The following is a 119,830-nucleotide window of genomic DNA, read 5'->3' as shown; positions in this document are numbered from 1 at the left end:
TAATTTCATTATAATCACATTCAAACGGTTGTAAAATATTTAAGCGGATGCCAGTCTAGTGAAACAAAGGATTAATAGAGGACTTTCAGTTAATACGCTTCTTTTCCATTTTGCAACAGATCTGGGAGCACCATCCTAACATTTATTCTTCAGATAGTGGTACAATCTGTGAAACCTGAAGTTGACCAAGACGCAGGTTACTGTGTTATGTACAAAATGCCAGTGATCTGCTGATATATGGAGGTGGCATGTTGTATATCGTAATCGTGAAATATGGATGATACCTGGGGAATGTTCAGTAGGGCGAAACAGAACAATGCAGGAGGGACACTTCTTAACGGTTTGATCTGATTACAGCATTGTGTTTTCTCTATTACATGAGTTTTCTATCAGCAATCCTTTGAATGTTTTAATCACCTGAATAAGCCCCTGGTTGTAAAGTGTTATCACTCATTCCGCTGTTACACATAGACATAACAGGTACTCTACTTTAACACTGTAATCAACTGTGACTGACTGCTAAGGGGTCTCTTAAGAGATTTCTAAACAAGTATGTGTATATTTATGTCAACTTTTAAACTGAATGGCACATCACTTTTTATTATGGACATGTAACTTATAAGAATAGCCTTGTTTTAGTGTCTATTGCCAGTGTATTGATTGCCATTCAATGAATAAACCCCTGGATTTTGAATCCATCAGCTGTGTTACTTTTTTCTCCCTCACACCATTTCCACCCATAATGGTGATGTTTGTTCAAATTGAATTTACTGGAACTGTTGCTCGTTAACAGTGAATGCACTCAAATCTAGCCTAAATCAGGTAGAGTAGTCTGCATTGCCTGCTGCAAATGACTTGCTACTGACATCTTGTGGTGGAAATGTTGACCAGAGTTGTGCTAAAGCAGATAGGATGGGGCACTGCACAGCAGTCAGGGTTACTTTGGAACCATATCCCAATTCTGAGAATCCTCTGCAGAAAATGTTGGATTTAAGCTACATTCAGCTACATGCATTCATTTAAGCTACATACATTCAGACTCTGAATTTGTGCTGGAAATTCATTGACACCAAATTTCTAAGAAAAGCTGTACTGTAACAGTAGAAAAGCTCACTGGACATTTTTTAAATTGTTTTATTTAATTCACCTTTATTTAACCAGGTAGGCAAGTTGAGAACAAGTTCTCATTTACAATTGCGACCTGGCCAAGATAAAGCAAAGCAGTTCGACACATACAAAAACACAGAGTTACACATGGGAGTAAAACAAACATGCAGTCAATAATACAGTAGAAAAATAAGTCTATATACAATGTGAGCAAATGAGGTGAGATAAGGGAGGTAAAGGCAAAAAAGGCCATGGTGGCAAAGTAAATACAATATAGCAAGTAAAACACTGGAGTGGTAAATTTGCAGTGGAAGAAAGTAGAAATAGAAATAATGGGGTGCAAAGGAGAAATACAGTAGGGGAAGAGGTAGTTGTATGGGCTAAGTACAGGTGCAGTGATCTGTGAGCTGCTCTGACAGCTGGTGCTTAAAGCTAGTGAGGGAGATAAGTGTTTCCAGTTTCAGAGATTTTTGTAGTTCGTTCCAGTCATTGGCGGCAGAGAACTGGAAGGAGAGATGGCCAAAGGAGGAATTGGCTTTGGGGGTGACCAGAGAGATATACCTGCTGGAGCGCGTGCTACGAGTGGGTGCTGCTATGGTGACCAGCGAGCGGAGATAAGGGGGGACTTTACCTAGCAGGGTCTTGTAGATGACCTAGCATTATCAAATTGTTGTCTTAGGTAGAACTTAAGATGTCTTCTTTGTTTCTAGCAATGACTATTTAATAGTGGCTACTCTGGAGCTCTATATATATATTCTATATGAAAGTGAGGAGAGAGGACATGATTAATACATATTGTAGTCGTATGTGCCTCTTTCTCCAAGTCTCTTGTCCTCATCTGCATTGATCTAATAGAATTGGACGGGTCACGTGTGTATGTAGATTACCTGCAGGCGTCCACCATAAACACAACAGGTGGAGGAAAGGAGACAATAGATGAAAATGAAGATGTATTTTTGTTATGTGTGTCTATGGATGCCTATATTCATCAAGGTTCACAGTGGTTAGCTAAGCAGCCAGGCTTGATACCAGAGGATCCTGCTGAAAATGGGATGTGTCTCGATGGGGCTAGCCTGAATGAAAGACTTACATTTACTCAGGTTCACTGGGGACATAAAAATTGCTCATTAATTTAGCCCCACATCCACTGAAGGCAACTCTCTCCGGGCGTTCTGTACTTAGTATGTGGGTCAATTCTCTCTCGGGTCCAAATGATGCTTCAGAATAAGGCATTTTCAGTGGAAAGTCCACATTTCAGTACAGTTTGAAGCATGGCATAGTTGATAAGTAACTTTGATTCTGCACTTGCAATGCATGGGGAGAATAATAAAAGGATGTAACGTTAGCTAGCTAGGTTTTCAATTTCACATTTTGTGTTACTGTTTGTCTCCCCAATTTCTTATGGAGATAGTTTTTATAACATATGTAATTACATCACTGGAAGTTACCATTGTCACAGATCTTTTTTTTTTTGGAACCTCAAATTGTTTTTCAAAATCAGTGGTGTGCGGAATATACGATAAGAAAATGGGTGTGTTGCCTTACCTTCTCAGCTATATGGGCCATTGCCCATTGGATAATTTACAAACGTCCCACCTTCCACCGCTTTTACATTGGTTTAAGCAATATCCGAAGAGCTCGCGATAAACAGGGGAACGGTCTCCAATGGTGATATGTAGCTGCAGCAGATGATATAGCCTGCATCATGGAAGAAAAATGAATGTAGTCACGGATTGCAAAAACGATGTCTAGTCTTGCGTTCAAATGTATCATTGAATGAAGCCTGCATTTACTGTATGAATTCGATATTTACAGCTGAGGCAATTTAGCTGCTAGCTAGGTCAAGTAAGCTCGATGCTAATTCGTTTATTAGCCAGTGGATGTTAGGAATCAGGCTAGCTGACGCTAACTAGCAAGCTAGTTAACCAATCCCACCCATCCAAAATAATAGTGGAACTTCGGCGTGTATCTTCAGCGCGGTTATCAATGCCTTTTTGAAGAAAGAAGAAATAGCTAAGCCAGTTAGCTATCTAGCAAGCATATGAGAAGGTAAGATAACTAGCATAGTCAGCTAGCTAACGTTAGCTAGCTCGCTAGTTATGACTTAGAATTTGCCATCAGCCCTCATAGCCAATGAAGTTGTGCATTGTTATCTTTTTATGTTTACTAGTTAGCTAGCATTGTTGTTCAACCCCATGTCAAACTACAATTATTTTAATGGTGTGTGTATAGATGGATATAATCAACAGTTTTGGAAACCAGTATTTAATTAGCAAAGTCACCACCTGCTTAACGTTAGTTAACCAGTCACAGAGCCAAACTCTTTTTTTCAGCTTGATGTTATTGAACACCAATATTCGTTTGAAAGGCCGTAATCATGAACTCGTTCATTCATGCGCTGAAAATGACTTGACCTTTATCTGCATTAGTTTGACACAACTGGGGTGTGTTCATTACAGAGTCTACCGTTTAAGAACCAATCGGAACGGGGAGGGACCTACCTGAATGTTTGCATTTCGATTTGGCGTTTTCGTTTCTGCAAAATGTTTTGCAACAGAATCGGCGTAACGATTACACTCCAAACAGTTGGGGAAACATCGAAAACTAATATTTCTATTGCACAGATTAATTTAGTTCCCGCCCTGTTTGCTGGGTTAGTTTTCGTTGCAAAAGGGAATGTTTTGCAACCCTGCGACGCATTCATTACGTTGATTATGTTGCAAACCATTTCTTAAACATAAACAATCAGAACGAAACGGGGATGGAGCCAACCGGAATTTGGCAAATAGAAACTCGTTTTTGTTGCGAAGTGCAACTGTTTGGACTAATGATTACACCCCTGTTTTCTTTCTCACAATGACAATAGGTATTGGATTGAGATTTCACCCAATTTCCTCCACTTGAAGAAAACTGAACTGGCTGAGATGGATGAACAAAGTGTTGAGGTGTGGTCCATTTTGCACATCAGTACCTGTCAACAGTTTGGACACCTACTCATTCAAGGGTTTTTCTTTATTTGCACTATTTTCTACAGTGTAGAATAATAGTCAAGACATCAACACTGAAATAACACATGGAATCATAGTAACAAATAAGTGTCAAACAAATCAAAATAGAGTTTAGATTCTTCAAAGTAGCCACCCTTTGCCTTGATGACAGCTTTGTGCACTCTTAGCATTTACTCAACCAGCTTCATGAGGGATGCTTTTCCAACAGTCTTGAAGGAGTTGGCTGCTTTCCTTCACTCTGCGGTCCAACGCCTCCCAAATCATCTCAATTGCGTTGAGGTCGGGTGATTGTGGAGGCCAGGTCATCTGATGCAGCACTCCATCACTCTTCTTCTTGGTCAAATAGTCCTTACACAGCCTGGAGGTGTGTTGGGTCATTGTCCTGTTGAAAATAAATGATAGTCTTACACCATCCCATCTGGTTTGCGCTTAGTATCGCTGCAGAATCCTGTGGTAGCCATGCTGGTTAAGTGTGCCTGGAATTCTAAAAAAATCACTGACTGTGTCACCAGCAAAACACCCCACATCATCACACCTCCATGTTTCACTGTGGGAACCACACATGTGGAGATCATCCGTTAACCTTCTCTGCGTCTCACAAAGACAGCGGTTGGAACCAAAAATCTCAAATTTGGACTCATCAGACCAAAGGACAGATTTCCACAGGTCTGATGTCCATTGCTTGTGTTTCTTGGCCCAAGCAAGTCTCTTCTTCGTATTGGTGTCCTTTAGTAGTGATTCATTTGCAGCAATTCTACCATGAAGGCCTGGTTTCACACAGTCTCCTCTGAACAGTTGATGTTGAGATGTGTCTGTTAGTTGAACTCTGTGAAGCATTTATTTGGGCTGGTAACTCTAATGAACTTGTCCTCTGCAGCAGAGGTAACTCTGGGTCTTCCTTTCCTGTGGCGGTCCTCATGAGAGCCAGTTTCATCATAGCGCTTGATGGTTTTTGCGACTGCACTTTGACTGACCTTCATGTCTTAAAGTAATGATGGACTGTCGTTTCTCTTTGCTTATTTGAGTTGTTCTTGCCATAATATGGACTTGGTCTTTTATCAAATATAACTATTTTAGCTGGTTGAGAGAATGCCAAGAGTGTGCAAAGCTGTCAAGGCAAAGGGTGGTTACTTTGAAGAATCTCAAAAATATTTGGATTTGTTTAACTTTTTTTGGTTACTACATGATTCCATATGTGGTATTTCATAGTTTTGATGTCTTCACTATAATTCTACAATATAAAACCCTGGAATGAGAAGGTGTCCAAACCTTTGACTGGTACTGTATGTGAATAAGGTATTTGTTTTTTATTTTTAATACATTTGCAAACATTTCAAAAAACTTGTTTTCACTTTGTCATTATGTATGTCACTGGCTACCCCACTGTAGCTTTAGATAAAGACCCATCTCTGACTTGCTTGTGTGAACAGCTAGACACACTGCTCTAACTATAAAATGTCCTCAGCTGACAGGCGGATGGATGGAAGCACTCCTGAGCTCAGGATGTATCACTAGACTGGAGCTTTTCCTCTCAGCCATCGTTGGCCTTATGCCGATTGCATTAGATTGTGATATAGCTCACCCCACCAGACAGTCATTTACATTGGTTTGTGCCTCAACTGTACCAAATAAGAATTGATTCCTGCTTGCTTGTCCATGACTAAGCCCCCCCGTGTTCATTGTGCTGGTAGTTTTTAATCACTGTTTGATAGATTGATATTTTCTGTATATTTAGAAAGTCAATTTACAAAATATATACCCTATATCACATTTCCAGTTAGGCCTGTATTAATTGAATGTATCGTACACCACATTTCAAGAGCCTACTGATTCCTGTCAATTTCTAATGGTTCCAGTCTTGCTTTGATCATTTAAAAGCCTTCTATCTCTGCACGTAGAGTATTGCGGAGGTGTTTCGTTGTTTCATCTGTATGGAGAAGCTGCGGGATGCTCGGCTCTGCCCCCACTGCTCCAAACTCTGCTGTTTCAGCTGCATAAGGGTGAGTCTCATGACATGTCGCCACGGGCAATGAGGCCAGCTCATTAGCGTAACTCTGCACAGCTGGCTTGTGAGGGAGAAATCTACAACAATGCACATTTAAAAAGTCTCTGTTCAGACTATCATGCTTAAAACTCACAGCATTGGTGAATTAAGCAGAAGCATTATGAAACTTCTTGTTTACCAGAGAAATCCAAAATTCTACAGTATAGAAACATTCTCATTAGTGTTTACATTGAACTGTCAGGCTAGAAATATAGTAAATGAATGTGGTCATGGGTGTTAGGAATCTTGTAGAAATCTATACAACCTCATCTGCAATGCTGTAATGTAACCTCTCCTATTGACAGCGCTGGTTGACCGAGCAGAGAGCCCAATGCCCACACTGTCGGTAAGCCCTCCTCCTACTACTGTACTAGTATTCAAAGTAGGGGTTGCGACCCCGGAAAAATTCTAGTGCCAGTATCAATTCATGCTGGTAAAAGAAACACGTTTTTAAAGAAGTCTTGCTTGAAAAATTCTTGAAGGAATACTAAACTTGGAGATCTGTATGTAACTTCCTTTGGCTATATTGTTTGATTAGATGTTTTTGGATAGACCTAGGCCATTTGTCAAACTCATTCCCAGGACGGCAGACTGTTTGCAGGTTTTCGCTCCTCCCTTGTACTTGATTAATGAAGTAACGTCACTAATTAGTAAAGAACTCCCCTAACCTGGTTGTCTAGGTCTTCATTGAAAGGAAAAACCTGCAGACACTTGGACCTCCATGGAATGAGTTTGACATCCCTGAACTAGGCTGTAGCCACCATTTAGCGGGCATTATATGTCAAGCCTGATTGTGTGTGTGTGTGTGTGTGTCCAGGGCACCACTGCAGCTGCGGGAGCTGGTGAACTGCCGTTGGGTTGAGGAAGTTACCCAGCAGCTGGACACCCTGCAGCTCTGCAACCTCTCCAAACACGAGGAGAACGACAAGGACAAGTGAGCCTCAGCATCCCTCTCCATCGCTCCCCTGTGACCCGCTGCCTCATTCATCATAATTACCACTGCTTTTTTTATCCTTCTGTCTCTCTGCCCTTTCTGAAGACCTCTAAAACAACCTGAACCCCCATTAAACAAAATGTAGCTCGTACCTGCAGTATGAGGCAAAAGCAACCTAAAATGATGTCCTTTCAGCTAGGAAATTTGAATGGCCCAGCACATTCTAATGTGGGCTGAGTTTATAAATGGCTGGTTGTTTGGGAGTTGTTTTGCTGACATTAGCTTGTTTTCCACCCAATTGCCATTAGATTTTCATGCGAATATGGAAAAATCTGCTTAAAGAAAATATGCGCATTTTCCCACCCTTGTTGGGGATAGAAATCAGTGCATGATGACATAGTGCACATATATAAAATTTACTTTTTCACTTACGTTTTCATGATTTGAATAAAAACCTAAAGATCAATCTTTCCATCACATTTTCAACTGTCAGACGGCAGTCAAGCATCGATCATCATGTCACCAGAATAAGACCCTCGATATTTAATGGATAGGAGCGTCAAGCTCGTCACCGTGCACTTTCACCACCCTGTGAAGTTCAGAACTTATTCATCTGTAGACTAATAAACTGCATGGTTTTCTGAGTCGTAGTGGGAGGACCACACACCATATCATCACGTGACTCCCAAGTTTACTTCAATATGATGGTTATTATATCAATATTTGTACATAAAGTAGTTTCCATCTCCATTTCTCACAAGTTATGTCTGCATTTATAACATTTTACAGACACTTCCTGTTTCCATCACAGCTTTCATGATTATTCATTTTTATATGGTTTGACTTTACTTGCAAAGAAACTGTGGATCGAAACATGGTTAATTATAGAAAATGTGTTGAAAAGAGATTCCAGAGGGTGTCAGTCTTATCAGTTGTGTGGTTCGTCTACAGGTGTGAGAACCACCATGAGAAGCTCAGTGTGTTCTGCTGGACCTGTAAGAAGTGCATCTGCCACCAGTGTGCTCTGTGGGGAGGCATGGTAAGTGACCCACAGAGGAGTATTCTCAATCAAGCCCACATCAGTTTGGTATAAGACAAGTGCTCTGTCAGTCCGTCCCTCCATTTTATGATCACCCCATCTACCCCTTTCCCAAGCATGGAGGCCACACCTTCAAGCCTCTGGCTGAGATCTACGAGCAGCACGTGACCAAGGTGAACGAGGAGGTGGCCAAGCTCCGCCGACGCCTCATGGAACTTATCAGCCTGGTGCAGGAAGTGGTGAGGGGCACTGTGTCTGTATATTATGACATATCATGGGATCGTTTGATTGTTTTTTTAGCTTGGTTAGAAGTGCACATGAGAAAGAAGTATCACTAATGCACAGTGCTGAATTTAACCGCTAGGTGGCACAAGGACACTACAGCTAATTATCCTCTGTAGCTAATTATCCTCTACACACTATCCATCTATGATGACAGATGAAGTTACTGTTGTACCAATCTCTGCCTTCATTCGACATGGTTTTCTGGTTCTCTCAGGAGAGGAATGTGGAAGCAGTGCGAGGGGCCAAGGACGAGCGAGTGCGAGAGATCCGTAATGCAGTAGAGATGATGATCGCCCGTCTGGACAACCAGCTCAAGAACAAACTCCTCACCCTCATGGGTACGCTCATTTGGTGACACCATTCTGGGTTCACTCTAGTCACTGTAATGCCCTTCTATGTCACTGAAATATTCTTTTTACATGAAAATGTCCTCTCACAACAGGTCAGAAGACCTCCCTCACCCAGGAGACTGAGCTACTGGAGTCTCTCCTACAAGAGGTGGAACATCAGGTGTGTGAACTTGTACCATACCACTATACAGCGTACCATTTAATACATTTAACACCAGTAAACCAAAAGGTAATAATAACAGCATAGGTGGCACTACAAGTGGATTGGACATGGTGTACCTGCTTGAGGGTGTGTGGTCCTGTGGTTTGTGGAGGCAGGTGTTTAGGAGGAGAGTGTGAAGTGTTTCCAGTGGCAGTCTGGCACGCCTCACCGCACAGCACTCAGGGTAGCAGGAAGCTGGGGGAGAAAAGGCACTGAGCCACCAATGGTCTAGAGGCTTTCTCTCGTTTCATATCCTCTTACTCTGCATCTGCACCAAGGTTATTATAGTTTTGTGTTTTTAGAATCATTTTTATTTCTATTAGGTTTAGTTTGTTAGTTTTCAGACCCGATTTGTCGTTTTTATTTAGTTTAAGTTGTATGAAAATATTTAATTTTAGTGTTAATGACAGAAAGCATGAGTGAGAGGCTAGGAGCCATTTGGGTTGTATGGTTTTCTTGGGATGTTACTTCTTACCATGGGGGGGTGCAGTAATACATAAGGTGATGGGTCAGGTCATAGGTTAGGCTAGCCCCTCTCATGACTCCAATTCTACATTGGAGTCATTCCACGTCCCTTTTGATTAGCTGAGGTGTTTTGGTCAAGTGTGGAACGCTCTATCTAGAAACGGTTGATACTTGATTGCAATATGGTTTTGAAACCTTGAACACTCGACTTAAAGTAACTGTCCAGTGTTTCCATATTTCTATGAAATATGATCTATAATTACTTACAATATGAGTGAAATAGTTTTCCTTCCAAAAAAATTGTAATTATGTTAAAAAGTAGACTTACTTTGTTGGAATGGTGTGGGTGTACCCCAATAACAGAATGGTGTGGGTGTATACCAGTCATTAAAAATATTCATGCTAGTCATTAAAAATATTCATGCGAGTAGAGTACTGATTGGCCAGCTCATCCTCCTCAGGAGTATGACATCATAATCTATGAGGAAATGGCAAACATTTTTGAAACGGTCTGTTTTGAAGTGTGTTTTTTATTTTTATTTTTTTTCAAAATTATGCTTTGGCAACATAAGACTATAGGACGAGTCAACAACATAATTTGGGTATGCGTTAACAGAATATAAACTTTTAAAGTTCAAAGGACAGTTACTTTAATTATCCAAATTTAACATTAAAAATACAAGTATTTTACCACTTGAATTTTTTGGGAGTAACACCCCTTCGAGCAGACTCCCGAGATTCCATTAGCTCAGGAAGTGTAATGCAAAACACCTCCGTGGGTATGATATGAAAGTAGAACTTGCACGCTGTGATTATTAGGGGTTAGACAGCATTGTACACGTTGGCCCCACTTTGGTCAATTGTTCATATGGGAACCCTATGGCTGTATGGTGGCAGGTAGCCTTGCGGTTAAGAGCGTTGGGCCAGTAACCGAAAGGTAGCTGGTTCGAATCCTCGACCTGTCCTTGAGCAAGACACTTAACCCTAATTTGCTCCTATAATTCGCTCTAAGAGGGTCTTCTAAATTACTTGTTCTCGAGCGCTATGCTTAGGTTTAAATTATAAAGTAAATCTCAGAGACTTGGATTTAAAAGGAATAGTGCTTTAACTGGGGCAAAAGATATGATGGAGGAAAACCTGTGTTTACACCAATCCAATGTTTTCTACAATGAACAAAAATAAACATAACATGTAAAGTGTTGGTCCCATGTTTCATGAGCTGAAATAAAAGATCCCAGAAATGTTCTATACTCACAAAAGCTTATTTCTCTCACATTTTGTGCACAAGTTGGCTTACATCCTTGTTAGTGAGCGTTTCTCCTGTGCCATGGATTTCCATCCACCTGACAAGTGTGGCATATCAAGAAGTTGATTAAACAGCATGATCATTACACAGGCGCACGTTGTCCTGGGGACAATAAAAGGCCACTCTAAAATGTGCAGTTTTGTCACACGACAATGTCACAGCTGTCAAGTTTTAAGGAGTGTGTGCAATTGACATGCTGACTGCAGGAATGTCCACTAGAGATGTTGCCTGATAATTGAATGTTAATTTCTGTACCATAAGCCGCTTACGTCATTTTAGAGAATTTGGCAGTACTTCCAACCGGCCTCACAACCACAGACTAAGGGTATGGCGTTGTGTGGACAAGCGGTTAGCTGATGTCAACGTTGTGAACAGAGTGCCCCTTGGTGGTGGTAGGGTTATGGTATGGGCAGGCATAAGCTACGAACAACGAACACAATTACATTTTATTGATGGCAATTTGAATGCACAGAGATACCGTGACAAGATCCTGAGGCCCATTGTTGTGCCTCTCATCTGCCGCCATCACCTCATGTTTCGGCATGATAATGCACGGCCCCATGTCGCAAGGCTCTGTACACAATTCCTGGAAGCTGAAAATGTCCCAGTTCTTCCATGGCCTGCATACTCACCAGAGCACGTTTGGGATGCTCTGGATCGACAGCGTGTTCCAGTTCCCGCCAATATCCAGCAACTTTGCACAGCCATTGAAGAGTGGGACAACATTCCACAGACCACAATCAACAGCCTGATCAACTCTATGTGAAGGAGATGTGTCGCACTGCATGAGGCAAATGGTGGTCACACCAGATACTGACTGGTTTTCTAATCCACGCCCCTACCTTTTTTTAAGGTATCGGTGACCAACAGATGCATATCTGTATTCCCAGTCATGTGAAATCCATAGATCAGCGCCTAATGAATTTATTTCAATTGACTGATTTCCTTATGAAATGTTACTCGGTAAAGTTTTTGAAGTTGTTTATTTTTGTTCAGTATAATTTTAATATATGTAAGAATAATTAAGTTAGCTTTTCCTGTTAGATAGTGACGCAAAAGCTAGGCGTTTTAGAGACCTCGCCATCTCCTGGCTGCATTTACCAGCCAGCTTCAGTAGTATAAAACCCCCCAAAAGCTTAAACTCCATTACATTTTTCAGACATATGAGATTTACTGTTCGTTTTCTGAGAGAACTCATGTGAAACTTCAAGAAACCAGGTTGTTCGCCCTGATTTGAAACTCATGTGAGAAACTAAGCTTTTATGGTATTAGATGAGTCATTGATTGACAAGAGCTTGATAATCCTGACTTTTTCAGTCCAGAGATTCCAATATTTCAAAACTGAGCCTAAATTCAATGAAGGTCGCAAGCCCCCTGAGAGAATGGGTGTCCTGGCTTCAACTGTTAGTCACGCAACCAAATTCAGCCATGTGAATCTTTCAGGATGTTTCTCAGGTTCGTAATGCGTTATTCATACATAGTCAATTGAAGAAAAAGATCAAGCTGTTTTCCATCCTTCACCTAGATGTTTTCTTATACATTCAACCTTGGGATTTCCATGGCCTGTGGAACTCTACCCTGATATGTCATGCCGCCAGTGAAATGAGATGACTTTAAGGGTGTGGGTCAGGTGTTGCTCTGCGGAGCTCTAGAATTGTGTGTGTTCTGTCTTCAGCTGCGCTCCTGTAGTAAGAGCGAGTTGATCTCCAAGAGCCCAGAGATCCTGCTCATGTTCCAGCAGGTTCACCGCAAGCCCATGCAGTCGTTTGTTACCACCCCAGTCCCCCCAGACTTCACCAGGTAACGTACTAAACACATTCTACCTGCACTCCCTAGGTACTGAACTTAACCACAGATGATGCGACTAGAGAACTTGAGAATACAAAAATGCCCTACACCCTCTTTTTAGACTTTGTTGTAGCTGTGTTTTCAAATTGGCGTCAGAGAAAGGACGATCCACTTTTTAAATATGGATGTTCAGTTTAATTTTGTATTTTCAGATATAGATTTCCATTTGGATGATTCATAATGCAGCAAGATATTTTTATGCTTTTAATGGATATTTGATGAAATTGAGCTGTAATTACGAAACATCTCCCCCCCACACACACATGCAGTGAGCTGGTTCCTGCCTATGACTCAAGCACTTTCGTTCTGGCAAACTTCAGGTAAAAAAAAATACTCATCGCTCTTCCTCATCTAGTCTTGAAAATGTTCTGATATTCAGCTTGTGTATGCTAAGATGTTAAAATGAAGCCGAAGAGGATGGCTGACGTTTTACATGCCCGTAACCAATTGTTCAAATGTATTATTTTTTTGTTGCCTTTAACTTATTTTTTAACTTATTTTGTACATAATGTTGCTGCTGTTAATGTCTCTTATGACTGAAAATAAATAGCATCTGACATCAGAACTGGGATTACTCACCACGAACTGGAAAATGCTTTTTCCTTTAACGAGAAAGATACACTGCTCTCCCGGGAGCAGGCCCAAATCCCTGTCATTTGTGTGAAGAAAAGACAGAGGAAAATAGGACCCAGATGGGTTGCCTTTTTGAGAATCCGTAGGCGAGCGGGTAAACTCCCACTGCCATCAATTCTACTTGCTAACATGCAGTCATTGGAAAATAAAATTGATGCCTTACGATTTTCCTACCAACGGGATATTAGGAACTGTAATATCTTATGTTTCAACGAGTCGTGGCTGAACGACAACACGGGTAATATAGAGCTGGATGGATTTTCAATGCCCCCAGCAGAACAGAGAAGCTACGTCTGGTAAGACAAGGGGGGGGCGGGGTCTTTTTGCCAGTAACAGCTGGTGTGCGATGTCTAATATTAAAGAAGTCTCGAGGTATTGCTCGCCTGAGGTAGAGTACCTTATGATAAGCTGTAGACCACACTATATACCAAGAAAGTTCTCATCTATATTATTTGTAGCCGTCTATTTACCACCACAGACCGACGCTGGCACAAAGAGCACACTCAACCAACTCTCAGGCCATAAGCAAACAAGAAAATGCTCACCCAGAAGCAGTGCTCCTAGTGGCCAGGGACTTTAATGCAGGCAAACTTAAATCAATTTGACCACATTTTTACTAGCATGTGCAACCAAAGGGGAAAAAAACTCTAGATCACATTTACTCCACATACAGAGACGCGTACAAAGCCTTCCCTCGCCCTCCATTTGGCAATAATTCTATCCTCCTGATTCCTGCTTACAAGCAAAAACTAAAGCGGGAAGTACCAGTGACTCACTCAATATGGAAGTGGTCAGATGACATGGATGCTACGCTACAAGACTGTTTTGCTAGCACAGACTGGAATATGTTCTGGGATTCATCCAATGGCATTGAGAAATATACCACCTCAGTCACCGGCTTCATCAATAAGTGCATTGCGATGTCGTCCCCACAGTGACCGTATATCCCAACCAGAAGCCATGGGTTACAGGCAACATCCGCATCAAGCTAAAGGCTAGAGCTGCCGCCTTCAAGGAGCGGGACACTAATCCGGATGCCTATAAGAAATCCCCCTATGCCCTCAGACGAACAATCAAACAGGCAAAGCGTCAATACAGGATTAAGATTGAATCCTACTACACCAGCTCTGACGCTCGTTGGATGTGGCAGGGTTTGAAAACTATTATGGACTACAAAGGGAAACCCAGCCGTGAGCTGCCCAGTGACGCGAGTCTACCAGACGAGCTAAATGCCTTTTTATGCTCGCTTCGAGGCAAGCAACACTGAAGCATGCACGAGAGCACCAGCTGTTCTGGATGACTGTGATAACACTCTCGGTAGCTGATGTGAGCAAGACCCGGGGCCAGATGGATTACCAGGATGTGTACTCAAAGCATGTGCGTACCAACTGACAAGTGTCTTCACTGACATTTTCAACCTCTCCCTGATCCAGTCTGTAATGCATACATGTTTCAAGCAGACCACCATAGTCCCTGTGCCCAAGGAAGCGAAGTTAACCTGCCTAAATGATTACCACCCCGTAGCACTCACGTCGGTAACCATGAAGTGCTTTGAAATGCTGTTCATGGCTCACATCAACAGCATCCTCCCGGATACCCTAGACCCACTCCAATTTGCATACCGCCTCAACAGAACCACAGATGATGCAATCTCCATCGCACTCCACACTGCCCTTTCCCACCTGGAGAAAAGGAACACCTATGTGAGAATGCTGTTCATTGACTACAGCTCAGCGTTCAACACCATAGTGCCCACAAAGCTCATCACTAAGCTAAGGACCCTGGGACTAAACACCTCCCTCTGCAACTGGATCCTGGACTTCCTGATGGGCAGCCCCCAGGTGTTAAGGGTAGGAAACAACATGTCTGCCACGCTGATCCTCAACACTGGGGCCCCTCAGGGGTGTGTACTTAGTTCCCTCCTGTACTCCCTGTTCATCCACGACTGCGTGGCCAAACACGACTTCAACACCATCAAGTTTGCTGACGACACAACAGTGGTAGGCCTGATCAACGATGAGACAGCCTATAGGGAGGAGGTCAGAGAACTGGCAGTGTGGTGGCAGGACTAAAACCTCTCCCTCCATGTGAGCAAGACAAAGGAGCTGATCGTGGACTACAGGAAAAGGTGTGCCGAACAGGCCCCCATTAACATCAACGGGGCTGTAGTGGAGCAGGTCAAGAGTTTCAAGTTCCTTGGTGCCCACGTAACCAACGATCTATCATGGTCCAAACACACCAAGACAGTTGTGAAGAGGGCACGACAAAACCTTTTTCCCCTCAGGAGACTGAAAAGATTTGGCATGGGTCCCCAGATCCTCAAAGTACTACAGCTGCACCATCGCAAGCATTCTGCCCGGTTGCATCACCGCCTGGTATTGCACTTGCTCTGCATCTGACTGTAAGGCGCTACAGAGGGTAGTGCGTACGGCCCAGTACTGTGGCCAAGCTTCCTGGAATCCAGGACCTATATAATAGGCGGTGTCAGAGGAAAGCCCATAAAATTGTCATACTCCAGTCACCCACGTCATAGACTGTTTTCTCCGCTACCGCACTGCAAGCGGTACCGGAGCTCCAAGTCTAGGACCAAAAGGCTCCTTAACAGCTTCTACCCCCAAGCCATAAGACTCCTGAACAATTAATCAAATGGCCACTGGACTGTTATATTGCCCAACCCCTCTCCTCCATTTGTTTTGTACACTACTGCTACTCGCTGTTTATTAGCTATGCATAGTCACTTCACTCTTACCTACATGTACAAATTACCTCTAACCTGTACCCCCACACACTGACTCGGTACCGGTACCCCCTGTATATAGCCTCGTTATTGTGTTACTTTCTATAATTTTATACTTTAGTTTATTTGTTAAATATTTTCTTCTTGAACTGCACTGTTGGTTAAGGGCTTGTAAGTAAGCATTTCACGTTAAGGTCTACACTTGTTGAATTCGGCGCATGTGACAAAGTTTGATTTGAATAGAAATCAACAGTCTTTTTGAACAACAAACGAAATATATTTTACCTTCCGTGTCTTGGAAAAGAATACTAAGTCACCCATTAAGGTTGCTTGAGTTGCCAGGTCCAAGCCTCTGATTAAGTGTTTATGCTCTAGCTGCTAATTAGCATGTGACTGATCATGTATTAGCATCAGTCGGTTGGGGGATTTGCTCCGTTAAAGCAACCAAGGACATGTCGGCCCATGATGATGAGCAATTTCTCTCTCGTTGTGACACTTACCAAGACGCAGTAGAAATTGGCTTGTTTAATGAATGGGTTCATCCTATCTGACTTGTTATTCTGCCGGTGTGTTCCGTTGGTCTTGCAGCACCCTGAGACAGAGGGCAGATCCTGTCTACAGCCCACCACTCCAGATATCTGGCCTTTGCTGGAGACTCAAGGTTTACCCAGTGAGTAGACCACAGGCGGTTGGTGGCACCTTAATTGGGGAGAACACGCTCGTGGTAACGGCTGGAGCGGAATGAATGGTATCAAATACATCAAACACGTTTCCATTTGTTTGATGCAATTCAATTCGCTCCATTCCAGCCTTTATTAAGAGTCATCCTCCCCTCTGTAGCCTCCATTGGAGTAGACAGACACCTTGTTCTCTTGTAGTAATTGACACTAGACAATTAGCTCTTATGTTCATCCTATCTTACTCTAACTACTAGATTTGATATGTCACCTCTGTCTCAACTAAGTTTTCAGTATTGACGACCTGTGAAAAACTGGTCATGTTCATCATTGTGTGTTTTTCTCCTTCAGGATGGCAACGGTGTGGTGCGGGGCAATTACCTGTCAGTTTTCTTGGAACTGTCTGCAGGACTCCCTGAAACGTCGAAGTATGTTTTTGTCAAATTATTGTCATTCTCTTTCAATCAAGTTTTCACTTTTAGTTATATCACCTTTAACGTGTGTGTGTTTGTGTGTGTTGGTACGAGTACCGCGTGGAGATGGTCCACCAGGCCTCCAGCGACCCTACTAAGAACATCATCAGGGAGTTTGCGTCAGACTTTGAGGTGGGGGAGTGCTGGGGATACAACCGCTTCTTCAGACTGGACCTGCTGGCCAGTGAGGGCTACCTCAACATGCAGACTGACACTCTCGTCCTCAGGTGAGTATTACTGAGCGACTAGTGCTTTTTGAGGTCGGTTTGACTATTGAATTTTTTTATAAAGATTTTCCATTTCGAGTTTAAAAAGTATTATAAAATAATGACATTAAATTATTTGAGAGCTTTTTAATGGAAATTCCAAAGCCAAAAATTGTGAAAATTCAATTGCCAAAACATTGAAAATATTCCATTCTCTGTCAATTCCACATTGGATAGACATCAATAGAAAATAGGAAAATACTATGAAATAAAATATTTCAGTTGTGTATATTACGTTTATTTGATGACTATTTTTCATTCCTTAGTCGTCATCTCTTCTCAGGCAGCAGTCAATCAGACAACATTATCTGTGCTCCCCATATTGTCTTTACTCATCATATTTAGCTAGGCTAGCCTGCCTAAACATGCTGCAGAGCTGTCTGACAATCATTTTACTAGTTCTTCAAGGTAGATAAGACACACATTCACAAACTGTCGTTGAATGTGTGCCTTATCCCTCTCTCTCGTCATTGTGTACATTCCTCTCTCACGCGGTCCGTGTATTTAACCTAACGTAGCAGGCGTAAAAGTGTATCCATCTCTGTCCATGCTGGAAAGAACAGGCGCAATGGATTATGGTCATTGTAGTTAATTGCCACGTTTCTGCTTCAGCCCAGCCTCCCACATAGTTCTTGACTTGATTTCTCTTGTTAAATGCCATGTCTTTATCAGCTCTGATTCCGGGTTCAATGATGTCTTGTTTGACTGCTGAGTTGACTCCGTCTCTATCCTCAACAGGTACCAGGTGCGTTCGCCCACCTTCTTCCAGAAGTGCAGAGACCAATACTGGTACATCAGCCAGCTGGAGTCAGCCCAGTCCAGCTACATCCAGCAGATCAACAATCTCAAAGAGGTGGGGGCTTAGATTAGTGTTTACCAAACTCGTTCCTGGGTGCACTTTTTGGATTTTTCCCCATCACTACACAACTGATTCAAATAACAAACTCATCCATCTTTGATTATTTGAATCCGCTTTGCAGTGCTAGGTCCAAGAAACAAAACGTGCACCCGGGGGGAACCCCAGGACAGAGTTTGGGAAACCCTGGCTTAGATCACAAATTAATCTTAGCTTAAATGTTTGTCTTGTCATTGCATATTATGTCCACCCGTTTTCAGAGGCTGGCCATTGAGCTGATCTGTAGGCAGCAGTCTCGCAGCTCGTCCCCTCCTAACCGGCGCCTGGGCCCCTCGACCTCGGAGAGAGACTCCCACTCAGGGAAAGGCCCCGTGGCTGAGGACAGCTGCCAGACCACTGAGACCAAAGAGGAGGAGGAAGAGAAGACTCAGCATGATGACTCCAATGTGAGTAACTCAGACATTGGCACTTTATAATCATATTAATGAGGACCACAGATGATCACTGTATTGGTTCATGTTTTTGGTTCAAGATGGTGCACACACTACCATATGATTATACTGATTTAACGCTAGCTAGCTAATAAATGCACTAAGCCAGAGCAAATGTAATTCGCTATACACCATCACTGGTATTATCAGGCTGTAGACTTAAATATTGTTTGAAACAGTATCTTCTAAAAAAAGAGGAATACACAAAGCATAAATATGTTATCTAAATGAAGTAGCTAACACTTGTCAACACTTTGGTTCCTACCCTGTCACAACTCCTTTCTGGCATTTTCATTCATTGTCATGTCAAACAACATTGTATTCAAAGTGCCCAGTAGTATAGAATTAGAATAAACATTGTCTTTAAAATGGTGTAAAATAGTCATATGTTTGAGAAATTGAAGTAATAGCATTTCTAAGGTATTTGAATATCGCGCCACGGGATTACACTGGCTGTTGAGTAGGCGTCCCACCTAGTCCATAGAGGTTAAGTTGACTGTGCCTTTAAACAGTTTGGTAAATTCCAGAAAATGATGTCATGGCTTGACAAGCTTTTGATAGGCTAATTGACATCATTTGAGTCAATTGGAGGTGTACCTGTGGATGTATTTCAAGGCCTACCTTCAAACTTTGCTTGACATCATTGGAAAATCAAAAGAAACAACTAAGACCTCAGAAAAAAAATTATAGACTTCCACAAATCTGGTTCATCCTTGGGAGCAATTTCCAAACGCCTGAAGGTACCACATTCATATGTACAAACAATAGTAAGCAAGTATAAACACCATGGGACCACGCAGCCGTCATACCGCTCAGGAAGGAGACGTGTTCTGTCTCCTAGAGATGAACGTACTTTGGTGCGAAAAAAGTGCAAATCAATCCCAGAACAACAGCAAAGGACCTTGTGAAGATGCTGGAGGAAACAGGTACAAAAGTATCTATATCCACAGTAAAACGAGTCCTATATGGACATAACCTGAAAGGCCGCTCAGCAAGGAAGAAGCCACTGCTCCAAAACCGCCATAAAAAAGCCAGACTACGGTTTGCAACTGCACATGGGGACAAAGATTGTACTTTTTGGAGAAATGTCCTCTGGTCTGATGAAACAACAATAGAACTGTTTGGCCATAATGACCATCGTTATGTTTGGAGGAAAAAGGGGGATGCTTGCAAGCCGAAGAACACCATCCCAACCATAAAGCATGGGGGTGGCAGCATCATGTTGTGGGGGTGCATTGCTGCAGGAGGGACTGGTGCACTTCGCAAAATAGATGGCATCATGAAGAAGGAAAATGATGTGGATATATTGAAGCAACATCTCAAGACATCAGACAGGAAGTTAAAGCTTGGTTGCAAATGGGTCTTCCAAATGGACAATGACCCCAAGCATACTTCCAAAGTTGTGGAAAAATATCTTAAGGACAACAAAGTCAAGGTATTGGAGTGGCCATCACAAAGCCCTGACCTCAATCCCATAGAAAATTTGTGGGCAGAACTGAAAAATCGTGTGTGAGCAAAGAGGCCTAGAAACCTGACTGTTACACCAGCTCTGTCAGGAGGAATGTGCCAAAATTCACCCAACTTATTGTGGGAAGCTTGAAGGCTACCCAAAACGTTTCACCAAAGTTAAACAATTTAAAGGCATTGCTATCAAGGTCTAATTGAGTGTATGTTAACTTCTGACCCACTGGGAATGTGATGAAAGAAATAAAAGCTGAAATAAATAATTCTCTACTCTTATTCAGACATTTCACATTCTTAAAATTAAAAGTGGTGATCCTAACTGACCTAAGACAGGGAATCTTTACTAGGATTAAATGTCAGGAATTGTGAAAAACTGAGTTTAAATCTATTTGGCTAAGGTGTATGTAAACTTCCGACTTCAACTGTATGTGTTGCCACCCTTGGGTTACGCACTACTTATAAAGCATATTTAACACTTTCATTATTAAAAACATAAAATACCGTGATATATTTTGGCCATCATGTCCAGCCCTAATGGGAGTCTGGCGAGGCGCCTGAGACGGCGTTTTCTATCACCATCAACAAAACACCAAATTAATTTATTGTGGAATGGTGTCGTATCCCTCCAATAGAGTTCCAGATCCTTGTAGAATCTATGCCAAGGCACATTGAAGCTGTTCTGGCTCGTGGTGGCCCAGCGCCCTACACTACCGTTCAAAAGTTTGGGGACACTTAGAAATGTCCTTGTTTTTGAACGAAAAGCACATTGAAATTTTTTTTTGTCCATTTTTAAAATGACATCAAATTGATCAGAAATACAGTGTAGACATTGTTAATGTTGTAAATGACTATTGTAGCTGGAAACGGCAGATATTTTATGGAATACCTACATAGGCGTACAGAGGCCCATTATCAGCAACCATCACTTTTGTGTTCCAATGGCACGTTGTGTTCGCTAATTAAGATTATCATTTTAAAAGGCTAATTGATCATTAGAAAACCCTTTTGCAATTATGTTAGCACAGCTGAAAACTGTTATGATTAAAGATGCAATAAATCTGGCCTTTAGACTAGTTGAGTATCTGGAGCATCAGCATTTGTGGGTTTGATTACAGGCTCAAAATGTCTAAAAACAAAGACTTTCTTCTGAAACTCGTCAGTTATTCTCGTTCTGAGAAATTAAGGCTATTCCATGCGAGAAATTGCCAAGAAATTGAAGATCTTGTACAACGCTGTGTACTACTCCCTTCACAGAACTTCACAAAACGTTTGATTTTGGTTAATATTTGTTTCAGATTAAAATGTATGTTATTTTAAAAACGGCGCATCGTTAGTCTATATATTACTGGACTAAATTAGATTTAAAAAACACTTATAAATCATTCACCTTTTCTTCCACTTAATGTCTCTAGTCTTACCTAAGCGCTGACCTCAGCGTGCAGTATCATAAGTTGTCTTAAGATGGAGATGGGACACAGTAGAGGGGAAACACTTGGTGCATCAGGAGCTGAGCTCCAAGCTGCGTGTTGTCTGAACGTTATGCTAATGTTGCATTAATGTTGAAGTGTGATCATGAGCAGTCTGACGGGGACCTTAAGCATGGACTATTGAGCATTGGTGTATCATGATAAAACCTGACAGAGCAGCTCTTATGTAAATGTTGCGCCAACGTTGTGGTGTGGTCAGGAGCTGTCTGACGGGGATTTGGAGGTGGACTGTCTGACGGGGGATGAGGAGGTGAACCCTCTGGATGGCAGCAGCACCTCTGGCAGCTCCACGGCAACCAGCAACACCGAGGAGAACGACATCGACGAGGAGACCATGTGAGTGACCCACCGAAACTTGCTCGTTTTTTGGGGGACGGATGCAGAAAGGAAATGATATTTTCCACATCCTATCAGTACAATTAAGTTAGACTCCCTCTGCCCTTCCCCACCATCTGGGTTGTGCTACTTAGAAAAAGTGTTGTTTTATTTGACTATTGTATGCGTACCTCATCGACGTGTTTTCAAACCCCTGCGACCAGAGAGGCTGAGAGTGGAGTGCAGCGCTGGATCATCAGCCTCGCATGTTCTCTCTCCCCCATCCACCCCCTCATTGTGAGCTCTCCAGATGAGCCGTCCATGAGTCATCATTGCTCCTCATACTGCCTGGCTGGCTGAGTGTAAAACACCAACATGAGGCTCACCAGCTCCTTCCACACACAAGCGCACACTTACATAGACATTATCACACATGTACCGTATGCAAAAACACTCTCACAGAAGGGCTTCCCATGTCTTCATACAGACCTGTACGCGCATGCATACACACATTACATAGAGAACACACATTGTCCAATCTCCATGCCTTTCCTGAAACACTTAAATCCATGTTAGTGCTCCATGTTTGCTTTTAACAAGGATCCTCTCAGGCCCTGTGGGGGGAAACTACAGTCAAGTGCCATCCCCCTCTCCTCCCACAAGGCACTTCTCTCTCGCGCTCACAAAAGCTGTAATGCTGGTAGGGCTTTTTCTCCTCCAAGATGCTCTGGGATGCGTTGCTCTGTCGTTCCCACGTCTATAAATACGCTGAGTGGCGGCGAGTGAGAAAGGCTCTGCTGGATATCTCTGACTCATGTTGTGCTATGGGCTGATACAATGGCAAGGGCTGCTGTGTTTCCCGTTCTCCCCCGGGGCATACCTAAAGGCCTGCGTACAGGGCAGGCTTACAGACTGATGTATACCAACACACAATGTACAGGCACACAAGTCAGTCACTTACTTGCACACTCTCAAATGGGCACGCACATCCCCATGGGGCCATTTGGCCCCTGCTAAAAGAATAGCACGACTTATCATTAAGCTGTACCATTCCAGAGAGAACATTGCAGTGTCCATCCATTTCATCAGTAGAGCTACTAGCTGGTCTGTTACAACAGAGCACTTTCTGTCCAATCACCCTAAAAAGCTTTTTGGTAAGGGAACACTGCTCGGTGATTTAGGGAGTTCTGGACATGCACACACTTTCTCATTGAAGAGTTGCTGGTCCAGCCAAGGTCTTGCGGATACTGATTTATTAGTTGTCTCATAATGCCGTCTCCCAGCCTTTAGTATTGGCCAAGGAACTCCATTTTCCTTAAGTGGGGTTGATTTTGAACGTGCACAGTTTCTATACCCAAGAGGTCCATGGAGGGAACGACATTTCCATGTCCCCCAAATGGTCACATCTCGCTGTCTTGTAACAATAAATCAGCCAATAAAACCAATTGATAAACTGAATCAACTAAAACTCAGTTGACCAAATTTAAATGCCAGCGAGGCTATTTGGAATGATAGGTAGACTTGTTTGCCTGATCTTGGCATGGTTTCGGCATTCAGTCAGCTTTAGTGTTGGCTGTCAGCTAAAGTGTTAGTGTTCGTTTGACCGTGACATTGTAGCAATGTTGTTCCCAGTCCTGAAGTTGATGGTCTTTGGTTCTCAGGTCTGGGGAGAATGATGTGGAGTTCAGTAGGAACCTGGAGATGGAGGAGGGAGAATTGCCTGTCGACGTGGCAGGAGCAGCAGGTAACCTCTTCCTCCCCTTTGTCTCCATCTCTTTCTTTCTCTCTCTACTCCCTCATCTGTTTTTCCATCTCCCTCCCTTCTTTTCTCTCCATCCCGTTCTCTCTCAGCCTCGTTCTCCCTCTCACACTTTCTGTCTGTATGTCTCTCTTTCCGTCGCCTTTTTTCTCTCCTCTTTTTGATCTATATCATCGGATCTCTCGTGTGTGTGTGTAATGGGGCTTAAAGAGGATGTCATGGGTGCTGATGTGGGATGTTTAAACTGTGTGTTAAGCCAAAGGGGAGTATGAAAGGCTGCATAACAATGCTTAAATGTACATGCATGAAGTGAAGGAATGTAATCCATGTGTCAGTTTACTTTAATTTTCGTAGTGTTTAGGATGCACCTTTCTTTGGCAGATCTAAGTCTTGTCCTGTTACTCTTCGGTACTTTGATAATTGATTTAAACTTTAGCAACTCAGTGCGGGCCACCCTTAAACTTGGACATGTTGGTAGTCCCTTTTACTTCATATCAGACTCTCTCCTCTGAAAGGAAAATATCCATTGTTACATGCCCCAATGTCTAATAGTGGGTTAGCCAGGGAGGTTATTCAAATGTATTCATTAAACATGGGCTGCAAAGTGGATTATCGTCCCCGCATCCATTACTCTCACTGCCTCAGACAGAGTAGGGTTTTTTTCCAATCTAATCTCTCGCCTTTTGAAATGCTCATTGTATGCAGCCCTTAATGATTTTTATGCTGCTCTCGTAGCTGTGCGCAGGCTGACTCATTCAGTACTGCAGTGAAATGGCTGGGGAGTTGAAGTGAATCTTGGTGCAGGAGTTCTCTTGTCTGGAACTTAAAATGGAGATGCAGCATGGGCTGTTTAGTAGCCATTTTTTATTTTACCTTTTATTTAACTAGGCAAGTCAGTTAAGAACAAATTCTTATTTTCAATGATGGCCTAGGAACAGTGGGTTTAACTGCCTTGTTCAGGGGCAGAACGACAGATTTGTACATTGTGGGGGATTTGAACTTGCAACCTTTCGCTTACTAGTCCAACACTCTAACCACTTGGCGACGCCCCATTGAGCTCCGCTCTGTGTTAAACCTAGGTAAAGATTTCCTTTTGCACAAGTATTCAATATGCCCTGTTCCAAACTCATTCAAAGTGTCAGTTGACTCCCCTTGCTGCTCCTCCAACAGTCTATAGATAGAAGCATATCCAGTGTAGCTCACATTTGGTCTCCCCTTCCCTTTTGCAACTGTTTCCTCACCATTGTACCTCTGAACATACCTTTCTCACTCTACCCCTCTCCCAGGAAGCTCTAACCCCGGGGCCAGGTGTCTGAGGCGTGGTGGAGGTCTCTCCTCCACTGGCAGCAACAACAGTTTGCTAGAAATCGACCCTGTCATCCTCATCCAGCTACTGGATCTGAAGGAGCGCAGCAGTGTGGAGTCACTGTGGGGCCTTCAACCCAGACCCCCTGCCTCCCTGCTGCACAGCCAAGGTAGGGTCTGTCTTTCACAGCCTCCTACTCTGTACTGGGTAGCCAAGCTAGGGCACAGTCACTCTCTCTCTCTGGCAAACATTAGGATAAGAGCTAATAGCCAATTAATCTCTTCATCTCCTTTTTTCACTCTTCCCTTTTCTCTCTCTCGCTCCAGTCCAAGTCCACTCCAGGAAGGAGCGGGGTGAGCGCAGGCCTCAGACAGTGCGGCGGGGAGCCCCAGACTCTGGGGTCCTGATTCGGCTCAAGGCACAGATGGCCGAGGTGCGCAGTAAGATGTCAGATGTCAAGTGTCAGCTGGAGGCACGGGGAGAGACCAAGGCAGGGCCCTCCAGCGGGGCCACAGGGGTGGAGCAGGGGCCCTCTTACCACTCAGAGCTAGGGCCCAGCAGGAAGCCCATAGGGCTAGATCTGATGGGGAAAGGACCCGGGGTCTCCAGACACTGTCGCTCTGGTAAGTGTTGCTACACACACACACACACACACACAATACATAATACACACACACAATACATAATACACACAGACTACAATCTGTGGAATCGGATAGCATTTTACATCACGTTCTACTGTCAAACGCTTTGAAGACTAGATGGGGAGCTATCAGCTGCTCAGTCAGATGTTTATCTAGCTGTGGTTTGTGTGGCAGGAGGGAAGAAGGCCTCATCTCCCAAGCAGGATGGGAGCAGGCTGGGCCTAAGGAGGGCTGCAGACGTAGTTGAGAAGGAGCTGAGAGGCCAGAGCGGTGGAGAGTCGTCCAGCGACCAAAGCCTCTTTCCCAGGGGCACCTCCAACGTATCAGAGGGTCAGTAGTAAAGCCAGGTAGAGGTGGGGTTATCAGCGTTTAGACCACCCTGGATCCACCTATGTTCCAAAATGAATGATTGTCAGCTGATGATTTCTGACTAACCAGTGTTTCCCTGTGCGGTGTCATACTGTAGGAGCCCTGAAGCCACGCAGCGCCCACAGCTCCCCTCCCTATCTGGGCAGCTCGTCGTCCTGCTCCGAAAACAAACCCTGCAGCTCCAAACACGACCAGGAGCAGCTCTACGGGTCCGACCTGTACGCTCTGGAGGTCCTAAGCGGCATCTCCACCGCCACCATGACACGACCCAGGACCAAGCCCATGGGGTAAAACTAACACCCTGTCCCAAATCCAACCCTAGCCCCTATGCATTTGTGGAGAACCAAAGCGATTGGGTTGAAATTCTATTGTTTATTTTTCCTACTTTTTAAAATGACATTTTTTCATACAGTCCAGGTACTTGGAGAATGGAGCTTGATAATTGAAAAGTGTACTTGACAGTTGAGAAGATAAACTCCCTCACGCACCATTTCTGTTTGCTCCACAATCTTTTAATGGATCGTTTTAAACCAACGCTTTGGTTATTATTCCTTTATCAAGTGTTTAGCCCCTGCCAAAGCCTCCAATTTAACAATGAGGTTTTTTTGGTGTCATATTTGTTTTGTGCTACAGTTTCTTTATTACTTCACTGTGCCAGCCTTGGCTGGGTTTTAAGAGAATGCCGGATAAGTGAAAAGTATGTGCTGCTGTAGCTAAGTAGACTCAGTGGTATTTCTGTGGCACCCTATTTGGTATTGAAATTGACCCTCCCAGTGGACCTCGAAGGCCTGAGAGCCAGCTTTCTCTAACATAACTGTTTAGCTTTGGAATAAACCAGCTACTAGAGTGGTGGAACTGTTGCTGTTCCTGTCCATCAGTGTTCTGTACGGACCCCAGGAAGAAAAGCTGCTGCTTCTTTAACAGCTAATGGTGATACGAATACAAATCCTAAGAAAAATGTCTATTCAAATCATACAATTTCGCTTGTGCTTAAAACAAGAGTGACAAATCTACTTTCCTCCTGTCCATCATTTGTGTAGATGGCCATTTTTATTAATTGATGGACCACTCTTGGAGCAGAGTGAACTGGTCTTGGCGTTGGCCACAGGGATTATCTGAGGTGATGTCGTGCAGGAGGCTTTGTGAGAAGGGAATTGTGTAAACTGACACCCTCCTCCTCTCTCTTCCTTCTCCCCTCCCTCAGGGCCGGCCTGCTGACGGACAGCTCTCTGGACTGGGACTCAGAGCCGGCTGAGATCCACCAGTCACTGCTCTCCCTGGCAGAGGAACCCCCTTCATGCCCCAACGAAGGTGAGCCCTCACTGCTCTAACACCCCTCTCTTCCTCCACCTCTCGCTCCACCCTCCTCTATGGAGGATTGTGATGGCACTAAGGCTTGAGCTCCACTTTTCATCTTAAGTGGATAGAATGTACTGTAATCTAATACCATACTGCAGGTATAGTTACCAGCTTCTTTGAGAAGGGTATTTTAAAATGTGTTTCTCCTGCAGCATTACTGCTAATGAACTCTGGGATGAGTCCGTGTCTGTAGGGAGAGCGAGTGGGTGTCTACTTGGCACTGGTGTGCAAGATGAGAGGTGTGCTCTTGGCACTGATGGTGTTTCCCTTACCTGTGAGACTCCACTAAGGTTCTTTCTGTCTCCCCACCCTGTTTCTGGACCTTTTTCTCCCATTACATCTTTCTGCTGTTTTCCTTTTTGCCCCCCTCCCCCCCCCCTTTCTGTTTACCTATGTGCTGTTCTCTCCCTTTTCTGTTTGCCTGTCTCTCCCTGTCATTCTGTTTTCCCTTATCCTGTCTCTTTCTGTCTGTCTGTCAGGTCATGTTGTCCAGAAGCGGACGGTGGTACTGCTGCCAGGTATGAGTAGTGACAGTGAGATCGACTGTGACACGGAGAACGAGGACGAGGTGGTGGCCCTGGAGGCTGGAGATTGTCGCTACGACACCCCGGCACTGCCCTGCGCAGGTCAATATTGTTACCTGCTGTAACCCCCTCACACAAAAACATGCATACCCTAGTGTGGGGTTTCATTTCTGCACATTGTCCACACACATTTAGCCTCAAATCAACTTGCCAGTTCCATGGAAGGAAATAATTGCTATGATTAAATGCTTCTGTTCTTCTTTCCTCCCAGGGGACCAGTTGATCTCTGACCTAAGCTTCACCACAGGAGAGAGGTGATTCCCCTCCAATTTGGACACCACAGCCGGTCTAAACAGTGGCAATTGCTGTGTGGGAACTGGATCGTAGTGTATATAACTTTAATGCACATGAGCATTTGTGTAGACACTTGCATGCACTCATTCTAGTCACTGACAACCCCAAATGCTACGAGAATGCTACAACTCATTAAATAAGCACCTTGATGATGACTAACTGCAAAATGTGTCACAATATATTTGGTCACATTCATTAATCTTTTCATTTAAATGTAAATTTGATGAAATATGAGTATGGGGCGATGAACAATATATTTGCGAGAGACATATTCCTTAGGCTGTTGGTGTGAACTAAAATATGAAGTTAGATATTCTAACTAAGGAGGTCATGGTTAACGTTTGCAATGTCTACATACTCAGATTGGGCTTTGGTCTGGGCATTATGAGCTAAAGTGAATTTTTAGAAAGAAGCACGGGGCACCTGCTTCACAACAGAAAGAGAACATCAAAAGCTCTCTGCCTTTCTGATTCAATGAGGTGCTATTGATGTATTTGTGTGGAGGAGCACAGTCAGGCAGGTATCACACAGTGCTGTGATGAACACTCAATTCTGGTTAACAGTCTAAACAAATGCCTTGGAATGAAGTGGACACATTTACAACCTTAATTCCTGTATCAACATCTTAAAACGTGTTAGGAACCCTTTACGTTAACTGAAGGAAAGGCGGGGCTGAAACTCGAGGGAAAATTGCCCAAAGTCTCCTCTGTGTAAATCTTGTCAATGTAAACTACTGTATTTCATCAACTTTTCCCGTTAGATTGGAGTTGCTTTCCCCCCCCAGTAAATTGTTCAAAACAAGAACCAGTTTTGCTGCTGTGTAGACAGACATTGAAGAGTGGATCAATGGTACGTCCTCCTCTGGCCTGTGTAAAAGATTGCTACATTTTGAATTAGTATTGAGTGAATTCTTAGTAGGGAAATAGGCATGACTCTTGCTCACAGTATTGAGTGGATTCTGACTGAATTGATTATTAACAATTCTTGATTGACGGTCTGGGCTTCAAGTGCTCTTTGACCTTGTCTCTTCATTGCACATCAAAGCTGACATACATTATTCGTACATACAGGGTCCTTTCTTTCATGAAGAAGTGTTTTCTGCAGCTCTTGTCAAGATGAGCTCTGTAACATAGGCACATGTGTAGGTGTTTTGAGTTTTCTTCCCTGATGGCATTTGTGTCCACCCTGTAATTTCCATCTTCACTCTTTCCTTGTGCTGTGTGAGCAACTCCTCCCAGTTCAGCTGTTCTGCTTGTCTTTGAAAAATGGGTCCAAACAAATTCACCGGTTTTGACTTCTATGAAGCAGATGCAACTCAGTGGATTCCTTTCCCTATTCAAACATGGTCTTAAATGGATTCAAATGTTACATTCCATCTTCTTGGGTTTAGATTGATTTTATTTGACTGAGTTAATATTAGAAAATTAATGTTTGACTGACACGTGTGTAAATAAGTGTTTGTTTTGTACAAAGACTCCCCAACAATGATGTGAATATTTTTCTTGAAAGCGTGTAATTGGACCCATTTACCTTTTGAATTCAGAGGGTGCCATTTCTGCCTTAAAGTTTAGCTTTGCTCTGTGACCGTGGACCATTTTTCTTTACACAGTACCATTTTATTGCTTTCAACCCTTAAAATGAATCTAAAGACCACACTAGTGTCCCCATGGACATCATAATAGAAACTGTAGTTGCTTTTTGCACCATGGAGAACAATGAACACTGACAGACCGTTCATTGAAAAAAGTGGGGACCCAACCGACTCTGTAAACATTTCTATCCCTTATCCCTTGAAAGGGAGATGTGTAAGATGTCTCAGTATACTAATGTGCATTGACTAATAAGGAAATATGTTCTAAATGCCTGAGTGGAGAGCTGAGTGGTTAACGCTGTTAATCTTCCTATGTCAGCTATAGGATGCCTGACGCTAAACCCACAGCTACACATCTTCCTAATGTTCCATCGTGTGCCTAAAATCACATGGATTTAATAGGGTTGAACAGGCAGACAGTGTGGGAAATATGTGTAAAACCTCTTGTGCCCTTGAAAGGGTGTTTGTATATACAGCTCGAGACTCATCCTGATATGGTCTTATTGTGTCTATATCGATTTGTGTGTGTGTGTATACACTGCACATTTCTGTTACTGCCCAGGGTTGAGGTGTGTGTGTGTGTGTGTGTGTGTGTGTGTGTACACTGCACATTTCTGTTACTGCCCGGGTTTGAGGTGTGTGTGTGTGTGTTACTGAGTGGGAAAGGGCTGGCTGAGGAAAGGCACTAGAAAGGTGATTAGATGTTTTTGAGTGTTCCTGCTTTCCTTTGTTGTGTCTGAGTGTTTATTTTGTATTGTCCCAGAATGCAGTGGGAATTTATGATGAATGTCTGTCTTTTTTAAATTCATTTTTTGTACTTATATAATATGACATGAACAAATTAAAATATTGTTTGGTTTCTTGAACTGGAACACATTTGTCTTTTTGGAACCTAAATACAGAAATACCTATCAAATGGCTGAAGAACGAAAATCCTGTGTTTTTGTTTTATTGAACACAAACTGCATGTGAGATAAATTGCAGATGAGGGGTTACTCTTAACTTTTTTCCCCCCCAGGATTTTAGAAACAGCGTTTTTCAAGCAATTGGGGACGAATTTGAATTTACACAACTTAATAATTCCAGTCGGGCATTCGCTCACTTCACAGCACTGAAACTGCTTTATTGGAAGTCAGTAACCACGTTCCCATCCTCAGTTTGTATGCATGTAGTCATCATGCTGTATAAACAACAATCACGACGGCTGTGATGGAAACAAGTAGTTTCGTTACAATTTTATAAATGTCGATAATTTGTTCGTATGGCGTGGGATCTTTTTGTGTTAGTAAAATGTAGTTATGCGAGAAATGTTGGTGGGAGTGTCTATGCGCAAATGTTGCTATAATAAACATATCGAAGTCAACTTTTTGAGTCACGTGACGAAATTGTGTGTGTTTGTGGGCCTCTATCACTCGGGAAACCATGCAGTTTATTAGGCTACAGATGAAATAAATTGATGGATTTCACAGGGTGGTGAAAGTGCATGGCGACGGTGATGAGCTTGATGATCCTTTCCATTAAATATCGAGGGTCTATCTGGTGACATGATGGTCGATGCTTGACTGCCGTTTGACAAATAAAAATATTATCGCTCTTATAATTATCACATGTAGACTAACCTGTTTGCACATCGTAACCGCACTATCTGCGAGCTGTTGTTGGCTTGAGCTCACTTCCCAAAACCGGAGTAGGCGCATTTGCTATTTAACCGTTTTTGTGACAACTATCGGTAGAGTTGAAAATGCGATGTAAACACGTCTAACTTTTACAGTTTTATTCGGTACATTTTTAAACTTAAGCGAAAAAGTAATTGTTGTGTGCACTACCTCATCACGCACTGATTTTATCTACAAGTCCATTTGGTGAAAACGCCACTGGTGGGAAAATGCGCATATGCATATTTTACAATACGCTATTTGCATTTAAATCTGCTGTCAGCAGTTGGATGGAAACCTAGCTAGTAATGACTCTCTGTTGAATGCTCTATCTAGTTCTTTTGGATCTCAATGCTGCATTTGACCCTTGATAAGAACATCCTTGTTGACCATCTGGAAATGTGGGTGGGAATCTGGCGTGGTCCTCAACTGGTTCAGGTCCTATCTTTGGCAGATGTTTCTCAGTGAGCATGGGTGGTTCAGTATCATTCCCAGCACAAATAGCACCTACAGTGGACGCATCATAATACCCATAAAAGCCGATAATGGTTCCAATTGTTTTTTTCCCCATTCATTTTTGCTTCTGGAATTTTAGAACTACTTAATATACAGTGCATTCAGAAAGTATTCAGACCCCTTCCTTTTTCCACATTTTGTTACATTACAGCCTTATTCTAAAATCGATTTAAATAATGATCAATCTACACAAAATACCCCATAATGACAAAGCGAAAACAGGTTTTTGAAATTTTAGCAAATGTATTAAAAATAAAAAACATTCCTTAGTTACATAAGCATTCAAACCCTTTACTATGAGACTCAAAATTGAGCTCAGGTGTATCTGTGAGCTGTTCCTACAACTTGATTAGAGTCCACCTGTGGTCAATTCAATTGATTGGACATCATTTGGAAAGGCACACCGCTGTCTATATAAAATCCCACAGTTACAGTGCATGTCAGACCAAAAACCAAGCTATGAGGTCAAAGGAATTGTCCGTAGAGCTCCGAGACAAGATTATGGCGAGGCACAGATCTGGGGAAGGGTACCAAAACATTTCTGCAGCATTGAAGGTCCCCAAGAACACACTGGCCTCCATCATTCTTAACTGGAAGAAGTGTTGAACCACAGAGACTCTTCCTAGAGCTGGCTACCTGTCCAAACTGAGCAATCGGGGGAGAAGGGTCTTGGTCAGGGAGGTGACCAAGAACCCGATGGTCACTCTGACAGAGTTTCTCTGAGATGGGAGAACCTTCCAAAAGGACAACCATCACTGCAGAACTCCACCAATCAGACCTTTATGGTAGTGGCAGGACAGAAGCAACTCCTCAGTAAAAGACACCTAAAGGACTCTCAGACAATGAGAAACAAGATTATCTGGTCTGATGAAACCAAGATTAAACTCACCACCGTGCCAAGCGTCACATCTGAAGGAAACCTGGCACCATCCCTACGGTGAAGCAGGGTGGTGGCAGCATCATGCTGTGGGGATGTTTTTCAGCGGCAGAGGCTGGGAGACGAGTCAGGATTGAGGGAAAGATGAACGGAGCAAAGTACAGAGAGATCCTTGATGAAAACCTGCTCCAGAGCACTCAGGACCTCAGACTGGGGTGAAGGTTCACCTTCCAACAGGACAATGACCCTAAGCACACAGCCAAGACAATGCAGGAGTGGCTTCGGGACAAGTCTCTGAAGGTCATTGAGTGGCCCAACCAGAGCCCAGACTTGAAAGCGATCGAACATCTCTGGGAATCTCAAGAAGATTCGAGGCTGTAATCACTGCCAAAGGGGCTTCAACAAAGTACTGAGTAGAGGGTCTCAATACTTCGTAAATGTGATATTTCAGGTATTTTTTTTATACATTTTCTCAAATTTGTAAAAACCTGTTTTTGCTTTGTCATTATGGTGGGATATTGTGTGTAGATTGATGAGGGGGAAAAAAACATTTAATCAATTTTAGAATAAGGTTGAAACGTAACAAAATGTGGAAAAAGTCAAAGGGTCTGAATGCACTGTAGGTTAATGAGGCAGTACAAATGTGATGTGACACAACTTAAAGGGCATTTAGTTGACTAAAATGGCCCACTGTTTTTATCATTTTCACAGTACCTAAACTCAGCAAAAAAAGAAATGCCCCTTTTTCAGGACCCTGTCTTTCAAAGATCATTTGTAAAAATCCAAGTAACTTCACAGATCTTCATTGTAAAGGGTTTAAACACTGTTTCCCATGCTTGCTCAATGAACCATAAACAATTAACGACCGTTCCACAGGTGCATGTTCATTAAGACACTAACAGCTTACAGATGGTAGGCAATTAAGGTCACAGTTATGAAAACTTAGGATGCTAAAGAGGCCTTTCTATTGACTCTGAAAAACAAAAGAAAGATGCCCAGGGTCCCTGCTCATCTACGTGAACGTGCCTTAGGCATGCTGCATGAGGACTGCAGATGTGGCCAGGGCAATAAATTGCAATGTCCGTACTTTGAGACGCCTAAGACCGCGCTACAGGGAGACAGGATGGACAGCTTATCGTCCTCGCAGTGGCAGACCACGTGTAACAACACCTGCACAGGATCGGTACATCCGAACATCACACCTGTGGGACAGGTACAGGATGGCAACAACAACTGCCCGAGTTACACCAGGAACGCACAATCCCTCCATCAGTGCTCAGACTGTCCGCAATAGGCTGAGAGAGGCTGGACTCAGGGCTTGTAGGCCTGTTGTAAGGCCGGTCCTCACCAGACATCACCGGCAACAACGTCACCTATAGGCACAAACCCACTGTCGCTGGACCAGACAGGACTGGCAAAAAGTGCTCTTCACTGACGAGTCGCAGTTTTGTCAGCAGGGGTGATGGTCGGATTCACATTTATTGTCGAAGGAATGAGCATTACACCGAAGCCTGTACTCTGTACACCAGCCATACTGCTCATTCTGTGCGTGATTTCCTGCAAGACAGGAATGTCAGTGTTCTGCCATGGCCAGCGAAGAGCCCGGAACTCAATCCCATTGAGTACGTCTGGGACCTGTTGGATCGGTGGGTGAGGGCTAGGGCCATTCCCCACAGAAATGTCCAGGAACTTGCAGGTGCCTTGGTGGAAGAGTGGGGTAACATCTCACAGCAAAAACTGGCAAATCTGGTGCAGTCCATGAGGAGGAGATGCACTGCAGTACTTAATGCAGCTGGTGGCCACACCAGATACTGACTGTTACTTGTGATTTTGACCCCCCTTTGTTCAGGGACACATTATTCCTATTCTGTTACATGTCTGTGGAACTTGTTCAGTTTGTCTGTTGTTGAATCTTGTTATGTTCATACAAATACTTACACATGTTAAGTTTGCTGAAAATAAACGCAGTTGACAGTGAGAGGACGTTTCTATTTTTGCTGAGTTTAGACTAAATCATTATTCAACTGACAAAACAACTGTACTATCGATAGCCACTGTCAGTTATTATACCCACATACATGTATAACTGTCACTTTAGTGTTAGTTTCTTTACATTATGCATCATTCCATTGTTAGTTTACCTTTCTTTCGTCTGTCACGTACGTGGTTGTTCCTGCCATAGTGGATCATATGAGGCTAACGTATTACATGTTGTGCAATAATATGGAACATGTAACCTATATGAATCATTATGAAACACAGACCATACATAGCAGGTTAAGTCTGGAGCCTGCTGGACGGTTCACTGAAGACTGGACAGTTGTCATCACAGTTCAAATCAAATGTTATTGGTCACATGCACATGGTTAGCAGATGTTATTGCGAGTGCAGCGAAATGCTTGTGCTTCTAGTTCCGACAGTGCAGCAATATCTAACATGTAGTCTAACAATTCCACACAACTACCTAATACACAAATCTAAGTAAAGGAATGGAATAAGAATATATACATATAATATATGGATGAGCAATGACAGAGCAGCATAGGCAAGATGCAATAGATGTATAAAATACAGTATATACATATGAGATGAGTAATGCAAGAAATGTAAACATTATTAAAGTGACTAGTGATCCATTTATTAAAGTGGCCAATGATTTCAAGTCTGTATGTAGGCAGCAGCCTCTGTGTTAGTGATGGCTGTTTAACAGTCTGATGGCCTTGAGGTAGAAGCTGTTTTTCAGTCTCTGTCCCAGCTTTGATGCACCTGTACTGACCTCGCCTTCTGGATGGTAGCGGGGTGAACTCGGGTGGCTGTTGTCCTTGATGATCTGTTTGGCATTAACGTGACATTGGGTGCTGTAGGTGTCCTGGAGGACAGGTAGTTTACCTCCGGTGACGCGTTGTGCAGACCGCATCACCCTCTGGAGGGTCTTGCGGTTGTGGGCGGTGCAGTTGCTGTACCAGGCGGGGATACAGCCGGACAGAATGCTCTCAATTGTGCATCTGTAAAAGTTTGTGAGGGTTTCTTCAGCCTCCTGAGGTTGAAGAGGCGCTGTTGCGCCTTCTTCACCACACTGTCTGTGTGGGGGACCATTTCAGTTGTCTGTGATGTGCACGCAGAGGAACTTTCTACCTTCTCCACTGCTGTCCCTTCGATGTGGATAGGGAGGTGCTCCCTCTGCTGTTTCCTGAAGTCCACGATCATCTCCTTTGTTGACGTTGAGTGAGAGATTGTTTTCCTAACACCACACTCCGAGTGCCCTCACTTCATCCCTGTAGGCTGGTTCGTCGTTTTTGGTAATCAAGCCTACTACTGTTGTGTCGTCTGCAAACTTGATGATTGAGTTGGCGGCGTGCATGGCCACGCAGTCATGGGTGAACAGGAGGGGGCTAAGCACACACACCCTTGTGGGGCCCCAGTGTTGAGGATCAGCGGAGTGGAGATGTTGTTTCCTACCTTCACCAGCTAGGGGCGCCCGTCAGGATGTCCAGGACCCAATTGCACAGGGCGGGGTTGAGACCCAGGGCCTCAAGCTTAATGATGAGCTTGGAGGGTACTACGGTGTTGAATACTGAGCTATAGTCAATTAACTGCATTCTTACATACAGTTGAAGTCGTAATTTTACATTCACTTAGGTTGGAGTCATAAACTCATTTTTCAACCACTCCACAAATTTCTTGTTAAACTATAGTTTTGGCAAGTCGGTTAGGACATCTACTTTGTGCATGACACAAGTAATTTGTCCAACAATAGTTTACAGACCAGATTATTTCACTTATAATTCACTGTATCACAATTCCAGTGGGTCTGAAGTTTACATACACTAAGTTGACTGTGCCTTTAAACAACTTGGAAAATTCCAGAAAATTATGTCATGGCTTTAGAAGCTTCTGATTGGATAATTGACATAATTTGAGTCAATTGGAGGTGTACCTGTGGATGTATTTCAAGGCCTACCTTCAAACTCAGTGCCTCGTTGCTTGACATCATGGGAAAATCAAAAGAAATCAGCCAAGACCTCAGAAAATAAATTGTTGACCTCAACAAGTCTGGTTCATCCTTGGGAGCAATTTCCAAATGCCTGAAGGTACCACGTTCATCTGTACAAACAATAGTATGCAAGTATAGACACCATGGGACCATGCAGCTGTCATACCGCTCAGGAAGGAGACGCGTTCTGTCTCCTAGAGATGAATGTACTTTGGTGAGAAAAGTGCAAATCAATCCCAGAACAACAGCAAAGGACCTTGTGAAGATGCTGGAGGAAACAGGTACAAAAGTATCTATATCCACAGTAAAACGAGTCCTATATCGACATAACCTGAAAGGCCGCTCAGCAAGGAAGAAGCCACTGCTCCAAAACTGCCATAAAAAAGCCAGACTACGGTTTGCAACTGCACATGGGGACAAAGATCGTACTTTTTGGAGAAATGTCCTCTGGTCTGATGAAAGAAAAATAGAACTGTTTGGCCATAATGGCCATTGTTATGTTTGGAGGAAAAAGGGGGACGCTTGCAAGCCGAAGAACACCATCCCAACCATGAAGCTCAGGGGTGGCAGCATCATGTTGTGGGGGTGCTTTGCTGCAGGCAGGACGGTGCACTTCACAAAATAGATGGCACATGAGGAAGGAAAATTATGTGTATATATTGAAGCAACATCTCAAGACATCAGTCAGGAAGTTTAAGCTTAAAGCTTGGTCTCAAATGGGTCTTCCAAATGGACAATGACCCCAAAGCATACTTCCAAAGTTGTGGCAAAATGGCTTAAGGACAACAAAGTCAAGATATTGGAGTGGCCATCACAAAGCCCTGACCTCATCCCTATAGAAAATTTGTGGGCAGAACTGAAAAAGCGTGTAAGAGCAAGGAGGCCTACAAACCTGACGCCGTTACACCAGCTCTGTCAGGAGGAATGGGCCAAAATTCACCCAACTTATTGTGGGAAGCTTGTGGAAGGCTTCCTGAAACGGTTGACCCAAATTAAACAATTTAAAGGCAGTGCTACCAAATACGAATTTAATGTATGTAAACCTCTAACCCACTGGGAATGTGATGAAATAAATAAAAGGTGAAATAAATCATTTTCTCTACTATTATTCTGACATCACGTTCTTAAAATTAGGTGGTGATTCTAACTGACCTAAGACAGGGAATTTTTACTAGGATTAAATGTCAGGAATTGTGAGAAACTGAGTTTAAATGTATTTGGCTAAAGTGTATGTAAACTTCTGACTTCAACTGCAGGTATTCCTCTTGTCCAGATGTCCGACCTATTGGGGCGGTAAGCAAATTGATGTGGGTCTAGGGTGACAGGTAAGGTGGAGGCGATATGATCCTTGACTAGTCTCTCAAAGCACTTCATGATGACAGAAGTGAGTGCTACGGTGCGATAGTAATTTAGTTCAGTTACCTTTGCCTTCTTGGGTACAGGAACAATGGTCATCTTGAAGAGTGTGGGGACAGCAGACTTGGATAGGGATAGATTGAATATGTCTGTAAACACGCCAGCTGTTTGTTATTAGTGTAGATTTATAGGACTAGTGTTCAACCCATATCGTACGCTTTTCTTGCCTTCCAATATTTCATGGATTGAACCAATGGATATGGCAACTTTCTGGATTAATCAAACCACTGTATTTTTGATTCACCAATCTTTATCCAAACCTGTGTTTTTGCATTATTATTCATAAATACTTTCCTAACCCTAAATAATGTGAAGATCGGAGTACCAATAAATCTACCAATTGGTGCTGAAAAGGAGACTAATATAGGTGTATTTACAATACATGGCTTTCTTTCATTGATCCCTTATTCTGAACCGTTCTCTCCAAATATGTCTTGCTGACATCAAATGTTGGATGTCTGACAATTTTCTCTACCTCAATGATAAAAAATCTGAGGTTGTTGTAGTTGTATTTGACCACCACCGTGAACTCAGATGATAGATAAACTTGGTCATTTGTCCACAAATGTAAAGCCTACAGGCAGAAACCTTGCTGTCGTCTTTGACCCTGACCGAAACCTTGAGCTGCATGTAAAAGAAATGGTTGTCCAGTCCTGATTTTATAATCTAAGAAATAAAGCCAAAGTCTAGTCTTATCTCAGTCACTGATCTGGAGAAACATATCCATGCTTTTATTTCCTCCTGCCTGGATTACTGTAACTCTTTCTATATCTACCTGTCTGTCAGTAATCAGTCGATTCACAGTTAGTTTAAAACACTACAGCTCTTACTAGCTCGCTACCTTTTTGAGTTTGGATCCCGCATTGCAGTTGGCATCAGTTGCTGGGACCGCTGCTATCGGTCCAGGGATCCTGCTAACCAAGGGGTATGATGAGCTGCTTGGCATAGCAGCTAGCCTAGCTGCCACTGTTAGCTGCCTATCAAGCTAGTGGGGTTTCCTTGAGGGCTTGAACGCAGCCCGCAAGGGGGTTAGTCATTGTGGCTGGGACCGCGGATTGTAACTGACTAGATCCCTGCTGTTTGTTGCTGTTTCCATCTTCCCTGTGACCTGAACTGTCAGGAGTAACAGCGTAACCCACGTTGCTACCATGACAAAGACCAAAGCTGGTGGGAGTACCATTGAGGACAGTGGTGTCTCTCTATCACAGGTGAAGGGTCTTTTAAAGTGAAAACAAAAATAGTTCAACAAGCAGTTGTTACAACAACATGAAAATAGCTTCAAGTGTTGTGTCCAAATACTGTTGTGTCCGAAGTCAACTAATAAAAGAATGGACAACCTGACCAGAGAGGTCCAGGACCTGAAGAACAGTTTGCAGTTCGATGAGTATAAACAGGAGAACGGCAAGATGACAGCAAACTGTAAGTTATTGAGAGAGGCCATCAGTTCTGCATGTGAATCCATGATAACAATGATGGATAAATCAGATTATCAGGAGGGACAACATTGTTGTGGATGGAATTGCAATGAGACCTGGACAGAGTCTGAGGACAAAGTAAGGGAAATTATTTGGGAGAAACTGAAGATGGACCACAGGAAGATTGAGGTGGCGCACCCAGAGGACTGGAAAACCCACCACCGGCCCAGGCATTGCTTACAGGCTCATTGTCCACCCTTCCTCCCAAAAGCCTGGAAGGGATGAGAGTGCCAAGCCTATGGGTTTGTAGTTTCAACCCTGCAGCACACACAGTTACACACACCAGCTGATTAATGGACCGCTGAATGTTTTAGTTTTTTTCTCTTGCTTTGTTTGTTCTTTTCCATATGTCTATCTCTGAGAAGCTTCCCAGGAAAAGGCTGAAAATAGCTCATATTGGAAATAAGATTCATGAAATCAATAACTTGCTAATATCAGATAACATTAATATTAGCCATTTCTGAGACTCGCTTAGATAATTCCTCTGACGATACAGCTGTAGCAATACAAGGATATAACATCTATAGAAGAAACAGGAATGCTTATGGGGGAGGTGTTGCTATGTATATTCAGAGCCATATCCCTGTGATGCTTAGAGATCTCATGTAAAGTGTTATTGAAGTGCTGTGGTTGCAGGTTCACCTGCCTCATCTAAAGTCTATTATTTGTGGTCTTGCTATAGGCCACCAAGTGCTATCAGTCAGTATCTAAATAATGTGTGTGAAATGCTTGATAGTGTATGTAATGTAAACAGAGAGGTCTGCTTTTTTGGGGAATATTGACTTGTTTTCGTCAAGCTGTCCGCTCAAGAGGAAGCTTCTTACTGTAACCAGTGCCTGTAATCTGGTTCAGGTTATTAATCAACCTACCAGGGTGTTTACAAACACTACAGGAACAAGATCATCAACATGTATTGATCACATTTTTATTAATACTGTAGAGCTTTGTTCTAAAGCTGTATCTGTACCCATTGGATGCAGTGATCACAATATAGTGGCTATATCCAGGAAAGCCGAAGTTCCAACAGCTGTGCCTGAAATAGTGTATAAGATATCATACAAAATACTTTGCTGTGACTCATGTGGATGATGTTAAATATATTTATTTGTCTGATGTGATTAATAAGGAGTATCCAGATGCTGCACTTGATGAATTTATGAAATTGCTTCTTCCAATTATTGACAAACATACACCTCTTAAGAAACAGACCGTTAGAATGGTTAGGACTCCATGGACAAATGAGGTATTGAAAATCTGTATGGTTGAAAGAGATGGGGAAAAAGGAGTGGCTAATTCAACTCCCTCTTTACATTTATTTTTATTTTTATTTAACCTTTATTCAACTAGGCAAGTCAGTTATAAACAAATTCTTATTTACAATGACGGCCTAGGAACAGTGATTCCATTGAATCAGATGGCTTATTCATCAGCAAACCATTTGATGTTGGCAATTATTTTAATGATTACTTCATTGGCAAAGTGGGCAAACGTAGGCAGGAAATGTCAACAACAAACAGTGAGCGATCTTATTCATGCATTGTTAGTTTGAATTTTGTAACGTTATTGTGGGAGAGGTCAAATTATTTTTATTGATCCATAATGACAAACCTCCTGGCATTGACAACTTAGATGGAAAGCTACTGTGGATGGTAGCTGACTCTATAGCCACTCCTATCTGTTATATCTTTGTCCTTAGGCCTGGGGGGAAGCCAAAGTCATTCCGCTACCCAAGAGTGGTAAAGCGGCCTTTACTGGTTCTAACAGTAGACCTATCAGCTTGCCGCCAGCGCTTAGCAAACTGTTTTGAAAAAGGTTAGCTATTTCTCTGTAAACAAATTGACAACAGACTTTCATCATGCTTATAGAGAAGGGCACTCAACATGTACTGCACTGACACAAATTACTGATGATTAGTTGAATGATAATAATAAGATTGTGAGAGCTGTACTGTTAGATTTCAGTGCAGCCTTTGATATTATTGACCATAACCTGTTGAGAAAACGTATGTTTTATTGCTTTTCAACCTCTGCCATATTGTGGATTCTGAGCTATCTATCTAATAGAACTCAGAGGGTTTTCTTTATTGGAAGCCTCTCTGTCAAACATGTAGGGTGTGGTGTACCACAGAGCAGCTCTTTAGGCCCTCTACTCTTTTCTATTTTTACCAATGACCTGCCATATACGTGTCACTGAAACCCTTAAGGAGTTGCAGGCAGTTTTGGAATGGGTGACCAGTAAAAAACTGGTCCTGAACATCTCTAAAACTATACTGAACAAAAATATGAACTTCACATGTGAAGTGTTGGTCCCATGTTTGATAAGCTAAAACAAAATATCTCAGAAATATTCCTTACACATTTTTTTTCTTTCTCTCAAATTTTGTGAACAAATTTCTTTACATCTTTACATTTCTTTACATCCCTATTTACATCCCTATTTCTCCTTTGCCCAGATAATCCATCCACCTGACAGGTGTAGCATATCAAGAAGCTGATTAAACAGCATGATCATTACACAGGTGCACCTTGTGCTGGGGACAATAAAAGGTCACTCAAATGTTTTGTCACACAACACAATACCACATATGTCTCAAGTTTTGAGAGCGCGTGCAATTGGCATGCTGACTGCAGGTGTGTCCACCAGAGCTGTTGCCAGAGAATTGAATGTTCCTTTCTCTACCATAAGCCGCCTCCAACGTTGTTTTAGAGAATTTGGCAGTACGTCCAACTGGCCTCACAACCGCAGACCACGTGTAACCACACCAGCTCAGGACCTCCACATCCGGCTTCTACACCTGCAGGATTGTCTGAGGGGGTGCTGAGGAGTATTTCTGTCTGTAATAAAGCCATTTTGTGTGGGAAAAACTCATTCTGATTTGCTGGTGGGTGTCTGCGCCCTTGCCGAGTCATGTGAAATCCCTAGTTTAGGGCCTAATTTATTTATTTAAATTGACTGATTTCCTTATCACATTTAAAAAAAAATATTTCTTCACATTTTCAAACAGTACATTTATATTTTCCACTGGAGCTATACATTTGGGTGAGGTTTTTTATCACCTGAGTAGCCTCGTTTCACTGCCAAAAATAAAATTAAACGATCTACTGTTCAGCGAAATAACAACACAATGTCAAATACAGGTAGCCTAGTCAAATAATTAAAATCCAATCACATTAACCGTTACTCTCTCGTGGGAAACCTTCACGCTTGCGCAGACATTTAGAAAGGATACATGACAATTTGAAAAAATAAGCCACAGGACTTTTTTGAGTGGGAATAAAGACAACTTTCAAGTAGGAAGACATGTATAAAATCAACAGATACCAATAATAAGAAGGGGCTAGAGGCGTATTATATGGTGAGCTACCGAGTGGCAAGGACAGGCAAGCCCCATACTATTGTGGAGGACTTAATTCTTCCTGCTGCCGTGGATATGGCTGGGACAATGCTCGGGGAAAAGTCCAAAAAAACTATACAGACAATGTTTTCATCAAACACCGTTTCACGACGCATCAGTGACATGGCAGGAGATGTTTTGAAATAATTACAGCTTCGCATACAAGCCAGTGAATTATATGCGTTACAGCTGTGTCGTGTCTTTGGCATCATTAAATTGAAGACTGTTATTTTATCAAATCAATTATCTGTAATTATTACGTGATTAAACTAATCATGTAAATAACTAGGAAGTCAGGGCACCAAGGTAAATCTTCATATTACAAAGTTATAATTTTCTTAATATAACTCTTCAGATATTTTAATATCTGATCAATTAGTTTTCTAATTAATTATTCTTTACCTCACATTTTTATTTTACCTTTATTTAACTAGGCAAGTCAGTTAAGAACAAATTATTATTTTCAATGACGGCCTAGGAATAGTGGGTTCCTTGTTCAGGGGCAGAACAACAGATTTGTACCTTGTCAGCTCAGGGATTCGATCTTGCAACCGTTCAGTTAATAGTCCAACTCTCTAACCACTAGGCTACGCTACCGCCCCACGACGTCTCATTCCGAACGTCGTAAATCGTTGGTTATCTGCACGAACCCAGCCTTTACTATGAATCATCCATACATCAATTGTCTTAATCATTTATTTACTAACTAAATAAATAATCACAGAAATGCATAAACAAACAAACAGTAGATATGGTTACAAGGAAATGATAGGGGAGGTTCCCTAGTGGGCTAAGCCGACATGGCGGCTTGGTGAACAAAGGGAAGTGGGTGTGGACTGAGAAGGGCGGGAATTACATGAGTCACTACACAGTTGCTAATTATTAATTGAAATGCCAATCCTTTGCACATGAACGCTCACTCATTCGGGAATCATTGCAATCAATATATATTTACGCTCAGTGTGTCGTCAGAGATCTCTGTTGGAATCGTCCGTCTTTCTGTTGGAAAGATCATCCACTCGTCTCTCCATCTGCTTCCAAGAAGTCTTTCGTGGTTAGAATGGATACTTCAGAGTCCCATTCAGAAATGTTCTTACAGAATAGATGTTTCGGGGGTTGTCGGTCCTCACATTCAATGGTACATAATATCTAGCTGCAGACTAGTAATTAGTATCGAAGATTTACTCTTATTCTGTCGGGATCGATAGTCTCAGAGTTTAACCATTTCCACCTGTGTAGCCAATGCTCCACGTGGTTTGGTTAGGAATTCAACAACCATTACAACCTTAGCTTATACTGAGGTTTGTGTGGTCTCTACTCAAACCTTTGCCCTCTCGGTGACCGAGGTATGCATGGTCTGAAGTGGATTTCTTCAGGTGGGGTTTTATTCGTAACAGTAGAAAAGGGCTGTCCCATGAGCCAGATCATGTCTGTGATCACGGGGGCGGACCAATCGCTTAGTTCAACTTTGAAGGGAATAAAGTTCTCTCACATTAACGGTTCAACATCACCTTACATAATTTCACAAATAGTTTAATATTTACTCATTCATTTTATACAATAATTAGACACAAACCTCATAATGGAGGCTCCTGTATAAACAGAGTTATGGTAATGTGGCCGTATTGTCTTTCATGAGGTCACAACATGAAACAAAACGGACCAGGTCGTAGCTGGCTACTCCACCGACCGTTTACACATTCTCCAAAACATGGATATTGTTCAGTTCTCAAGTTCTGTGATGTAGAAGTTCCTTTGTTCTACTGTGAAACTCTCTCTCTCTATACTGCATGGCCATGAGGAGAGAGTCTCCTCCAGTAATTTACAACCTGAGATAACAGAACCTGGGTGTAGGAGGGAGAGAGAGGTGGTGAGGGAGAGGGGGATGGTACTAGCTATACCCAAAGAGGGCCACGTCATGACAGCTAGATGAGTCAACAGACGTGGGGGCCTGGCACAGCTCCTGGTATATATACGTTACGTTTATGGGGGTCAATTAAGGAAGACATCCTCTTCTGCAAACCACTGGAAACCAGGACAACATGAGAGGATATTTTTAAAGTACTGGACAGCTTTGTGACATCAAATGGACTTTGGTGGTCAAGATGTGTTGGTATCTCTACTGATGGCACAAAAGTCATGACAAGGAGACATAGTGGAGTGGTAACACACATGGAAGCAGTTGCTCCTGACGCCACATGGGCACACTGCAGGATCCACCGAGAGGCTCTTGCTGCCAAGGGAATGCCTGACAGCTTGATAGATGTTTTGGACACTATAGTGAAAATGGTTAACTTTGTTAAAGCAAGGCCCCTGAACTCTTGTGTATTTTCTGCATTATGCAATGATATGGGCAGCGACCATGTAACACATACAGAGGTGCACTGGTTATCAAGGGGCAAAGTATTGACACGTTTTTTGAATTGAGAGACGGGCTTAAAGTTTTCCTCACTGACCATAATTTTCACTTGTCTGACTGCTTGCACGATGACGAGTTTCTCACACGACTGGACTATCTGGGTGATGTTTTTTCTCGCCTGAATGATGTGAATCTAGGATTACAGGGACTCTCCGAAACTATATTCAATGTGTGGGACAAAATTAAGGCTGAAAAAGAAGTTGATGCCCTTTTCTGTCTGCATTAGGACAACACACAGGTCTTTCCATCATTGTATGATTTTTTGTGTGCAAATGAACTCAAGCTTACGGACAATGTTAAATGTAATATAGCGAAACACCTGAGTGAGCTGGGTGCACAATTATGCAGGTACTTTCCCAAAATGGACGACAAACAACTGATTCGTTATTCCTGCCTCCAGTCTACTTACCGATATCTGAACAAGAGAGCCTCATCGAAATTGCAACAAGCGGTTCTGTGAAAATTGAATTTAATCAGAAGCCACTGTCAGATTTCTGGATAGGGCTGCGCTCAGAGTTTCTTGCCTTGGCAAATCTTGCTGTTAAGACACTGATGCCCTTTGTAATCACGTACCTATGTGAGAGTGGATTCCCGGCCCTCACTAGCATGAAAACTAAATACAGGCACAGACTGTTTGTGGAAAATGAGTTAAGACTGAGACTCTCTCCAATACAACCCAACATTGTAGTTATGTGCATCCTTTCAAGCACACCCTTCTCATTAACCTGTGGTGAGTTATTCACAATTTTTTATGAACAAATAAGGTTTTATATGTAAGATGGCTAAATAAAGAGCAAAATGATTGATTATTATATTATTATTTGTGCCCTGGTCCTATGAGAGCTCTTTGTCACTTCCCACGAGCCGGGTTGTGACAAAAACTCACACTCATTCTTATGTTTAATAAATGTATCATATAGTGTGTGTGTGTGTGTGGCAGGCTTACAATGATGGCAAAAAACATTTGAGAGTGCGCTGACCCTGGTGCTAGAGGGGGTACGCAGCTGGAGGTTGAATGTTTGAAGGGGTACGGGACTATAAAACGTTTGGGAAGCACTGCCTTATATGAAGTGTAACTCAGTAAAATCTTTGAAATTGAAATTGTTGCATGTTGCATTTATATTTCTGTTCAGTATAAGAGCATTGTATTCAGTACAAATCATTCCCTAAGCTCTAGACCTCAGCTGAATCTGGTAATGAATGGTGTGGCTGTTGAACAAGTTGAGGAGACTAAATACTTGTTACCTTAGATTGTAAACTGTCATGGTCAAAACATATAGATTTAATGGTTGTAAAGATGGGGAGAGGTCTGTCCATAATAAAGAGATTCTCTGCTTTTTTGACACCACACTCCAAAAAGCAAGTCCTGCAGGCTCTAGTTTTGTCTTATCTTGATTATTGTCCAGTCGTGGTCACATGCTGCAAAGAAAGACCTAGTTAAGCTGCAGCTGTCCCAGAACAGAGTGCATGTCTTGCTCTTCATTGTAATCAGAGGGATAATATAAATACCATGCATGCAAGTCTCTCTTAACTAAGAGTTGAGTAGAGACTGACTGCATCACTTCTTCTTTTTACAAGAAACATTGTTTGCAGTCAACTTACACACAGCTCTGACACACACACTCCAGCAGACATGCCACCAGGGGTCTTTTCACAGTCCCCAAATCCAGAACAAATTCAAGAAAGCGTACAGTATTACAGTTGAAGTCGGAAGTTTACATACACCTTAGCCAAATACATTTAAACTCAGTTTTTCACAATTCCTGACATTTAATACTAGTAAACATTCCCTGTCTTAGGTCAGTTAGGATCACCACTTTATTTTAAGAATGTGAAATGTCAGAATAATAGTAGAGAGAATGATTTATTTCAGCTTTTATTTCTTTCATCACATTCCCAGTGGGTCAGAAGTTTACATACCCTCAATTAGTATTTGGTAGCATTGCCTTTAAATTGTTTAACTTGGGTCAAATGTTTTGGGTAGCCTACCACAAGCCCTGACCTCAATCCCATAGAACATTTGTGGGCAGAAGTGAAAAAGTGTGTGCGAGCAAGGAGGCCTACAAACCTTACTCAGTTACACCAGTTCTGTCAGGAGGAATGGGCCAAAAGTCACCCAACTTATTGTGGGAAGCTTGTGGAAGGCTACCCAAAACATTTGACCCAAGTTAAACAATTTAAAGGCAATGCTACCAAAGAATTTTCCAAGCTGTTTAAAGGCACAGTCAACTTAGTGTATGTAAACTTCTGACCCACTGGAATTGTGATACAGTGAATTATAAGTGAAATAATCTGTCTGTAAACAATTGTTGGAAAAAGGACTTGTGTCATGCACAAAGTAGATGTCCTAACCGACTTGCCAAAACTATAGTTTGTTAACAAGAAATTTGTGGAGTGGTTGAAAAACGAGTTTTAATGACTCCAACCTAAGTGTATGTAAACTTCCGACTTCAACTGTATATAGAGCCATTGTTGCATGGCAACACCACACAGTACAATGCCTCTCCCTTATTGACCTATATATAGTGTGTGTATGTATTGATATGTAGGCTGTGTGCTTATGTAGTTCTGTCCTTGAGCTGTTCTTGTCTATTAATGTTCTGTATTATGTCATGTTTTGTGTTCTGTGTGGACCCCAGGAAGAGTAGCTGCTGCTTTTGCAACAGCTAATGGGGATCCTAATAAAATACCAATACTAAATACCAAACCTTTTAATGTATATTTCAATGTATGATTTTAATTAGATATCTTGTTTTTGTTTCTTTGTTAGTACTTTTATTTTATTATTCTATGATGTGAAGCACTTTGTTACTTGCACTGAAAAGCACTATACAAATAAACGTGTCTGGTTTGGTCTGGAGGGCGGTGGGGGCTCAGTCTGCCAGGTTGGCGCGGCAACAGCTCAGCAGAGATTACTTGGGTGAGTGAACGTTGGCACTGGCCATGTCCTGCTTGCATCCGGTCCCCACCAACTCTCCCCTCTTTCAGAGGGCCACCATGCCAGGAAGCAGGGTTTCATTTAGGAGGGTTGGAGAGGAGGACATGTTGCACATTAGTCTGCAGCCCAGAAAGCCCCATAGGAATTGGCATGACTGTATATTTATTGACATTACCAACTGAGATGTAACGTGTGAAGACACTACTTTAAGCTTTATGATTCATTTAATATGTCATTAAGTTCCATCACTAATGCTTCACCTCCACACACTTTTTCTTGGTTAAAAGCTCACATTAGTTTTAATTGATTCTCGATTCCTCATGAATAAGTTGTTTCGAACTGCTGATGGATTTGAACAGCTTTCTAGGCCGATTAAACCAGTGTATACTTTGGTAGGTGTGAAGCCTTTTCTTTAATCTTTGTCACAGTTAAGGCCACATAATGGACCGGTCATATTGTACACTGTAAGGTCTCTTACCATCATGTTATGACCATTTTGTACCTGTTAAGGTTATGTTCAGGAAGCTGCTCCGCTCAAAATGTATTTCTTGTAATCCCCCTCTCCCTTCCCCCTGAATTTCATCACCCATTGCTTTCACCCAACTACAACGACGGATTGAATAAATCCAGATTAAGTGTTGAAGCTGATTATTCTTTTTATAGCGACAGGAGTCTGTTGAGGACTGCCAAACCGAGCAGCTCTGACTGGCACGCCAGACTCCGTTGAAGTGGTCCCAATTACAGCCTTCGGTTAATGACCCTCTCGCAACCCTGTACATCTCCCACCCTTATTTGAAAGCACTCTCCTAAATGAGAAAATGGGGCTATTTGGTCTTTAATGCCCGAAATGCCCTTTAATTGATCAGTAATGTGACTCATGGATTAAAGCCATGGCTCTTCCCGTGGCGTTGCTTCTTGATTACATTTGGAACACACGATTCTCTGTGAACCCTGGTGGATATTAACGCACACTCATCTGTTATGTCAGCTGGTAAACCGCATAGTAATTAAGTAGTGTGTGAGTGTCCTCAAGCTGATGAACAACATTACTCATTACTTGGTGTGCCTTTAAACCTTTACATACATACAAGAACCTGTACAATGGTCTAAATTTGAATCCTTCAGAATTCAGTTTTTGCCTGACATGACGTGACCTGCAGAAAAATAAAAGTGCCTTCAGTCAATCATGTACAAAAGCTCAGCTGTGGTGCTGCTACATGATGTAAAAATATAGACTAACATGCTGACCAGACCACAGACGTTGCGTGCGCGAGCATCGCAAAATAAATGTGCACATACACGTTATTCAATCATTTCATCCACACTGCTTGCGCGTGTCATCGGTTTTTACATGCATACTAACCCACATGGGTGATTGAATAATCTCTCCTCGTTCATCTTTCAAAGAAAACGAACTAAAAACTAACTAGGTTTAGCCTTCTATCTGGGTATTAATTGTCAGAGTAGAGAACACACGATTTTGTATGACTCTAAATGGTTGCGAATTCTACAAAGATCCAGCAAAAAAAAAGGACCATATGCATTTCAGGTAAAATAACAAGCCAATGTTTATCCCCTGGACACATGAGCTAGCAACAGCAAGCTAGTTAAATGTCCATGAGTGTTTCATGTGTTTCGACCTGTCCTCAAATTCATATAGTTGGTTCACAGTTGGTTTTGGTATTTTAACCTGCATTTTAACCTGCATGAACGCATCTGGTGGGGATGGACAAAATGAACATGAGCATTATGGTGCGCTCTGAGATACGTGTGGGACCAGGTTTGGTCAAGGTGTAAGCAGCTTCTGCACAGCATTTCCGTCTGTAAATAGTATACCGTACCATATGCGCTATGTGAAGCACCAACTTTTAACTTAAGTCTGAAAAGCTGTTTCCGAAATTCAGGTGGGATTTGTGAAGTGTTCTTGATCTATAATGCTTTTAAAAAAGGTATACATTAATAAGTAATGATGATTAATGTTTTATGATGCCAGAGAACAGATAAATGGACATCTGACTGCACACCATTCATTCCACCTGGACGGTGAAATAAAAACAGAGCAATGTTTCCGTTTCTCTGCTTGAATGTTAACAAGGGAATGCCCTCTTCCTTTTCTAGTATATTTGATTAAAACGCTGTAGCTTGCCATCTGTATTCTCTATCTTAACAATGCTTGATGCACTTTACAGGGTGTTGGCATTCCCTTAAAGGAAAACTCCACCCAAAAACAATCTTTTAGTATTTGTTGCATGTCAGCAAACAAGAATTGCATCATATGGACCAGATTTCTGTATATTGAAAGTTACATATCTTGAAAACTTGATTACTGACATGCAAAATATTGTAGGAATATATCAGCAATGGACTAATGAAACAAATACCAAAAGATAGTTTTTGGGTGGAGTTTTCCCTGTAAATACTGGCCATCATGTACATACATGGGCATATGTGCAAATCACCACAGGACAGTTGGAGGGCTTGATTAAAAAGCATCTTGGGTAGTTAATTAAATATGGCTGTTCTATTGCCAGGGCTTGACAGGTGGAGGCTGAAGACACTCTAATTAATTCCCCTGGATCTCTAGGTGGAGCAACTGGAGCCCCAGCACACACCTGAGGGCAGCTGCCACATGGGCCTACACACACGCCAATAGCGAGAGTAACACCTCCAAAAATGTTTGGGAAAATTCAGAAGGTCTAATTAAAATCCATCCGGTTGCAGAAGAGGTCAAATAAAACCCTTTAGACAAAAGACTTGGTCTAATCTTTATACATGATAATAGTCACCGTTAAGATACACATTTGTATACTACGAGAACAACACAGAAGATAGAGATACTGAAACTTTTTACTGGTTTACCTAACCTGCAGGTTGGGGAAGAGCTGGTCATGGGTTTGTCTTCAGGGAAGCCCGGCATACAGAGTTTGAACCACCCTGTCACAGGGGGCTGGCCAAGCATAGAAACACTTTCTAGTGTTTCTCTTTGAGACTAATTCAATATGGCCGCCAAACATGGTAGTGTTTTATATACACCGACAACTTTCTAAGGGGTACATCCTAGGTTGTGTCCCATTCTACCATCGAGCAGAAGTAAAGTGATGTGTGCCCATCAATGTGAGCACTGGTAAGAGTTTAGGGGGGTGGCTGTTGTTAGCTTGATCTGGCTCTAGCTCCCTCTGCCTTGCTCAGTGAAGACAAACCCTCTGAACAAAAGCCTTTCCATGCGCAACTCGTAAAGATTCATTATTGCTTACAGGAACAAAGCATTTTGTGTACATGGACACACAGTGCAGAGTCATGGAGAGCAATGGAGTGGCATAGGAAAGGGAAGGGGAGAGAGGGGAACAGACCTGAACAGCGAGGTCTGTTTCTGTCAGCTGGGGAAGGGTCATACTGGCATGGGGGTTAAAAGGGAAGGGTCATACTGGCATGGGGGTTAAAAGGGAAGGGTGATACTGGCATGGGGGTTAAAAGGGAAGGGTCATACTGGCATGGGGGTTAAAAGGGAAGGGTCATACTGGCATGGGGGTTAAAAGGGAAGGGTCATATAGGCACGGGGGGTAAAAGGGAAGGGTCATACTGGCATGATGGGGTAAAAGGGAAGGGTCATATAGACATGGGGGGGGTAGAAGGGAAGGGTCATATAGACATGGGGGGGTAGAAGGGAAGGGTCATATAGACATGGGGGGGTAGAAGGGAAGGGTCATACCGCAGAAGTGGATGAGAGAGAGAGGAACTATGGGATATGTGAACAAGCAAGTTTAGCTGGGGAATTATAGCATACACTTTTATGTTTATGGCTTGAAGGTTCAGCGTCTTATAAACGACTGCAGTGTCAGAGGACTGTGAGGTGGGGGACCATTTTGACATTTCAGTGGAAATGTGGCCCAGCATTTGAATTCCCATCTTCCCTTGTCACTCAAGCACTGCTAAAGTACACAACTCTACTTCCAAAGGTGTCACATGAAAAGTACAGTAGAGTGCTGGGGGCTGTGAAGCTTGATATCAACACAGAATATTGTTCCACCATCCTGCTGACTTTACAGTGGTGATTTTAAATAGTAGACTTATAAGACAGACCACATGAATACCCTCAACACGTATACACACACCCACACGTACGCCTGCACACATTCATACCTACATGTACATAATATGTGAATTTACGATCAATTCCAATAAGAAATTGGTGCCCCGTCCGAGGAACATTTAGGATGGGAAAGATGTGCGTTTTTTTTGCTCTCCAAAAGAAGCAGAAAGCTTTGAAAAAGCAGGTGATGTGGGTAGGGGTGGGACTGGGGATGAAGTTGGGGGGACTCGGGGCATTTGATAACTACCCTTATATATTCGACTTTCTGGTTGTCTTTCATAATTGGTCAGAAAATGTCAATTTGTGTGGTCCGCTGTTCCAAGAGTCAAAATGCAGGTGTTGCTTACGCAAAGGGAAAGGTACAGAAGCATGGGCATCTTTCTGCCCGAGAGTCAGTGTGCTTATCCACATCCTGCTCTCTCAGACTGGAACACCAGGATAGAATGCTCAGATTTGCGAGGATACGGTGGATAGCTGATAAAGTATCTCACGATCAACAAACGCCTCCAGAATAGTGTGTCCTCCAGGTGTACTGCATCCAGAAACGGTTGTCTTACATCCACAGTCCAAAACCCCATTACTGTCTCAGTCCTACTGGCCCATCTATGAAGGTCCTGGGAGAGCTCCATGTACATTTTTTAACTGGAATACATTCTACTTTCTGGGGATCTTTCATGATGACTGTCCAAATGGCCTTCTGTAAATGACCACCATGTTCTTCAGTGGGGAGGCCACCAGGCGACCAACGGCTAGGTGTTTCAGGGTAGCAGTAAGCAATGACAGTGACTGGGAACTGACTGACTGGCTGGGGGTATTTCTCTGTGTGACTGTGGGTCAGTGAGGGGATTTGGCCACTCATACCCTGTGTCCTTGTCTCCTGCTCCTGGGAACTCAGTGGGATTGGGGAGGGCAGGGGGGGGGTATGTTAGGAAGAAAAAAAAGTGTGGAAATGGCACAATGTGTTAGTAAGAGTTAAAAATGTCAGGAATGGCACAAACAATTCCTGTTTTCTTAAAGGTGAAAAGATTGGGAGTTTTTCCAACAGCAATACTGAACTGTCTTTGATATATATTAAACAACGTTTGCCTGGGCCAGGAGAATGGAGGCACATTTTACAGAACCTAGTCATTGCTACAGTATATAGCATCTTCTATGGAGTTTCAATATAAAATAAACATTCATATTTGAAAGGATGGTGAGATTAAGATTAATTTACTATATTTGTCAAACCAGAGATGAAGTCTTTGGCATTCATCATTCTTATGGTCTATTGTTGTTAGTGAATTTAAAAATCCGGATAGTTGTTGGTTGAGTAGCCTCTGTAAGCGATATGAAACACACGGGTCCATATTGTAATGGGAAGCTTAGAAAGGGTTTTGTTGACTGAGGCTCAAAATTCCCATAAACTTTTTCTTATTTAGGGAAGGCACATGTTCTGCTGAGTCGTCTGAACTATCTTGGCCAAGTAAGTCTGGCAACTTATTCACACCCAGCCTGTTGGGAAGGATTTCTTGTCAATGAGAACACATCTCGTGTTTAGTTTTATGTAAAGGTTAACTCAATTTGACAAGGACTGACTAATGTCTGCTCTTGGATGACGTCATCCCCAAAATTATAAATAGAATATCATTTGTTAATAATATCCCTTCTACATGCCATTATCCTCTATTGTGCTCCCATCTGGAATACATATTAATCTATATATGTTGGATTTATTCAGGTAAGTGACCACTACTTATAATCCTGTATTAAGTACTCCCATCTATGTAGATAGAGTGGGCGGATAATGTGTTTTCCATTATGAATCGGAAAGTACAGTACAGTGTGTGTTTGCAATACGGGCCAGGTGCAAGAATTGTTATTGCCTCCTGAATGGGGCTGTGTGGGTATGGGGAGGGGTAGGTAGATTGCCTCCTGAATGGGGCTGTGTGGGTATGGGGAGGGGTAGGTAGATTGCCTCCTGAATGGGGCTGTGTGGGTATGGGGAGGGGTAGGTAGGTAGATTGCCTCTTGAATGGGGCTGTGGGGGTATGGGGAGGGGTAGGTAGGTAGATTGCCTCCTGAATGGGGCTGTGGGGGTATGGGAAGGGGTAGGTAGATTGCCTCCTGAATGGGGCTGTGTGGGTATGGGGAGGGGTAGGTAGATTGCCTCCTGAATGGGGCTGTGTGGGTATGGGGAGGTAGGTAGATTGCCTCTTGAATGGGGCTGTGGGGGTATGGGGAGGGGTAGGTAGGTAGATTGCCTCCTGAATGGGGCTGTGTGGGTATGGGGAGGGGTAGGTAGGTAGATTGCCTCCTGAATGGGGCTGTGGGGGTATGGGGAGGGGTAGGTAGGTAGATTGCCTCCTGAATGGGGCTGTGGGGGTATGGGAAGGGGTAGGTAGATTGCCTCCTGAATGGGGCTGTGAGGGCATGGGTGCGGAGCCATGTCCTGGATGAGGAACTCATGATGGATGGATGAATGAAATAATGACTGTAGTCAGATAGAGGAAGGGGCAGGAGATCGAGGAGCTAGTGGAGATTAGGTCACATCATCAGATTCTGCTGCCGTGGGGTAGGTGGGGCAGGGCCACCCCGGGCCTCCTCTCGGGGCAGCGCTGGGGGTAGGGCACACTACGGGTGGAGTGCAGCAGGCCGGGGAGCTCCCTGGGCGCACGGCCCCAACGCCGGGACACCCACCCCCACCTGGGGCTCACGCACTCCATCCTCCGGGTGCGCCTCCCCGCGTGGCCAAACAGGGCGGCCGCCAGGGGCCATTGTCCATCTGAGCTGGGCTCCTGGCAGGCGGGGACACAGGGTTTAGGCTGGGGCTTGTGCCTGGAGCCCTGGAGCTCCTCCTCTAGGCAGGGCAACCAGGCCGCCCCATGGCCCTCGGCAGGCATGAGGTTCTGGTTGAGGGCTAAGGAGGGGGTAGGGTGTGAGCAGGCAGGGGGGAGCCTGATCCGACCATCCTCTCCCAGCATGGGCCCCAGCAGGCCTAGGCTGGTTCTGTCTGTCAACGAGTCCGTGCGGTCTTCATAGCCCAGGTCGGCTGGAGCCGAGCACTGCTGCAGGAAACAATGACCCTTCCCCCCAACGTCCGTGGTGCCCCCATCCTGGCAGCCCATCTCCCCTTGACCTTCCTCCTCCACCTCCGCCACTTCCTCGTCCTTTCCCTCCTCCCCCTCTTCGTCCTCCTCTCCCGGTGGGGGCGCGCGGAGGTCTCTGAGGAAGACCACAATGACTGAGATGTTGTCGCTGGAGCCGGCGTCACGGGCGGAGGCCACCAGCTTATGGGCCACCATGGTGCTGTCGCCGCTGTTCTCCGTCAGGTGGTCGCTGACCACACGCACCGCCTCGTCGGGGCTGACTGTGTCGTAGAAGCCGTCGCAGGCCAGAATCAGGTAGTCCTCCGTGCCGTCCAATGGGACGATGTGTTGGTCAGCAACGCCAGAGATGTAGGGCTTGTGCTCATTGTCGCCTGTCAATCACCAAGACAAAGCGAGATAAGAAACGAAGAAAACAAATCATGTATTCTTTATATTGTCAAATGTTTCTCATTGAAGCACTTTTTATAAAAACATTTGTGACCAAGTGCTGAACAGGAACCTGTTAAACCCCCAAAGAGCTGACAACAACATCGTGTAATATTCAGTGCTGCTTTATCTGTCAAGTCCACAAGGCTATGCATCTGTGTTTTGAAGTCATGGTTGAGAAAAACAAATAATAAATGTTCCTTTAACGTTTAATAATAAATGATACATCTGCTGCTTGCCACCTTATCACCTAGACTTGTTGTTCAGCCCTTTGGCCCGATTCCAAACCGAGTTAAGAGCGCGTAAACGGAATGTTATAACCTTTTTATGCACTTTTCTCTCTTTGCGTATTCATGCTATTCACCTGCTATTCGTTCGGGATGGAACTCTAAGAAATGAACGTGTGGCAGAGGTGTATCTACAGATACGCCGTATTCTGACCTTGACTTAATTTATTCATAATTCCACCACCTTTATGCGAGAGGAAACCATGAATAAGGTTGAGCGAATCTGCAGTTTCCAAGTGGAAAAAGCATCCACTTCATTTTTTATGATAGAAATAACATCATTCTCCATGCACTGTAATTTACAAATTGATAAGCGCTATTGATAAGAGCTAGGTAAATGAGTAGGGAATTGTAAATATAAATGACACTTGTTTTATTTCACCTGGAGACTAATGTTTAACCAGTCATATGGCAGCAAACTGAAGCATATCAACATTCCCACAGTAAAGTTTATGAAATGCTGTGCCATTATGTAGAATTGTAATTGTACAGCCTTTTAACTTGCAGGGATGGGAACTCTTGAATGGCTTAATTATAGGCTACCCCGACTTTCTCTGCTTCCTATTTCTATCATGTTAAATATTAGTCACTATCAGTATCTACAGTCAGTAGGCCTAATAACCACACATATTCATCTGCCAATTTACTGTTAGTTCCCTTAAGTTGGTATAGCCTACATTATCATTCCATTTAATTCCATTGTTTCATTTACCTTCATTTGCTTCCTCTGTAAAGGTCGTCACGGCCGTGTGGTTGTTGCTGAGGATCATTAGTAACAGTTGATTGAGTCATTTTAAACACCAGTTGGTGTTGAAACGGAGACGAATATGCATATATTTAGATGGGTTTCTTTCATTGATCCTTATTTTCTTAACCCGTTCTCTCAATATATTCTAGTCTGTCGACAAAATAAAAGGTACAGCGTATTTAAAGGGATGGCTTAAGATAAATGTACCGAAAACCCTATTGAATGAAAACTCCACGAGAAAATCTGTTGGCCAACAAGTGTGACACCTGCAAAGCCCGTTACACACCTTCATAAGGTCAGTTTGAAACTACTGAGAAGTGCATAGGAAAGGCGTGCGTAAGAATGGCGTCATTTTGGGTCCTTTGTGACTAATGTATTTATATATACGTATGAATATCAGTGTTGCAATATCTGTCTTCTCTCCTCTCCTTCATGCAGCAGGAATGAACATAACAGTTGTTATGTAGCAGCCATTTGCTGTCGAGGAAGCGGTTGTTTTGATATCAGATTAGTGGAGCTTTAGGATTAGGGAACAGCAGGTCACAGTAGAGCTTTCTCACTAGCCACCACTAAAATAACTATCAGGAAATAAGACTAGAAGCTAGCCTCAAGTTGCCTTGTGCATCAGGGTTGGGGGTCAATTAGAATTGAGGTCAGTTATTTCCATTTTTGGGGGGAAATAAAATCGAATCACTTCCTGAATAGACTTCAATTGACCCCGACCCTATTGTGTATGTAAATAGTAACAGTTGGATTCTAAGGCAGTCTTCACAGTTGATTCCAATGTAGAGGCCATTCGTTTTCAAGAGAACAACAGCATTGTTGTGATTGTGATGTGGTATTATTGGAGCTGTGAGATTATTCCATCTAATCCCATTAGGATTGTAAATACCTGCAGTTACGTAAAACTTGTGTATGCATAAAGTTACAGGAAACCCTCAACCCCCACCTCTGGGTTGCTATTTGTCCCCCACACAGCACAGTGTCAGCTGATCCTTGGCTGTGGCACTCAATCACCAAGATAGTTTAGACAGATTATGGGCCTCCTGCTGAGTGGTGAGCTGCACACACACGCACTCTCTGCACAACACACACGCACTCTCTGCACGACACACACACACTCTCTGCTCGACACACTCCGACCCCTTGTACTTTATATGGGAATTGTATAAATACAAGGCATAGAGTGATTGTTTGCACCTATGGCTCTGGATACGGACAGGCTGCCATTAACCCTCCACGTGCCGAACCAGATGACACAGCCTCCCAGAGCCTCAATGCGCTGCTTCTCATCCTGCGGAGGGAGAGAGAAAGATAGTATTATGTACAATGATATGCGGTTGTATATGAGACAGACATCTCTGCTCAAGTGATGTTATCCCCTGTGTGTGAAGTGAACAGTGATTAAGTGTGTGTGTGTGTGTGTGTGTGTGTGTGTGTGTGTGCGTGCGTGACCTCTCTGTCAGGCTTGTGAGGCTTCATCAGTTCCACGGCCTGGCCCTTCTTGACCAGCATGACCTGAGAGTCCCCTAGCCAGGCCACATACAGGGTCCGCCCCCTCAGGAAGGTCACCACACCCGTGGTGCCGCAGCGCAGGTTCTGTAACACACAGACACACACAGACAGACACACATACATACATACATACGGGTGGAAGCACACACACACATTTAGACATAAACATATATGAATGTCCGGTAACATGTCTACTGGGTCGTTCCATTTGATTTCAATCCGTTTTTGACCACACCCCATTTGATTGAATGAAAATGTCCATACTATACCAATTTGAGCCCTTACCTCCATCTTAGCTTTACGGATGAAGCGTTCATCGGTGACTCTGAAGGCGCGACACAGGGCCTCCCCAGGATCTTGGCTGAAGCACTCCTGCTGCACCATATTGACGTGGAGGTGGTTGGCGGCGTAGATGGCGGCGTCCACGCCCCCATGGCCATCGAACACGGCGAAGAAGGCCTGCTCCTCCTGGTCCTGAAAACACACACACAGGTCAAAGGTCAAAACAGTATGACAGGAGGATGAGCCTGCAATGTCTTAGAGCTTCAATACTTTCAGGAAGCACTCTTATTTCTGCACTTCATCACCTGTTCTAACATGATAGTAATTCATGTATAGACTCTCATCAAGAGTATGAAGCAATGCAAAGCATTCATCTGTCTCAATCATCTTTACAACAAGCTTCCATAAAGAAATGGAACTCATCATAGTAATGTTTTCTAAATTACAATTGCTTCTACAGCATAGTTAGTTGCGTGTCACTCTCGTGACGTTGTGTGTTTTCCATGAATGGCATGTGTAGTAGTGCCTCATCACAAATATGCAAATCAAATATAACCTGCTTGCGTCTCCATCTATTTGCTTTAATTAACTGGGGTTTAATGCCAGTTAGCAGGCTTACCCGCCACTAGCATGCTTAGCTAATAGAATGGGATAAACATTTGATCCAACTGAATAATTATGTCAGGATCCTTGCGCTTGTGCATCTGTCTGTCTGTCCCGGGGCCGTCTCACTGGCCAGTTGGCTTAGAGGGGACGTAAGGGGAGGACTGGAGAACTAAGAAGGATAGGACTTCAATGACTGATTGACTCTGTGTGGCTCAGATAACATGCCATTATCAGGCTGGTGTGTGTCTGTCAAAACAAATCACATTTGATTGGTCGTGTATACATATTTTGGAGTTATCGCAGGTGCAACGAAATGTTTCTAGCTCCAGTTCTATCTGTCTGTTTGTCTCTGTGTGTGTGTGTGTGTGTGTGTGTGTGTGTGTGTTTAAGTGTGTGTGTGAGGGTGTGTTGTTCAGCTTCATTGAAATCATTTCCTTCATGCCCGAGGGAGCACGTTAGAGTGCTGTAGCTAATAATGCTATTAGAAGCATTTCATTCACCAGCGGCAACCTACTGTGCTATCATTGACTGTTCTTATTGGGGTTGTAATGGGAATAACTCATTTAGGGGAGTTTTATTGATCTCCCCCCATAGTGAAGTGAGTCGATAGCTTCCCAGCTGGGTTAGCCCACTCAGTGGGGGGGTCTCTTCATTAGCTGATATACACAGAATAATAAAATGCTCTTTTTAGCCAGTCGGCAGCAATTTTGAAGAGTGTCTCTACAGGGTTGGGGTGAATTCCGTTTCAATTCAGGCAATTCAGGATGTAAACTGAAATTCCAATTCCAATTTTCCTCAATTTAGAATTGGAATTTCAGTTTACTTCCTGAATTGAAATGTGCTGTATCACGTGGTGATACTGTGTATTACTATTCTTGCATCAAGTGTTAGGCCAAATGCTGCTAAGAAACATTCAAACAATGACAGACATCCTGGAGTCTTTGATAAGAGGGTATATTTTGAGTGTTGCCAAGAACAAGGTATTGATTTTGTGGTCATCAGGATGCCATCCGCCATGTGTCTTGGGGTTTCTAGAGAGCCCTTTTAGAGTGAGCACTTTTAAGGCCACTATAGGGTTGGGTAGTATCCAGATTTCATACCGTCATACTGTTTCTGTACCACACTGGGGTTTACGGTATTACCGAATGTGCACACAAGGGGTGCTATTTCTCAGAAAAAAAGTGAAGTTATAAGCAGTGGCGTAGCACGCACCCCCGCAGCCCACGAGAGACGGGGGGGGGGGCAACCCACATTTCTTCTACCTATATATATTTTTTGTAATGATATTGAAAATCATAGCGTCGTTATGTCTAAATACTCCGGTATACGGTATATCACCCAAGCCTAGCCCACTAGGGAGAAGCCAAAGGGCTACAGTAGTACTCGAGCCCTCTTTTTCCAACCTTTCCTCTTTTCATTTACCAGAAACACCAATCAATTGCAATTGAATTTAAAGAGTCCATATCCCTTTAATGGTTATGGTAAGAACTGGAGGGTAATCTGATCCTGGATCTGTGGTTGAAGGCTGCTCTCTTCATCAACCTAGCGACATGCTGGAGTCATACGTACCTGTATGTTGAACTGATCCTAGACCTGTGGTTAAGGATTACTCTGTTCATGCTTACCTGTATGTTGAACTGATCCTAGACCTGTGGTTAAAGATTACTCTGTTCATGGTTACCTGTATGTTGAACTGATCCTAGACCTGTGGTTAAGGATTACTCTGTGCATGCTTACCTGTATGTTGAACTGATCCTAGACCTGTGGTTAAAGATTACTCTGTTCATGCTTACCTGTATGTTGAACTGATCCTAGACCTGTGGTTAAGGATTACTCTGTTCATGCTTACCTGTATGTTGAACTGATCCTAGACCTGTGGTTAAAGATTACTCTGTTCATGCTTACCTGTATGTTGAACTGATCCTAGACCTGTGGTTAAGGATTACTCTGTTCATGCTTACCTGTATGTTGAAGAGGGTGTTGAAGTCGGGGATGACGATGTGTTTGTCCTCCATCTTGCGGCGCATGTTTTTGATGGCGTGGATGGAGGTCTCGTAGTAGGGCTGTGGCCGGCGGCGGTAAGGGAAGTCTTTCAGCCACAGGCAGCATGTTTCACACAACTTATTGAAGATGAGCCGGGCAAAGGCCACCGACTCAATCTCTAAAAGAGAACACACACACACGCACAAACACACGCACGCACCCGCACATGCACGCACACAAATGGCATGTGATCAGACCTCAGGCTCGCACACATATACATTATACACGCATGTATCCATGCATAGGTGCACATGTGAAAAGAATGCACATCATTTATAGCCTCCAGATGTTATTCACGTTTGTTCACATTAAAATACACACATGTAGACTCACATGAAACCATACACACGTAATCACACATACGCATGCACACACACACACACACACGTTTGCAATCAGTCCCAATTAACCCGGTAGTCTGGGACACCTGTATTCCATACTAGAGCTCTTGAACACAAAGCCACTCATGTAAGTCAACATCAGGGTTTATTGGATTACTGTCAACGTTTCTGATGATACATTTTTGGTTGTCTTACAGTAAATATGCTTGCATTGATAGTGACAGTTTGCATTGATATTGCATTGCATATTGCATATTTATTGACATTGAATTGTTTAAATGCACTGTATAATCTCTCCTGTCATAAGTGACATAAACATGTTTTGGTTGGTTATCATAGTCTGTGTACCTACAGTACTCCCATTAGAACAGAAAGCATCAATCATTTCAGCTTCAATTTGGATGTTTGTTATTTCTGTATGTTTTAAAATGTGTTCATAGGTGAATAAGAAATGGCTTTGGGGTTTTAAACAGCATCGGTGTGAGCTCACTGACGGAATGTCGAGGAAGTAAACTAATTTAGGGCTCGATTCAATCCGTATTGAAATGTAAAGGTCATTTCCAAATGAGCCAACATATGCAGCGTTTACCGTGAATGGAGTCTCCGTTAATGTGAGAACATTGCCTTTAAACCTTTATTGTGCTGTAGTGCAGCTCTTCAGGGCTTCGGATTGAATCAAGCCCTTAGTCTTTTTCTTCTCTGTCACAGCAAGTCGAGCAACAGAGAGGGACTCAGGAGACAATGTTTAAGTGTTTGTTTTTATTTTGTTGAATCTGAAATATAGATAAACCTCTCTAAGTACTCTGTTTCCTAGTTACCTTGGTTGTTGTGAGGGGGGATTAACTGGGGGACTGACATTCGTATGAAAACTTGTGGGCTTACTGTTTGTTGCAAAGGGCTCACCAATTGTTAATTCGTAATTTACAGAAGAGCAGCGGTTATAACTCGTCTTAAGAAGCTCTGATGCTTACTATAGAGTCCTATGTTTTACTATAGATACCTATAATCCTATAAATACTGTGAGATTTCAAGTTAGGCTGTTTTTCTACTTACCTAGAGTCAGATGAACTCATGGATACCATTTTTATGTCTCTGCATGCTCCTCTCAAAAACAGGGAAATAGACCTAACTATTCCAAAGCTTGGTGGTTAGCACTTGGTCCTCTATGTATTTTTTACAAGTTCATTTGAAACGCTAACATTTAGATTATAGTTGTTTTAAATGCTTTTTTACTTTACTGTTGTCTCTGATGTACGCATTTCATTCATCCGCCGTGGCCACACGGATGATAGGCTGTGCGCAACCTCTCAAGTCAACACAGTAGCCAGATGCGACAGCGGGACAGAATGAGGAAGTTGATAGTATCTATGAGTTCATTTGACTCAGGGTAAGAAGAAAAACAACCAAAATCTCAAAATCTCGCAGTATCTCTTTAAGACCCCATAGCTTCTGTAATGAATATCTGGACAAGGTCATTTTGAATGAATTCTCTGCTCCACCTAGTGGAACTAAGGACTTGGTCTTTCCACTCTCCAATCTTCCTCACTCTCCTTTCTTCCCCTTCTCTCTATTCCTCTCCGTTCCTCTCCTCCTCCTCCTCCTCTCCCTAACTCCCCAGGCTCTGTAGTTAAATTTAACCTCCCATTCCATCTCAGAGCCCTGTCAGTGAGCAGTGGGAGCCCTGTGTGTGTGGGTGTGTGGGTGTGTTCGTGTGTCTCCTCTGCCCTGGGCATAGATGGCCAGGCTGTCTGCTATCCTCTGTTCTTACCCACTCTTACCGCCCACCTGACATTCACCAACCCACCCTCCGTCCCAAGACAGCAACCCCATCACGCAAATCACCAGAGCCAAAATTATCTTTCCCCTGCGTTCTCTTTCTGCCTCCCTCTCTCCCCCTCCCTCTCTCTCTCTGATAAGAACACAGAGATCTTAAAAGAGGACTGTCGCAGGGTTATTCATTGCTGTTCCCTTCTCTTCTAAAAGACCTCTGCTCTCGCTCGCTCGCTCCACAGAGTGCTTTGTTTTGTAACTGACAAAGTAAAGGGAATTCAAAGTGACAGCGGTTGACATCAAGCTGTGGTATAAAAAAAGTGAGCCAGGAAGCGCAACTGTTTTAATGCTAATTATTCGCTAAGAGATTGTAGCAGCTGTGCCACAAACACAATGTGTTGTGTGTTGGCGATTTTCTCATTTGTCCACGGTGTTGAATAAAACAACACCTGAAATGATTAAGGCTTTAAGCCAATATATTGAATAAAAAGTACCTCTGTCCTTTCAGTAGCCTAGCTAGGTCAGTACATGACCTGATTTTGCATGTCATGCGCAGGCTGACAGGGGACTCACGGGGGAAAGGGTCTACTCCATCCTCAACGGTCTTCTGGATGTGGTAGATGGAGAGGTCACTCTGCAGAACACTGTCTGCTGTAGCCCGCGCCAGGGCAGCCGCCAGGGAGAAGGGGCAGTTACTGTCGGAGAGAGAGAAAAAAGAGAATGAGAGGGGTTAAAACATCCATTCAACACCAGGGAGGAAGTAAAATAAAAGCCTAGGAGGAATAGATGGAAGGAGGTATAGGATGATTATACTGTAGCAACCAGATCTACCAATCATATAGCATAGAGATTGAGAGAGAATGATGGAGAGAGAGTGTGTGCTAGGTTGTAGCTGTAACATCAACCTTACCTGAGTTATCATACTCCAGAGAGACCAGCCTATAGACTTACAGTCCTCAATGACCAGCTCTCACTTCAACCATTAGGCCTACCATCAATTGAATTCACTGAAGTAATTCCCTCCATCGAGCAGCTTTAACCAATCCCACAGTAGAAGTCTGTCTGTCTGTCCTTTGGCATGAGACAGGCCTGTTAATTTTCCATGTTCCAATCGCTCCTGGTTTGTAATTTGTACCCCCTTTTTCCTCCCCAATTTCGTGATTACGATCTTGTTTCATCGCTGCAACTCCCCAATGAGATGAGTGACACAACCAACCGTTGGGATCCAATGGAGGAGTTTCCTAACACTGGTGGGGGATCCTGAGCATTGTTCTGCCACCACTCTATTTAGGGTCTTTTAGTTCCGTATTCCCCTATGATGCCCTGCCCACTTGACCTACTTCCTGATCGAAAACAGTTGTTTTCCTCCTTACATTTTAGGTTCTCGGCACCAAATAGCTAGCTAGCTAGTTAGCATCTAGTTAGAGATGGTGCCACTAGATGGCTGTGCTAGATCAATTGGCATGCAAGTTCTGAGGAATGCTGCCGGAAGTAGGAAAACATTCACAGTAAATGGACACGCCCTTGTTGCCAGGCGCCGTGAGGTGAATAATAATGGCAATAGTAATGGCGTCTTTTTGTAGGCACGAACTCTGCCATGGTACTATGGTGTTGAACGCTGAGCTGTAGTCAAAGACCAGCATTCTAACGTAGGTGTTCCTCTTGTCCAGGTGGGAGAGGGCAGTGTGGAGTGCAATAGAGATGGCGTCATCTGTGGATCTGTTGGAGGCGGTATGCGAATTAGAGTGGGTCCAGAGTGTGTGGGATGATGGCGTTGATGTGAGCCATGACCAGCCTTTTAAAGCATTTCATGGCTACAGATGTAAGTGCTACGAGGCGATAGTCATTTAGACAGGTTACCTTGGCGTTCTTGGGCACACAGACTATGGTGGTCTACTTGAAACATGTAGGTCAGGGAGAAGTTGAAAATGTCAGTGAAGACACTTGCCAGCTGGTCAGCACATGCTTTGAGAACGCGTCCTGGTAATCCGTCTCCTTGTGAATGTTAACCTGTTTAATGGTCTTACTCACATTGGCTACGGAGAGCAAGATCACACAGTCATCCGGAACTCCTGGTGCTCTCATGCATGGTTCAGTGTTGCTTGCCTCGAAGCGAGCATATAAGGAATTTAACTCAACTGGAAATCTCACGTCACTGGGCAGCGCGTGGCTGGGTTTCTCTTTATAATCTGTGATAGTTTGCAAGCCCTGCCACATCCGACAAGTTTCAGAGCCGGCGTAGTAGGATTCGATCTAAGTTCTGTATTGATGTTTTGAATGTTTGATGGCTCGTCAGAGGTCGTAGCGGGATTTCTTATAAGCGTCCAGATTAGTGTCCTGCTCCTTGAAAGCGGCCTCTCTATCTTTTAGCTCAGTGTGAATTTTATTTTGCCTGTAATCCATGGCTTCTTGTTGGGATATGTACGTACGGTCACTGCGGGGACATCGTTGTTGATGCATTTATTAATGAAGCGGTTGACTGATGCGGTAAACTCCTCAATGTTATCGGATTAATACCGGAACATATTCCAGTCTGTGCTAGCGGAACAGTCCAGTAGCTTAGCATCCGCTTCAACGGACCACTTCCGTATTGAGCGCACTGGTACTTCCTGTTTGAGTTTTTGCTTGTAAATAGGAATCAGGAGGATAGAGTTATGGCCAGATTTGCCAAATGTAGGGCGAGGGAGAGGGAGAGCTTTGAATGCATTTTTGTGTGCGGAGTAAAAGTTCCGCCTCTGTATGTGCAATTTCTTGTTTGCTTATGGCCCTATGCAGCTTGTTGAGTGCGGTCTTAGCGCCAGCATCGATTGGTGGTGGTAAATAGACAGCTAAGAAAAATAAAGATGAAAACTCTCTTGGTAAATAGTATGGTCTGCAGTTTATCATGAGGTATTCTAACTCAGGCGAGCAAACCTTGAGACGTCCTTAACATTAGAGATGTCATTAAAAAAACGACACAAACCTACCCCCTTAACCTTACCCGAGGCTGCTGTTTGGTCCTGACAATACATAGAAAAACCAGTGATGTATATTATCCATTTTCATTGTTCAGCCACGACTCCGAGAAACATAGGATATTACAGTTCTTCAGGTCCCGTTGATAGTCTCAAACAGAGCTCATCCAGTTTGTTCTCGAGTGATTATACATTCAGCTAGCCCGCTCGTTTGTCTCACTTGCGCCGTCTTTTCCTCTTTCGAGTCCTGGGGATTAGGGCCTGGTTCGAAATGAGCAGTACATCCACAGCTGCTGACTCGCTGATGTAGAAATCTTCATCCAAATCGAGGTTAGTGATTGCTGTTCTGATGTCCAGAAGCTGTTTTCGGTCATAGAAATTGATAGCGGAAATATTATGTACATAAATGTTAAGATCAGCGTAAAAAAAACACACAAAATAGCAGAATTGGTTAGGAGCCCGTAAGACAGCAGCTATCAATTGCAGAGCCATCATATTAACTGACTGACATTATCTTATAGAACAAGATGTATTAGATCTCCTTAGCCTGTGTTGACCTCAGAACGTATTTGCAGCGTTTATCCCAAAACCTTATTCTTTCCCAATTCATTTTCCCAATAGGAATGGCTGAGCAAACCAGAGGTAACTCGTTTCCATTTTTTAGGATTACAAGCTGGCGAGCTCTATAGGCACTCTACCGAGCGCTGAGAGTCAGCGCTGTCATATTACGAAATCTAGTGCTCGCACATGAGCCTGGCCGAGCTTTTGTGCTGTTGTTCAAATTCTATCAACTGTAGTTGCCATGGGAGATTACATTTGTTTACATTGTGGAAAATACAGTTCCATACAGTAGCCCTTTCTTGGCGAGCTAACAAGGGTGAAGCACCTGGATTGATTCAAGGCAATGTCAAACTATTTCACTGAAATCTTGTATTGCAATCAAAATATTAATGATGCCCTTGAACTAGCCCCAACGTGATTTCATTACTGCAGAAGTCACATTGGGGCTAGTCTCCAGAGCAACTTGGCTCAGAGACCCAGTGGAAAAATCCCGTTTTGAAGTGTCGTTATACCATCACTGCTAAAAGTACAATGATTTTTAAGGACAGTATATAACCATGCAATCATGAAATCCTTACTGGACTGATGAGAAAACAGCAAAAGACAAAGAACACATCCATTTAGAAGCTCCTTAAGAAAACTAGAGTGAGAGATATGTCCTCTTAATGTTGTTCCAATAGTCCAACACACAAAAAAAAGAAAAGCAACAAGTCAGATGAGAAGAGTCAAATACTCTCCCTCTCCAGAGATGTGCCAGTATAGATCTGTTTGTCTAAACTCAATCCATGTCCCTATTGGAGGGGAAATTCATTGAGTGATTCTGCGTCTGTCAGTAGCTACTATTGAGCTATCAGACCTCACCGCGGAACTGTGGTTATGGTGACCAGTACATTTTTAAATTGTCCTTCAAAACCATGCAATGGCCGCAATTAGAGGAAAGTCATGAGTGTGCCATTCAAGTGTCTACGTCTCTACGTCTGTTCCCTTCAAAGAGACCTAGGCCTAGATTCAATATTTAGCGAGATTTACATTTAAAGGTCATTTTCGGATTGTGACAACATATGCATCATTTACTGTGAATGTGGTCTCCGCGAACATTGCCTTTAAAACGTGCATAGCATTTAACATTGCCTTTAAAACACGATAGAAATAAATCTGGCCCCTAGCCCTGATTCCTACTTACCCTAAGCTAAAACATTCCAGTGCACTGATGCCAATACATTGCCTTTAAAACGTGCATAGAGATGAACATTTCCTTTAAAACGGGATCGGATTGAATCTGACCCCTAGCCCTGATTCCTACTCATCCTAAGCTTAAACATTCCAGTGCACCGATGCCAATACTTGCCCCACCTGCAAATAGAACTACTCAGCGCTGACGATGTGTAGCGGAACTATGTGTTCAGGTGCACCCTGGGAGCCTCAGGCAGCTTGGAGGGGGAAGAGGGGGTGTGGGTCACATGATCTTAGCCCAGGTGCTGCCTTCATCTGGGCAGTTTATACGCCATTGTGGCACTGAGCTCCTGTACCCATGGTAACCTGAGGCACCCAGTGTGTTGACAGCTGATGATGGGGTCCCCATTACAACTGCACTGCCTGGCGGTGACAGCGGGTACAGGGGTTCATCGGGCAGGCGGCATGCCCACAGTCTACCTCTGACGGCTACAGGTATTGTGTGTGTGTTTTTGAATGTGTGTGCTGCGTGTGTGTGTATGCAGCAGGGGGTGACCATACATAGCCACTATAGCCCCAGAGACAACACGGGGGTGAGGATGAAGGGATAGAGGAAGAGAGAAAGGAGGGAGGGATAAGCCCTTCCCTTGTCTAAGGAAGTGGAGAAGCAAGCAGCTCAACAGGCAGCGAGCGAGGGGAAAGTGGAACATTCTCAAACAAGGACAGTCCACAATGACAGGCTGCTGCTCTACATTAAGGTAATCTGGGCCACCTCTATAGTGGGTATCATAAGAATTCACCCCTTAGATTTTTTCACATTTTGTTGTGTTACAAAGTGGGATGGAAATTGATTTAATTGTGAATTTTTTCTGTCACTGATCTACAAAAAACACTCCATAATGTCAAAGTGAATGTACGAATTAATAAAAGATAAATAACTAAAATGTCTTGGTTATTAAAATATTCACCTCCTTTGTTATGGCAACCTAAATAAGTTAAGGAGTAAAAATGTGCTTAACAAATCACATAATAAGTTGCATGGACTTACTCTGTCTGCAATGATAGCGGTAAACATGATTTTTGAATGACTACCCCATCTCTGTACACCATACAGTATATACAGTTATCTGTAAGATCCCTCAGTCGAGTAGTGAATTTGAAGCACAGATTCAATTATCAAAGAGCAGGGAGCTTTACAATGCCTTGCAAAGAAGGGCACCGATTGGTGGATAATTGTAATTTAGATTTTTTTTTTAAAGCAGACACTGAATATCCCTTTAAGCATGGTGACGCTATTAATTAAGCTTTGGATGGTGAGTCAGGACAGAGATACAGGCGTCCTTCCTAACTGAGTTGCCCGAGAAGAAGGAAACCACTCAGGGATTTCACCATGAGGCCAATAGTGATTTTAAAACAGTTAATGAGTTTAATGGCTGTGATAGGAGAAGACTGAGGATGGCTCAACAACATTGCAGTTACTACATAAAACTAACCTAAATGATAAAGTGAAAAGAAGGAATCCTGTACAGAATAAACATATTCCAAAACATCCACCCTGCACCTAAAAGGAATACTGAAAAAATGTCCTGAATACAACACATTTCCAAGTACCACTTTCCATATTTTCAAACAATGTGATGGCTGCCTCATGTTATGGGTATGCTTGCCATCAGCAACGAGTCGGACTGCAGAGTTTTTTGGGATAAAAATAAACAGAATAAAGTTAAACACATGCAAATTGTAGTGGAAACCCTGATTTAGTCTGCTTTCCACCAGACAATGAGAGACAAATTCACCTTTTAACAGGACAATAACCTAAAACCCAAGGGCAAATCTACACTGGAGTTGCTTTACCAAGAAAACGTGAATGTTCTTGACTGGTCTAGTTACAGTTTTGATTAAATCTGCTTGAAAATATATGGCAAGACTTGAAAATGGCTGTCTAGCAATGATCAACAACCAACTTGACAGCGCTTGAACATTTGTTTTAAGAATAATGGGTAAATATTGCACAATCCAGGTGTGCAAATCTCTTAGAGAGACTTACCCCAAAAGATTCACAGCTCTAATCGCTGCCAAATGTGTTTCTAACATGTATTGACTCAGGGGGGTGAGTATTTGTTTAATCATGATATATTAGTGTTTTATTTTTCATTCATTTAAATAAAATGCTGGAATTGTTCATACACTTTGAAATTACAGTGTATTTTGTGTAGATTGTTGACGAAAGGAAATTAAATACAATTCAATCCATTTTAATCCCACTTTGTAACACAATACAATTTGAAGAAATCTAAGGGGGTGAATACTCATGATAGGCACTGTATATTGAGGTAACCATGGTAACTCAGCCTAGTTACTCTATAAGAAGAATACTCAAATGAACATGAGAAGATAAATTATCTCAGATAACAGGCTAAATTGCTCTATGTGCCAAGTGCCAACCACGGTTACCATTCCATCTTGTTGCGGGTAACCAGCGATAACCAGTCTAGTTACAATACCTGTTTAATGTATTTGGTCAATTATAACAATCATCATCAGGGAAGTTGATGATACAAGTAATCTTATCTTTCGGCAGAGAATAGAAAGTTAAACATTTTGCAGCATCCTCTGAAATGTAGGTAATGTTGAAAGTGCAGCTACATTAAATACATTTGATAGCAAGGTCACAGGTTATCTTTAACTGCATGAGAATCTAAGTTAGATAGAGATGTTAAAAATGAGTTAACGTTGATCTCAAGCCTAAAATGTGATTATTTGGACTCCAGATACTACAGCCAATGAAATTAACTCGGGCACAGATTGTTTGAGTGAATTCTGGTTGTATTGTAAATAAAGATTTGTCCTCGTTGCAGATGTCTTGTGTAATAGACTCTCATGGTCTGAACGAAGTAGCCTAGTTTGGTAGAAAGCAGATGGCACAGCCTATTAAGAAGAGTTTACTCAGTACAACACTACTATCAGTGCTTATGTAACTCCTGTGTTACTAGAGAGCAGTAAGCAGGATATTCTCTGGGGTTTAAAGTTGGTGGTGAGTACGTGTAGAGAGCTGGACAAGAGACGCAGATAACTTTTCTGACAGCCACACACGCACCGCAATGAACTCCTTTAAGTCGCACTGGATAAAAGCGTCTGCTAAATGACTCAAATGGAAATGTAGCATTTTATTCAGCAACTATCTAACTCCTAAACTACACTCTTTCCAGTTGGACCCACTTGCTTATAAAAAATACTATTCTATCGAAATGTTATGCCTCTATTAACCGACTCCATTTCAACAGTTCATAGGTTGTTAATGAGGGTGCACTATACACAATAAGTAACCGTGCTCGCTGCAGTTCTCTTCATGCTCAATTTCTAATCTGACTAAAATGCAATCAAAGAGCAGACGGAAATGTACCTGGACCATTGGGTCTCTACTAATTGATAACTTCTTTATTGAATCAGTAGAGAGGAGGGGATGTGGAGAGGACAGGGAGTGAGTGGGTAAATGGCCTGAGGGGTTGAGGTGGGAGGTGTGTGCATGGGTGGGTATGAGGGTATTGTATGTGCGTGTGTGTGTAGGAAGATAATATGGGGTTGGGGGGGGGGTCTGCAGTTAGTGGTGTGCGTGGGCATGCATGTGTGTGTGTTTTTAAGGCATGGTCTCTTTATATGGGATTATAGGGGTGAGAGAGAGAGAGAGAGATGCTAACAGTCTCATCGTTCTCCAGCTGCCATGCCAATGGCTGGGCTGCACTCTGTGCTGTTCCTCCTCCACATTTCCATTCATAGAAATTCTCTCTCTTCCTCTCTTTTTCTCGCTGTCCTCTTTTCACGCTCACTAGCTCACATACTCCGTCACTGCTTGCCCAAGATGGGTGGGTGCCGAGGTGTGGGGCCCTCATTGGCTGAGGGACTCCAGCACATCCGTCGGTAGCCAATAAGGTCCCCCATCTACTTGTGCGACACAGTGAAGTCAGATCAGTGTGAGGAATTGGGATTAGGAGGAGAAAAAAAGCTTTTTTCATACAGCTATCTTTGTGGATTCTATTTTACAAACCTAACAACGCACATTGCTTTTATAGTGACAACAACAGATACAATGCGTTCGAGCTTCACAGCTTGCAGTATTTTTCATCTATTGGCTGACTAATTTACTGGGTTATTTCTATATATACAGTATATTCCATATACACTGAGTGTACAAAACATTTCCATGAAATAGACTGACAAGGTGAAAGCTATGACCCTTTATTGATGTCACTTGTTAAATCTACTTCAATCAGTATAGATGAAGGGGAGGAGACAGGTTAAAAATAGATTTTTAAGCCTTGAGACAATTTAACCTTTATTTTATCAGGTAGTCAAACTGAGACCAATGTCTCTTTTACAGATGAGCCCTGAATTAAATAAACTACAGAAAATACACACACACATGGATTGTGTATTTTTTCTTCCCCTCCCCTTGCCAGCTAGCCTATAGCGAGCAGTTTTTCACCCTTTCGTTATCATCATGGGTGATGTTAGCGTTTGCATGATGTACGCCTATATTGACATGCATAGTGTAGCAGTGAGGCTGGGAGAGACAGGGCATAGCGCTGAGGGCTTTACTGCAGCTTACTGCAGCTGCTGTCTGTGGAAGTGAGAGATCTGGGTCAGGGAGCCTCGCTTTGACGTCATACTGAGAGAGAGGAGGCTAAGCCCGGTTTCACTACTGCATAGAGGGAGGAAGAGACAGGAAGCGAGAGAGACAGGATGCGGGAGAGACGGCGGGAGAGAGATAAAGAGAGAGAGCATACCCTCGGATTGATAAATGAGTAGTTCTCTCTGCAGTGTATTTCTCAAACTAATGGAGAAGACTGCTGGCAGCTCCATTGTTTAGGGTTTTAGCCTCCCAGAGACGTCTCTCATTGGAAAAGGAACATCACATAACTAGGATCCCAGTGAACCCTGTAGCAGGTTACGTTGTCACGGTTAATGCTATGAGGATCTCTAGAAGTCATAGGCATACCTGTACGTCAGAGAGGTGAGTGTGTATTGAAGAGAGGGCAGTTGTGCGATTGCGTATGTGTCAGTTACATTGGTGCTGATTTTGAGGCATCGTGTATCAGCGCAGAGTGATCCCAGCAACACAGGCAACTGTATGTGAGAAGGCAGTGCCTGAGCTCAGACCCATCCCTGCAACTGTGTGTGAGAAGGCAGTGCCTGAGCTCAGACCCATCCCTGCAACAGTGTGTCAGAAGGCAGTGCCTGAGCTCAGACCCATCCCTGCAACTGTGCGTCACAACCGTCACTCAGGCGGCTCCTGTTCCTACATTAACTTTCAACTGTCCTTGACAGAGACTTGGCAAGATCTCTACACACCCACACGCTGCAGCCTGAAAGCTGAAAGTTTGTCCTCACATAGAGTGTTCCTTCTATGACCTACCTGTATAGAGAGCTTTATCCAAACCTTGACTCATCTTATGACAATACAAATTCCCATACATACAGAACTTGTAGGGATAAATGTACTGGGCTGTCTTGACTTAGGGCTGTCCCCCTCCCCTCTTGCTAGCCAGAACTGTAAATGACACAGTCGTGTCCACTGGACGTCACTGGTGCGTGGCTGTGATGCTGTTCACAGTGCAGACCACAGCTAACGTCACAACGCCCACCTCTCCTTCACATACCCACTCTCTCCATCTCTCACTCTCTCTTTATCCCTCTCTGGCGTCAGCGCGTTCTCTCTCTCGTTATCCCTCTCTGGCGTCAGCGCGTTCTCTCTCTCGTTATCCCTCTCTGGCGTCAGCGCGTTCTCTCTCTCGTTATCCCTCTCTGGCGTCAGCGCGTTCTCTCTCTATTTATCCCTCTCTCGCATCAGTGCGTTCTCTCTCTTCTTGCGAACCTGAGTTTTTGTCTTTGCTCTCTTTTACATATGAATTCACCTCCCGAGTCACAGGGGGTTTGGGGGCTCTGTGTTCCCTTAGCTGAGCAGGTTATCTACAGCAGGGGTGTGTGTGTGTGTGTGTGTGTGTGTGTGTGTGTGTGTGTGTGTGTGTGTGTGTGTGTGTGTGTGTGTGTGATTTTCTTTGAGAAACAGCTATGACTCGGCTGGGGACAAGGTGGGTGGGAGAAGATCGATCAGACTTCTTGTATTTCTTGACTTATGGTATTGGGGCAACGTATGAGAAGTTTAACAACAAGTTGTCAACTTTGGGCCATAACACTTTCTGTCAACATCACGGGGAACCAGTAAATGTAGACATGGTTAGATTTGGTTCGTTTTATGGACTGAATGTGTGTTGTGTTTTTGTCAGTCTAAAAATGCCATTGAGCTCTGAGCACAGTGCCATTAAGTAATTCATGAATCCATCTATGTGGAAGGAGCTGGCAAGCACAATGAGTAGACATTGTTATGGATGCCTCGTATCAAGGAGGTGCCCCTAGGGGTTTTGTTAAAGTTGGCGGAACGAAAGCACCTCCATCGTCGCATGACGGTGGCCTCAGCTTCAAACAAGACATTCCTGTGGAGAAGCAAACTGCTATGATCCACATTAACCGGACTGTGCTACAATTCCTCCTGGGCACTAATTGTATTCGATATCTATAGCTACGCAGTATGTCAGACTATTAATCAGTGACGGTAGCTTTGTTTGAACAGGTCCGGTTGTGAAGTGAGCGTCTTATTGGCTACTTTACAGTGTAGCACGAACCTGTGACATGGCTGGGGGACTCTAGCAACTGACTATGTGTTGAAAGTAAATGAAAAGGAGACTGAGCTATGCTTTGACTCAGGCACAACCGAAATGGAAGTCATCGTGTTCCTGGCACTTGGAATAGACAGCTCTAAGAGCCTGGCTGAGGATGGACTCTCAGTCTCTCAGTGATGTTGGTCCCCTAAAACATTTGGGGTGAATGATTTCAGCATCACTCCCTGCCACTCCCTAAATGTCTTTACTGTTGATGGCTTCATAGATTTACATGAGCTCTTCTTCAAACCGATAGACATTGTAATAATTCACTGAATGTAAGGATTTCATTCCCATTAATGGAGAATATTTCAAATGTAGCATTCATCAATAGGGGAGAGTGGAGCAAGTTGTTTCTAGGAAACCATACACAAAAAGGATAATTTGACCAAATATTTAAGAATATGTCATAATTTTTTGGAGCCTGTGAATGTAATAAACCACATTGGAAAAAGTAGAAAGCAAGTTAGGTCCAAAAAAACAGATTTTCATCATTGAAATTAATGTATTGTGTTTCGTGATGTATCTAAACCAAAGTATATAATTTTAAGATGTTGGGGTCTCTATAAGCTTAAATATGAGGTCCTAACCTACAGTAGCATGAAAGTGCATCCTTGTAGCTGTGTGGGCTAATATAGTCAAAATGTTTGCCTTGGGAGCTCAACTTGTCATTGTATTAGCCAATGACAAGTTGAGAAAATTGAAGCGTTTTCTTCCCAGGTGTAATGCAAGGCAACAACAGGGCCTGGCCTATGTGAAAAGTGAAAAAATGTACAAAGTGTTTGTTAGGTGTTAAGCGTAAAATGTACAAAGTGTTTGTTAGGTGTTAAGCGTAAAATGTACAAAGTGTTTGTTAGGTGTTAAGCGTAAAATGTACAAAGTGTTTGTTAGGTGTTAAGCGTAAAATGTACAAAGTGTTTGTTAGGTGTTAAGCGTGTGTTAAAATATGCTTAAAATGTGATTATGTTTAATTGTGTTTGGGAAATAAAGATAGATATGGTTTTTAAAGGAAGTGGTAATATTTCATTCAGAACAGAAATGTGTAGGCAGCTTAATTTACCCTTTCCTGCAGCCCAACGTACCCCATAAACTATGTTGTCAAATGATTAGATGAATTGTGATTATTTCCATGGATACACAACATCCTGAAACATATGTAGATATCTTTGTTAGAAAGAATATTACACTGTGATTGACAGAGTGATGGAAAATGTAAAAAATGGCTCAACTTACCCCACTCTCCCCTACAACATAGTCAAACCAAAGCCAAACCAAAGAGAAAGTGCTGATCACTTTGCAGGGGTTTGTTTGTGCATCTTGTCTAACACAGTCTTTGATAATAAAATAAAGACAAGTAAGCTCATCGCCTGAAATTGTGGCTTGGGAAAGAAATGTGACCTGCTTGTTGATAATATGGGCTGGCTTAATTCAATGTGCTATCTTATATACAGTATTTTGGTCCTGTGACCACCCATGTGGACACATATTAAGGGGTAGCAGCTGTGGCGGTAGTGACGGCATCATCTGCAAACGCTTCCGAATACAGGAGGTTCACTCTTATATCATATAGAAATGTACAGATGCTACAACTAGCAACTCTTGAGGGCAAATGGCTATTTTTACTCGTAATGGCAAGCCATTCTCTCTTTCTCTACAGCTGTCCTTTTATCCCCCCTCCTCTTTCTTTCTTAACAAAAGGTCAGAACACTGGAAATACGTCACCAGCCATAAGATGAGCATTGATATTCTAATCTAGGGAGTTGATGTTTGTTCCTGGAATGCAGGGAAACAGCATACAGTGTGAATTAGATTGATCATGGAAAAGGAAGATATCTCTAAGATAAAAAATATATTTTTAGGCCTATTTAATCCCCGTCTTCAACATCTTTATGAACATCTTGTCAATATATGACCTGGAAATGTCATCATTTTTAAGGGCCATTTGAATAGTAGCAAGCTTAAAGCCAAGGTCATCTTGTTCATTAAGCAGTAGATTGTATGATAGAGCCATCACAGGCCCAGAGCTAGCTTTTCTGAAAGCTTGGGAGCAGATCACGAGGGGCCGTAATACTGAATGTAATACTCTGTTCAGATACCAGAGCAATTATCTTTGCTCGAGATACTCATGGATTAGAAATGGAAATGTTCCTTCATCAAGGGTTACAGATGTAGGATCTTAATTTGATCACCCTCTTACAGGAGAACTTTCCTGCAATTCAGGAAATGTAAAACTTGTAGTGTATTTAACATTTAAAAAGCCTTCTGAAGTTTGTAATTTCCACTTTGAAATGTCAGACTTTATTTTCCCTTACGAAAAATGTCCATTAATTATAATCCACATAATAATTCAAATTTCCTGTTGCTGCAGGATTATTTTCCTGCTGTGGCAAACTGGCTCAAATTAAGATCCTACAACTATATAGGACAGGTCACATAGCTATTATCTTTGGAACAATACATTGATACCCTGTGGCAGTAAGACAATCAAGGATAAACGTTGCCTACTACGGGTGAAAGGTTGAGTTGAGTATTAGCCAGGTTTATGGGTGCAAACCAGGACAGGGTGCTTATTCCTACACTGCACTTCAGAAGATCAGCCAACAAAGAACCATGAGCCATACAAGAGCACACCGATTTTGCATTGGTGTTGTGGTGGGGATGCATGTCTGGTTCAAGTGTAACAAAACAATGGGAAGTAATGGGACAAATCTCACTCGCCTCGAAAGTATTTGCTTGAGCCCGCACGAATTTGTAACTGAACTCTGGTTCCAATTAGTAAAAGGAGCATTTAGGCTGAAATGAAAGTGATGCTAGGAAGAGGACACACCAACATGTCATTATGGGCAAACAAAGATGTAAGGTTAGCTTTGGAGCCAAGTTTGAATACTGTAAAACTTCAATTAAATGCCAGTCTCAAATAGCCGCCTGTACCTTTTAATAGCCGGGCAACGACACACATTTCAGCAAATAAACGCCTATTTCAAATAAACGCTAGGTCTAAATTAATTGTTTACGAGGTTACCATGAATAGTGTACAAGGTTTAATGTTTGATTTGTTACATAAAAAAAATGATGGCAATCATCCGTTTTTATTGGCAGTAAGAAACTGCTAGCCATTGGCTGCTAAGAGCTGAGAACGGCTAACTAATTGACAATGTCATGTCCTGCCCATAGTAAGATGTTATTTTCTATGGTAGAGTAGGTCAGGGCGTGACAGGAGATGTTTTTCTATGTTTTGTATTTCTATGTTCATGTTCTAGTTTTGTATTTCTATGTTGGTTTTGTTTGGGATGATCTCCAATTAGAGGCAGCTGGTCCTTGTTGTCTCTAATTGGAGATCATACACTGCTCAAAAAAATAAAGGGAACACTTAAACAACACAATGTAACTCCAAGTCAATCACACTTCTGTGAAATCAAACTGTCCACTTAGAAAGCAACACTGATTGACAATAAATTTCACATGCTGTTGTGCAAATGGAATAGACAACAGGTGGAAATTATAGGCAATTAGCAAGACACCCCCAATAAAGGAGTGGTTCTGCAGGTGGGGACCACAGACCACTTCTCAGTTCCTATGCTTCCTGGCTGATGTTTTGGTCACTTTTGAATGCTGGCGGTGCTTTCACTCTAGTGGTAGCATGAGACGGAGTCTACAACCCACACAAGTGGCTCAGGTAGTGCAGCTCATCCAGGATGGCACATCAATGCGAGCTGTGGCAAGAAGGTTTGCTGTGTCTGTCAGCGTAGTGTCCAGAGCATGGAGGCGCTACCATGACAGGCAAGTACATCAGGAGACGTGGAGGAGGCCGTAGGAGGGCAACAACCCAGCAGCAGGACCGCTACCTCCGCCTTTGTGCAAGGAGGAGCAGGAGGAGCACTGCCAGAGCCCTGCAAAATGACCTCCAGCAGGCCACAAATGTGCATGTGTCTGCTCAAACGGTCAGAAACAGACTCCATGAGGGTGGTATGAGGGCCCGACATCCACAGGTGGGGGTTGTGCTTACAGCCCAACACCGTGCAGGACGTTTGGCATTTGCCAGAGAACACCAAGATTGGCAAATTCGCCACTGGCGCCCTGTGCTCTTCACAGATGAAAGCAGGTTCACACTGAGCACATGTGACAGACGTGACAGAGTCTGGAGACACCGTGGAGAACGTTCTGCTGCCTGCAACATCCTCCAGCATGACCGGTTTGGCGGTGGGTCAGTCATGGTGTGGGGTGGCATTTCTTTGGGGGGCCGCACAGCCCTCCATGTGCTCGCCAGAGGTAGCCTGACTGCCATTAGGTACCGAGATGAGATCCTCAGACCCCTTGTGAGACCATATGCTGGTGTGGTTGGCCCTGGGTTCCTCCTAATGCAAGACAATGCTAGACCTCATGTGGCTGGAGTGTGTCAGCAGTTCCTGCAAGAGGAAGGCATTGATGCTATGGACTGGCCCGCCCGTTCCCCAGACCTGAATCCAATTGAGCACATCTGGGACATCATGTCTCGCTCCATCCACCAACGCCACGTTGCACCACAGACTGTCCAGGAGTTGGCGGATGCTTTAGTCCAGGTCTGGGAGGAGATCCCTCAGGAGACCATCCGCCACCTCATCAGGAGCATGCCCAGGCATTGTAGGGAGGTCATACAGGCACGTGGAGGCCACACACACTACTGAGCCTCATTTTGACTTGTTTTAAGGACATTACATCAAAGTTGGATCAGCCTGTAGTGTGGTTTTCCACTTTAATTTTGACTGTGACTCCAAATCCAGACCTCCATGGGTTGATAAATTGGATTTCCATTGATTATTTTTGTGTGATTTTGTTGTCAGGACATTCAACTATGTAAAGAAAAAAGTATTTAATAAGATTATTTCATTCAGATCTAGGATGTGTTATTTTAGTGTTCCCTTTATTTTTTGAGCAGTGTACTTAAGTAGGGTTTTTTTCCACCTGGGTTTGTGGGAGATTTTTTTGAGTAGTGTATGATTCAACCCCGCGTCACTGTTTGTTGATTTTTTTTCATTCAGTTTATGTATTGCATAGTTTCACAGTATAAATAAAATGTGGAATGACAAACACGCTGCACTTTGGTCCGCTTCTCCTTTCGACAACCGTGACAGAATCTCCCACCACCAAAGGACCAAGCAGCGTGATCAGGAGTGGACCTGGGAGGACATTTTGAATGGCAAGGGATCCTGGACGTGGGAGGAGATCCAGGCTGGATGGGATCGCCTCCCATGGGAACAGGTGGAGGCAGCGAGAGCAGAATGGCAACGTTATGAGGAACTAGCACGGCAACGACGGAAGCACAAGAGGCACCCCCCAAAAAAATTGGGGGTGGGGCACACGGGGAGTTTGGCAGAGTCAGGGTGGAGACCTGAGCCAACTCCCCGTGTTTACCATGGGGAGCGAGTGAAGAAGCAAGCACCGTGTTATGCGGTGATGCGCACTGTGTCGCCAGTGCGCATTCACAGCCCGGTGCGATCTGTGCCTGCGCCCCGCATTAGCCGTGCTAGGTTGAGCATTCAGCCAGGAAGAGTGGTGCTAGCTCAGCGCTCCTGGTCTCCAGTTCGCCTTCTCGGTCCAGGATATCCTGCGGCGCTGCTACGCACTGTGTCGCCAGTGCGCCTGCACAGCCCAGTTCGTCCTGTGCCTGCACCCCGCACTTGCCGGGCTAAAGCAAGCATCCAGCCAGGACGGGTTGTGCCAGCCCTAAGCTCCAGACCTCCAGTGCGCCTCCACGGCCCAGTATACCCTGTGCCTGCTCTGCGCACCCGGCCTCCAGCAACGTTTCCTAGTCCAGAGCTCCCAGCGACGTTCCCCAGTCTGGAGCCTCCAGCGACGTTCCCTAGTCCGGTGAGACCTGTTCCGGCTCTACATACGAAGCCTCCAGTGATGATCCATGGCCCGGAGCCTGTAGGGATAATCCATGGCAAGAAGCCTGTAGGGATGATCCATGGCCTGGAGCCTGTAGAGATGATCCATGGCACGAAGCCTCCAGTGATGATCCATGGCACGGAACCTGTAGTGATGATCCATGGCACGGAGCCTGCAGTGACGGTCCACAGTTCGGAACCTCCTGAGACGGTCCCCAGTCCGGAACCTCGTGAGACGGCCTGCAGCCCGGAACCTCCTGAGACGGCCTGCAGCCCGGAACCTCCTGAGACGGCCTCCAGCCCGGAACCTCCAGCGACGGCCTGCAGCCCGGAACCTCCAGCGACGGCCTGCAGCCCGGAACCTCCAGCGGGGGCCTGCAGCCCGGAACCTCCAGCGGGGGCCTGCAGCCCGGAACCTCCAGCGGCGGCCTGCAGCCCGGAACCTCCAGCGGCGGCCTGCAGCCCAGAACCTCCAATGGCGATCCGCAGCCCAGAACCTCCAGCGACGATCCACGGTCCAGTGGTACAGAAGCAGAGGGATCAGCAGGCGGAGCGGGGGTTACGCCCTGAACCGGAGCCGCCTCCTCTGTGGGAGGATCTGCGGGATGAGAAGGTTATGGGTACTGCACCAGAGCCGCCATAGACATTAGTTACCCACCCTGCCCTCCCTTTTTTGGGGGGGGGGTTGTTGTTGTTTTGTTTAGGTGCGGTCGGAGTCCGCACCTTTGGGGAGGGGGAGGGTACTGTCACGTCCTGCCAATAGTAAGATGTTATTTTCTATGGTAGAGTAGGTCAGGGTGTGACAGGGGGTGTTTTTCTATGTTTTGTATTTCTATGTTCATGTTCTAGTTTTGTATTTCTATGTTGGTTTTGTTTTTTGTTTGGGATGATCTCCAATTAGAGGCAGCTGGTCCTCGTTGTCTCTAATTGGAGATCATACTTAAGTAGGGTTTTTTTCCACCTGGGTTTGTGGGAGATTATTTTGAGTAGTGTATGTTTCACCTCTGCGTCATGGTTTGTTGTTTTTTGTCATTCAGTTTATTTATGTATTGCATAGTTTCACAGTATAAATAAAATGTGGAACTACACACACGCTGCACTTTGGTCCGCTTCTCCTTTCGACAACCGTGACAGATAAGCACAAAAGCAGTCAACAACTTCGGGAGTACAGACCACTAGAAATCGTCTGATCGCCCTGTAGTGGCGAAAGTAAGAACTCCTGAAAATGCAGTCAAGGAGGAGAATAATTATTCTGTCAAGGAATGATTTTTTGGACATTTTTTATACAGGCACACTATGAGAAAAGAAACTTAACACAGTGTGTAAATGATAACACATTAGTGCAGGAAATTAAGAAATTGATTGAAATTCTGGAAGTGAATGCTGGAATTTAACAATGAACTATGCAAATGAGCAAAAGCTGTGTGCTTTAATAAGCGCCTGTTGTGTTTAGTGATTTAAGCAAATAAACACCCCGATTAATTAAATACTTCACATTATATGTGTTGAGTAGTTTTTCTAGTGTAGTGAAGGTGCAAACAAGGTGAGACGTGTCAGCTCTGAGATTAACCGAGCAGTGAGACTGGCTCTATTTAGGAGAGGGTGACTTAGCTGGGCCAAAGAGGACAGTTATTTGGGCTGTTGTGACATTGAAGGACGAGGAGCTCTGCATCCCGGTATTTCGGCACTTAAGGAAAGAGGCTGGTCGAAAATCCATATGCATCACAATCATAGCTGCATCTTATACAACAGTGACATACCATATAGAGTGGGCCTGATTTTGACATACTCTGAACAGAGATTACAGTATGGAGAACAGATGAACTGGGGCTGAATGTATTGATTCTGTATTGACTACACCTCAAAGCAAGTTCACTCAACTTGACTTGTTTATAATGTCAGTCATGATTCATGAACATGATATGAATCTAAATAATATTATTTATACACCATAATGTTGACACAACATGAAGAAAATCAGCCTTCCTAAAACCATTCCAGTATTATGTAGCCTGTTCTCATTTATTCATCTCAAATCTCTCTTCACACACAGTTGGTCTAAGATAGTGCCCTAATTGGATATTTGCGTCTTAGTTCAAGTAGAATAGGAATTATCTGCGATCAACTTTGGTTTGGGAGAAGCAGTTACATCATTTTGAGATCTTGAGAGACATTCCAAGCTCGCTAACTTTTTTGGTGGATATTTCTCCTGCAGCTATAAAAGCCTGAAATACTGTAGCTGCCTCTATCAATTTCCTGTCAAACTAACACAAAGACGAAAACAAATGTTTACATACTGTCATATGAAAAAGAGAAAGCAATATTTGTAAGGTCACAAAAACTCTGGGCTAGTACTAGTGACGCTGGAACACAAGCATTTCGCTACACCCGCAATAGCATCTGCTAAATATGTGTATGTGACCAATAAAATGTTCTGAATTTGATTTGATTTAGTGCCGCTGTATGCCGGGGTCGGGAAGCTGATAGTTTCAGTCCACCTTTCATTGTATAGTCAAATAGGATGTCTGGCTTTCTGGAAGAAAAACTGCATTTAAAAATGCATAGTGACAGGGTCAGATTTCATTTGATTGTTTTACAACTGCACCCACTGTTAATTGTTTCAGTCCTTCATCAATTACTTTCATCAAATGCTATATTTGGGCACAATATTGCAGGGAGCGTTGACAAGCTGTACTGATAAAATGGAGAGAAATTGCTTCAATACTATGAGGTGTTTTGGAGAGGAATACAATTACCAAGTACTCTTGTGCAGTACTTGGTACGTGAGTCATGCATTGATCCAGGGTTCGCTTTATTGATATGCCAAAGCACTTGTTCTTTCTGAAGAACTAGCCATCACAGGTCAAATATAAGGTTGTCATGGTAACTCAGATTTGTCATTTTGAGCTGAAATTTACGATATTGACGCTCAGAGACCAAATTATTCTTTCATTTTAGGATATTTTCAGAGTAAACAAGAGGTCAGAATTTTCAACACATCACATTAATTCAATCAGTCGATCTGCTCTTTTGTGTGAAGTCCACATTGGAAAACTCCATCACTGCTGATCTGACACACACAATTCCCCATTTCACCTGGATGGGCAGATAATCTTGTCAGTCGATGGCGTGTAGTGATGAAGAATGGAGGTTGATGATGAAAGACAGCTAGGGAATGTTCTCAGAATGAAAATGAAGATCCTTGAGGCCTTTGTCAAGATTGATGTTCTTTATCTTTGACTCCAGGCATGACAGCCATTTTACCTTCATAGATAATAACAATGTATGAAGAGCAGCAGGGTTATAAGCCTGATAAGAGTGTGCCCTGTGCTGTCGGATGTTAACAGGAGCTTGAATCGGAGAAACCAGCTGGAACCGCACAACACAAACACTCAACAATCAAATCTATTCAGAGCCATTTTGGGTCATTTTGAGCCCTAATGGACATTGCCCAGCAACAACAGCATCTGAAAGCAGGGAGGTTTTTCCTCTCACCTGCATAAGCCATTGTTCAGTGGCTCTTCATGGGGTTGTTTGTGTTGTTAGTGTGGGTTAGACTCATTTCCCTCTGCTCTATTCACCACTAAAAGCCTCTCCAGAGTGTGTTTGCACAGCGGGGAACACTGAGCCAAGTGGCTCTGGAAAATCCCATGTGAAGCAGCTCTGAGCATTGAGAGCACTGCCATAAATGGAGGACTACTACAATAGAATGGAATGATACCAAACTATGAGTCCATTTCTATGATTTTATTCTGTCTATTTTATTTTTTATTTCACCTTTATTTAACCAGGTAGGCTAGTTGAGAACAAGTTCTCATTTGCAACTGCGACCTGGCCAAGATAAAGTGTAGCAATTCGACACATGCAACAACACAGAGTTACACATGGAATAAACAAAACAAACAGTCAATAATACAGTAGAACAAAAGAAAACAAAAAGTCTATATACAGTGAGTGCAAATGAGGTAAATTAAGGCAATAAATAGGCCATGGTGGCGAAGTAATAACAATATAGCAATTAAACACTGGAATGGTAGATGTGCAGAAGATGAATGTGCAAGTAGAGATACTGGGGTGCAAAGGAGCAAGATAAATAAATAAATACAGTATGGGATGAGGTAGGTAGATAGATGGGCTGTTTACAGATGGGCTATGTACAGGTGCAGTGATCTGTGCGCTGCTCTGACAGCTGGTGCTTAAACCTAGTGAGGGAGATATGAGTCTCCAGCTTCAGAGATTTTTGCAGTTCGTTCCAGTCATTGGCTGCAGAGAACTGGAAGGAAAGGTGGCCAAAGGAGGAATTGGCTTTGGGTGTGACCAGTGAGATATACCTGCTGGAGCGCACGCTACGAGTGGGTGCTGCTATGGTGACCAGTGAGCTGAGATAAGGCGGGGCTTTACCTAGCAAAGACTTGTAGATAACCTGTAGCCAGTGGGTTTGGCGATGAGTATGAAGCGAGGGCCAACCAACGAGAGCGTACAGGTCGCAATGTTGGGTAGTGTATGGGGCTTTGGTGACAAAACGGATGGCACTGTGATAGACTGCATCCGGTTTGTTGAGTAGAGTGCTGGAGGCTATTTTATAGATGACATCACCAAAGTCGAGGATCGGTAGGATGGTCAGTTTTACGAGGGTGTGTTTGGCAGCATGAGTGAAGGATGCTTTGTTACGATATAGGGAGCCGATTCTAGATTTCATTTTGGATTGGAGATGCGTAATGTGAGTCTGGAAGGAGAGTTTACAGTCTAACCAGACACCTAGGTATTTGTAGTTGTCCACGTATTCTAAGTCAGAGCCGTCCGGAGTAGTGATGCTGGACGGGCGAGCAGGTGCGTGCAGTGATCGATTGAATAGCATGCATTTAGTTTTACCTGCATTTAAGAGCAGTTGGAGGCCTCGGAAGGAGAGTTGTATGGCATTGAAGCTCGTCTGGAGGTTAGTTAACACAGTGTCCAAAGAGGGGCCAGAAGTATACAGAATGGTGTCGTCTGCGTAGAGGTGGATCAGAGAATCACCAGCAGCAAGAGCAACATCATTGATGTATACAGAGAAGAGAGTCGGCCCGAGAATTGAACCCTGTGGCACACCCATAGAGACTGCCAGAGGTGCGGACAACAGGCCCTCCGATTTGACACACTGAACTCTATCAGAGAAGTAGTTGGTAAACCAGGCGAGGCAATCATTTGAGAAACCAATGCTGTCGAGTCTGCCAATAAGAATGTGGTGATTGACAGAGTCGAAAGCCTTGGCCAGGTCGATGAATACGGCTGCACAGTAATGTCTCTTATCGATGGCGGTTATGATGTCGTTTAGGACTTGAGTGTGGCTGAGGTGCACCCATGACCAGCTCTGAAACCAGATTGCATAGCGGAGAAGGTACGGTGGGATTCGAAATGGTCGGTAATCTGTTTGTTAATTTGGCTTTCGAAGACCTTAGAAAGACAGGGTAGGATAGATATAGGTCTGTAGCAGTTTGTGTCTAGAGTGTCACCCCCTTTGAAGAGGGGGATGACCGCGGCAGCTTTCCAATCTTTGGGAATCTCAGACGATACAAAAGAGAGGTTGAACAGGCTAGTAATAGGGGTTGCAACAATTTTGGCAGTTCATTTTAGAAAGAGAGGGTCCAGATTGTCTAGCCCGGCTGATTTGTATGGGTCCAGATTTTGCCGCTCTTTCAGAATTTCAGCTATCTGGATATGGGTGAAGGAGAAATGGTGGGGGCTTTGGCGGGTTGCTGTAGAGGGTGCCGGGCAGTTGACCAGGGTAGGGGTAGCCAGGTGGAAAGCATGGCCAGCCGTAGAGAAATGCTTATTGAAATTCTCAATTATAGTGGATTTATCGGTGGTAACAGTGTTTCCTAGCCTCAGAGCAGTGGGCAGCTGGGAGGAGGTGCTCTTATTCTTCATGGACTTTACAGTGTCCCAAAACTTTTTTGAGTTAGTACTACAGGATGCAAATTTCTGTTTGAAAAAGTTAGCCTTAGCTTTTCTAACTGCCTGTGTATATTTGTTCCTAACTTCCCTGAAAAGTTGCATGTCGTGGGGGCTATTCGATGCTAATGCAGAACGCCACAGGATGTTTTTGTGCTGGTCAAGGGCAGACAGGTCTGGAGTGAACCAAGGACTATATCTATTCCTAGTTCAATTTTTTTTGAGTGGTGCATGCTTATTTAAGATGGTGAGGAAGGCACTTTTAAAGAATAGCCAGGCATCATCTACTGACGGGATGAGGTCAATGTCATTCCAGGATACCCCGGCCAGGTCAATTAGAAAGGCCTGCTCGCAGAAGTGTTTTAGGGAGCGTTTGACAGTGATGAGGGGTGGTCGTTTGGTCGCAGACCCATTACGGATGCAGGCAATGAGGCAGTGATCGCTGAGATCTTGATTGAAAACAGCAGAGGTGTATTTGGAGGGCAAGTTAGTTAGGATGACATCTATGAGGGTGCCCGTGTTTACGGATTTGGGGTTGTACCTGGTAGGTTCATTGATAATTTGTGTGAGATTGAGGGCATCAAGCTTAGATTGTAGAGTTCTATCAAAGAACTCTCTGGAGAGGCAATATCTACACATAGTTAAGGAGTGAATCATATTTCTAGTGCTACAGATAATACCATGCAAAGACTGATCCATTAACATGGACAATTGACATGGTAGTCGTGTGTGTGTGGAAATGTATTGAAAAATGTGATTATGGGTCACTAAAACATAATGACAGAGGTGACTCTTTAGACAGCGCTCAGGGGCTGAGTAGCCTGCCGGGTTTCAAGGAAACAAATCAGCCACACAATGGGGCAATATCTTCCTCTGTGTCGCGGCCTGGGATTAAATGTTAAATCTCTGGGATTATGGTGCGTACTGTTTTCCACCACTGTATCGCCAATGAGAGCCCGCTTTCCAAACCACTTTCCATTCCAATGGCAAATTCTGACTTTTGCTGTCCTGGGAAGTAATCAGTTTCTGAAACAGTGACATGGAGATTATGCCCCTGCCTGCCTCCTCAGAGACAGAAGTTACGTAACGGAAGTGTCTAGCGCAAACACTGGGAAGTGAACATGATAGACACAGAGTCAATGTAGGTTGTATCTTGATTGTAGATCTGGTATGCATTCATTGTTTTACTTCTGTGTATCCAGAATTCTCCTTAGCACTCCCACTAGCACAACCCTAGACATGAACCTAATAAATTGACGTCCATTTCATTTTTTCAACAAAACAAAAAACATCCCTAAAAAATAAGAATCATACCTGCGTTATTGTCGTATACCTGCCCAATCCAAGTATGTGTGCATTGAGTCGTTTTGAGAAAAGGCATTTTGAAGGTTGACTCCGATAGCCTTTGTTTCATAATGACACAGACAACACAATTGTTGGATGAAAAGCATAATACATCTACTGTTCATGAGCTATGTCACATTGATGTAGATTGTAGAGCATAATAGTGTGTACTTTCTCCCACTGACAGTCTGCCTTATCAGACGTTAGGCATTGTGGAATTTCTCAAAGGGTTAAATTGTCAACCAGCTGTCACGGGCCACAGGCATGATGCACACTCATAAACACTCCGCCACGCAAACATGCACAAACAACTAGGGCTGGGAATTGCCACAGACCTCACAATATGATATTTTCACTATACTTAGGCAGCAATACGATATGTATTGCGATTCTCACAATGATTTTAGTTTTTTTTGTAAGACTGTATTTTATCTTTTATAAACAATACAAAACATACACATACAAACGACAACACCATACAAACATAAACACCTGCCCAGACCCACTAGCACACACCCCCATCTCCAACACCCGCATCACTCTCCACCACATGGCCTCAAACATCACAATCACAGTTTCTCTCCGTAGGCGACGCCCTTTCAATATTTCAGTAATAAATCATTTGATTTTTCCATTGTGTTAATGACGGCGAAGTGATTGATTTCCACGTTTTTAGTATACATTTTTTCAAGATGAGTGATGAGAACCCATCAGATATCTCACTACACCCCCATATACCATGTCTTGAAATATGCAGACTGACTGATTAAAAGTATGTTTACATTGTAATACTTCTGTCAGCCAACTTTCTAGCTCCGCCCACAACTTTGGGACTGTATAGCATTCCCAGAAAGCATGGAATATTGAGTCATTGTTAGTTTTACACTTAAGACATGACTGCCGTTGTGCTGTAGAATTTGTGAATTCTGTCTCTTGTATAATAAATCATTTACATTAGTTTATAATGGATTAAGCATATATTTTCGTTAACTAGAATTCCGTTAGTTATACTTTCACTCCATCTTGTGCCAACATCAGTTATTTTTAAGTCTTGGTTCCAATAGCAAATTGTCAGTTGGATATGCTCTCTGCAAGGTGTTTTCATACAGTATTTTCCCTATAATATGAACATCCTTTTCTGACTCAAATAATATTCCCTCAAGGTTGCTCTGATGTCCAAAATATTTCAAATAGACATTTGGTGATATGTAACTTTGAAGTTGCATGTATTTGAAACTATCTACATTGGTCAGTCCAAAATTACTTTTTAATTCTGTCATGGAAATAAATGTATTTCCTGTTACAAAGTCATTTACGGTTTCTATGGCTTCAGTTTTCCATGTGGACCAATTTATCTGTGAATTCTGAAAAGCTATCCAATGATTGTTCCATAAGGTTGTGTTTTTAGGAAGTGATATTGGTTCTTGTAGAATACGTTTAATTTTCTTCCGTATTGTTAAAGTGTTCTTAACTATGAAGTTGTTAATGTAACAACAGACACGTAAATATATTCTGGGGATGAGCATAAACATCTTCAATATGTACCCATTGTTCTTCTTTAGTGCATTTAACTATATGTCGCAAATAAAAGCCTTGGGTAGCGAGTTCATACAATTCCAAGTCTGGAAGGGTAAAACCACACTCAGACTTAGTAAGATGTAAAATGTTCCTTTTTATTCAATGAATTTTATTTGTCTGTTATAACCGAGTATACTTTTTTAAAGAACGTCTTCAGTGGGGTAATTGGTATTACCGAAAATAAATACAAAAACTTTGGTAGCCAAGCCATTCTAAAGAGGTTTATTCTTGTAACGGTTGTCCAAAGGAGTAGACCAAGGTGCAGCGTGGCAAGTGTTCATCTTGATATTTATTTTTACTCAGAACACTTAAACAAAATAATAAACAATGGTAAACGACCGTCACGTCTTGCAGGCTTACCGAGCAGTAGATCATCGCCGGAGGCTCTGAACTGCCGATTGCCGCTGAAGACTCTGGCCTGCAGACCGCCGCTGAAGACTCTGGGCTGCAGACCGTCTCAGGAGGTTCTGGGCTGCAGGCCGTCTCAGGAGGTTCCGGACTGGGGAGCGTCGCTGGAGGCTCCGGACTGGGGAGCGTCGCTGAAGGCTCCGGACTGGGGAGCGTCGCTGGAGGCTCCGGACTGGGGACCGTCGCTGCAGGCTCCGTGCCATGGATCATCACTACAGGTTCCGCGCCATGGATCATCACTGGAGGCTTTGTGCCATGGATCATCACTGGAGGCTCCAGGCCATCGATTATCACTGGAGGCTTCGTGCCATGGATCATCTCTACAGGCTTCTTGCCATGGATGATCCCTACAGGCTCTGGGCCATGGATTATCACTGGAGGCTTTGTGCCATGGATCATCCCTACAGGCTCCGGGCCATGGATCATCACTGGAGGCTTCGTGCCATGGATCATCCCTACAGGCTCCGGGCCATGGATCATCACTGGAGGCTTCGTGCCATGGATTATCACTGGAGGCTCCGGACCATGGATTATCACTGGAGGCTTCGTGCCATGGATCATCACTACAGGCTCCGGGCCATGGATCATCACTACAGGCTCCAGGCCATGGATCATCACTGGAGGCTTCGTGCCATGGATCATCACTGGAGGCTTCAGACCATAGATCATCCCTGGAGGCTTCCTACGTGGAGCTGGAACCGGTCTCACCAGACTGGGGAGACGCACAGGAGACTGGGTGTGCAGAGCAGGCACAGGGTATACTGGGCCGTTGAGGCGCACTGGAGGTCTGGAGCTTAGGGCTGGCACACCCCGTCCTGGCTGGATGTTTATTTTAGCCCAGCAAGGGCGGAGTGCTGGCACAGGACGAACTGGTTTGTGCTGGTGAACGGGGGGTACCATGCGTAGAGCTGGTGCAGGATAAGCTGAGCCGGCACACTTCTTCCTGGCTGACTGCCAACTCTAGCACGGCAACTGTGAGGAGCTTGCACCGAGCGCACCGGGCTGTGAGTGCGCACTGGCGACACAGTGCGCATCACCGCATAACATGGTGCTTGCTCGGTCACTCGCTCCCCACGGTAAGCACGGGGGGTTGGCTCAGGTCTCAACCCCGACTTCGCCAATCTCCCCGTGTGCCCCCCCAAAAATATTTTGCCGCTGCCTCTCGGGCTTCCGTTGTTGCCGTGCTTGTTCCTCCCAGTATCGCTGTTCCGCTTTCGCTGCCTCTATCTCCTCTTGCGGACGGCGATACTCCCCAGGCCTTGTCCAGGGTCCTGCCCCATCCAGGATATACTCCCAGGTCCAGTCCTCCTGACCACGCTGCTTGGTCCTTTGGTGGTGGGATCTTCTGTAACGGTTGTCCAAAAGAGTAGACCAAGGTGCAGCGTGGCAAGTGTTCATCTTGATATTTATGTTTACTCAGAACACTTAAACAAAATAATAAACAATGGTAAACGACCATCACGTCTTGCAGGCTCGCGTCTTGCAGGCTTACCGAGCAGTACAAAAATAAGATCCCACAACTCAAGGAGGGAAAAAGGGCTGCCTAAGTATGTTTCCCAATCAGAGACAACATTTAGCTTGTCTGGTAGGCTCGCGTCGCTGGGCAGCTCGCGGCTGGGTTTCCCTTTGTAGCCTTTGTAGTCTGGGTTTCCCTTTGTAGTTTCCCTTAATAGTTTGCAAGCCCTGCCACATCCGACAAGCATCAGAGCCGGTGTAGTAGGATACAATCTTAGTCCTGTATTGACGCGTTTTCTGTTTGATGGTTCGTCTGAGGGCATAGCGGGATTTTTTATAAGCGCCCGGATTAGTGTCCCGCTCTTTGAAAGCGACATAATTCTCACAATTCTATATGTATTGCAATTCAATACTGGGATTTTATTGCGATTTGATGTTCCAAACATATTGCTCCTCATATGTCTTCTGCAGAGGGACAAGAAAAAGAGCCATGAGATAAGAAGTTTTGATCAGACATGGAAATAAATGTGCTGAAAACAAATTGGCAAGAGCTATGAAGTAAAAATACTGGAGTTTTGGTGCAGGTACAACCAACTAGAGCAAATATAATATTGTGATATTGTCAAAACTATATCATATATCGTCAAAAATAATATGTCGGGGCATAGACTCTACAAGGTGTCGAAAGTTGGCTGGATGTCCTATGGAGGGTGGACCCTGATACACACGGGAAATTGTTAAGTGTGAAAAACCCAGCAGTGTTGCAGTTCTTGACACAAACCAGTGCACCTGGCACCTACTACCTACCTTACTCTGTTCAAAGGCACTTTAATCTTTGTCTTGTCCATTCACCCTCTGAATGGCACACACACAATCCATGTCTCAATTGTCTCAAGGCTTAAAAATAATTATTTAACCTGTCTCCTCCCCTTCACCTGCACGGATTGAAGTGGATTCAATAAGTGACATCAATAAGGGATCTTAGCTTTCACCTGGATTCACCTGGACAGTCTGTCACGGAAAGAGCAGGTGTTCATAATGTTTTGTACACTCAGTGTATAGTAACTAAGGCTGAAATACAAATGAACCATCACCCGCCACGCAGACACACAAAAACACACCCATGGCTGTCCCTTTAACTGTCAGGGAGGATGTGCACTGACATGATTTCATTCCACAAGCGTCAGTCCCCTGACTGGTTCAGTTGCCTCTAATTCCTTCCGACACCAGTTATTGTTTTCTCTGGAGCACCCACTTGTGTTTTCTTAATTACACTACAGAGACTGTCATTAGGCAGCAGGCTAGTTTAATTGTTGTTCACTGGAACATCGTCAGAAGGACCATTGACTCAGAGCTAGGAAGCCACTTGTCCTCCCATGACCCTGCTGCTGGTTCAACTCTTTCACTTCTGACAACTTCATAATCAGCAGTATCAAAGATTGTCTATTATATTGACAAGATATTCAAGGGACTGCTCTAACAATGGAAATACATGTCCTCAAAGATGGAAGGCAAGTGGAAGGAGGTGAGATCAGATGGGACCATTCTAGCAAATGAGAGGGTAGATATACGCTCCTACCAGGTGATGTAGAGAGGATCTGTGTCTGCACCGTGCGCTCTCACTACTGGTGTCCCCTAGTGCTCAGTTCTAGGCCCTCTCCTCTTCTCTCTATACATCAAGTCACTCGGCTCCGTCATATCTCCTATCATTGCTATAATTTTCAGCTTCCCTATTCTGACACCCAGGTGGCGACACGCATATCTGCGTATCTGGCAGATATCTCAGCTTGGATGTCGGCCCACCACCTCAAGCTCAACCTCGACAAGACAGAGCTGCTCTTCCTCCCACTCCAAGACCTCTTCAACTCCACGGTGTCCCCATCCCAGAGTGCAAAGAACCTTGGCCTGACCCTGGACAACACCCTGTCGTTCTCTGCAAACATCAAAGCAGTAACTCACTCCTGCAGGTTCATGCTCTACAACAGTGGTCACCAACCGGTCGATCGCAATTGACTTGTCGATCTTCAAGGCATTCCTAGTCCAACACTCAAAGCATTCTGAGTCGATCACCAAACATTTCTGTAGAACAGCCAATGATAAAGGCTTGTGCTCCTTTTCTTTTTTTCTTGTTGCGCTGTTGGCAGTAGCTGTACGTGATTCATAATAGCCCTGCGTACCGGATAGGCAAAATATTCCCATTTTGAATAATTTCCTTTGTCTGAAAATACAAACCCCGCCTACCCGGAGGACCAGGAGATCTGTGGCTAAATTGAGTTGCGCTGGCCAATCGGTTAGCTCAAAACACCGTGCCTACAGCTTCCATGACCCGGCCACAGAAATGTTTGATAGTCTACGTGAGATTTCATAACTTTAAAACCATGACCAGTGAGAGACTGTCAAAAAATAGAGCAAACAGCTGCTGCTTTTATGAGTGAGTTCATGTTTAAGTTTTTATTCAGCACTGTCAACACTGTTTTTATTCAACACTATTACAAAACATAAAACATGCTTTTTCCTACATACACTTGCGCTGCAGCTGCAATGAATGAGTAGCCAAGTGTATCAACAGACCTGCGTTTTTATTATTAGCAGCTCGTCGTGTCTATTTTAATTTTGAGAAATATTTCACTTTCTCTGGTCACAGGAACAACATGAATTTGTGCATGATGCAGATGCGAAGCGACTCCAGTTTTGTAATCAGTTGAAAAACAGTGCCCCCTCTCTGGTCAGTCTCACCGAAGGAAAGGAAGGAAACAGCAGCAACCATGAGAGGTGGATCCTCTGCTGCTCTCTTCCTCCCTCCGCGGAGACAATGCCTTGTTCAAAACAACTGGGAATTCGGAAATTTCAGACTTCCGACTGAAAAAAAAGAGATCCAACTGGGAAAGAATATTTTTGAACAGTCACCCAACTCGTAATTCCAAGACGGAAACTCTGCCCTCTTTCTAGAGCTTCGACTTTCCGACCTGAAGATCACTGATGATTTGACATAGTTCCCAAATCATGATCATGATTTGACATAGTTCCCAGTTGTATTGAAAGCATCATGACAGATGCAGGTACCAGTCCAGTAAAATAAAAAGCAAATGATTTAAATTTATGCTCAGCTGTGCCTCGCAAGTGCTACACCAACTGACCTATTTTGTTTTCAAAGCTCGAGCTTTGAAATATAAAATGTTCTGAGAAGAACAATATTGTCAGGCCAAGCATGTATGCCAATATGCTGTGATAATGTTTTAGACCTACTGCACAAACTTAATTTATACAAAATTATTTATATTAGGTTAATGTTACATTTAAGTAATGTTTAAAAAAATCTGAGCGGTAAATCTCGGCTTGCTTTTTGACTGCAAAAGTGATCTTAACTCAGAAAAGGTTGGTGACCACAGCTCTACAAATCCGTAGGGTACGACCCTACCTCACACAGGAAGTGGTGCAGGCACTAGTCCTCTCCCATCTGGACTACTGCAACTTGCTGTTGGCTGGACTCCCTGCTTGTGCCCCTGCAACTTATCCCGAATACTGCAGCCCGCCTGGTGTTCAACCTTCCCAAGTTCTCCCATGTCACCGTGCTTCTCCGCACACTCCACAGGCTTCCAGTCGAAGCTCGCATCCACTACAAGACCATGGTGCTTGCCTACAGAGCAGCAAGAGGAGCTGCCCCTCCCTACCTTCAGGCTATGCTCAAATCCTACACCCCAACCTGAGCACTCCATTCTGCCACCTCTGGTCTCTTGGCCCTCCCACCCCTACTGGAAGGCAGCTCCCTCTCAGCCCAGTCCAAGCTCTTCACTGTCCTGGCACACCAATGGTGGAACCAGCTTCCCCCGGAAGCTAGAACAGCAGAGTCACTGCCCATCTTCCGAAAACATCTGAAACCCTAACGTTATTACAGCCTTATATACAACATTTTCCTCATCAATCTACACACAATACCCCATAATGACAAAGCGAAAACAGGTTTTTAGAAAATTTTGCAAATGTATTAAAATAAAAAAACATATAAGTATTCAGATCCTTTGCTATGAGACTCGAAATTGAGCTCAGGTGCATCCTGTTTCCATTGATCATCTTTGAAATAGATCTGAAACGTGATTGGAGTCCACCAGTGGTAAATACAATTGATTGGACATGACTTAGAAAGGCAAACACCTGTTGATATAAGGTCCCACAGTTGACAGTGCATGTCTGAACAAAAACCAAGCCATGACGTCGAAGGAACTGTCCGTAGAGCAGGATTGTGTCGAGGCACATATCTGGGGAAGTGGCCTCCATCATTCTTAAATGAAAGAAGTTTGGAACCACCAAGACTCGTCCTACAGCTGGCCGGCCGGGCCAAACTTGGTCTGGGAGGTGACCAAAAACCCAATGGTCACTCCACAGTTCCTTTGTGGAGATGGGAGAACCTTCCAGAAGGACAACCATCTCTGCAGCACTCCACCACCCAGGCCTTTATGGTAGAGTGGCCAGACGGAAGCCAGTCCTAAAACACACATGACAGCTTGCTTGGAGTTTGCCAAAAGGCACCTAAAGTACTCTCAGACCATGAGAAACAAGATTCTCGTGTCTGATGAAACAAAGAGTGAACTATTTGGCCTGAATGCCAATTGTCACGTCTGGAGGAAACCTGGCACCATCCCTACGGCGAAGCATGGTGGGGATGTTTTTCAGCGGCAGGGACTGGGAGACTAGTCAGGATCGAGGGAAAGATGAACGGAGCAAAGTACAGAGAGATCCTTGATAAAAACCTGCTCCAGAGCGCTCTTCAACCCGATCAGACATCTCTGGAGAGACCTGAAAATAGCTGTGCAGCGATGCTCCCCATCCAACCTGACAGAGCTTGAGAGGATCTGCAAAGAAGAATGGGAGAAACTTCCCAAATACAGGTGTGCCAAGCTTGTAGCATCCTACCCAAGAAGACTCGAGGCTGTAATAGCTGCCAAAGGTGCTTCAACAAAGTACTGAGTAAAGGGTCCGAATACTTACGTACATTTATTTTTATATATATATATATATATATATTTGCAAACATTTCTAAAAACCTGTTTTTGTTTTGGGGTTGCTGCAGGACCCTCAGCACCCCTACTTCCCGTGGTTATGGGGGTGTGGATCAGAAAACCAGTCAGTATCTGGTGTGACAACCATTTGTCTCATGCAGCGCGACACATCTCCTTCCCATAGAGTTTGTCAGGCTGTTGATTGTGGCCTGTGGAATGTTCTCCCACTCCTCTTCAATGGCTGTGCGAAGTTGCTGGATATTGGCGGGAACTGGAACACGCTGTCGTACACGTCAATCCAGAGCATCCCAAACATGCTCAATGGGTGACATGTCTGATGAGTATGTAGGCCGTTGAATTGGGATATTTTTTAGCTTCCAGGAATTGTGCACAGATCCTTGCGGCATGGAGCTGTGCATTATCATGCTGAAACATGAGGTGATAGCGGCGGATGAATGGCCCAACAATGGGCCTCAGGATCTCATCACGGTATAGTTGTGCATTCAAATGACCATTGATAAAATGCAATTGTGTTCGTTGTCTGTAGCTTATGCCTGCCCATACCATAACCCCACCAACATCAGCAAACAGCTGGCCCACATAACCCGAAACATGTTGTCTGCCATCTGCCCGGTACAGTTGAAACTGGGATTAATCCGCGAAGAGCACACTTCTCCAGTGTGCTAGTGGCCATCGACGGTGAGCATTTGCCCACTGAAGTCAGTGACGCCACCGAACTGCAGTCAGTTCAAGACCCTGATGAGGACGGATGAGCTTCCCGGAGACTGTTTCTGACAGTTTGTGCAGAAATTCCTTGGTTGTGCAAACGCACAGTTTCATTAGCTGTCTGGTCTCAGACGATCTTGCTCAGACGATCCTGCTAGTGAAGAAGCCGGGTGTGGAGGTCCTGGGCTGGTGTGGTTACACTGCGTGGTCTGCGGTTGTGATAACAAGATGGAGCCGACAGACATGGCAGCTCTGCTTCTAGCTCCTAAGCAAGTTATTTCTTACATCACAGCCTTACATTTGTGTTATTACTTACAGCCTGAAATAACTTTTGGATATCAGAGCGGTGGTAACTCACCAGCATTACGACCAGAAATGTGACTTGTTTCAGGAAACTGGTGTATGTCATGCGTCACTACTTCACAGGAGCGGTATTGAACGTAAACTTTTCTTTTTTATCAGATTTAGTTTTTTGGCAGAAATGCCTTCTGGAACATGTAAACTTTCATGTGCCTAAATAACAAACTTGTATGCCATCTGTAAATCTGAGGAGGACGCATGGCACTCGACCTTCGCCTCTCCCAAATCCATACAGGAGTTGCAGCAATGGGACAAGAATGTAACTACCAATTGGATATCACGAAATTGGGGAGAAAAAGGGGGTACAAAAATTAAATAACAATAATAATAAAAATTACAAGCCTAGTTGGTTAGCTACGGAAAAAGACAGGAATCTATCCGGTAGCCATGATTGGCTGATATAATGGATGGGCTGGACATGCTGAGAGATGAGTCCAGATTGTAACATGTTTCTGTCTATAAAATGAGCTGGTCAGTATGTGTAGGGAATCCTTTCTAATGCTGCTTTTTTTGAAAGATATCAAGTAGTAGAACTCCAAAAGTGTTGTTCTCCCCTTTCTGGAGGACCGAGTTTTGAAATAAGTGTAATGCCCGGTGGAATTAGCATATGATAGCTAAGGAGATGGAGAAAATTCTGGCGTTTCACTGCAAATATGCATAGGGAGTCAAAAAGAGAACACACAGAAGGCTGTTGTTTAAAACACCTGTCTACGGATTACATCTTCAAACTAAGGGCAAACATGGAATCCGTGATGGAGAGGTAGAAGACTCCATCCATGTATATGGGTAAGATTGTCCATGGCAAGTTGACTGGGAATATGGTTGAATAGAAACAGTGTAGTTATTCCCTCCGTAAGGCAATCAAACAGGCAAAACGTTAGTACAGAGACAAAATGGAGTCGCAATTCAATGGCTCAGACACGAGACGTATGTGGCAAGGTCTACAGACAATCACGGATTACAAAGAGAAAACCAGTCACGTTGTGGACACCGACGTCTTGCTACCGGACAAGCTAAACACCCTTTTCACCCGCTCTGAGGATAACACAGTGCCACTGTGACGCGGGCCGCTCCCAATAACTGTGGGCTCTCGTTCTCCGTGGCTGACGTGAGCAAGACATTTAAGCGTGTTAACCCTCGCAAGGCCGCCAGCCCAGATGGCTGCCCTAGCCACGTCCTCAGAGCATGCACAGACCAGCTGGCTGGAGTGTTTACAGACATATTCAATCTCTCCCTATCCCAGTCTGCTATCCCCACTTGCTTCAAGATGTCCACCATTGTTCCTGTCTCCAAGAAAGCAAAGGTAACTGAACTAAATTACTATCGCCCCGTAGCACTCATTCTGTCATCATGAAGTGCTTTGAGAGGCTAGTTAAGGATCATATCACCCCCCACCTTACCTGACACCCTAGACCCACTTCAATTTGCATACCGCCCAAATAGATCCAACAGACGATGCAATCGCCATCGCACTACACACTGCCCTAACCCATCTGGACAAGAGGAATACCTATGTAAGAATGCTGTTCATTGACTATAGCTCAGCCTTCAACACCATAGTACCCTGCAAGCTCACTATAAAGCTCGGGCCCTGGGTCTTAACCCAGCCCTGTGCAACTGGGTCCTGAACTTCCTGACCGGCCGCCCCCCAGGTGGTGAAGGTAGGCCACAACAGCGCCACTACACTGATCCTTAAAACAGGGGCCCCACAAGGGTGCATGCTCAGCCCCCTCCTGTACTCCCTGTTCACCCATGATTGTGTGGCCACGCATGCCTCCAACTCAATCACCAAGATTGCAGATGACACAACAGTAGTAGGCCTGATCACCAACAATGATGAGACAGCCTACAGGGAGGAGCTGAGGGCCCTGGTGGAGTGGTGCCAGGAAAATAACCTCCCCCTCAACATCAACAAAACAAAGGAGTTGATCGTGGACTTCAGGAGACAGGAGAGCACACTCTTATCCACATCGACAAGACCGCTGTGGAGAAGGTGAAAAGCTTCAAGTTCCTCGGCATACACATCACTGACAATCAGAAATGGTCCACCCACACAGACAGTGTGGTGAAGAAGGCACAACAGTGCCTCTTCAACCTCAGGAGGCTGAAGAAATTCAGCTCTAAGACCCTCACAAACTTTTACAGATGTGCAATTGAGAGCATCCTGTCGGGCTGTATCCCCACCTGGTACGGCAGCGTAGCCTAGTGGTTAGAGCGTTGGACTAGGTTGCAAGTTCAAATCCCCGAGCTGACAAGGTACAAATCTGTTGTTCTGCCCCTGCACAAGGCAGTTAACCCACTGTCATTGAAAATAAAAATGTGTTCTTAACTGACTTGCCTAGTTAAATAAAGGTAGAAAAAATTAATAAAACAGCACCGCCCACAACTGCAGGGCTATCCAGAAGGTGGTGCGGTCTGCACAACACATCACCGGGTGCACACTGCCTGCCCTCCAGGACACCTACAGCAACCGATGTCATAGGAAGGCCTCAAGGACATCAACCACCAGAGCCACGGCCTGTTCACCCCGCTATCATCCAGAAGGCGAGGTCAGTACAGGTGCATCAAAGCTGGGACCGAGAGACTGAAAACAGCTTCTGTTCTCAAGGCCATCAGACTGTTAAATAGCCATCACTAGCCGGTTACTCAATCCTGTACCTTAGAGGCTGCTGCCCTATGTACATAGAGATTGAATCACTGGTCACTTTAATAATGTTTACCTACTGTTTTACTAATTTCATATGCATATACTGTATTCTACTGTATCTTAGTCAATGCCGCTCCGACATTGCCCGTCCTAATATTTATATATTTCTTAATTCCATTCTTTTACTTTTAGATTTGTCTGTATTGTTGTGACTTGTTAGATACTACTGCACTGTTGGAGCTAGGAACACAAGCACTTTGCTACACCCGCAATAACATCTGTTAAATATGTGTATGTGACCAATAAAATTTGATTTGATTTGAGGCCGGTTGGACATACTGCCAAATTCTCTAAAACGACGTTCGAGGCGACTTATGGTAGAGAAATGAACATTCAATTCTCTGGCAACAGCTCAAGTGGACATTCCTGCAGTCATCATGCCAAAATGCATACTCCCTCAAAACGTGAGACCTCTGTGGCATTGGGTTGTGTGACAAAACTGCTAATTTTAGAGTGGCCTTTTATTGTCCCCAGCACAAGGTGCACCTGTGTAATGACCATGCTGTTTAATCATCGTCTTAATATGCCACACTTGTCAGGTGGATGAATTATCTTGGCAAAGGAGAAATGCTCACTAACAGGGATGTAAACAAACAGGTGCACAAAATGTGAAAAATACGCTTTTTGTGCGAATGGAACATTTCTAGGATATTTTATTTCAGCTCATGAAACATGAGACCAACATTTTTGCTCAGTGAAAATTGTAGCTTTAGATCTGGTACGAGAGTGCATAGTTTCCACTATCAATGATCCAGCAAAACTCATTCCCATACTAGGCAAGATTGGGAACTTAAATGTACTTCGCTTGGAGGCATTTGAGCGAGCTCTGTGCAGCTCTACACAGAGCCTCAAGATAGTATTATGTAATCCACCAGCTGGCAGATCAGTTGTTTCATAATAGCCTCAGGAGAAGCTAGAACGTGTCCAAGGCCTGCCTAATCGCAGGGACTCTTGACTAGCCAAGGCTCCTGGGTCCTGACCCCACACTAGTGATGTGGGAAAAATTGATTCAGTTACATATGGGGATATTGTTTTTGAAGATATATCGTATCGTATAGTTTTGACAATATTATTTTTGCGCTAGTTGGCTGTACCTGCACCAAAACTCCAATATTTTTCCTTCATAGCTTATTTTTCATCTTCTTTTTAAATAGGCAGTCATTGTTTTACAGCACTTTTATTTCCATGACTGATCAAAACTTGTATTCTCATGGCTCGCTCTCTTGTGCCTCTGCAGCAGACATATGGTGGGCAATATGTTTGGGACAATGAATCGCAAAAAAATCTCAGTATCAAATCGCAATGCATATACAATCGTGAGAATCGCAATACATACTTCATTGTCACCAAAGTATCGTGATAATATCTTATCAGCCCTACCCCACACTACCACTTGACCTAATATTATCAAAGCATAAGAAAAGGATCCAATGGTGCTCGTAGGCCTATAGTTACCATGGGGATACAGAAAGACAGGGTGGATGGTGGACAGAGACGAGGCTAAGGTGTTAGTTAGCCACTAAAACTATAGGCACTGTTGGCCCTGCTGAGGAGAAAGCCAGCGAAGGTCACACTGAAACACTGCCAATACCTGGGGGGACATGTCTCCCGTTATTCAACAGTGACTCATGGCTTCTGTGGATGAGAAGCTCACTTGACTAAAGTGAAGCAGCTAATCGCTGGGCTTTGGAGCGGCTCAGCCTGTCAGCACACTGCCTATTGTGACTCAGCCCTCACACAGCAAGCTTGTTACCTCTCTTTCGCTCTCTCTCTGGGTGCTGACAATGTGAAGGCCACCGCAGAGGTGGGGTAATAATGTGAGCTCATGTTCAGCGTGTGCAGCCCAGCAATAGACCGGAGGGGTCCTCACAGGTCTGTCTGTGTGCCACACTGCTACTTGCCACACACCTGTGTTACCCTAACCATGCAATTTTCAGAGGTAGTCCAAGTCAACAGGGATTATTGCACATGTTAGTTTTGGCATGCCTGTTTGTAGTTTCTTTTTGTATACATTTATTTTTGTCACCATCTGAACACACAACGATCCGCTTGGACTGGCCGACCAAGAGCTTCTTCTCCTGATGCTGCGCTTCCCCTTTAATTTCCCATTAAATAGCCAGCATCAGCTGCGCAATGGGGGTGACGTGGTATGAGAGACGTAGTTCCAACCTTTTGTTCCGTAGCTCCTTTACTCCGTTTTGTTTTTGTTCTACTTAAAAGTGTGCATTGTAGTTGTGTAGCAAGATCAACCAGGATCGGATCGACTTATTGTTGGACTGTTGGTGGATTGGATTGACTGACTGACTAGCAACTTTTCCTAAGCGGTGTTTCATGTATTTTCGTGTAATCTACTCCGTGTTGGGTTGGTTAATGTGTTCAATTGTTGGAGAAGAGTAATGTTAGTCCTGTTAATCTTTATTTGTTGTGTGGAACGGGAGATTTGTGATCTGAATGTATAATGAGACCGGTTTTATGCCTCACATTATGAGCGAACATTGCGTGACTGAGGTCACTTGGGTTCACCTGGATCATTTTCAGGGCTGGACAGTTTTTATGTCCGAGCTACGAGACTTTCCCTGAGTAACTTATATTATTATTTTGTGACTATTGTTTGTATGATCATTTATTTTGTATAATACAAACAATTCAAAACAATCATTATTTTTCAGTTAATTCTAATGTCTCTAAGGGTTTATTACTTTTTCATGAGTCCTTTGTATTGGTCTCTAGACTATGACTGATAGATGAGACCGACTCACAAACTCAATGGAGAAATCAAAAATGTCTCTGGTAGGCACGACCTACCTGGCACCACTAAGAAACAATAACCTCAAGTCAAAACCATTACAATGTGAATCCAACATGGTCCTCAAATGATTTCTCACATAGATGCACATCTTAAATTAGGTTACAGACCAGTTAACTAGGCTTCATAACATTATCACTCAATCCTTTGTTCACAAATTAAATCAATCCTGCAGATCCAATGAACTGGATCTAAGAACAAACAAGGCAATTATAATGAGAGCCCCAAGGAAAAACCCACTTTCTGATAACCATGCAGCATGGAGAACTAAATGAGACGGGGCTTAGCTTTTCGTCATGGGGGGAGAGGGAGCACTGTAAGTTAATAGCACAGCATCTCTATTAAATATGTAGGCCTCGGTGGAAGCTGTCTCAATAATGCAGACTTACTTTCTCCATCCCGTTTTGTGGTGGCATGGCCAGTATACCAAACAAGGCCTCAGCCATGTCTGTCTGCCCCACAGCAAATGATAGAGGGTAAAGCTGTTTAGAGGCTGAGACTGGGTAAGAGAGGCCGCTGCCATCTAACACAACAGGTCAGACTGGGCAATGTGCTCTGGTGGGGGTGGGGTGGGTGTGGGGGGTTCATATTGAGAGCAAGCTGAAATCTCCCCTGGATTAATGTATTCTTCATTCATTCACTTTATTAGATGCAGCCGACTGTACTTTCAGTGGAGAGACTATCAATGAATCAACAGACGCACATTCAACATATCTTTCTACGGACTGTCTTCTGCTGCATCGCTCATTTTGTTATGTCATGTCATAAGGTCGGTTGAAATTTGTGTTTTGTTAAATGTTTTTCTACACAAACGACACAATACATATACAATACATATTGTTGAAGCAGTCATGCACTGTAGTTAATTGGGCACGTAAGCACATCTAAAATGGAAGCGCTAATAACCCGTATAGACAGATTTATTGACTTATAATGCATGACTGCTTATGTCGCCTTCAAAACAACTGGGAACTCGTAATTGGGAACTCGGCAATCTCCCACTTCCGACTTCAGTGCGTTCAAAACAACTGGGAAATCGTAAAAAATGAGCTCTAACTGGGGAAAAAAAAGATTTTAACGGTCATCCAACTGGGAATTCCAACTTGGGAACTCTGGCCTCTTTCTAGAGCTCTGACTTTCCCACCTGAAAATCACTGACGTCATGATTTGACCTCGTATTTTTCGAGTTCCCAGTTATTTTGAACGCGGCATTAAGACATGGGTGATATTCAATGTTAGTATTTCTTAAAGAAACTTGCTTACTTGATCTCGCCTCAGGTATGGCTTGTTTTTATGCATTTCTGTTAAGAGCAATAAGTTGCCTTTTCCTCATGATTGAATTCGTACATGGACTGGCATATTACCTGCTGGAGGCAGACTCCCTCTTTTTGCATTCTATTCAATGGCAATCATTTGCATTCTGCCAGGATAGACAGAGCACTAGGTGGGCAAGTAGGGATTCCAGTCTGTCAGTCGGAGCAACTGCTTTGCATTTGCTTCTTCTGCTGCAAACATATGACTCAACATTTGACTATGGGCTGCTCATAAACAAAGCGGCTGGATATACTGGCCGAGAGCAGACAGGAAAAACATCTGCACATGTATCTATAATATTGTTTCAGGGAGAGAGACAAGAGGAGAAAGAGGACATACAGTAGAACAGTTCAGGACGTTTTGAAGGTCATTTTACTGCCACAATTGGGGCACCTAAAGAGCTGACATTTTACAAAATAAATAACCTGGACTCAACACTTAAATTACTATTTGAAAGATTGCTCGGATTTTAGCACAATAAATAAGGAAAATACCTACTGTGATAGAACTACTGTTTAAAAAGTGATGGCATCATTACATTCCCCTCTACAGGAGCAGCTTTGGACAAACAGCATGTGTCTGATTAATGGGACCATAGAAAAAAATCCCATTCATAAATCTACCATCATTGCCCCCAGAATAACATTGTTTATCCCTGCCCCCTGAATCCACCATTCAGGTTAGCTTTACTGTCACACCAGTAGAGCTGAGGTAAGTGCCCATTAGTGACGCTGGGAAATTGTTTACCTTGGGTAAGAGATTAATAATAGTTAAGAAACCACATGCTGGCTGTCCAACCAGCCCTTTGCTTTTAGGCCTCTCCGGGGACACGAGACACTCAGGCATCTATGAGGAAACCACTAGTAAGTCTGATGGAGGTTGAAGGGGAGAACTAGAAGCTCCAAGCCAGACACTGGCAGAGAGGCGCTAAAAAAAGAATGTTTTCAAAACCCCTGAGAGGCTAGGGAAAGTAGGCATGGCCGTGAAGGTACAGCTCCCAGGAAGCGTTTGCTGCTTATGAATGTAGGGCAACCATCTCCCGCCTCCACACAGTCCTCTTTCCACTGCCTGAGGAGCGGTGGTAGAGAACAGCCGGCGAGGAAGAGAACTCGCAGACAAGAGCAGGTCATGTGCATCGCTCAAGTTTGGTCCACTTTGTATGCCCTTGACTGGACCATTTTACAGAGAGAGGCTTGTGCTTCACATCCCCAGCCCTACATACTGAGACACAGCAACCTTTGATAGAAACACAATGTCAAGTGTTTGGAAACTGTTGCGTACAACTCATCTATGTATAGCTGTCATCTATGTACATTTGGTGTTAAATGTGCCCACAATGATCAAATAAGCCTTAAGGCAGCGGCACAGTGTTGAATTCTTCAATCAAGTCAGTGCAAAAGCAAGGCTTGGCTGTGAATCACTGTGACTCAGCGGTTGTGATTTCCCACTGGGCAAAAACTGGTTCAATCAATGTTGTTTCCAAATCATTTCAACCCCAACAATCTATGTGATAACAATGAATCAACGTGGAAAACTTATTGGATTTGCAATACGTCATCAACGGGCTCCCAAGTGGCACAACAGTCTAAGGCACTGCATCTCAGTGCTAGAGGCGCCACTACAGACCCTGGTTTGATTCCAGGCTGTATCACAACCGGCCGTGAATGGGAGTCCCATAGGGTGGTGCACAATTGGCCCAGCGTCATCCGGGTTAAGGTTTGGCCGGGGTAGGCTGTCATTGTAAATAAGAACTTGTTCTTAACTGACTTGCCTAGTTAAATAAAGGTTAAAAAAAAATGTAAGGGCATTTAGTCTTCTTTCGTCAAACTTTTAACGTAGTGCAACCTGTTTAGAAAGGAAGAAATACAAATTATTTTATCAGGACAGATTGGTAATGTCAAATGTTGGGTTTAACGGAGATTAAATGTGCTTACTGCCTTTGGCATTCCTCTTCATAAGACTGACATTTGGAATAGCCAGGATAAACAGAGATTTGGTGTTCCCAAGCACTAGAAATATCTTACCAGACTGCTACTGAGACCAAACTGGACCTAAATGTAATCTTCAAGCAAATATAATAACCCAGACTGCCAAGGCATTATTAACTCATAACTAACTCAACAACAGTGAGCCCAAGTAAAGATATCCATCAACACAGCCAGAGAAGAGTCAAATGTTTTAGTGACACATGGTCCTTAGACTCAGTATACCCATGTATGAACATGAATGCTATTCCCTGAAGGGCAGAAGCTCCTTGGGGTTTTCCAGAGCTATGAGGTCATGGTAAACCAGAGCTGGAGGCCACTGGTGGAGGGCCCTGTCCCTGCTGCCAGGTGAAGGCACTGTGCTGTGCTGTGCTTCTGCCCTGGATCCGCTGAGGGGTTAAGTGGCCAGTGAGGACAGACTTTGCCATCTCTGTCTGGTTACTGGCCCTTTAAATAATAGTAATTGTGTCAGACATAGCAGCCAGGCCTAAATAGCACTAAGATAGGAGAGCTCTAAGGGGAGGCAGGTGCCGATGGGACCTGTGCGGCTTCAATTTGCAGTGGCGTGTTCTAGAACTTCTCTGTGCCAACTTCTTCACAGCAGACCAAGTAGTACCGGGTGTGCTGAAATGTCCTGGCCACAGCTTCCAATGGGATGTTTGAATAGGGTGAAAATGTGAGTTGATCGCTGTGTGCACAACGAGGCCTCAGAAGTTTCATGTCATTGCTTTGGACATTGAACTGCAAGCAGCCATGGTGGAAGAGCAACAACTTCTACATTGCTCACCATGCTTGAATTTTTCATCATCCCATTGTTTTACCTTCAGGTCTTGTGTTTCCTGCAGAACTGATGTTAATGTCAACACATTGGGTGTGAATTTTCATCAAGAATGTACAATTATGCTACTGTGGGAGACCATTTCAAAATGATCTTACCTTTGACAGCAACATTATGATATAAATTGGTCCCTTAAAGGGGAAATCAGCAGTTGCTTCATCCATTGTTTGGACTTATTAATTATATATACCCATTGATTCTTGAAGAATATAATTTATAAATGTGTCACGTTGGCATGAAGGATCGGGAGACAGACGCAGGAATGCGTAATAGTTTTTTTTTAAGCCCAAATTACGGCGTGCCGTGTAAGGGCACGGGGACGAAGACCAAACAAACACGTAACAAAACACAGGGTTGAAACCCAAACAAAAGAGCGAGGAGTACCTTGAATAAATAACACACGCACACAATGACTAACACACGGGATGAGACCCGTAATCATCTGTGCAATCCACAAGGGCACGAAAAGCCAAAACACACAGCACAGGTACTCACACGCACCAACGGACATTGTAACAATAATCGACAAGACCATGGAAACCAGAGGGCACATATATACAAGTACTAATCAGTGGGGATAGGGGACAGGTGTGCGTGATGAAAGTTCCGGAGGGATGTGACAAAATGCCTCAAGAGTTTAGTGCAACTGTCCTACCCCATCAGAACCCAAAATATAAACTTGTTTTACTCTAATGTTTGTAAACAAGGTAAATATAAATAAACACTATATGGCCTCAAAACATGGTTACAACTATAATGTTTATATCATGGATGGTCAGTCCTTGCATCCATAGCTCTGTCTATGAATTTTAGAGTGGTTACATTTCTCCAGTCTCATCCCTCAGCTTTTTACCGAAACAGGACAGGGAGAATGTTTTGTTATTGTTTCTATTGCTGATTTCCACTTTAAACTTTCACAAATGTGATGAGGGTACATCCATTGTTTTAGATTCTGAAACTAGTTCAATGCAAAAAGAGGTCAGATCATCCTGAAACAGTACATTTGGGACACAAGTGAATGTTCTGATTAGTCTGCTATTAAATGCCAAAATATTCTAACGATAATCATCTGCAGTAAATTAATTGTTCTTGACATGCACTGCTTATTGAGAGGCATTTACTTTATGTCTATGAAGATCATGTTTAGTAAAAGTAAGGCAAGCCGCCTCTAGGCTTCACAAAGGATAGGCCACTGGTTCTGCCCTAATATCTGGTTTCTGCTTTTAAATCAGATTTGATATTTCAAATGTATGCTGCACTACGGGCCTGGGAGTGACCTTCCACATTCTAATTGAAATGCAAAATCTTGAGCGTCGGGACCATGTTTGACCTGCGGAAGATGTATAGATGGAAACTGGCGTCAAATACACTCAGAGTAATTCCTGTGTGGCGGGCAGGAGGCGACCAAATCAATCATATTTTCATCCAATTAGCTAGCCGGTCATCGCAGAGGAGGTGCCAGACCTCTTTTGCACAAATGAAAAGCTCGGGGGGAGACAACCTTGGAGGACCCTGAGGGGTGTCCGTTTGTCTGTAGAGTTGCCAGTTATTATAAAACAGAGTGCATTGCACAACACTTTGAAGCAGAGTGCTTTTTGTGGTCTGCGGCTCTTACGTAAGGCCCATCCAGGTGCTAGGTCTTTTTAGGTTGTTTAAATAGACAAACCTTGTTTATGCCAACCTTGATGCCGATTACATCATCTCTTTTCTCATCTGCAAACACCAGTGCCTTTAATAGACCTACTGACAGATACAGTCATCACCCAAACTCACCTTTCTCCGTGGAAAATGGTTTACTTACCTATGGATTCAGAGCCCTTAACAACTCTCTATTTAAGCTGCTGTATGTCTATGACAGTTCCCAGTTCTGCTCTGAATGATAGCAGGTTCCTGGGTATGTTCAACCACCATAACAGTCTGTAATGATCTTTTCCTGTTTATTAAACGAATTTAAGTGCTGGGTGATGATTACTATGGCAATTACTGTAAGTGAGGGCTAATTTCCAAACAATTGTCCTTCTAGGGTCATGTTTGAAGCATGCAGCGAACCTGCCGCTCAATTTAACAGCATGTGCATGTCTTTAACGCTCCCCTGCTTCATCAGTAAGCTCAAGAAGCCAAAATATACTTAGAAGTGAAAAAAAGAAGCCAACAAAAAGTCTGACACAGAGTAAATTAAAGACAAGGCAACAAATATAGGGGTATATGCTTCATCAGAATGATCACCAGAAATCAGTTGTGCCACTAGAAGTTCTGGGAAGAGGCCCTCAAGACTAAAGCAAAGTTCAGAGACATCACTAGTGTTGTGAGAGGCCCAGAGTCAGAGAGCCCCAGGGATCTGAAAAATAGAAGACAGCTCCCTTTGGGCAGATGGACACTGTTTTCTAGGAGCTACGACACAGCGACAAAAACCTCTGACCCCAGACTTGTTCCTCGGCGGAACAAGATCATTCATGGCAGTACATATAAGCAGAGGACGCTTTCATTGATTTGGAAGTAACGACTTGTGAATCCTTGCGGATCCCTTTTCTCTGTCTCTCTGTTGCCCTTGATTAGCCTAGCCGGGCATTGTAAATTGAGTAGCATCGATTGCAAGTGTGAAAGGCAGTTAATTGTGCCTTTGGCTACAATAAAAACAGGCATTGAGGAGACGTGCTCAATCCTACCGCCTGTGTCCTGGGCAAGTCATGGCAAGGATTCAGCCTGAACTGCTGGGCCTTTTTTAAAGAAGGATATAAAAAAACTCATGCTGTGGGTCAAGGTATGACATAGCTTAGCATGACCATTAGTGCTTCGTTGCTTTGATGTATCAATCCCATTAAGCAATGCATCCCGTTAAGCAATGCACCTTAATTGGAAAAGAGTGTAGTGGAGATGAACCCTGGTTGTAAATCTTGGGTACTAATGACCTCCCTCTGCTGAGGTAATGTGTCTTGATCTCACCATTTTAATGATTTGTTGAGATCAAATGTTTTGGTCGTCCTTATCCATCAATTCTCCCTGGGCTCAAGTGTCAACAATGCATCTGGACTTCTATAGCAGCCCAGTCTGTAAGTTATAAGTAAAACTTGAGGGTCATTTAGGGGTCTAAATCAATTCAATGACTCGATTAGCAAAAATCCCAAATTACAGCCAAATAAGTCTATTGGGAGTTGCAGATGGTGTAGTAAATATGCTACCGCATTGACAGTAAATCTAGCTAGCAGAACACTGGTACATTTACGTAACACCACCTTCACTGCTAGACACACCCAAATAGCAATGTCAGACTCACACAAGGAAAGGTTGTCTTTGTCTTTTATTCTGTATCTCATCTATAGATTTATGACAAACGAGGGAGGCTGAGAGATGCCCTCTTTCTCTCTGAATCAGAGGCCTGCTCTGTGTCTACTTTAAAACCTCTATCTGATTATTGTGTGTGTGTGTGTGTGTGTTTGTGTGTCTCTCTCTCTCTCTCTCTCTCTCTCTCTCTCTCTCTCTCTCTCTCTCTCTCTCTCTCTCTCTCTCTCTCTGTGTGTCTTGGAAGCAGCAGCTGTCAATGTTGCTGAAGAACAATCATGCTCTTAATTCAATGCCCAAAAGCTCTTAGCTGAATTTTGTCTTGACACAAAAGACGAACAGGAAAATGTCATAAAGGCTCTCTTGTGCATAAATCAATTTGTTTTCATGTAAACCAACACTCTTTGGTGTGAGAGCTGAAAAATGTATGGCACTGATCATTTGGAACAGCGCATATCTCATCAGTCTTTTGTGTGTCTGTGTCAAAATGAGATGGACAAATTGTAGGTCGGGTTACATTTTGCATCATTAACCCTGAACAAGTGCAAGATTGCACTAACATTGTAATTACATTGTAGTTATTAAGATGTGAATGGACAGCAATGCTTGATCCGGTAAAACTCTGCGACACTGTCGTAGTCCATTAGGACTGAGGCACTTTCGGGTGAGGGCACAGATGACCCCCTCTCTTCCTGTTGTGTTATGAATGAGGAGTTGTGGGGAGATGAGTGTGTCCCCTGCTCCTCTGATGTCCAATCCGGTCGCACAGCAGTGCTCATTAACACAGCCGTCAGCTGCAGCGCTTCCGACACCACACACTGTTCCTCCAGCAGTGTGCGGAAGCAGACTGTGTGTGTGTGTGTGTGTGTGTGTGTGTGTGTGTGTGTGTGTGTGTGTGTGTGTGTGTGTGTGTGTGTGTGTGTGTGTGTGTGTGTGTGTGTGTGTGTGTGTGTGTTTGTGTGTCTGTGTGTGCGCATTTGTGTGTCTTGGTGGAATCCGGATGTGCGCGTGTTTGTTTACAGCTGTGGGAGACGTGCCAGTTTAATGAGGTTTAGAACTCCCCTCTCTCAATTATCAGCGCTCCCAGTAGAGGTACCGGGGGCAGTGGGAAACGAGGGGATGGAGGGAATGGGGTAGGAAGGAGTGAAGGAGGAAGGAGGCTTAGTCATGGTTCTCCTCCATCCCTCCCTCCCTCTATTGTTACCCACCCTCAAGATGGCCTCTACAGCCGTTCCCAACAGAACTAGCTCTCAAAACACTCAAAGAGTGAAGTCAGGCAGTAAGCAATGTCTATCTTTAGCCATCACAGCATATGTGCTGAATTATGCATTGCATACTGTATATTGCATAGGCTCCTCCTGTGGTTATTTTTCATCATAATGACGTGGTGGAATTGTGAGCGAGGACCAATGAGCCTGCTGACACGTATGCCTGCATCCATTATGCTCCTCTCTCTCTCACTCCCTAGTTAACAGCCATCATTAAGGAGTGTGAGGAAAGCTTGACACTTTGAAGCTGGACAAACAGAGCAGCTTTTCTACCTGCCTTGTCAGATGATGAAGAGATGAGGAGAAATGGAGGCCACGAATGCGTGCCTCAGGTGAAGGCTTCACACACGAGGCAACTGGGATTGCAACGCCGAGCTGCTTTCAGTATTACAATTGTTATCAGATTATTAATCAGCTGCTCTGAACACACACACGTACACACACATACACACAAAATACTATTTAAAATATCTCAATTACTTTCACGTACATTCAAAGTAATTATTCAGATATATTTTAATTGAAAAGACATGTAGTTGGATATTTTAATGTATTTGGAAATACACTTGGAAAGTATATGACAATACTCAAATACACTGACTCAAATACACTTCCATGCATTTGACCAGGTATTTAAAAATAGTATTTGAAATAAATATTTGAATACTACTCTCAAATACAATTTGGTAGACTGTTTGGATTTTACAAACCATTCAAATAAAAGTACTTGTTTTGGGGTGTATTTGTAAATACTCAATACACAGAAAAAAGTATTTTAAATACCAGATACTCAAATACACATGTATTTGAGCCCATGTCCGACACACACACCACACACACTTTCAAGGAAATGTACTGCTGTAGGGGGAGAGAGGTGGCCACTCGCTAGCGATAACTGAGTGAGGTCTGTGTTCTATTCACATTGCATATGACAGTACTGCTTCCAGCACATTCTGGCAATTACAGAGTATGGTACAAATGTGTTAGAACTACAAAATTCAAATGAAGACCGGGCCAATGGTCCATCTGTGTTTTTAGATGGTTGGATAATGATCATTTGTCATATTTGATGGATGTACGAGTACATTATCTTTGTGTATAGTCCCTCAGATATCCAAACAGACAATAATCACAGGATTCCTAGTCGCAAAGTCAAAGCATTCCTGTCACTTAAATCGTGACTCTTTCTTTTTTTCATACCCTACTATTTTGGGTTCAATTCAAAAGTGAGTTGTCATTAAATGTGACAGCCCCGTCCCTGTTTCGTGATTCCCTTATCCTCCAGAAGTATCATTACACGTCAGCCATGACAATTTGAGAGGAGGGCTGCGTCTCACCCACACACTGAGCCAGCTGACACTGGGCGGGGCGTACCATGTCACAAAACCCCCCCACCCCCACACACAAATGTGTGCCTCTGATACCTCAGGCAGGGATGGGAATGTGACAAAACATTATTCACACTGTCGTCATTGCACACATACACACAAGTCCAGATCTGCACAATCTGTGTTCATCTCCACCTTTTCAAATACACACATACCCACACTGTGAGCCTCTCCTACCCATCAATACAGCACCGCTGCAACACACACACACACACACACACACACACACACACACACACACACACACACACACACAGGGACCTCCACACAGGAAGAGCAGTAAAGAAGACCTCCACCTCTCTCCCAGGTATATTATTAGATCTTCAACCCAGAGACAAAATAATCACACGTTCAGCTGAAACACAACGGAAGGACCTGATCCTCGCAGCACAGAGTGGGAGAATGGCTCTCACGTTGTGCCGGATTACAACATTGCTCTCCTTCAAAAATACTATCATTAGCGCTGCAGGAATGATCCCATGGAAAACAAATAATCAATCAAACTATGATCGCTTTAGAGAGGGAACCAGGAACCACTGCAAATATCCACGAATGGAAATTGTTATTGCGTAGCAAATGCATAATATGTGGGTGTTTCCTTCTTCTTAGATAGGCCTATCCATGGGGTCAATCACATTCGATAACTGTCAATACATCAACACTACTGTAGGTATGGATCTGTTCTGGTAGTATGGGTCCTGGCAGCATCCAGAGGTGAGCGCAGAGTCACAAACAATAAGCTCTTTGTGCAGAGCAGATCTAGCAGACTGATACTGCTACTACCCTCTTTCCAAAGACTGGGAATTGGTGACATCGACACAAGTTTAAGTCTTTGAAATGGAGCAGGGGTGAACATCAAAATACGTTTGTTGTATGATAAGCCCTGTAGGCTATGTGGGACATGACGAAACACAACATAACACATTAGGTTCAGTATTTATTTACAAGCTCTCAGTAGAGTAAACACATACAGTGCATTCGGAAAGTATTCAGACCCCTTGACTTTTTCCACATTTTGTTACGTTACAGCCTTATTCTTAAATGGATTAAATTGTTTTCATCAATTTACACACAATAGCTCATAATGACAAAGCCAAACCAGGTTTTTTAAATGTTTGCAAATTTATAAAAAATAAAAAACAGAAATATCACATTTACACAAGTATTCAGACCCTTTACTCAGTACATTGTTGAAGCACCTTTGGCAGTGATTACAGCCTTGAGTCTTCTTAGGTATGACGCTACAAGCACACCTGTATTTGGGGAGTTTCTCCCATTCTTCTCTGCAGATCCACTCAGGCTCTGTCAGGTTGGATTGGGAGCCTCGATGCACAGCTATTTTCAGGTCTCTCCTGAGATGTTCGATCGGGATCAAGTCCGGGCTCTGGCTGAGCCACTAAAGGACATTCAGAGACTTGTCCCGAAGCCACTCCTGCATTGTCTTGGCTGTGTGCTTAGGGTCGTTGTTCTGTTGGAAGGTGAACCGTTGCCCCAGTCTGAGGTCCTAAGTGCTCTGGAGCAGGTTTTCATCAAGGATCTCTCTGTACTTTGCTCTGTTCATCTTTCCCTCGATCCTGACTAGTCTTCCAGTCCCTGCCGCTGAAAAACATCCTTACAGCATGATGTGGCCACCACCATGCTTCCCCGTAGGGATGGTGCCAGGTTTCCTCCAGACGTGACACTTGGCATGTAGGCCAAAGTGTTCAATCTTGGTTTCATCAGACCAGAGAATCTCCAAACGGTCTGTCATGTGCCTTTACTGAGGAGCGGCTTCCATCGGGCCACTCTACCATAAAGGCCTGATTGGTGGAGTGCTGAAGAGATGGTTGTCCTTCTGGAAGGTTCTCCCATCTTCACAGAGGAACTCTGGAGCTCTGTCAGAGTGATCATCGGGTTCTTGGTCTCCTCCCTGACCAAGACCCTTCTCCCCCGATTGCTCAGTTTGGCCGGGCGGCCAGCTCTAGGAAGAGTGCCTCGACACAATCCTGTCTCGGAGCTCTACGGACAATTCCTTCAACCTCATGGCTTGGTTTTTGCTCTGACATACACTGTCAACTGTGGGACCTTATATAGACAGGTGTGCCTTTCCAAATCATGTCCAATCAATTGAATCTACCACAGATGGACTCCAATCAAGTTGAAGACACATCTCAAGGATGATCAATGGAAACAGGATGCAACGGAGCTCAATTTCGAGTCTCATGGCAAAGGGTCTGAACACTTATGTAAATAAGGTATTTCTGTTTTTTATTTTTAATACATTTGCAAACAATTCTAAAAATCTGTTTTCACTTTGTCCTTATAGGGTATTGTGTGTAGACTGATGAGGATGATTAAAAAAAATATATAATTTAGAATAAGGCTGTAACATAACAAAATGTGGAAAAAGGGAAGGGGTCTGAATATTTTCCGAATGCACTGTTGCAAACATAGTAAATTGTAAGCTCACATTTTCAAGGTCAAGAATGAATTATTTCAAAGCACTTGGGTGCCTGGGTGACTTAATAAATGGCTCTATTTTAGACTGGCTGTGTTTGCTTCTTGTTGGGTTGTTTATTGGTGGTGGCGATCTCACAATTACACGTGACGTATGAAATTACAATCATCCTCGACACGCTTCAGAAATTCACCATTGTCTTCTAGGTCTCTTCAGTGGTTACATGTGCTATTTATGGATGTGAGTGTGACGTAATATATCTGAAAATGCTCAACCCTTCCCAAACACATTTTGCTTTGAATTTAATTTACTAGGGAGCCTGCGCCGACGAACGCAAGTGCGCTTCATTTCAGTTGTACTCCGGTTCCTCTCTGTTTCCATTCGTTCATGATCCTCCATCCCATTTATCCGATGTCCGTTAATGTGAATTCCCCCTCTCTTTTGCTTCGCACGACGTCATTTCATTCGTAGGAAGAAACGATTGCATTCCTCATAGTTACCATGGCAGGCTATTCTCATAAGAGGTGCTTTCCAATTCATACAGCTTTGTCGATGTAGGCTATTTTACATGACAACAATACGGGCACACTTTGTTCAGTATGTCCTGATTTTCCTCTTTGTTCCCCATTTCAGTGTATTTGCAACCATCCTGAAATGTATTTGAAGTTTGTCTTCCCTTTGTTACAGAATTGTTTGCAACATACCCAATGACGTCGGCGGCAACACGATAGATGAGGATGTCAAGACATTGAGTGTGGCTTCAGGATACCCGGCAAAACTGGCGGGGGAGCAATTCTGTAGCAACTCATTCCGAATTGCTCACTGCACCTAGAAGTCTACTTATTTTTTATATAATGCTATAACTTATATTAACTGTGTTTGCGCAAAAACAGTCATGCCAATTCGTGTAAAATATATTTAGCCGGCAAAATTATCTTTCACTTTTGACGACTTCAAATTCCTATTCTATTCTATTCCTATTCTCGTCTGAAATTGTCTTGCAAAGACAAACATAAACCATTAGTTTAAGCTGCATACAAAACAATGTATAACATCAAATCGGTAGCGTACTTACTATTTGCACAGGTGCTGAAGACACATATCGAGGCATTCCCCTTCAACTTCGTCCTCCGAGGTGAGGTCAGACAAAGGGCGCATTGGGACAGGGTCGTTCTCCTGGAGTGGTGGTCTCATCTCTCGGAGGAAGAGCTCCAAGAACCTTCGGAAGGTTTTCTCCTCAGTTGCAGAGCCGGCCATCACTTCTCATTCCTGGACAGACAAGAGACCGCACTTGCCGGGCAAGAAGACTACTTCAAATCGCTTGCTGGACAGCTCCCCACTCGCGCCGGTTGGGAACGCGCGCGCGTGAACAAGGTTTTCGCTCAATCACAGGAGAGGGTGGGTGGATGATGACAAGAGAGGGGAGGGAATTTTGAGAAAGCGGGAGAAGCATCAGGTTTGTGTCAGGTTCTGGAACGCATACGCACAATGCCCCCTCACATGCGATAAGTGCGTTTTGAACGCCGATGGAGGATTAAATAAACCCACTGCTTTGAAAGAAGCACTAAAATTAGGCAAATTGCCTTCACTGTGGAGGAACTGTAACAACTAATGGATTTTTTTTTTAAAGTGCATAGGTCATGTAATGACTTATCCAAAAATATCTTGAAATAATATAAAACGCCTATGATAGGTGGCGCAGGGGTCTAAGGCATTGCATCTCAGTGCTAGCGGCATCCCTACAGACCCTGGTTCGATCCCAGGCTGTATCACAAGCGACCGTGATCGGGAGTCCCATAGGGTGGCGCATAATTGGCCCAGCGTCGTCCGGTTTAGGGGGGGTTTGGCCGGGGTAGGCCGTCACTGTAATACGAATTTGTTCTTAACTGACTTGCCAAGTAAAATAAAAATCCGTTACATTTGCTAGTTACCTGCCCAAAATAGTCATTAGTAACATTACTTTACTGAGTTTGGTTAATCCAAAAGTTATCTGATTACTGACAAATAGGATCCATCAAACACATTTGGTATGTCATCATAGTGGTCAGATACGTTCAGATTGAACATTACATTTAGGCCTTTTTTAAATGCTGAATTGAATGTCATTGAGAAAACAGAAAGGTTTCATAATGTAATCTTTCGCAAACATTCTTACCGAATTGTAATGTAATCCAAAAAAGTATCTAGTTTATTAAACTGTAATCGGATTATAATATTTCTGCTGGTAATTTAACTGATTACTTTAGTTTTTTTATAATCAGATTGCATGTTTTAAAAACAAATCAGATTACATGTAACCTATAACTCTCCAACCCTGGTTACAAAAAATTATACTGAACAAAAATATAAACACAACATGCAACAATTTCAAAGATTGTACTGATTTATAGCTCATATAAAGAAATCAGTCAATTCAAATAAATTCATTAGGCCGTAATCTACGGATTTCACATGACTGGGCAGGGACGCAGCCATGGGTGGACCTGGGAGGGCATATGCCCACCCACTTGGGAGACAGGCCCACCCACTGGGGAGCAAGGCCCACCCAATCAGAATGCGTTTTTACCCACAAAACGGCTTTATTACAGATAGAAATACTCCTCAGTTTCATCAGCTGTCCGGGTGGCTGGTCTCAGACGATCCCGTAGATGAAGCCAGGTGTGGAGTTGTAAGGCTGTTTGGACGTACTGCCAAATACTCTAAAACGACAATGGATATAAAGAAATCAGGATGCAGCTTTTGGTGAAATGAACATAGAATTATCTGGCAAGAGCTCTGGTGGACATACCTGCAGTCAGCATGCCAATTGCACGCTCCCTCAAAACTTGAGACATCTGTGGCATTGTGTTGTGTGACAAAACTGCACATTTTAGAGTGGCCTTTTATTGTCCCCAGCACAAGGTACACCTGTGTGTTGATCATGCTGTTTAATCAGCTTCTTGATATGCCACACCTGTCAGGTGGATGGGATTATCTTGGCAAAAGAGAAATGCTCACAAACAGGGGTTTAAACAAATTTGGGCAAAACATTTGAGCTTAATAAGCTTTATGTGCGTATGGAAAATGTCTGGGATCTTTTATTTCAGCTCATGAAACATGGGACCAAAACTTTACATGTTGCGTTCATATTTTTGTTCAGTAAATATGGATAGGGCCTTTACCCATGATAAAACAGCGCTCTTAGCGTTCATCAGCAGCTTGGCATCAATAGTGAGATTCTATGGCTTAAATGTGTATATAGGACATCAAGCACCCATGCTAAAAATATCCACTGTAGTGGATTTCACTCAGAATGAGAATTAACCATTTAAATACCTGCAGAGCTGTTCAGTTAAGCAGTGGTTTTAACCCTTTAACAGGCAGCTCAACCAGGCGGTTAAGCTAACTTTGACAAGCAATTTTTTAATTAATTAAACATATACATTTTGTTTGGCATATTTATCATCTCAACCAATGCCATTTAGTAAAATTATCATGTGGTCTTCATTATCGGACACCCATATTTTTTTCACATTGAAACATGCATTCAAAGATGAAAACCAGGAAGTGAACAAGAGCAAAACTGAACCTTATTTACCACAATTTTCTTTTACTATACTGAACAAAAATATAAAACGCAACATGCAACAATTTAAAAGATTTTACTGAGTTACAGTTCATATAAGAATATCTGTCAATTTAAATAATAAATTAGGCCCTGATCTATGGATTTCACATGACTGGGAATACAGATATGCGTCTGTTGGACACAGATACCTTAAAAAAAAAAAGTAGGGGCGTGGATAAGAAAACCAGTCAGTATCTGGTTTGACCACCATTTGCCTAATTCAGTGTGACACAACTCCTTCCCATAGAGTTGATCAGGATGTTGATTTTGGCCTATGGAATGTTGTCCCACTCCTCTTCAATGGCAGTGCGAAGTTGCTGGATATTGGCTGGCGGGAACTGGAACACACTGTCATAC

The 119,830-nt window shown here is 43.5% G+C and overlaps 2 protein-coding genes across 2 annotated transcripts; one reads left to right on the top strand and one right to left on the bottom strand.

The window, feature by feature from the left end:
* The first annotated feature begins 2,733 nt into the window (after positions 1-2,733).
* Positions 2,734-30,765, top strand: LOC115148793 (E3 ubiquitin-protein ligase TRIM37). The gene is made up of 25 exons (XM_029691022.1): positions 2,734-3,156; positions 3,974-4,052; positions 6,014-6,115; positions 6,465-6,505; positions 6,977-7,093; positions 8,045-8,132; positions 8,249-8,371; positions 8,632-8,755; positions 8,860-8,927; positions 12,416-12,540; positions 12,858-12,908; positions 16,547-16,628; positions 16,987-17,063; positions 17,156-17,335; positions 18,113-18,227; positions 18,491-18,676; positions 21,872-22,008; positions 23,649-23,731; positions 25,033-25,221; positions 25,379-25,675; positions 25,871-26,026; positions 26,163-26,352; positions 27,270-27,376; positions 27,904-28,050; positions 28,220-30,765. The coding sequence occupies exons 1-25, from the start codon at positions 3,149-3,151 to the stop codon at positions 28,264-28,266; spliced, it is 2,919 nt and encodes a 972-aa protein (XP_029546882.1). The 5' UTR covers positions 2,734-3,148; the 3' UTR covers positions 28,267-30,765.
* A 20,564-nt stretch (positions 30,766-51,329) lies between these two features.
* On the bottom strand, positions 51,330-117,230 carry LOC115148792 (protein phosphatase 1E). Its single transcript, XM_029691021.1, has 7 exons — positions 116,942-117,230; positions 64,348-64,469; positions 61,582-61,781; positions 59,018-59,206; positions 58,673-58,816; positions 58,418-58,511; positions 51,330-56,127 (listed from the first exon to the last, which is right to left on the bottom strand). Exons 1-7 carry the CDS (start codon positions 117,121-117,123, stop codon positions 55,202-55,204), a joined length of 1,857 nt encoding a protein of 618 aa, XP_029546881.1. The 5' UTR covers positions 117,124-117,230; the 3' UTR covers positions 51,330-55,201.
* Between the last annotated feature and the right edge of the window lie 2,600 nt (positions 117,231-119,830).

Source organism: Salmo trutta, chromosome 15 (genome assembly GCF_901001165.1).
Source record: "Salmo trutta chromosome 15, fSalTru1.1, whole genome shotgun sequence".
Lineage (NCBI taxonomy): Eukaryota > Metazoa > Chordata > Actinopteri > Salmoniformes > Salmonidae > Salmo > Salmo trutta.
Note: the sequence above shows the minus strand (reverse complement) of the source record. Positions and strands in the feature narration are given on the sequence as shown.

Excerpts from the sequence above, each read along its gene's own strand:
- LOC115148793 (XM_029691022.1), top strand. Across the intron at positions 12,909-16,546 it reads TTCGTTCTGGCAAACTTCAG|CACCCTGAGACAGAGGGCAG; the intron begins GTAAAAAAAAAT and ends TTGGTCTTGCAG. Across the intron at positions 18,677-21,871 it reads CTCAGCATGATGACTCCAAT|GAGCTGTCTGACGGGGATTT; the intron begins GTGAGTAACTCA and ends TGGTGTGGTCAG.
- LOC115148792 (XM_029691021.1), bottom strand. The coding sequence starts at position 117,123 with ATGGCCGGCTCTGCAACTGAGGAGAAAACCTTCCGAAGGTTCTTGGAG. Across the intron at positions 64,470-116,941 it reads CTTCAGCACCTGTGCAAATA|TAACTGCCCCTTCTCCCTGG; the intron begins GTAAGTACGCTA and ends TCTCTCCGACAG. Across the intron at positions 58,512-58,672 it reads CTCACAAGCCTGACAGAGAG|GATGAGAAGCAGCGCATTGA; the intron begins GTCACGCACGCA and ends CTCCCTCCGCAG.